General features: G+C 38.8%; 1 protein-coding gene, 1 long non-coding RNA gene and 1 pseudogene across 3 annotated transcripts; 1 reads left to right on the plus strand and 2 right to left on the minus strand.

The window, feature by feature from the left end:
- Positions 1-8143: 8143 nt before the first annotated feature.
- On the minus strand, positions 8144-35703 carry ice1 (KIAA0947-like (H. sapiens)). The gene is made up of 22 exons (XM_026284834.1): positions 35303-35703; positions 34839-34897; positions 33234-33268; positions 32986-33004; positions 31325-31436; positions 28567-28643; positions 28441-28478; positions 27928-28010; positions 26640-26716; positions 17372-17409; positions 17047-17129; positions 16907-16943; positions 16769-16819; positions 15998-16075; positions 15457-15893; positions 10425-12791; positions 10165-10333; positions 9768-9928; positions 9300-9490; positions 9078-9178; positions 8743-8841; positions 8144-8589 (listed from the first exon to the last, which is right to left on the minus strand). Exons 1-22 carry the CDS (start codon positions 35390-35392, stop codon positions 8408-8410), a joined length of 4584 nt encoding a protein of 1527 aa, XP_026140619.1. The 5' UTR covers positions 35393-35703; the 3' UTR covers positions 8144-8407.
- An 11396-nt stretch (positions 35704-47099) lies between these two features.
- LOC113115644 (uncharacterized) lies at positions 47100-102577 on the plus strand (annotated as a pseudogene).
- Positions 92815-94103, minus strand: LOC113116598 (uncharacterized). Of its 2 annotated transcripts, none has more exons than XR_003294047.1 (4): positions 93977-94103; positions 93510-93563; positions 93237-93354; positions 92815-93130 (listed from the first exon to the last, which is right to left on the minus strand). It is a non-coding gene; the product is annotated as an uncharacterized LOC113116598 (long non-coding RNA). The 2 variants fall into 2 exon arrangements; XR_003294048.1 differs by having other exon boundaries at positions 93237-93357.
- Positions 102578-144179: the final 41602 nt, after the last annotated feature.

A 144179-nucleotide genomic window follows, 5' to 3' on the forward strand; every position in this document is an offset into this window, starting at 1 on the left:
TACCACTGTGACATCTCATGCAGACTGGTAAGCAGCAAAGTGCGCCAACCCCCCAAGTCAGTATGGCGGCAGGAAACCCCAAATATGGTCATGGCAAGTGGAATCACAAAGTAATTTCCTAAATACACAACTGCTACATTCGAAATGCATATTCGAATATCGAATAAAAAGTGACAGCCCTACCACCCACCCCAAAGTCAGAATCCCAGTGAAACGCCCTCCAAACAGCAAATTAATTGAGTTTATTTCCTTCTTTTCTGAGAAGATCAATAAAAACAGGAAGATGATTAGCACATCCCCAAGTTATGCAGAGGTCAGACAGATTAAACTGCAATATCAAAAAGAAGATACGTTTGATTTGAAGAAATGTATTAAAAAACTTTTGAATAAATAGTACAGCACCTTAAATCATCAACCAGCTATCTTGACACACTGCTAAACTGTTAAGAAGCAGATCTCTTAGAATTGGTCAACGCCTCACTTCTTTCTGGGACTTTTCCAAACTCCCTGAAAAATGCAGTTGTTAAACCCCCTCTAAAATAAGAGCAATCGTGATAACACTATTTTGAGCAATTATAGACCAATATCAAATCTTCCTTTCATAGGCAAGATCGTTAAAAAGGTAGTCTTTAATCAGCTGAACAAATACTTCAAACTTAAATGGATACCTGGACAATGTTCAATCTGGTTTCTGACCTCATCACAGCACAGAGACTGTGCTCATTAAGATAATAAATGACGTTTGCTTAAATTCAGATTCTGACAAATTATCAGTGCTGGTCTTACTAGATCTCAGTGCTGCATTTAGCATACTACTAAATGCATAACTAATAGAGAGACTGGAAAACTGGGTTAGGCTTTCTGGGATTGTAATCAAATGTTTCAGGTCATACAGTACTTAAAAGGAAGAGGTTATTATGTGAGTATTAGAGTATAAGTCTAATGGACGTCCATGACATGCAGAGTCCCAGAAGGCTCAATCCTTGCACCACACTTGTTTAGCCCGTAAAGGCTCCCACCAAGTCAAATAATGAGAAAGAACCAAACTACTAATCACAGCTATTCAGATGAAACCCAGGTTTACCTAGCCTTATCACCAAATTACTACAGCCCCACTGACTCCCTCTGCCAATGCATTGATGAAATTAACTGTTGGATGTGCCCAAATTTCCTTCTGTCAAACAAGAAAAAAAGTATTATTGCATTTGGAAACAAAGATGAATTTCTCAAGGTGAATGCATACCTTGACTCTAGGGATATAACAACTAAAAATCAAGTCAGGAATCTTATTTTCAGTAGTCATGTCAACGTTTAGTTTATTTTTTCCACAAGAGTAAAATATATACAATAATAATAATAAAATAATAATAATACAATCCATATACTCTGCAGGGAGAGACAGAAAACCAAAAGGGCTTATTTAGAGCCTTCACCTCAACAATGAAAAGAAACAAAACAATAACAAACTCATGAAACTAAAAGAAAACTAAATTTCAATAACAAATATATAAATACTAATAGCAACAAATGACATGAAATATATATATATATTTTTAAAGATAATTATTACAGGGCAGTATTTAAATTATCCTGTATACATCTTTTATAACATATTAAAGAGTAAATTTGTTTTGCTAAATGAAATCATTCCATATTTTAATACAGGCTTGGCACTAGAATTGTTTCTCTACACTAAGGGGGGTGGGGGGAGTTGTGGCTAGACCAATATCGGAGGTGCCCTAAGGATCCCCACAGAGTAGACTTGCTTTGCTAGAATAGCAACCCTTAAAACAAACAAACAAACTTCTATTAAAAATTCAATTCATCAACTGTTTATATGTGAAATTATGAAAAAACATATTTATACAACTTTTCTAATAAAATGTGATGATTTACTGTGTCAAAAAAATACTCCCAGTCAAGTTAGCCGTGTACAGGGTGCTTGAAATCCTTGAAAATGCTTGAAATTTAATGCAGTTTTTAAGGTTTAATGAAAAATGCTTGGATTTAGATAAGTGCTTGAAAATGCAGTGAATTGGTTCATAATACTTTGCCTTCTTACTGAATGGTTAATCATGGTTTCATAAAATAAGCAGCTCCGCTGCAGTCTGCGCTTGAGACTGTATTGTGCTCTTTATTAACGCGGGAGAGGAAAAAAAAAACTTGCCTGAGGTTGCTGCTTCAGTCAGCGATTGTTCGGAAATTACAAAATATGGTAAACCGAGAACTAAATACTTGAGTAGCCCCCTGTTAAGTCTGCTTGGTTTTGTTTTCCATTGGAGAGTGTGCGCTTTGAGCATATAAAGGTAAACAAAATGTTCACTGCTCAGCTATACTAAATATTAAGACTGTCGCAATTAAAGTGAAAAGTTAAAATGAATGATGTGTTATTGTGGTATACATTTTTAAGATCGGCTTACAATGCATACTATGGTGCCCGTAAAGAGACTTGTTCGGTTTACTTAGTTTTGTCGTGGCCACGAAATATTAACTCATGGGAACGTCATATTATGTCGTGGCCACGAGATCATTTTGTCGAGGTAACGAAATCCTTATGTCGTGGCCTCGAGATGCTATGTTGAGGGAACAACATCCCTGCTATTTTCTCCCTCCTTTTGAGGGGAGAATACCCCTTTGCTAGCCAGTAGGCTGCATTAAGAATATCTCAATAATATTGTCTTTTCTCTTTTGCAGAAATGGAACAAGGATGGTTTTGGGGGGTTCTTCTTCAGGCAGTAATACTTCTCATAATGTTTGGGGGGTTAATGTTTAAGCTCTTGTATGTTCAATTAATCTGGGAGCAAGAACCCCCATAAGGAACCATACCGCCAAAGATAAATTGTGTTCAATAAACTCAAGTTACTTGCCAAAGTGGTCCTGTCTGAAATCGAGCGCAGCGTTAGTTCAGTCAGGCCAGGGAGGCATAGGCTGCGATCAGCTAATGCAGTCAGCTGTCAAATGGCTCTAATGACTCCAATTACGCCGCCTTCACACTAGCAGTTGAAATCCGCTCCGTGATATGCAATACTCCCCCAGTGGACGTCGTACTACACCGCTGAAAAGCTTCGGAAGCGAGTAGAACAAAAAGGGCGGAGAGATTAGAACGATTGATATTGTCTATATCTGAATGTGCATGTCAGGTCAGCTAAATGTGATATAGTGGTATATAGGGCTGCAACAACCCTGCACTCGAGCGAGAGAGACTGAGTGTGTCCGAGAGTGGGGGGCACGATATTTAATTATTCATTTTAATTTATATTAATAAAATTTTCTAACATTAACTGCCCTTATAATGTTAGAAAATCATTAAAATAAAAAAAATGACATGACAACTTATCGTTATAAAATCATTATTTTATTAAAAGTTATGAATTCAGATTTGTTTATCAGTACCATAGCAACGCCAACTTCCGCTGGAATTGTCGGATAGGAACCGTGTAGCCTTTTGCAAGAGTTAAATTTTTTGAAACATCTGGATGACCAACGGACACTTTTTTTTCGCACCACACTCGTTCGGACCCAGGTCGTAGCCATTCGCATGCGGTCTGTGAATCTCCATAGGAAATTAATGACTTGGTCGTTTCATAGCCATATCGGAGCTGATTTCAACTGCCAGTGTGAAGGCGGCGTTAGACAAGGGACATATATACGTGGCGCTACTGCTCGGTAAGTATGCCCAATGGACTACATCCCTCCCTCCCTCCCAATTATTATGGCGTGCGGCCCGGTCCAAAATAAGGCTACTGACTTGTCACAGGGAATTCACCTTACTGTGCGTTCACCCCGCCGGCGTCGAGAGCATCAAAGTGGCCGGAAGTCATTAATTTTCAAATGTAAGCCAGCGTCGAGCAGTGGCGAGGAGCGGCGCGGCGCGACTTGGCCGTTGAGAGCGTCGAGGAGAGTTGAAATCAAGGCAACTTTATGGTAATGAGCTATGATGCGGTTGGGCAGCAACCAATCAGAAGTCTACCGCTTGAGAGGATTCCAGAGAACATAGCTCCGATCACATTAGTTCCCAAGCACAATAGAGGACAGGTTGATTATTGCTGTTTCGCGTTTGCAATATTCTATGACGTGTCCCTGTTTGCATACAGGGACATAAAAAAATAATTAAAAGTGATACGTGGACCAAGGTGTCTGAGATTGTTCATTTTAAGTAAAGGATCTTAATATTTCGTCCACAACAATATTTGACGAGGTTAACTTATAACGTTACCCTCCTTGTGGTTAGTCTGCACGAGATCAACAAGCTTGTTTGCTTTGCGGCCACTTTAAATACAAAATAAGCATTCGATCTACATCAGAGCATCTGAGCGCTCACGAATCTTTCTGCAGCATCGTGAGCAGAGCGGCAAGAGCGATTTTTGACGCTCTCGACGCCGGCGGCTTGAACGCATAGTCACGCAGGGAACGAATCACTTTCCTCAAACAGCGAACGTATCACTTTCCTCACGCAGCGAACGACTCACGCAGCAAACGACTCACTTTCCTCAGTGAACGACTCACTCAGTACACATTTTTGAATATTTAAATATTATATCTAAATATTCGCTGAGGAAAGTGAGTCGTTCGCTGCGTGAGGTGAGGGTGTATACTGATGCACTGCCGGCCTATCAGTGGTAAACTCAGTGGCTACTGGCAATTGTACAGTGAATTCCCGCGACAAGTCAGTAGCCTTATTTTTGGACCTGGCCGCACGCCATAAATTATAAGCATGAGCATATTACCGTGCACCCTCTGGTTGTCGTATGTTTGTTTCAGAAGGCTTTCAAGACCTGGTGGCATGGTCCTAACCGAGGTCCACCGAGAAACACTAATCCTCATAACAAAGCTACAGGACAGACGTCCCACTGCCACATCTACACGATTACCACGGTTTGCTTTTAAAGACATTTTATTAAGTGTCTTAATTGTTTTGTATTTCCAAGCTGATGGTTCCGTGGTTCAATAAACTCAAGTAACTTGCCAAAGTAGTACTGTCTGAACTAAAATTATAAAAGGCTACCGTATTTTTCGGACTATAAGTCGCACCCGAGTATAAGTCGCATCAGTCCAAAAATATGTCATGATGAGGAAAAAAAAACATTTAAGTCGCACTGGACTACAAGTTGCATTTATTTAGAACCAAGAACCAAAAGAAAACATTACCATCTACAGCCGCGGGAGGGCGCGCTATGGTTTCAATGTAGACTACAGGAGCACTGAGCAGCATAGAGCGCCCTCTCGCGGCTGTAGACAGTAATGTTTTCTTTTGGTTCATGTCTCTTAGGGTGCTTTCACATCTCTAGTTCGATTCATTTGGTCTGAACCAAAGGCAAACAATTATACATCGTAGCATTTTTCAGCTTTTTTGGTTCCTTTTCACACCACATTGATTGCTTTGGTCTGTACCAGTTGAAACGAACCAAAATGCAGTCACATGACAACATCCACATCACTCATTGGCCATGTCGTATTTCCTAAACTGCTTTTCGATTGGTCAGAATTTACGTGTGGGAAAATTCTATGGAGCCAGAAGAGTCTCAATAAAGATAAATGCACACACTACATTCACATATGCACACACATGATTCATAAATACACACACAAGATGCACAAATGCACACAAAATTCACAAATGCACACACAAAATTTTAAAAGCACAGAAGATTCACAAATGCATACAAAATTCAGAAATGCACACAAAAATCAGAAATACACACACAATTCAGAAATGCAAACAACATTTACAAATGCACTCAAGATTCACAAATGCACAGGACAAGATTCACAAATGCACAGGACAAGATTCAGAAATGTATTTCTGATGCACACACACATATATCTTGATTCACAAACTGCTTGCGGTCTGTGAACTTCACTGCATTTGTGTGTGAATTTTGAGACTCCCCTGACTTGGCTCGACACACAAATGCTTTTTTTTAAACAGGGAATGATCAGCAACCAATCAGATATCTCCCTTGTTTGAGCCAATCACAAGAATGCACCCCATGTGGGGGGATTGTTTACTTATAAGCCAATCACATGAACGTGTTGACACAGCAATTGTATTAAATTGTATGAAAATACAGATGTTTAGATTACAATTCAGGTTTATTTTTTATTATTTTTTACTAAATATAAATTTAAAAATGTCTCAATACATATAGCCCAGTGACTTATATTATATATAATACAATACATATAGCCCAGTGACGAAATATTTTAATGAAAGTAAAAAAAAAAAAGTAAAAAAAAAAAAAAAAAATGTTTAAACCTTTTTGAATATTTAAATATATCTAAATATTCTTTTGGATGCAATATAGAAGTCACTTTAATTACAATATTCAGTCCCTACATGAAGAGAGAGTCAGTGGTCCGCTGCGAGGGGAAAGTGGCTCTCTGGCTGCGAAAAGTGGGTCTCCGGCTGTCGTTCGCTTAGGAAAGTGAGTTGATCGCTGCGTGAGGAAAGTGAATCGTTCGCTCAACTTCGCTGCTTGAGGAAAGTGAATCGTTCGCTGAGGGAAGTGAGTCGTTCGCTGCGTGACTCGTGAGGAAAGTGAATCGTTGGCTGAGGAAAGTGAGTCGCTCGCTGGGTGAAGAAAGTGAGTCGTTCGCTGCGTGACTCGTGAGGAAAGTGAATCGTTCGCTGCGTGACTCGTGAGGAAAGTGAGTCGCTCGCTGGGTGAGGAAAGTGAGTCGTTCGCTGCGCAAAGTGGGTCGCTGGCTGCGCAAAGTGAGTCGCCAGCTGTGTGAGGTAAGTGAGTCGTTCGCTGAGGAAAGTGAGTCGTTCGCTGCGTGAGGAAAGTGAGTCGTTCGCTGATTGGCTTATAAGTAAACAATCCCCCACGTGGGGTGCATTCTTGTGATTGGCTAAAACAAGGGAGATATCTGATTGGTTGCAGATCATTCCCTGTTTAAAAAAAGGCATTTGTGTGTCGAGCCAAGTCAAGGGAGTCTCAAAATTCACACACAAATGCAGTGAAGTTCACAGACCGCAAGCAGTTTGTAAATCAAGATATATGTGTGTGTGCATCAGAAATACATTTCTGAATCTTGTCCTGTGCATTTGTGAATCTTGAGTGCATTTGTAAATGTTGTTTGCATTTATAAATTGTGTATTTCTGAATTTTGTGTGCATTTCTGAATTTTGTATGCATTTGTGAATCTTCTGTGCTTTTTAAATTTTGTGTGTGCATTTGTGAATTTTGTGTGCATTTGTGTATCCTGTGTGTGTATTTATGAATTATGTGTGTGCATGTATGAATCCTATGTGTGCATATGTGACTGTAGTGTGTGCATTTATCTTTATTGAGACTCTTCTGGCTCCATAAAATTCCAACCTAAGACGAAAAGCCAGCAAACAACATGGAGACAACAACTACACGACTGTGCGGGCTGGTTTTGTCCCTGGCCATAATCTAGTACATTTTTGTATACACCACAATATGCATAAAATACATTTCTACAATGAAGCATGGATGCAGCTTGAAAACAACGTTATAATGTACTGCAAACGGCGAGTGGGAATTGCTCGTAACTTCAAGCGGAGGCGTACATTAATTCTTCTTAACGTTGACATGCTCATGGTTATCGGACCAAATTTCTTTGAGGCTCCGCACCTCCTCACTACTCCAAATTTGTCCATGAGCTGCCATGCTAAAGTGCAAACTGTCAACAAACACTTCCTCATCCCATAATGCACAACGCAGCTGACTACGTCAGCCGGTTTAGTCCAAAAATGATCAGTATTTTTGCAGTTGGGTCTGTTCGAGGTCTGATCACATTCTCACCACAAACGAACCGCTCCAGAGTCCTCTTCAAGCAGGTCTCGGTACGCTTGTTTGGTCCGCTTTTAGTCCGCACCCGAGTGCGATTGCGGCTTTCTCACCTGCCCAATCGAACCGCACAAAAGAGGGAAACGAACTCTGGTACGATTCAACCGAACTAAATGAGGCAGGTGTGAAAGCACCCTTAGTTCATTTCTCTTTGTTCATGTCAAATTAATTTTGATAAATAAGTCGCACCAGCCAAACTATTAAAAAAAAAGTGCGACTTATAGTCCGGAAAATACGGTATATGGCTATATGTTACATACGGATCAACAGTCTCAAGTGTTTAATCAAATCAAGACAAAGGCAGATAATGTATCAAGAATATTCTAAGTAGAAACTTATTTTTTTTCCACAATTTTAGCCTGAAAATAGAAACATATACCACATTTCTAGTTCTGAATGCTGATGCTGACAAAACAACAAAAAGGCAAAAACACAAACACATTAAAGTTCAATACAAATTATCTTTATAGTATAAAGTTATTTTCTTTAATATACATAACATACATAAATGTACAAGAACAGCATGATTTCCTTGATTTTCAGTAACCAATAATCACAAAAAGAGCATCTGAATGAAAAAAAAAAAAAGTTCAGGATTTAATTTGACGACAAAGGGAGCCAATCTGAGTGATGCAGCTTGTCACAGCAGAGGGTACTGGCTGTGTAGTTTCGCTTCGCCATGATGCTAGAGCCTCCAGGGCATCTTTGGGGTTGCAGGGTGCCAGGTCATAAATGGCATAGACCGCAGACAACTGCACCTCATTGGGCACACCTGCAATCACACAACAAATGGATGTACTGTGATTCGTGGTGGGTTTATACAGATAGAGGAGGAAATACAAAAGAAAAAAACCCCAAGCAAAGCAATGTACTAAAATATTTGTAATTAGCTATTACAGTTTTTGTTACATTAGAGGTTCAGTACCTTCTGTAATACCATGTTTTCCAAAGAGGTTTACAGCTTTTGCAACATTTTGGACTGATTTACATAGCATCTGCCTCATTCCTAACTGACCAAGTCGTCCTGGAAGAATACAAACAAAAGACACATTTTAAATCTCCTAAAATGCGGTTTTATATAAAAATTGTAAAGAAAATTAATCAAAATCAAACCAATAATTTAAATGAAAGACATAGAATGTAAAATTAAATGCATTAGTTGAACTTACTAGATTTTATTTTATATTTAAATTACAATTAATATAAAACTTTCTAATTACTAAATACAGTAAATAATCACTTCATGCAAACTCAACATACCAATCAGTCGCAGAACAGCTGCTACAGAAACATCACGGACTGGGGTTTGCTGAAGCCTTGATTGTGTCACCCAGGTGTTCATGATGGGCCACAGCTCTTTGCTTTAAAAAATAAATAAATAATAATAATAATAATAATAATAAATATATATTTTTTACAAATACATCAAGTATGCTTGATGTAAAATTATTTAACTTTTCTATATGCAGTAGATAAATATACCCAATAACATAATCATGTGTCCATTTCCACTTCATATGTGCACACAAGAGATCCAAGGTATGAATGTACTCCCATGCAGTTGGGCAAAGGTCATGACCATGACGATCATGCTTCTGGAATGTCAAATCTTTGTCCTCTTGAAGTGCTTTCAGTGTGCTGCTAATCAATTTATGAATGTCATCAGGTGGACTCTAGGATATAAAAAGGGACAACTGATAAAATGCTTAAACTAAATTAATGCATGAAACTCATGTTTTTATGCATCTGCATTATTAAAAGGTTAAAAAAAAAAAAAAAACACTTATGTGGCAACTCTTTATACATATGATGCCCAGATAAAAAATAAAAGGGTCAGGATGGGAATTACAGGATTCACAGGTTTGTAATAATCATTATTCGTAAAGAAATCATGATAGTTAGCTCCAGCCATCAGATAATGCAAACAGAATAACCCTACACACTGCATACCTTATCCCAGTGAAGATATTTAGTCAGGTATTCCAAAATGTCATCTTCCGCTTTAAGCTTGGTCACTGTATGAATGGCTTTGCACAAAGAGGTCTCATGGAAGAGCACACTTGGCCATGTTGTGACCATGAACAAAATTAGCTTGGAGGCATTAGGAAAATCTGTGAGTAAAGAATCCAATATGAACTTAATATAGAACACATGCTTCGTCTCTGAAATCTGAGAAAGTTAATATAAATATTTACAATGGGTAAAGAACTAAAAAGAAAATGCTGAACGAGCATATCGTATAAATATAACGTAAGTTGCTGTAATTATTTACAATGGGTAAAGAACTAAAAAGAAAATGCTGAACAAGCATATCGTATAAATATAACGTAAGTTGCTGTAAACTCACCCTCTTTGAGAATACTGTATGCAAAGGCATGGGCTTTCTGGTAGTCTCCTATCTGGCGACATAACCCTGTGTAGACTCTACAGAGAGCTTGTACATTATCGTAACTCAGAATGTTCTTCTCAGTCTTTAATTTAGTCAAGATGGCAGATATGAGTTTTTCTGCTGATGACTAAAGAAACAGAAAAGATGTATGCATCAATATCCTCAAGGCTGCATTAACTAGAAAAGCAATCTGAACTGTGCAAAGCATAAAAACATACCTGATTCACACAGAAATCAGCAATCACAGCCTTTTCTTCATCAATCAAAATTGGCACCTGAGATATTCTCCCAATGAACACATGGCTCTTAACAACAGGCAATACATCAAAACAGGACAATCCAACTTTGGCCAGCACTTCTGAGATCTGACAATTGATGTCATTTGTCTCGTCTTTCTCAATTCTTTGTTTTTCTTTATTGCTTAGTATTTCTTGGTTGGATTTGATGGACTCCCTTTTAATAACAGTCTGATGATCCATTACTTGTTCTGCAGGAGAAGCAACACCAGGAGGAGCAGGTGAACAGTTGTCAAGTCTGAGTCTTTTAGCACTCTTTGGCAATAGGATGTTTACACCTGTCCTTTTTGGTTTCTGCTCTGTTTTGGTAAAGGCAGTGGATGAAGAACTGATCGTTTTATTTCCTGATATCTGGTTAACAGGCGGGGGGGAGGTACCATTCTCATTTCCAGCTCGGGTCAGGTTAACATTGCCACGGAGTATGTTTAAAGTGCGGGCGCGTGCAGAGAGTTCAGGATACATAGTATCTAGCATCTGCATGGAATTTTCCTGAGAAGCAGCAGGAGGGGAAGAGGATAAAGCAGAAGATGGGAGCCTTCCTGGGACTGGAACAGCATGTTTTGGAGTAGCTGATCCAAACTGAAGGGGTGAGGAGGGAACTCCACAAGATGGTGATGGAGTGGTCAAGCATGGGGATATTTTTGATGAATCTGGAAGAGCTGAATCAAAAACAGTCGCAGACGGCACCGTTGGTTCATCAACTGGTAATCTTGAGGGTACTAAAGTAGGCTTTAAAGGAGTGTGATGTTTTCCAAACCTCGGAGGAGTAGCAGTCAGTGGCATAACAACTGGAGGTAGAGGTGGACCCATCTCCGTTCGAACCCTTCCAAGAGACAAACATGAGGTTGGTGTAATATGGGTTTTTATGTTGAGACCTGGAACAAGTGAAATACTGCCACCTTTTTCAAAGGTAGTATATTCTGGGTCCAGAGTATCTTGACATAGTGTTCTGGTATCCTCAAGACTATTCACTGCAGAATCTCCTGATATTTCTTTGTTGTTGTAAATATCACTGACAACATTTTCAACACTGGGGCTATGGGTATCAGCTGACATCCCATCTACCTGCTGATAAGATTCATTTTTCATTTGCACCAATGTTTTTCTTGGGCTGTCAAACTCCTTTTCTTTAGTATCCTTAAACTTGTGACTCATTAACTTGCACATATTTTGAACAGTTTTGTCATTTTCTGGGCATTCAGAATTTTTTTCATTCTCAGACTCCATGATCACTGTAGAAAGTCCAGAGTGAGATAATGCTCTGATCTCAGAAATAAATTCCAGTGGCTCATCTTTGGACATCTGCTTTGCAGTGGAGCACTGCTTATTCCTAGAAACATGGTCCAACTCTTCCGACGGTATCCTTCCCTCAGACCTTGAGTGAACACCCCTAACCTTTCTCATCAAACCAAAGAACCCTTCATCTTCTGATGATGACTCTTCATCCTTCGATGGTCTTGAAGAGCAAGCGCCTTCATTTTTTCTCACATCCAAACTTTTCTGAGATTCTGTAGGCTTTAGATTATTATCCTCTTCAGACTGGTCAGCCTTCTCAGCCAGTTTCTTCTGAATGTCACGTGTTGATATATCTGCTACAGTCTTCATTTCTAGTGGTACAGAATTCTTTGATGTCTTATTTTCAACACTGTCTGATTTAATATAGTTCACATTAAGTGTTGAAATTATCTTGACATTAGATGCCAATGGCACATTTGGCACTTTCTGTACCTGAGGAGTTTCACATTCTGCAGTATGAACAGAACTGGTGTGCACTAGTTCAGTTTCAACATGCTGCTGCATATCTGAGTTTTCCAATGCACTTTTAAGATTATTAGCAGTTTTTGTATCTTCCAACTCTGTTCTTTCACCATTTTGATTCATCAGTGGAATCCCTACTGCAGTCTGTGTGCTAACATTTTCTAAAGAACTTTCCACACTGTGTCCATTTCCTATACCAGAATTTGCAGTTTGACTCGTAGTACTTCCCATACAGCCATGCATTACATCAAACACATCCTCTACATCCATGTGATGGCTATCAGATAATGGCTTTGCAATGTTATCTGCAGATACAACTTCTTTCACATGTGTGTCTGGGGACAAGAGTAAAGAAGATTTTTCCCCCTCTTCTTTCAGCAATGACTTCTGATCTTCAATATCTGAAGGTTCTAATTGTACATTGTTTTGAAGAATAGCTTTATGTAAGCTTGATTGTCCTTCTTGTTTTCCATTATGTGTTTGATATTCCTCTTTAGTATTGGACATTGGTTGGTCGTCATTCACACTGACCTGAAAGAACAAATTAAAAGTGTCATACTACACATCTCTTTACAGTTATTGGCCAAATAGGAACATTATTAGTCACATTTTACAAGCCAGTATTGAAAGAAATTAATTAATTTCCATTAGCTGTGTTTACATGGACCCTACAAATCCGCTCGTAATAGGCCTAGAAGCACATATGTAAACATCAATCGGATTTAATCGGTCAGATCCGACAAAAATTTCGATCGGATTGTAAGGGGTGGTTTATTCCATTTATAATAAGAGCGAGAAGACATGTAAACATTTGACTGGATTGAAAACCGAAACTGGAAAGTACTGCCCATGCACAGTGATGTAGAAATAGCATAATGACGTATGATGCGTGGAACGAGCTGTTCTTCCTGGTGAATACAGTGTCATAAATAATAGGGGCACTTTTATGACCTTTTTTTTTTTTTTTTTTTAAAGCAAGCAGTACAGCACAACAGTTCATGTGCTGGCCGTCGACTAATTAGAACCCGAAGTAGATAAATATTGTGTGTGCTTTTTAAAACAGTATGCAAAAGCACCGGGGGAAACTGTATATTTGAATTAATTCAGATGGAAGCAAAAAGTGTCCATGTAAATGCACCTATTTACTATAATTGCGGAATATCTATGGAAAAGACTACATTGGGGATGATATGCAATGTTTCACAGTTGCTAGCTAAAACTATTATTTAATTCAAATTAAAATTGACTTCCTATTATGAATTTATGACTTCATATTATGAATTTCTACAAAACAATTTCTGAGGGCTGAAAATAAATCAGTTAAAGAGTTCTAATGATACATCACGTACATGTTTTTTTCCAAACAATGCACATTTAATTTATCATTCTTTAACATATTTACACTGATCTCAATCTTAACATAAACATTTTTTTTTTTCATCCTGCAAAAAGGTGAAAAAGGTACACAATAGATAGATCGGTGGGTGCATTCCCTTCAAAAATAAAAGTAATCCTCTGCATCTTCAGTGGCTCAGATGTAGTTGCATATAATTACTGTTTTATAGGCTAATAGATAGTGAACAAAATAAAACTAAACATATGCACACAACTTTTTAGCTCACAAAACTGGAGGTTTCGATTTTTTTTCGTTACTGATACACAGATTCACACACATTTCAGAAGCGTGCGCGTCGGGCTTTCGCAGAGGCAAATGCTTTGATTGCGTTTAACTTTTACTTCGGAGATAATTTTTATCAGTTTAAGCTTTGAGAAACTGCCTTCTCCAGAGCTCACAGTGACGGGGAGAGTGAGAAGCACTCCCAATGCTACAAAAACACTTGGGAAAATTTATTCAATCCCTTTTTCACAGATGAATTTAAGTGCATACAATGGTTTAGATCCAGCAACCAGGCATCTGCCCAAAGCAGTCAGCTCTTCAAACAATTCATGCCCATGAACATCCCGCAGGTCTCCATGAGTCAGGGCCTTTTTCAGTCCTAAGCAATCCTGAATAATTATTGTATTCTCCTTTTCTTTGAGAGATGCAATGTCATATAAAAATCCAAATACCCATTGTCTATAAGCAGCGAAAAGCGCTCTTCCAAGGAGGTGATTGTACTCATGACCAGATAATTTTATTAGTTTTGACTTTTTTTTTAATATACATTAAAGTATTTTGCATGTATATAGACCTACTAATAGGGCGCTGCCAGGCAGGAATTTTTATTCGAAATGTACAGTTTTTTTTATTTATAAAAAAAAAAATCTGTTGATATAAGTGCGATAATTGTAACCTAATGTGAAATAAATAATATCTCACTCTATTCTCTAACCGCACCATGAGGAGGCGAGGAGTGAGGAAGGTTCCAGAAAATCCATGGGAGGAAATTGCCAATAAACCCAACATCAGTAGATTATCCTCCCCCTTCATATCTCTCATCTTTACATTATTATTATTATTTTTTTTTAAATGTTTTATCTTTGCAGTTTAAATGGTCTATTTAGATCATATTTCAACAGGACATCTTAATTTATTAATATTCATTATAAATTTCTTCTAGGGGTCATCGGATCCCCAGCGCCAGTGTCAAATAACAATCATAGTAAGGGACTGTGCAGAACTACATCAATCTGCCAAGAATCTGTGACTGGTTTGATCTGAGATCGGATCTTGATCTGGGGTTATTGTTAATGGGCATAAAAAAAAAAAAAAAACTGGGTGGATTTTTATCATTATGGGGGGTTGTGTACACCTACTGCAAAGACACATTTTAGTTCAAACAACTTGTAAAAGTGAATTTTGCATCCGATGACCTCTTAAACCAAACATAACATTAGGGACAGCAGGCAATGCTTTAAAGTGAAGCTTGAGTGATCAAATATTTTCCAATGTGCAAATAAGCTTTCCGTTGATTCCTCCTTAAACATTTTCCCCCATTGCTTATTCTTCCCTTGCATCCTGAGGGGTGGAGCTACCATGAGTAAAGAAAGCGAGGAGAGGAAATGAGGATGCAATAAAAAAAAAAAAAAAATTTAAATAATGAGAAGCACCTCAATTCCTAAGTCCTAATTTTCGAAAATCATAGTACCAGCACATCCCTTTCATCATTGTGACTCAAAAAGACATTTGGGAGGACTGTTATTGAAATTTAATCACTTGAGCATTACAATGTAATTGAAACAAGTTCTAACTTACCAGCTCTGTTGAGGGGCTATGCACAGGAGATAAAGCTGCAGGCAAAGGCTTGAACCACTCTTTAATATCCTGCAAATCCACAGAATAATCTCCAAAGAAGTCATCTCCAACTCCAACTGTCGTTTCCTTCAGTAAAGATTTAGTAGCATCTTCAGTCCAAGAGTTCTCATGCTCAAGAACATCTGAACTTACTTTTCTCTTTCTACTTGATATACTGAAATGTTTATCATTTTTCTGCTTCATCAGTTTCTGAGATGATTTAGGCCTATTGACCTCAGGAGGTGTTTTGGGCGTGGAGTGTTTTGAAGATTGCAATAGAGTTTCTGGACTGGGATTTCCTGGAAATGATTGAGAAATCTGTATTTTTAAAGGACTGTTAGGCAGTGGTTGAGAAGATATTCTTTGAAGTTGGTTTTTCAAGGGTGTTGCCTCTTCTCCTACAAAAGAAATATGCATTGCCTCAATCAGAATTAACCTTGGTCGCCTGATAATAAATACATTTTAGAAAATTTTAAATTTCAATCAATGCAATAATGATTACCAGCGAGAAACAGATTTTCTTGCGAATGGGAACTTTCCACACAATGCCAGAGCTCTTCAAGCAGCATTCTGACTTTGCCTAAAGTAAGCATTATTAAAGAAAACATTATCAAGTGCCATCATATAAAGATGTTTTCTTTTAAAGGAACATTATTTTCTTTTTGAAATAGGCTCATTTTCCAACTTTCCTAGAGTTAAATAGCTGTGTTTTACCGTTTTTGAATCCATTCAGCTGATCTCCGGGTCTGGTAGCAGCGCTTTTCATTGATTTTTATTCTGGAAAGAGAGTATAGTTCCTAGCCATATCGGCCTAGAAAAATCGCAACTTTTCATTTTTCATCAGTCTTAGTACACAAAGTAACTACAGAAGAGTCAAGTTTTAAATAGGAAAAATATCTAAACTCTTTGGTCATTTTTGAGCAAGATGCTTATGGTCTAATCAGATTCATTGATCTACATTTAGTGGACGTTTTTATCCAAAGCGACTTACAGTGCATTCAGGCTATTTTTTTTTTTTTTTACCAGTATGTGTTTACTGGGAATCGAACTCACAACCTTTTGCGCTGCTAACACAATGCTCTGAGTCACAGGAACATCTATGCTAAGCTAAGCTAAAAGCGCTAAGCAAGACCCAGAGATCGGCTGAATGGATTTTAAACGGTAAAAACTCAACTGTTTTAACTCTAGGGGATTTGGAAAATGGAGTTTTCCTTTAATTATTTAAGCATTTCTTTATGCAATGGAAAGTCTAACAGTTTTAGACTATGCATACCTTTGTCAATTAGTGGCTCAGCATCTGTTTGAGAAGACTTACTCCTTTTTTCTAAAACAACAATATATTTTTTAATGACAGAAAACAATGGATCATATAATATACAAGTTTCTAGGTATAAGGATGCACATCTTATACCTTTGTTGAACAACTCCTCAAGTTTGCCGAGTCTTTCCTAATAAAAACAAATTCGGTAAAAACAGTAATCACATTAAAATCATAGCCTTTTAATTTACATTTTACCAAGAGGATATATATTGTTAAAGCAAAATTCAAACCTGTGTTGTGTACAGTATTTCTTCAAGTCTTCTCTTCTCATTTTTTAGAACAATGATTTCATTGTCCTGTTGAAAATTTGCCTCTGTGTACAAATAGACAATGACATTTTAATTTAGATTTTATTTCCAACTTGTATGGTGCATAAAACCAGCTGCTGGAGAATAAGTATGGAGATTAGTTAATAATCCATTATGCTAAATATTTTAATATGTATGATAGTGCAATATGTTTTAATATGTGCAATAGTCCATATTTCAAATCTAAAGCAGAGTTTTTCATTAATGCACTGCAATTTGATTAAAATATAAGATGACTAGCACAGACCTTTCAGCACCAAAACGTCATTCTCAAGGTTTCCTTTCCTGAAAGAAAAACACAACACAGTCAAATATTTTTTTTTATGAATTTCAATTCTAGAATGTCAGATTCAACAGTAACAAAAACATAAGTATACATCAACAACAACAACAATAAGAGAAATCCAACTGTCATTGTTTTAATTTGTAAACAATAATAATAATAAATTAAAGCTGCAAGCAGCATTTTACCGGGGTTCAAGCATTTAAGGCAACTGAGGTGGTCAGAGCCAACCTGGATGTATGGATGGCATTTAAACACATCCAAAATGGAGAACAGGCTAACAGACAGACACACACACACTGAATGCGAATGATTAGACTAATATATGTATACTCTATAAGCATATGCACAAACACACACACACAAAGACACACATATACATGCACAAACATTTTGTTGCAGATATAGGTATTTGAAATAAGTGATAGGTGACAATAAACTTATTGCAAGTCTTCTCTTTTTTAGAGTTTAGATGTCATTTTCAGGTTAAACTGTAATCATAATGTGGCAAAATTGTAAAAACTGATACATCTGTGTGAACAAAATGGAAAACCAATTCAGTGAGATTTAAAATGTTATAACAGTTAATTTATTAATGTTTTGGCATGAATTCATGAAAACAGTACTGTTTAACTTAACTGAATGAGCCCATTAGTGGTCTTCCGCTGCCATCTAGTGGTTATAAATTGCATTTACTCAAACAACACTGTGTTTTTAAACATAACTGTTATAGTGTTATTTTTTGCCCAATCTCTCTTACATTTTGCATGCTTGTTAAGAATGAAATTATGCATTATTTTATACAGTTTTGATCATTTGTGGGCTTTCTGTTTGTATTAATAGGCCTTTGTGTACACTATGCAAATAACATATTATAAAATTACTGGTTTATAGTTGTCCAAATGCAATTGTTCAACATGTTTTTGATAATTATTGACCTTCAGAGTCTAGAGAATTGTACTTCAGTGGTTTTATTGATTTTCAGCTTAAACCCTATCACTAGTTTGCCAAAGCAACTTTTTAAAATAATCTTGAATATTTAATTAACAGCTTTATTGACAACATTGGTCCCAGAGGCAAAGTTGTTCAGAATGAGGAGTAGAGGTCTTCACAGTGCACCCGAGACCCGTCGACCCCGGACCCGACCCGGGACCCATACGGGTTCGGGTCTATATTTTAAATCATCAGCCGGGTCCGGGTCGGTCCGAATCTATTACCTCTGGTCCCGGGTCTGTTTAACATTGTGTGTAATACCCGTGCGATCGCCGATCGGAGTAATCGGACTCGAAGAACATCTGGCCGTGATCAAAGACTGCTTGTGTTTTTTGTAACTTGCAACTTGTAAAATTAGGAAAAGAAAAGAGTGAGCCAAAAAAAGTAATCTCTCTCTCTCTCTCTTGCTCGCACACTCAGAGTTAATATACAAGTGCACGCATGGTATTAATGCTTGCAGACTTGACACACTCATATTTAATATATTTCAAATCAGCAACACAATCTGAGGTGAACTGTCACATGAATGTTTTCTATTACGCTCAAATTGCGTTAAAGCATTTTAGGTTGATACAGCTAGAACGCATGTGCAGTCTCAAGCGCATTTCATGTTTCTATGGCAACCAGTGAGGGACACTTGGACTGCCAAATCGCGTTTTACATTTTCTCCCATTTTTATAATATTATAAATGAACCGTTTAATCTTAAAGTTTTAGTGGTTCAGATTCAGACTCGATGCAGAGCAGAGAGCACAGAGATCAGATGATAATAAATAAATAACGTCAGCGGCCATGGCATTGCATGAGCGATCGTTATTATAGTTCAAAAGGGCAAACAGTCTAAGTTATTATGCAAATTAACTCGAGTCAGAATGTATACATGTGCACAGTAGCATTTGTCATCCATCACCGTGACATCAAGTGGACTTTTGAAGCTGAAATGAGTGGATTCAGCTTGGACTTGGAATAACGAGAGGAATAACATGAATAACTTTCTTGTCGGAGGATTGTAATGCATCACAGGCAGTCGGGTACAAGGAAGAGAGACTACGGCTCTTTAAATTAGGTAAGACAAAAAGCTGTATTCTTCGCAACAGGTTTATTGACTTGTAATAGCAATTTAAGGTGGAATATGTGATGGTCGGGTCCAGTAGGGTCTGTGTCTTCCCGGCGAGTTCGGGTCCAGATTTCAAATAATATACGGGTCCGGGTCCGGTCCGGGTAGACATTTCTCGGATCTACATGGGTCCGGGTCCAGCTTTTGAAATATTAGACGGGTCCGGGTCGGTTCGGTGTAGTACATTACGGGTCTCTGTCGGGTTCGGGCACGAATTTTTGGACCCGTGAAGACCTCTAATGAGGAGATCTATCATATGATATGAAGATCTAGTGTTTGTGTGAATATGAGCATTTTCAAACAATTTGAGGCCATTTACCATGTAAATCTTTTGATTTGAAACCTTTTCTACTGTTATAACGCCACCTATAGTCCGATCTCCATGAAACTTTGCATACTTGTTAAGAGTCACCTGTTACATGTTTTCACCAAGTTTCATAAAGTTTTGAGTTTTCGTTTAGGTTTTAGAGGCTTTGGGGTATGTTTGGCCACACCCCTTTTATAAATTACCCCTTTAAAGCTAACCAAAGTACAAAATTCAATTTTTTTTATATAATTATTTATCTAGAGAGTCCAGAGATCATTACTGCAGTGGTTTGGTTTCGATCAGGCAAAAAAACCTATTACTAGTTCGCAAAAGTAGGTTTTTAACATATTTGTGAATAACAATTGAACGATTTGATTGACAGCAATGGTTCTTGAAGCAAAGTTGTGCATTATGAGGAGATCTATCAAATGATATGCATATTGTGTTGATATGTGAAACACAACGTGATAACTGAGCCATAAAACTCGTTAGCGCCAACTAGTGGCCGATTTCTTTCAAAATTCGTACAGACCTTAAGGTTCATGAGTCAAACGTACCCAGCGAGTTTCGTTCCGATCAACTTCCGTTAACCCTTTCAAATAGGTGCTTAAAATTATTTGGCCAATGGCAGCCAGGTTTTTTGAGATATGCAAATGTCCTCATAAGTACTTGTGCTCCTTCAGACAAAGACACTGCATACCAATTTTCAAGTCGATCGAGCCAACGGTTGCCTAGTTATAGCCATTTATGTGTTTTTTCTTTTTATAGCTCCCCCAAGTGGTGTGCAATTTTTTTTATTTGACCAAAGTTTTAGCTCATATGAATGTCTAGCAAGTTTGGTTAAGATATCTTATTTCATTCACGAGTTATACCCGTTGCGTAAAATTGGTCCTCGACTTTCGAACGTTTTGGCATCCCATTTCGACAGTGAGTCGAAATTTCAATATAATAATTCAAGATAATTATTGATATTCACTGTCCAGAGAAAATTTCTGCAGTGGTTCGGTTCCGATTGGGTAAAAAACCTAGGACAAGTTTGCAAAAGTAGGTTTTGGACATACGTCAAGTTTGCGAAAAAACGTGGCTTCCTAGACCCAAAATCATAGTGACCATTTTTAATTTCGCTTGACCCACGGATTCCAGAAATGTAAAATATTTGGGTCTATGACAAGCGGTTTAGGAGCTATTAGCAACGCATTTTTGATCACTGTAGCGCCCCCCATAGGTCGATTGGGCTGAGACTTTGTCAGAATGTCCCCTCGGGGAGCTCTCTACCTTCTGGCCAAGTTTCAGCTCTCTAGGCCTTACGGTTTGGTCTGCACGATCAGTTTTAGCGGAGAAAAATAATAATACAAAAAATCCTAACAGATACAATAGGGTTTCAGCACTGCGTGCTTGAACCCCTAAAAATAGGTACAGTACACCAGGGGTCCATTCTCGGTAAGTGGATTACTCTTTTACTGTTGATGATTTGACACACAAGAATTGTTAAATTCTATGAAGAATATCCTGGAGTTGCTGTCACAGCAACAGATCCATATGCTTAAATATACTGCAACTTTTTAAGCGGAGATGATTCTTAAAGTTTGTCCATTCCACTGCAAATTGTTTACCAGAGCATAATTTGAAAATAATATTATAACGTTATGTAGTCTAAAATGATATAGAAACAGTCAGTTTCATTCATTGAGAGATAGGGTTGGGTACTGAGTTCGACAATTTTTAGGCACAGACCGAATTGCTTCTGTACCATCAAGAATCAAAAAAACGTCTCGTCATTTGGTAACAAATTTGGATAATTATTGGCAAGCTCACACTACGTGATAGAAAGGCTGGCCGAATCACTGTGTTGCTTACACTATGCAACAAGATTTCTTTTCATATGTCATCGTCCTGTCATAGCTGTTGCGCATACTACACAACACAATACAAACAAGGTGAACACACTACAAAACATTCAGTGAAGAAGTGTTCCAGACCATCGTTGAAAATACGTTTTCTTCCACGACAAAAGACAATATGGCAGAAACAAAGGCTTGGTAGACATGGACAATAAGGACTGTCAGGCCATCCTTAAAAATATTTTGATTTGCAGTATCAGTAATTTTTTTTTTTTTTTAAAGGGTCGGTAGGTCGGTCTATATATTTTTTTTTTCAAGTTTCAATGTAAAAAAAAAGGAACATTTTGGTGATGGTGATGACGTAGGTATGAATTTAAACAAATTAGCATATCGTGACGTCACTGACTGGGTCTTCAACCCGTGCCTTTGGGCGCATAATTGCAAACCTAATTTTGATGCAGGCTATAAAGACCACAAACAAATGAAAATCTGTGTCAAATACATGTTTATTGCATGAATTTCAGGTGAGAAGAAAAAAAATTATGTGCCGTTATACTGTTTTACTTGCATCCAACGCTAGGTATCAATGCAACCTACAAATGAGAGACCATTTACTTTGCTTTCCTGGGTTGTCACTTTCGTGAAAAAAATCCTGTTCGATTTGAGTGACAAGTGTTCATTGAATCGGTTGTAAAATCGTTTTTGCATGTCTAAATAAAGTTTTATACGGCAAATAACACCAAATATAGGTAATATAAGGAAGCTGCCTTATGAGCCCCGGTACTTCACAGTCCATGTTCCATTCCATCTTGACGCGTGCACAGCCGTGTCTACACATCTTTCAAAGGCGGTCGAGCTCGACACGCAGTAGCTGCTGTCTCATCTTTCACCTCGTGTACGCTTGGTCTCAAAAATAAACCCTGCACGCGAATGATGAAAAGGACATAATGCAGACAGTGTGCGGACTGCCGAAGTATACTTGATCTTTATCAGTGGCGCACGAGATGCAATGACGATGTATGTGGCATTGCTTCATAAGGTTATGTTAGCCTATCCAGTTGAAGCCACTACAAAAAAACAAAAACAAAAAAAAGAGACCATCAATGTGGAGAAGATCTTGTTTACATTAAAACTGAAACCAAGCCATTCACACAGAACGCATATTTCGTGAATTTTCTAGAGGGACACCGTTGGACTCGCGTCTTGCACAAGAGAGCCGCATGTTTAGAAAGACATGTAAAATTAATGTGTTTAATTTTCTAAAAATATCTTGAGACTTTGTTGGGTTTTTGTTCCCCATCCCACTGCATCTCATGTTTTTAAATTAAAAAAAATATTATTCTGTGGGACTGGTTTTCCGCCCTTTTTATTTAACAATGCATGTATACATGACGCTGTTTTGTTTATAGTTCTTTAAGCAACTTAATTAACAATAATTGTTCATAAAATTATTTAAAATATTGTTGTTTTTTAATGCTTTGAATAAATGTGCAGTAATTTTTTTTGCTTTATCTTGAGGCCTCAGAAGAGAAGCAAAAAGCTTTTCTTCACCCTAACTGAAATTATGCATTTTAAATTCGAATACAATTGAATTATGATCATATTTAAGTAAAAAATTCAAATTTAGTTTCTCAGCTATTTTGACAGCCCTAGGCGATTCTAGCCCATCTGTATCTGTATGCATGAGACTGTCTGAATACCGGCAGAATTCACATTTCTGTTGTAAAAAGAGAAACATTATGTAGAAGTATTATTTGCTGTTATGTGTGTGTCCGAAGCTGCAATTTCTGTGCGACGCGCTTAAAAAAAAACAAACAAAAAAAAAATACCTGGATGCGCTTTGAGAGAAGGTTGTTAAAATCAATTTCCTATTTTCGTTTTCAAAACTTGTGTTGGTTGATTCGTGCAATAGATTTTCTCACATAAAGTGACAGTCGACATGGACACGGTTTAGACTAGACGGGAGAAGGGATGGGAAAAGATATGGGCACAGTTTTTCCAGAACTTTGTGCCAAGTTAAAGCGGTGTCGAGCTGTTTTAATGCATTTTTTAGGTGTATTATGGTGTCCGAACCCGTATGACTTTGAACAGTGACCGTGACCATTTTGTTTACTGCAGCCGCCTTCATCATTACCAAGCGCGAACCGTCGACTCTAACAGTGAATGAGAGTATGAGATGAAGCGCAGGCATAGTGTTTTTTTAATTAAGGAAGACAGCCTTTGTTTGTATGTGGGCCTAGAAAATTTATATATTTACAATACTTAAATATAATTCATATTATTTTATTGCTTTTGCATTAGTTGTTTAAAGAGTAAAAAAAATTGGTCGGTCTTAACGCAAATTTACAATCAGCAAGTCGGTCGGACTAAAAGCAAAAAAATAAAATAAATTGAGTCAGTCCTAAATTGACAGGGTTGGTCGGGTTACGTCAAACAAGAATATTTTTAAGGATGGCCTCAATACTGCAGAAAGAGTTGGAAATAATTTAACAGCACAATGAAGCATGGTATTATATATAAAATGTATTTCTAGTTAGTTGATTTGGTTAAATTGAGACTTTTTGTTTCTGTTTATAAAATTTGCATGATAAGAGTGTTTATACCATCTGCAATGTAAATGGTTGGATTAGTTCCACCTTGTCATTTTGTCGCTCACATTACGACATCACATAATATCAAACAGGTTTGAAAATGTCAGTGTATGTGATAGCTTGAGACAGGTTTGGATCACATTGCTGATCTGCTCATACTTAAGGCTAAGAACACACTACATAAGTTTAAACATCGGCAGATCGCATTGCTGTTCAGACTACATTAGATTATCATAAGATTTATATTCCGCTTTTACTTAAAACTCACTTTAAACCACCAGTGTCTGTAATAACTTCCAATTGCCGTCTAATGTGTGTTTTGGCCATGTAATGTTGCTGAAATTAAATATGTAATTACCTCAGAATCAGAGCAGTGATCATGAAAGAGAGAGAGCACACAGGCAGAAAGTGATGGAAGCTGCAAATGCTCATCGGTAAATTAGAGGAACATAAATAGAAATAATGATTCTGTTTGAGTTATGCGTTGTAATACAAACACGCACTAGTGTAAATTAGGGCTGTGCAATATGGAGAAAAAAAAACCTATCACGATTTTTTTGATAAATTTTGAGATTTAGATTTTAATCACGATTTTGACACACAGACATGCTTTACAGTCATAAATGCATTCAGTATAAATTTGAAACATATTTCCAAAAGAAAACCAATGATAACTTAATCAAAAAGTTGTAACATGTCTCTAGAACAGACGTCAAAATAATCACTAAGTAAAGATGTCAAAGAATTACTAATTACAACCCTGAAATAAAAATGTAAAGTCTGTACAAATACTAGAAATCATTAAATAATGGAAATAAAATAAAATTGTATCTATAAAAACTTTTCTGCCATTTTAGTTGCTTGGCTGTTTCCTTATGAAGATCTAGAAATTCATCAAGTTTTTCATCAGGTGTGATGATATTTTTTTTTAATACGATGTCATTACATTGATGTCTTGCTTTGCTTCGCATTGCTTATCATATTGTTAAGTATTGATATATCTGCCCTTTCCAATGCATTCAAGAATGCGCAGTAATCTCACAAAACTTGATCCAGATATTTGAATCAAATCCATAAATTTGTTTGAAGAACCAAATAAGCCTGAGATATGTTATCACTATTAGATGATCTCGCATCTGTCAAATCATCTAAGATGTATTAAAGTTACAATATGTAAGATATTTACAATAAAATATCCAAAAACCACTAGGATAGTGTTATATATTTTGTCCAGCTGATTTCTAACAATATATCTAATGTTTTCAACTACTTGTAAATCATGAGAAAATTACCATTCTAAACAGTGACACGGGGCAGTGCAGTCACCTGTCAATGACGTTAGTTACCCTTTGTTACCGCCTTTACTGACGAAGAAACCACATGACAACAGTGTCGTGGACAAATGCGGAAGTAGTGTCTAGCGTCCAGCAAACCACTAGCTTGCTTCAAGAAGTTCCTTATTTACTTCTTCTTGCACGTTTTATTTTGGATTGTGTTACTTATTTATGGAACATAATTACTGTTTACCGTGTGCCGCTGGTTCTGTCGACAAAGACAGATCGCGTAAACGTAAACATACGGGCCAACAAAACGAACCAAGGAGAGTTTGGGACAAGAGGAGAGAAAGAGCGAGGATCAATATCAGTGTTGCATTTTCTAGATGGAGAGAGCTTTGCAACAAACTTCAACTTGAAAGAGATGCCGATCTCGCTTGTGTTTTACTCAACAGGTAAGTTGTTTTGATTCATATCTTTACAGAAAATCTATGCTATTACAACAATCAACAAGATTAGTATTATGGGGCATACACGCCAAACACGGGGCATCGCGTCTCTAGACCCGCGCAAGGACGCGTCGATCCATAGTCTGATTACGTCTTTGCATTGACTTTGTATATAATCTACTCACGCAAATCGTTGAACTCATGTTTGCCATGTATGCCCAATTATTGTGTTTGATTGTACACAAGTGTACCCAAAAATCTAAATTATGTCATTAATAACACTCCCTCATGTCGTTCTAAACCAGTAAGACCTCCATTTATTTTTGGAACACAGTTTAAGATATTTTAGATTTAGTCCGAGAGCTCTCAGTCCCTCCATTGAAGCTGTGTGTATGGTCTAAATTAAATCTAAAAATCTTCTTACCTTTCTGGACATGGACAGTATACCGTACACACAGCTTCAATGGCGGGACTAAGAGCTCTCGGACTAAATCTAAAATATCTTAAACTGTATTCCAAAAATAAACAGAGGTCTTACGGGTTTGGAACAACATGAGTGTAAGTTATTAATGACATAATTTAGCAAATTGGGCGAACTAACCCTTTAATTAACACAGAAGCATAAACTTATTATAAACTATAACAGACCAGTTGGACTTACAGAATGAGTGTCTTGGCATTCTCCAGCTTGAGATTCTCATGTTCCTCTGCAGTCTGAATATATTTTCTGAGGGAATCCTTGAAATAAAACAAAATATTGATCAAAAAAAAAAAAAAAAAAAGACTCAATGAAATATAAATCAAAGAATCAAATAAAAAATGGCATATTAACTGTCAGAGACTGAATGATTCGTTCGCGAACCGGATATCCAGCTGCTTTGATTTGATCTCTCTCTCACAACAGACACGAAAGAGAAGACCATGCTGAATAAAGTCATCGTTTTTGCTATTTTTGGACCAAAATGTATTTTCGATGCTTCAAAAAATTCTAACCGACCCTCTGATGTCACATGAGCCCCTTTTACACTGCCATTCCAGCAAATACACAGGTAAAGTGTTCCTGCAATTGTTCCCGTGTCGCTAGATTTTGCACTTTCACACTGCCAGTGATGACCCGGTATATGTGCGGGCTTTCACACACAACCCTTGAAGATCCCGTAACGACACGTGACGTCAGCGCGTGACATGTACGAGACGAAAACGCTAGGCACGTTATACTTTCACTGAAGCAAGCAAATGATCTCTGCGTCAGTGCAGAAAGTGAGGAACTAACTGATCTCTGCTTCATACCAGTTTGCACATATTTTTTCGTTGCGAAAGTTGATCTTTCTTCAAAACAGCCAGTAAAAGAGTCACGCGATAATGCGCGTCATCACTTCGACACAGAATTAGATCTGGCTTTTGTTCACACAGCGCTCGTCCCGGGTCGAACCCCACAATGTTACTAGGTCCCGACCCGGGTTTAATGTGGTAATCAATCCCGGGACGTGGTTGCTTTCACACAGAAGGCGACCCGGCAATGTTCTGGAAATATTGCGGGTCCGACGTGCAGTGTGAAAGGGCCTATGGACTACTTTGATGACGTTTTTATTACCTTTCTGGACATTGACAGTATACCGTACACACAGCTTCAATGGAGGGACTGAGAGCTCTCTGACTAAATCTAAAATATCTTAAACTGTGTTCCAAAGATAAACGGAGGTTTTACGGGTTTGAAACAACATGAAGGTAAGTTATTAATTACATAAATTTGCTATGTGGATGAACTAACCCTTTAACTACTAATCACAGTAGCGGCTTAACTGACAAGATGCGCATGAAAATTGCATTTGATAACCCTGTTATTTTAGAGACAATCTAAGGTGAATTTGAATCAATAACTTGCATTTAGAAACCAGTATTACATTTTAACAGCCAATTTTTTAATTACAGAGGTAACTTTAAAGAACCTGAGTTTTCTGTAGATCTTCCTCCAGTGATTTCTTTTCAGTTTTGAGTTTCTCATTCTCCAGGTTTTGCCTTTGCACAGTATCTGTGAAAACAACATGTTTATGAGCAGCACAAATACAATCCAGTAATTCAGTGAGTGTACACTACATTGTTGGTTTCATTATTTGTATTTAGACTTAAGAGACCGTTCACAAAACAAAAATGAAAATTGCTACAAACTTTTGTGAGTTAGTAACCAAACACTTGACGGTAGCCTCTAGCTTTGATAGTATTTTCTTTATCTCCATACTATGCACATCAACAGCTACCATTAACTCATTGGTACAAACATTCTTCAAAATACCTTCTTTTGTGCTCAACAAGAGAACTAAGAAATTCTGTTTGGTGCACACTTGAGGGAAAGGAAAAGACCAATTTTTTTTTTAGGTGAGTTGTCCCTTTAATATAATCAGCAGTCTTGATCTATAGGCCCCGTTCTAATCTTAACCTAAAATAATTTGTGATGCATGTACCCTCTGCTTGTCTTAAGGATTCTTCAACTTTTTCTTTCCTGGGAAGACAGACAGACAAATACTGTGAGGAGAAGACAATAACAAGAGCAAATAAATAACCATAATGCTACAGTAAAGTGGTCTTACAGAGTAAGCGCATGAGCTTTTTCAGATTTTAGCCTGTCAACATCTTCACACCTCTGCTGATATGACGTCAAAGCAGTCTGTTAAAAAAACAAAAACAAAATGAACAACATGCACATTTCCAGTCTAGTTGGAGTCGGGTTTAGAAAATTTGTAATGAATCTAACTTAGATTTTAGTACCGTCTTCCTACAGTATTGGCAGTACAGAGTGCCGACAAATTCAACACAAAAGTGCAGTCATTCAATAGCTTTAATCTCAATGATTAGGAAGATAGCAAAAATGTATTTGAAAGCATGCTCATGCTGCTTAACTGTTGAAAATAGAGTTGTTCCGATTCCGATACTAGTATCGGAAATATCTCCGATACCACAACAAATTCTGGCATCGGCATCGGCGAGTACATGAACCCATATACCGATCCGATACCATTTTCTTAAAAAAGACCTAGTTATGACCGCAAGCTTTGCCTAACCGCTGCACGGTTCTTCTTCGCTGCTCAAAATGCATTGAAAACACAGGAAGTTGTGCTGTGTTGCCACAAGCAACCCCTGTTTAGAGCAGCGAAGAAGAAATGAAAACGCGTTAGCAGCCCTTATCTATATATGACTGGATCACTCATCACATTCTAAACTGCCAAAAGACAGTGAAGCCGCTACTATATTATAGATCAGTGGTTAGCAGTATGTCTCTGTAGTACCGGTAGTTACAGACTCTCGAGTATATTCAGTACCGGCAACTGCGTTCAGTCGCTTCCGTGTAAGTCAAAACGCAGGGCTCCAGACAGTAGCCGAATATATACTAGTGTCTGTGAATATTAAACTGCAAAATACTATTTAAATATTACTCCCGCAAAATCTACATCTCTGTGGGTGACTGGCACAGATGCGCGAGAGCTCGCTGTTTTGTAGTCTCTGCTGTGTGTCATGAGGACACGAACGCATAAACCGTCACTTCATGAGAATTTACCGTTTCATTTGAGAATACTGTCATATCATAAACACAGACACTCAAAGATCTTCATGGCAGCCCATTAAAATAAATGTTTGGTTTACATGAGTAAATTGACAATATATAAAGCTACTGTTGTAGCCTACAGTAATAATAATACATCTCTATAATAATAATAATTATGCCTAGATGGTTGCTTGTTTTTTACTTGTTTTTTACTTGTTAGAGATTATCTGATTAATAGATCTTTTTTTATATTCCTAGACTTATTTGTTGCAGTTTTTTTATACAGTTATATTGTAAAACTTAAATACCTTTTTTAGTTTGCGGTGTTAGATTTTTGGCTGCATTTGAAGTTCTTTTTTGCATAAGAAAATAAATAATACTGTCAAATTCATTTTAGATAATAAAAATACTGTAATAAATACAGTAGTTCACCATGTATTTGTTCATGTTTTATTGAGGGATCTGTCTGAAGCACACCATAAAAAAATTCTAGCAATTTACACAGGGCTAGTAGTATATACAGCTGTATATACAGATATACACCCAGGTATCGGATCAGTACTCGGTATCGGCCGATACCCTGAGCCCAGGTATCGGAATCGGTATCGGGAAGAGAAAAAGGGTATCGGAACATCTCTAGTTGAAAACACTGCTTAATGTTTATTAAAATTTCACTTTTTAAAGTCACCATGAAATCAAAAGTTTTTGTGCGTGTTAGCATCAATATGTTAGTCTTAATGTTATCTTTAGCTTCCAGTTAAATTTTTTGACGTCACATCATAGTTCATTTCCTCATCAAATCTTCTGACCAATCAAATGCTCTCTAGAATCCGAAGAACCCGCCTTCTGCACCATAACTATAGATGCTGAAGCGTCAGCTGAGATCAGTCACTTGTTCACGGTGTAGGATTTCCTGTACAGTGAATGCCTCTTAGTTTACCATATTTTCCAGACTATACTATATATTGTTTATATTTTTTTCCTCGTCATGACGCATTTTTGGACTGATGCGAAAAATACGGTAAATATTACGATTGGTGCAAATGAGGCCAGATTTCACGTTGTTTCATGCACGGAACCGCACATCTGGATATATTCAACGCAATATTTTTGGACAGCCCTACAACACATAACAATGCTGCTAGTTTCAGGCCTATAGGGGACCTTTAAAAGTTTTATTAAGAGTTTTTAACATGGTAAAGAGAATCAGAGCATTTCACTGGAATTAGTAGCAAATGCTAAATGTTTGAATTCTAGAGTAGAGGTCGACAGATATTTAGAAATCTGGGCAGCCAATGGCTGATACATATTGCCAATTTATTTGGCCAATATGTTTGGCAGATTTTCTTGACCCCTGACATCTTGGGAGATATTGTCAGACCTACACACACATTTAAGGAAGAAAGTTATCGTGCACGTTATAATCAGCCCAGAAGTTTTATCTGATTTGAATTAGTTTCTACGTTTATATACAAATGACTTGTTGCACTTATGAATATGATACATTTCTGGAAATTATAATAGGGTAAAACATACTCGAAACGGGCTATTTTGCCCTGCCATTGGCTGAAGCTGTGTGTGAACAAGACTTTGCTGCAGAGTATGAGCTGCTCCATCTCTCACGCAGCCTGAGAGGGAGTTACGCAACAACACTTAGCTGCCCACCAGTACGATGCCTATAAATCGGCGTAATTAGCAGCACAATCAGCCGATTAATAAAAACAAAATGCCCAAAAAAAGTCGGCTGGCCAATCGGTCGACCTCTATTCTAGAGATGGTAAACATGTGAGTGTTTGAACACAGACCTTAGTTTTCTCCAGCTCTGTCTTCATCTGTTCATACTCCACTGTCTGTTTCTCTAACGGCTCAAGTTTCAGCAACACCTCATCCAGCTGTTTGTGCAGTTTGCTGCTTTCTCTTTGAAAAAGCATCATCATTTTTAAAGACATTCATTTTGTCATATACTTAAATGACCATCAAAATTTTTGCCCAAAATTATGATACTGTGCACATTACCAAACGTCTAAAGCAATATTAAAGCCCATCTTACAAGTTGAAGAGCCCTGTGAATGAACATGTAGATAAATAGTGTAGGAACTTGATTTGCGTGAAGAAATTAATCATAAATGTGCATCAAAGAAGTTTTTTAAAAGAATTTGTGAGTAAAATTACTTCCGCTGTAAAAAAACGCTCTGATCGGAAGTGACACAACGGCCAGTAAATCTCATCTCTTCGTAATGGAGTCAGACAGTGAAGTGGTTGCAGTAGGGTTTAATGTCAACTCTTACGATGGGCCATTGCTGTATAATTATGAGCCGCCTAGGTGGGAGAGGGGTCAGGCAGAGTTAAGGGGAATGGTAAATGGACAGAGGAGAGAGACAGAGTTGTGGTAAGAGGAGAATCGGTGGTGTGACCACAGGCTATAGCTAATTGTGGCTAACGTTGTCTCCATGTTTATCACATTGCAGTATATTTAATAAATCATAGTTAGCAATATTGCTTTTGATTTTGTTGTTTTTCAAGCATCCATGTAGTTTATCACCATCTATGACAGCAACATGTGTCTTAAAATGTTTAATTTAGATAACAGATTTTAAATGAATGCTGTAGGCTATAGCTTACATCTGTGATGGTCAGCTAGTCTGGAAAGGGATGGAAATGCTGTGCATTTCTGCACAACATAGTTTATCATTAAATTTTGAAGAAATTGCTAGCTGATTTTTAATCAGTAACTGCTTTCAGACCTAGGTGTCCGCATGTTCTGCTTCTGCAGATGTCAAGCGTTTGGGGCATATATCTGAACAACATAACCGGCCAGCTGGAATTCCGAACTTAGCCCTTTAAGTATTTCCGACAGGACAGTCAATCGCCAGGAGCAGGGTTGGGCACCCATGACCTAAACCCACACTGAGAACCAGGGCGGCAGCACCTATGTTTGCCTGTCGTTACGTCATATGACGCATTCTCTGGGAAAAGGCAGTTTTTTGGAGCGTAGCTTAGATTAGGTACACTTTTTCTCAATTTCTGCTCGTGGGTGTTGTAAAACATATGTATTCTTATGCATGTCTTTTTAAATTAACATTTTCATACAAGATTCTGTATGAATTAAGTTATACAATTAAATTGAAAGATGGCATTTAAAAAGCAAATGACCTGTGCATGCATTAAGGAACTTATCTCCCCCGGAGCATAAAGTACTTGTACAGCAGCAAACAGGCTTTGCATTACTTTAGTTACAACATAAGTAGTACAATGTCTTTGCAGTTGTTAAGGGTATCCCATTTAAGGCCTAGGTTCACATGCATAGTGTATTCTCAGTCACCAGTTCTGGTAACAGCATAGCAAATTTGTACTATAAATTACTTTGGTAAACAGCAAGTTTAAAAAAAAATAAATGTCAGCTTAAAATATATTATATTACACAGGGTGTAAAATAACAGCAGTGAAACAGAAAATATCTTCTTACCTCTGGGATTTCTGAAGCTGTGACTTTTTGTCAAGGAAAACAGATGGATCCATAGAGAACAAAATACATTTTCAAGCTTTGCATTCATTTTGTTTAAAGCCAATGTATATGAGTGGCGTGGAGCAGGTTGCATAAAAAATATAATTTGCACTTAAAATTAATTAAAATGAAAAAAAAAAGTTTATAATCAACAGAGAGCATAACAAAAACAAGTATAAAGTTATCTACATAGCTTTATAGAAGGATATCATCACACTTCTCTTTGTATTCACTTAAGAGATGGCTGAAAAAAAAAGTTATATATAATAAATACCTTCATAGTTTTTTGCACTGCAGATAAAACTAAAAAGTCAGAAAGTAACAAGTTAAGAAAACATTTATAGTTACATTATTAAAAAAAATATAAATATATTTCTTTAAAGGGATCATATGAGGTTGCTAAGAAGAACATTATTTTGTGCATTGGGTGTAATGTGTTTATGCAGTTTAAGATTCAAAAAACACATTTTCGCATACTACACATTATGGCTTCTCCTCTATGTCCCGCCTTTCTGAAATGCATTGTTTTTTGCAAAGCTCATCAGTCTGAAAAGCGAGGTGTGCTCTGATTGGCCAGCTATCCAGTGTGTTGTGATTGGCCAAGTGCCTCAAAGCAAGTGACAGAAATGATAAGCACCTCACCATACGGTGGTGCATGTCCTGGTTGGAACATCGGCACGACAAGACAAAAACAATAAAAACCACTACAAACGAGGCATTTGTTGCATCTAGTGCGGATATTATTATTGATTATAATGACTTAAACGGTCTTTTTATGCATTAAGTTGCGTAACACGTAAACATAAAACCATGTCTGCATTTGTGATCTGAGAAACCACAAACAACAAGCTTGCTCTACACTGCTCAAAACTCATGTTTGAATCATCAGTGGCAAACTCTTTACATATAAAAAAAAAAAAAACATACTTACAGACTGTGAGCCAGAAGCGGCAAACTGTCCATGCAAAGAGTGAGGAATGGCCGACAGGCTAGAGTGTGTAAAGTATGACTTCTTTCTTTGCACGAACACTTGGGTTCCATTATGCAAATCTTCACACACAATGAAGTAGACATGCAGGGGCATGTTAATACGAGGTGTTTTAGGGGGGTTTGGATAGGTCTTAACTTTTATAAAGAATATCTCTTTGGATTTGAGACTTTAGTCTTTGCAACTTTACAGATCTAATTTATGCACCAAGGGCTTGTAACACTCCAAAGAGAAAGGAAAAAAAAAATTCACATCATATGAACCCTTTAAATATTCTAGTTAGAACACCTTAAACCTAAATATCAAACTTTTGCAATTCGACTGCAATATAAACCTCTACCATTTAAGGAATATGCTCGATCCAAATTTTGATGTGTACATAAAGGCTTAGATTTGCGATGTATTTTTTATTTATTTATATATATTTACTGTACAATGTTTATGTAATGTATTATGTATGATCAAAATTTTAAAATCTCTGAATTGGTCCACAACCAATTTTTAAATGTGACCAAGTTGTGGTGCCATCAATTGCTTTTTTATGCTTATTTGTGTATTTAAAACTGAACTGCATACATTTTATTGTGAATTCCCAATTCCTTATAACCACAAAACACAAATGCTTAGTGTCATGACAACTAGCAACTAATACTGCAGTTCTTACAGAAAAAACAAAGTCAGATGTAAGCTTATATAATATCTTAACACTAGTATTTTGTTTCCATACAAGAACTGTGCTGCTGCCCTTCAAAATTGGGTAAAAGTCTTAAAATTATAACAATAATAATAATAATAGTATTAATAAATAAATAAAAAAAACACTCACTCTGTGTCAACGATCTTCTGCTTCAGAGTTAACAAAGCAGCCACATATTCATCCAAGCTCTGTAAAACGTAGAATCACAGACATACACATTCAGCTTTATTTGTAATCAACAAACAGTATAATGAATAAGGTAATTCGTAAAAATAGATGACAGTTGATACCTGCATTAAACACAAAATTATTAAAACACATCAATATTCAGTTGCGTACCACTAAGTGTAAATCACATTTTTTAAAAGTGACTGTAAAAAGTTAATTACAATCAACAATGACCAAGACAGACGTAATTATAAGCAACATCGAATTGATATACTCAATTTCCAGGTATTTAATTAAAACCAAAAGTATTACATTAACAAATTGCAATATAAGTCTGCTCTAATTCTCATAAAACACCCATTATTACTTGGGTAAGTCTGATTTTAAATAGTGGACACTCTTGGCGTAAGGAATAAAGTTCTCACCTGATTTAAAACAATGCAGTTTTGACAAGTGCCATTTGTAGCTTCAGAGGCGATTCCTGCGGTTTTGGACTGGTTCTCCCCCGGCATCATGGTAATAGTTCAAAAATATCAGTAGAATCGTACATGTACCTCCAAATATCTAAAAACGTACAACCAAAACAAGCACATCAGCTCATTGCACATACAAACGTTCGGCAACACGTTGACTGAGGACCCCAGGGAAAGGCCCCAGCTGCCCGCCGTAGATGCCGGATTGAAAAATAATAATAATAATAAAACTACTGTAGAGTTAAATTGAGCCAAAGTAAATTAATTAATAAACATAAATTTTATTAAGAATTTGAAACGAATATGGCATAATTTATTATATTCGGAATCTAACTATGTAGTTTAATGTAGGCATAATTTGGGGCAGCGATTTTTTTCTGACAGTAACTAAATATATATTGCTAAATAAACCCTAAGAAATAAACCGATAAACCTCCCGGACCGACAAAAAAAAAAAAAGAAAAAAAAAAAAATCAATATATCTAATAAAGAGCCTAGTACTAACAAGTACTAACGATCTAAAATACGTGAATGCAATGGAAATCTAAGACTGCCCATGTTTAAAAGCGATTTTTTTTTTAATCCGATGCGTGAGTACGGTTTATTAACTGAGGGGACGGTTGTTTTGTTTTTCTCCTACAGGTGACGTGCGTGGCTCTGTAGTAATGCTTGTGTACAATTTTCTTAACATGAAGACTTATTTTTGTGATTTTATTAAGCTCCCCTCATCCCACCCCGCGTGAAACCCCCCCCCCCCAAACCAACTGAGCGCAAACCACGCCCCCTACGCGAAAACCCCAACCCCCAGCCATGACTCAAGTCTCTAGCTCGATTTCATTGGTCAACCCTGCTACGTCACCTGAGAAGAAGTTTGGACGTCAATCAAAGTCGTTGATGGTTCCGTCGCTGACAAAGGGTAAACATTTCTTTTCAATAACATTTTATTATTAGAAGTATTTGTTGGCCTTTGATTTTTAAAATTATTATTAAAGTTTTCATTTTAACTTTATCTTATTCATTAGGTTCGCTCTCAGAAGAGTACGCATGTTTTGGCTGTGGTGAAGACCAAGCCGTACATCTGAAGGTAAAAATATGATCTCAATAAAAAAAAAAATAATAATAATAAATAAACCTTGTACCTTGACATATTTATATATTTTACCCAATGACATGACATTCGACATTCGATTTCCACCATAATTTCTTGTTATTTATATACAAAAAAACTATTTTAAATAATCTCATGATATTATTTAATACAGTTGTATTTTTCAGGGTAAATTATTACATTTTATAGGTATAGATAATCACATTATTATAAATTGTATTCATGGATCAAATGTAAGAATTTGAAATAAAAGTATTAATGAGATTAATGGGGAAAAGCCCTCTATAAAGGAAAAAAATAAATACCCCTGGATAAAATTTAAATGTCTCAGCTGATAGAAAACTGATAAAAATATAGCTTAAGAATAAATCATATTTGCAAACATTCAATCAAAGCTGAATTTTCAGCATCATTACTCCAGTCTTCAGTGTCATTTCATTAAAAAGATTATTCTAATATGCTGATTTGTTATCAATGTTGGAAACTGTTGTGCTACTTAATATTTTTTTGGAACCTGTGATACTTTTTTCAGGATTCTTTGATTAATAAAAAGTTAAAAAGAAGAGCATTTATTCAAAATATAAATATTTTCTAACAATATACTCTGCAATTCTAAAATTTGGGTTCAGTATTTATTAATTTATTATTATTATTATTATTTATTTTTTTATAAATAAAAAGTGTTATTCAGCAAGTTGTTTATTTAGTGTTAAATTAATTCCAAGTGATAGGAAAGATTTAAATTTTTAGAAAATATTTATATTTTGAATAAATGCACTTCTTTTTAACTTTTTATTCAACAAAGAATCCTGAAAAAAGTATCAAAGGTTCCAAAAAAATATTAAGCAGCACAACAGTTTCCAACATTGATAATAAATCATCATATAAGAATAATTTCTGAAGGAATATGTGACACTGAAGACTGGAGTAATGATGGTGAAAATACAGCTGCACATCACATAAATAAATGATAGTTTAATATATATTTAAGAAGGAAACTTTGCTTTATATTGTCATAACATTTTGCAAGATTATTGTTTTTTTTCTGTATTTTTTATCATCAAATGCAGCCTTGATGAGCATAAGAGACTTATTTAAAAGTCTTACTGATACCAAAGTTTTGAACAGCAATGTATACACACACACAACTGTGCAAAAGTTTTTGGCCACTAGTATTTTATTTTATTTGTTAAATAAACTTGGTTTACTGTTATGTGTCTAAACATTGGGCCATCTCATTTATAATACTAATGGGTGAATTTTCAGTTTGGTGGCTTCTTTTTACTTTTACCGAACTGGTTGCCTCCTGGATATAAATATCACTTCTGCACCTATCGTTTGTGCAATACAGAAGGTGACTTACACCTGGACCACACAAGTTTTGAGGCATCACTAAGAATTGCATTGACAGAAATTTGTGAAGTAAAAGAATGGGTGGGAAAGCTTAGTGAATCATCAGGAGTGAGTTGGAGAGTGGCAGTGACAAAACCAAATAAGGGACAACGTGTACTTTATAAGGTGATGTCAAATAATTTAATTAATCTTTACACTATATCAGTGTAAGACCATTAGTTACACTGAAAATAACTTTACAGTAAATTTTGTTAACATACAGAATTGTACTGTGCAAAAGGCACATTAGATTCTTCCCCCAAATTTCTAGACCATTATTTATATATGTATTATTTATTTTTCACTTTATTCTGCCAGTAAGTAATATCAGTTAACACTGACTTTTACCATTAATTGTAATAGTCCAGTGAGATTTGTATCCCTGTGATGGACTTGCTATCTGTAGACTTCAGTATTTTTATAACCTTAGGACAATTGAGATAGATGGATGGATCGATGGATTAATGGATTGATGGATGGATTTTTGTACACATAGGGGATCTGAAATCCTATGGTTCACACACAGATCAAATCTCACCATCATCTAGTCCATCTGGGATTGCATAAAGAGGTGAAAAAAATGGAGAGACACTATATCCTGTGGCAAAATCTCCAATACACTTGGAGAAATCTAACTGAAAATCTAAATAATAAAATCAAAAACAATAATAAAAAATGTATTCATGACATTATTTAATAAAAAATACATAAATTATGACATTATTTCTGAAAGCATCATCAATTTACAGCAATTTTCACAAATACATTTATCGATTTTTTTGCTTTGCAGGTTTATTTCTCCAAAGGTCTTGGAGATATTTGCACAGTATGTAGCGTGTCTTTTTTTTGTTTATTTGTTTCTTCATGGAATCCCTGTTGGACTGTTGATACTGAGATCAGATTTCTGTGTGGTCCATACTTTTTGTTGTTGGAATTGTTGCAATTTTCTCCCTGGAAGAAGAGATCACATATGTCAATGAGATGTTTTCCTGGACAACTAAAGGAGTAATAATAATAATTACAATTAATGGCAAAATGTACGTTTGGAGATAATTTTCTATGAGTAATGTAAAATATATAAATAACTAAATAAAAAAGTTAACATGTTTAAGATTTGTGCATACTTACATATTTAAACATTCATATTATGTCTATCTTTAGGCTCATTACAGGTGCCAGCACAATGTTTATAACCGATCAGACACGACTAATCAAAGGCGGCTATCAAAAAATACATGCTGTGAGGCAAAAATGGTTTGCACTCTGGTGAAGACTACAGACAAAAGGGGAGGAACTAGTAGGTGGGTTAGAAATGTCAAGATTGGATAAAATAAGTGCTTTTGCTTGCTTCTTTGTGCAATTTGTTTTTATTTTTCAGGAGCATTGATCCCCATATACCTACTTACCTAACTTCGGGGCATTTGTACAACGTACACAATCATGACATCTTTGTTGCGGAGGCACTGAGGCACAAGGATGTAGGGGTCAAGGCAATTGAAACCCTGACACATTGTTTGAGGTTGGGCACAGTCCAACCTCAGCTCTGGCTGTACTTAAAAGTGACCTGTTGGCTGAGCATGGCAACAAATATTTATATGTCTCAGCCAACCGTGCCATTTGCCCAGACCTTCAGTTTTGCTACAGGTATGTGAAATTTCACTTGGTGCAAATCAGTTGCTTTGACGAACTTATGTATTCAAGACAATTTTAATTTGCAGACTGTATCAGAAGTTCAAGAAGCAGGAGTTTGAAGAGCAAAGTGGGGAGGGAATGCTAGCGGCTTTGGAAAGGCAGGTAGAATCCTACAATGCAGCCTGTAATGACACCTGCGCCAAGCTTAAAATATCTTCAGCAGGAACACCACTTGTAGCCATTTGTTCCCCATTGATGAAACAAACACACAGTCTCTCAAATATTGGAGAAATGTGTTTTATGGATTCATCTGCTAACATGGACCAGGAGAACTGCAGGGCGTTTCTCCTCCTCACACACACCTGTGCAGGTGGTCTTCCTCTTGGGATAGTGATAACCCAGTCAGAAGATGAGAAGACAATTAGTGAGGGATTAGAGCTGCTGAAGACCTTACTGAAAAATGATGCCTTTTGTGGGCGAGGTGAGGCAGGCCCTTGTGTGTTTTTGAGAGATGACTCAAAGGCTGAGAAGGGAGCTATAGCACAGGTCTTTCCTTTAGCGCACAACTGCTCTGCATATTTCATCTTCTCCAAGCTGCGTGGAGGTGGTTGTGGAACAAAGAACACGAAGTTTAGATGAAGGACAGGCAGACAATGTTCAGCATAGTAAAAGACGTGGTTTATGCCAGGGAGATGAGTACAGTTGAATTACTCTACCAGCAAGCCCTTGACAACCCTTTGACCACCAGGTAGAGAAAATAGTAAGTAGTGTTACGATCCACTTTCCCAGTCTAGGGTTGGGAGTGGGAGTAACAGAGTAACTAAAGTTTATAAAGGAACGAATTAAAAAAAAAAAAAAACGTGGAGGAATCACATCAGTCCTCTGCTCCAGAAAATAAAACCACCACTTAGTAAGAAAATAAGTAATTTATTTATTAAGGGAAGCAACAAATGTCTTCAGGAGAGGGCCTGGCCAAAACAACAAACAAAACAGCAGCTGACTAGCAGGAGGAGTACTAAATAATCTATCCAAGTAAAAGAAAAGAAAATCAACAACAAAAGCTTTTCTCAACTCCCTCACTAACCAAAAACAGGGATAAACATGGAGTACAAAATAAAATGGCACCCTCTCCCTACGGCTTCCAATACTAATGATAAATCAAATAAAGTGAGTTACAATACCTCTTAATACCTTAACAGAAATAACAATAGAAAATAAATGTGCTACACTTTGTGGCTTCAACACACCACTTGTGCACAGGAATACAACTCAGTTCAAAACACGTAACAACTACTTGAACCTTACACCATCAAGGGAGGAACACAATGCAGGTCTGGAGCAGGGGAGAAGTGAGCCTCTCCCAAGCAGTGTTCCCTCTGCCCTTTTGTAGCAGCACCGTCTGCCCCACACTCTCGGATGACTACCACCTGTGGGCAATTTGACCTGCCTATCAATTAGAGAGCGGTAGAGAGTGAGAGAACACATATGATACATAAACACACCCCAAAGGGTGGGGAAACCTACCTCAACAATTAATAAAAACAACGACATACATCCTAGGGATGTAACACCCCCACCACCAAGAATACAAACCACAGTTTGTAGTAATCAGATTCACAATACCATATACCGTATAGAGGATGCAAATGTCAGAACAATTTCATGCTCTGGAGAGAGCATCTGCCATAACATTTTCAGCACCCTTCTTATGACGGACGTCCAGATTATATCCTTGGACAGCGAGAGACCACCGTAGTAATCGCTGGTTGGAACCTGACATACGGGATAGGAACACCAAAGGGTTATGGTCAGTGTACACAACGATAGCATTGGAGTTACTCCCTACATATACATCAAAATGCTGGAGAGCAAGTAATAAGGCCAAAGCCTCCTTTTCGATTACACTATAGTTCTGTTGTACTCTCGAGAACTTCTTAGAAAAGTAGGAAACGGGATGTTCAATATGGTACTCATCCTCCTGTAGTAGGACCGCACCAGCTCCTGTAGCACTTGCATCCACTTGTAAACTAAAAGGCAATTTGAAGTTTGGGGCAGACAGGACAGGGGCATGACAGAGCAGATCCTTAGCAGCCTCAAATGCAAGTTGACAAATCACCGGTCCATACAAACTTCTTGTTTGTACTAAGAAGGTCTGTGAGTGGAGAGACAACGGCAGAGAAATTGGGACAAAAACTCCGATAATATCCAGTCATTCCAAGGAAGCGTCTTAATTCACGTTTGTTGCAAGGCACCGGAAACTGGAGTATGGCTGAAATTTTTGCCTCAACTGGTTTAATCATTCCCTGGCCTACTTGCTTGCCCAAATACGTAACAACCCCTTTTGCCAACTCGCACTTAGCGAGGTTTAGTGTCAATGAAGCTGTGGCCAGGCGTTCGAAAACCTTTTCAATGGTTTTTAAGTGGTCGCTCCAGCTATCTGAATAAACCACTATATCATCCAGATACACTTCACTGTTTGGTACATCGAACAGTATTCGACTCATCATGCGCTGAAAGGTAGCAGGCGCATTTCGCATCCCAAAAGCTAGGACTCTGTATTGCAGAAAACTATCAGGGGTGACGAAAGCAGAAACTTCAGAGGCACGTTGAGTGAGGGGCACCTGCCAATAGCCTTTTAACAAATCTAATTTGGTGACATATTTTGCCAAGCCAATTCTATCAACACAGTCTTCCATTCTGGGTAGGGGAAAAGAGTCAGGTTTTGTTACGCTGTTGACCTTCCGATAATCAGTACAAAACCGAAAGCTATTATCAGGCTTTGGAACAAGCAAGCAAGGGGAACTCCAAGGACTCTGGCTGGGCGTAGCAATTCCATGATGCAGCATATACTCAACTTCGGTCTGCATAACCGCACGTTTCTGTGGATTAACCCTATAAGGATGTTGTTTTATAGGGGCTACATCACCAACATCAATGTCGTGCACACACACAGTTGTTCTTCCGGGCACATCACTAAACAGGGTAGGAAAAGTATTCAGTAACTGGATTAAATCTTTAGCCTGTTCAACGGAAAGATGACAAAGGAAAGGGGAAAGGTTTTTCAGAACAGCAGAATTCTTCAGAGGAATAGAGGGGATTGGGACATCAAAGCACATCAAGCCATCCTCCTCCAAGGAGTAATTTGCCACTACACCCACAGTGGCAATAGCGGCAGGTAGCGGTGGACACTCAGTCTGCTCTGCATTCACTTCATAGTGAGTTCTGTCTACATAGGTCTTAAGTCTGTTTACATGACACACACGACTCTTACATTTTCTATCAGGAGTAGCTACAAGGAAGTTGTTGTCATTTAACTTCCTTTCAACCAGGTATGGACCAGAGAATTTTGCTTGTGAGATGGAACCAGGGGTTGGAAGTAGAACCAACACAGAATCACCAGGGCGAAAGTCTCTTTTTACAGCCCTTTTGTCGAAACGCACCTTCATCCTAGTCTGAGCAGAGGAAAGATGAAGTTTGGCAAGACTTTGGGCTTTGTGCAACCCCTCACGGATAGAAGTGACATAATCATCGACAGGAACGGGTTTAGAACTTTGTTCCAACAAATGCTCGCTTAACAACTTCAGAGGGCCTCGAACTGTATGGCCAAACACAAGTTCAGATGGGCTAAAGCCAAGAGATTCTTGCACGGACTCTCTAATTGCAAACATTAGGAAAGGAAGACCCTCTACCCAATCTCTCCCAGTTTCCACACAATAACGACGCAGCAGTGTTTTCAAGGTTTGATGAAATCTTTCGAGAGCCCCTTGGGACTCAGGATGATATGCTGTAGACATTTGGTGACTTATGCCAAATGTCTCGAGAGCCTGTTTAAAAATTCTCGAAGTAAAATTTGACCCTTGGTCACTCTGAATCACTTTTGGCAATCCAAAAGTGGTACAAAATTTGAGCAATTCTTTTACAACAACTTTAGATTTCAATGTACGTATCGGAACGGCCTCAGGGAAACGGGTTGCAGCACACATAATGGTCAATATATACTGCTGTCCTGATTTGGCTTTGGGCAACGGTCCAACACAGTCAACAATTAAGCGTTCGAACGGCTCACCCACAGCTGGAATAGGGCACAGGGGTGCTGGTGGAATCTTCTGATTGGGTTTACCTGCCATCTGGCACACATGACAAGACTTACAGAATCTGGACACGGCTGACTTAAGAGCAGGCCAGAAAAAGTACCTGGTAATTCGCTGGTAGGTTTTTGTTATACCCACATGACCAGACAATGTATTTTCATGGGCAAGTTTCAAAACTTGTTGCCGATAACCAGCAGGTAAAACAATCTGCCGCACTTCCTGCCAACCTAAAACCTCTTGCTGGGGCTTCCACCTACGCATCAACAATCCACCTTCCCAGAAGTAACCCACCCCTGAATCAGATGTATGGGTAGCGCTGCTAGCAATTGATATACACTTGGCTAGGGAAGGGTCTGCTTTCTGTGCTGCAGCTAAGTGTTCTCTATCTACCTTCAGTGGGGTTTCAGGGTTTAATTTCTCACGAGCTACAGCAAGGTCAGGGACTATAGACAGGACACACTCCACTGAGTTAGGACCGTTAACCAAAAAGGAATCTGAGAGATCCACCATCTCCTCAAATTTCTTTGACTGGGCACGGGTAACGGCACAAGCGGGAAATGCAGAGGGGAAATTCGCTGCTAAATCAGGGTTGTTTGTGGTACTAGGTTTATAGGATACAACTGGCCTAGGAAAGACAGTGCCACCCGCAAGGTCATTTCCTAGTATCAGATCAAGCCCCTCAACAGGTAATTGTGGGCGCACAGCTAAGCTGACCGGCCCACTCACAAGGTCAGACTTCAGATACACAGTGTGAAGTGGTACATTCACACAGTGCATATTAATACCACGAATTAAGATGTCATTACCGGTAAACGAGTCAGCGGAAAAAGGCAAGACGGTTGCAGATATGAAGGACTGGGCTGCACCAGTGTCACGCAAGATTGTTACCGATTTACAACTAGAATCGGGAGATAGAGAAACTGTGCCTTTAAACAAGAAAGGCTGATAACTCTCTTCACCAAGAGAGCTCGCATTACCTAGAGTTTGTACTATTGCTACATTTTTGAGTTTGGAGGACATCCTTTTCGGTTTCCAAGCCTTACAGTCTGAAATTAAATGGTTTGGATCAAGGCAGAAAAAACAGACACGCCTTTCTTCACCACTCGCAAACTTACGACCAAATTTAGACTGCATCTCAGTTTTAGACGGGTGCACAACAGGCGAGTGCACAACCGGTGGGGCAACCAAGTTTTCTGCATGCATCAACGAAAGTTTGGCAGATGTGTGGGCTGAGAAGACATTTCTGTGTGTCAGCACAAACTCATCTGCCAACACTGCAGCACTAGCTAGCATCGACACTTTTTGTTCATTTAAGTGAACAACGATCTTTGTAGGAATACAATTTTTGAAGTCCTCTAACAAGATTAGTTCCTGTAAGTCCTCCAAGGAAGTAACCTTGCTAGCCAGACACCACTTTTCAAAAATAACCCTTTTCTCTCTCACAAATTCAACATATGTTTGGTTGACTGTTTTCGAATGAGTGCGGAATTTCTGTCTATAGGCCTCAGGGACAAGTTCATATGCTCGCAAAACTGCAGACTTAACGATGTCATAGTCAAGAGAGCTTTCGATAGGAAGGGCAGAGCAAACTTCCTGTGCTTTCCCCGTTAGGCTACACTGGAGTAACAGAGCCCACATATCTTTTGGCCATCTCAACTTACCAGCAACACGTTCAAATGCAACAAAGTAGGAATCAACCTCCGTCTCTCTAAACGGAGGCACAAGTCTTATGTACCAACTAACATCAAAAGTATCACTGGAGGGTGAATGGGAAAAGTCCTGCGTATCTGTACTGCCAGAAGATTTTAAAGGTGATGAGACGGATGGAAGCCTAGTACGCGGGGATGGAACTGGCTTTTGAGCTAATCGCTTTGCTTCAAGATCCAGTTTACGTATTTGGATGTCTCTGTCAGCCTGAGTCTCTACTACACGAAGCCTAATCATTTCTGCCTCACATTCTTGTTTTTTAATCAAAAGCTCCATTTCCTTTAACTTTAAGGCAATCCTAGGATCATGAGACCCCACAGAGCTGAGATTCACATTTTCAGCTGCGGTTTCCACTACCTCCTCAGACTGAACTGCAACACCACCCTCAGAATCCTCTGGCAAAATACCAGCATCTACCAATTTCCCAAACAGGTCATCCTTCAGCACTTGTTTTGTAACATCTTTTCGAATATCAATATGGAAGAACTCCGCCACCAAAATAAGATCTTTCTTAGTACAACGATTAAAGGCCTCTGTTGTAGGACAAAGAGTAAACTCAGTAAAGTCAAACTCCATTATGCCTATGACTGCAACACTTTCCTCCCCACCTACAGTCGAAAACAGTCAAACAATTTGAGAGAAAGAGCACTTACCAATAGACAATTAAAAGACGAGCGGACGAGCCCCCACTTGTTACGATCCACTTTCCCAGTCTAGGGTTGGGAGTGGGAGTAACAGAGTAACTAAAGTTTATAAAGGAACGAATTAAAAAAAAAAACGTGGAGGAATCACATCAGTCCTCTGCTCCAGAAAATAAAACCACCACTTAGTAAGAAAATAAGTAATTTATTTATTAAGGGAAGCAACAAATGTCTTCAGGAGAGGGCCTGGCCAAAACAACAAACAAAACAGCAGCTGACTAGCAGGAGGAGTACTAAATAATCTATCCAAGTAAAAGAAAAGAAAATCAACAACAAAAGCTTTTCTCAACTCCCTCACTAACCAAAAACAGGGATAAACATGGAGTACAAAATAAAATGGCACCCTCTCCATACGGCTTCCAATACTAATGATAAATCAAATAAAGTGAGTTACAATACCTCTTAATACCTTAACAGAAATAACAATAGAAAATAAATGTGCTACACTTTGTGGCTTCAACACACCACTTGTGCACAGGAATACAACTCAGTTCAAAACACGTAACAACTACTTGAACCTTACACCATCAAGGGAGGAACACAATGCAGGTCTGGAGCAGGGGAGAAGTGAGCCTCTCCCAAGCAGTGTTCCCTCTGCCCTTTTGTAGCAGCACCGTCTGCCCCACACTCTCGGATGACTACCACCTGTGGGCAATTTGACCTGCCTATCAATTAGAGAGCGGTAGAGAGTGAGAGAACACATATGATACATAAACACACCCCAAAGGGTGGGGAAACCTACCTCAACAATTAAAAAAAACAACGACATACATCCTAGGGATGTAACAGTAGACAGTTAGAGGTAGCTTAAATATTTTAGTAGTACTTCTGATGCATTTACCCTCCCGAGGCCTATTCTGAGGGTTTTATTGTATTGTATTTATTCTTTACAATTTCTCTTGTTACCCATGACAGATCTGACCTATCTACAGAATCTTTACAGTCGACGTGAGAGTTGGGCTCTCAGTTATAGGAGGGACTTGCCAGCACGTGGCAACCAATAACTATGTGGAGGCTGCAATGCGTGTCTTGAAAGACAAAATACTTCATAGAACAAAAGCATTCAACCTGCCTCAATTATTCAACCTTTTTATTACCTGACTAGAGATGTACTATGAAGCACGTGTGACAGACGTTGCTCTTGGCCATTGGGAGGCATTCCACCGGTCAAGATTTCTTGCTACATAAAGTAATATCAAAGCATCTGATATTTCTCAGGTAAAATGTAATTTTTAATTATGGGTCATTAAAAAAACTTGTTGGTTAATTTTGCAAACGGTTGTTTCTCAAAATGCGTTTTTAAGCCTTGTGTTTTCATACTGTCATCATCAACTGTCAAAGTTAAACTCCAATAAGAATACAAGTACAGAGGACATATGAAAATTATCTGATGTAAAAAGCAAACATTTGTTGTTTTGTTTTACACAAATTTAATAAAGTGATAAAGACCTAGATAAATCCTGCAGTACTTTTTATTGGTATATTTAAAATAATCTTAACATCGACAAAGCTTTTAGTAACATTCAATTTGTATACACATTCACAAATACATGAAGCTAAATAAAAATATTTAAAATAAAATAAACAATAATGTAATCCAGTGTTGTAGTAGTTAATAACATCGGTGAAGTAATATGTAATTTGTTGTCCTGTAAGTTGAGCAACCAGATCACTGTGCATCTTGATTCTCACAAAGATGTGTTCTGTGTCCTAGTGTCCTTCCGAGTTAATTCTTTCACGAGTTCACACTTACATACAATTGGGAGGGTAAGATTTAATGCGTATTTGGCGTGCTGTCCGGAGGGAGGGCTCCGAGCTCGGAGTTCGGCCCGAACCCAGAGTACTCCCCCCTACCCTATGTAAGTGGTTTAGGATTAGAAGTGTGGAGAAGGGGTGGTGGGGGGATGCTGCGAGACTGTCAAATGAATTGAGGTGAGACTGCTGTATATATACACCTCTTACCATTGATTGCTGAGTGCTCTCCACCTGTGTTAATTATCTGCTCGTGCTTCTCCCGAACTTTGTTAATAAAACATCATTTCACGAGTTCACACTTACATACAATTGGGAGGGTAAGATTTAATGCGTATTTGGCGTGCTGTCCGGAGGGAGGGCTCCGAGCTCGGAGTTCGGCCCGAACCCAGAGTACTCCCCCAAAAAGCTAAATAGCAGAGGACAGCCGCCGAACTAAAAGACCCCCCAAATGAGTGCCGCGTTTGGCGTGCTGGCGTCTCTAGAAAGGGTCTGAAAGTTTGGCCAGTGGGCCTGTGGTGGCGGCTCATTGTGCCTGGACTGATAGGCCCTGCCGACTTGCAACGGGGACCGATCAGGCGTTTTATTTATTTATTTATTATTAGTATTATTATTAGTATTATTACATTTTATTTATTTATTTATTTATTTATTTATTTTTATTTATTTATTTATTTTTTTTTTTTGGACAGAAAGAGAAAAACAGGAAAGAGAGAAAATGAGAGCTTGACCGGGAGATTTTCTCACACTGCGTCCGCTGTGAGACCAATGCTCGCTGGACGAAAGAGAAAACGTAAGTGCTCTACCGGAAAAGTTCTCGCTTTGTCCGCTGTGAGACCGAATGCTCGCTGGACAGAAAGAGAAACAGAAAAGAGAAAAATGAGAGCTTGACCGGGAGATTTTCTCACACTGCGTCCGCTTTGAGACCAATGCTCGCTGGACGAAAGAGAAAACGTAAGTGCTCTACCGGAAAAGTTCTCGCTGCGTCCGCTGTGAGACCGAATGCTCGCTGGACAGAAAGAGAAACAGAAAAGAGAGAAAATGAGACCTTGACCGGGAGATTTTCTCACACTGCGTCCGCTTTGAGACCAATGCTCGCTGGACGAAAGAGAAAACGTAAGTGCTCTACCGGAAAAGTTCTCGCTTTGTCCGCTGTGAGACCGAATGCTCGCTGGACAGAAAGAGAAACAGAAAAGAGAGAAAATGAGACCTTGACCGGGAGATTTTCTCACACTGTGTCCGCTTTGAGACCAATGCTCGCTGGACGAAAGAGAAAACGTAAGTGCTCTACCGGAAAAGTTCTCGCTGCGTCCGCTGTGAGACCGAATGCTCGCTGGACAGAAAGAGAAACAGAAAAGAGAGAAAATGAGACCTTGACCGGGAGATTTTCTCACACTGCGTCCGCTTTGAGACCAATGCTCGCTGGACGAAAGAGAAAACGTAAGTGCTCTACCGGAAAAGTTCTCGCTGCGTCCGCTGTGAGACCGAATGCTCGCTGGACAGAAAGAGAAACAGAAAAGAGAGAAAATGAGACCTTGACCGGGAGATTTTCTCACACTGCGTCCGCTTTGAGACCAATGTTCGCTGGACGAAAGAGAAAACGTAAGTGCTCTACCGGAAAAGTTCTCGCTTTGCCCGCTGTGAGACCGAATGCTCGCTGGACAGAAAGAGAAACAGAAAAGAGAGAAAATGAGACCTTGACCGGGAGATTTTCTCACACTGCGTCCGCTTTGAGACCAATGCTCGCTGGACGAAAGAGAAAACGTAAGTGCTCTACCGGAAAAGTTCTCGCTGCGTCCGCTGTGAGACCGAATGCTCGCTGGACAGAAAGAGAAACAGAAAAGAGAGAAAATGAGACCTTGACCGGGAGATTTTCTCACACTGCGTCCGCTTTGAGACCAATGCTCGCTGGACGAAAGAGAAAACGTAAGTGCTCTACCGGAAAAGTTCTCGCTGCGTCCGCTGTGAGACCGAATGCTCGCTGGACAGAAAGAGAAACAGAAAAGAGAGAAAATGAGCTAGTTCGAAGTGCATGCGCGAAATATTTACAGGAGTCGCCAAATAATTTTTTGATTTTTTATTCACAGATTTGTAAACTGGACATACAATGCGGGCATGAGCACCGCCACAGAAATTACAGATGTGCATAAACCGGCAGCGCGCTCGGTGACATTTACCCTTGTTAAAATGGTTACAGGGCTGTCGGCTTTCGTCGAAGGGAGAATCCTGGTTTGCGTGGGTGGTTGCTGCCCGAGGCACGTAGCTGGTGGATTTAGCGGTGTTTGTTCCCTCGTAGGGAAGAGTCGAAGGGTTAACCTGCGGGCACGATGCGGTTGCGTGCGTAACTGACCTGCAAACTGCGCAAGTGATGTTTTTACAGCCTAAAAACACTCTGCTGTGGAGATCGGAGTCGAGTGCGCCCCAGTATGCGCTTTGATTCCACTGTGCGACTCGCACTGCACTTTTTGCTGAAAATAGTTTATGGTACGTGTAGAAATGCCCACCCCCATAGGACAGCGCAAGCTCAGCTATGATTGCTTGATAATCGTTCAGTTCGCGCCGCCTGTGGGGGAAAGCTGAACAGATGATTTCAGTGAAACGGGAAAAAGCAATTGCAAACTCAGGAAATGAAAGAACGCGAGATGAGTGTGTGTTTGTATTTTTTAGGGTAACTGAAAAATCACCGCAATCTATACGGCGGTCTGGTTCCGCTGCGGGGAGTAGAGGGAGAAGAGAGGAAAGATCTATGTCCGCACCTGATAAGATCTGTGCTCGGATGCTTTGGGATACCGGTGGTGGTTCCATGACGACTGCGTTGGATGGCACGGGCATCGGAGTCGCTGTGAAGAGAGAATAAGGTGATTTATTTTGTATGAGAGAGCTAGGAAGGGTATGATCCGGGGCTGCGAATGTCGGCGGCGGCCTCACGCTTAGATGACCTGCTGTGGTTTGAAAAGGAAAGTTAGTTGGAGGGTATGACGAACAGGGAGCATAATAATTTGAAGCGTGGGCTTGAACTGCAAGCGGAGGCGGGCCTGCGCTTGTTTGAGCTACTGGAGCCGCAGGCCACTGGAAGTGGGCGGGGTTATAACCTGGTGGGTAGAATTGTTGGTATCCTTGGGTCTGTGCTGGTAGCAGCGATGGCCTCGCGCTAGTGTCTCCAACGGGGGCTGTAGGCCACTGAAAAGAAAAAGGGTTATGTATAGCAGGATTATGAAACTGAGTGGCTGTGGGGGGGCCGCTGGGCCTGGCTGCATGCGGCACTGTGGCAGCAGAAACCGTGGTGGAGGGCTGGGCCTCATCGGGAGGTGGGTGTGTACCTGCCATGGCGGAATCTGGGGCGCGGCCTAGGCTCGCTGAAGACCGGTTTCTGCGGCTCGATGGGCGAAGCGAGCCGGATCCTGTGCGGGAACACGACGGTGGTAGCTGGGCAGGCGAATTTTGGGCCCTGCGGGCTTTGCTCTGCCTGTGGGTCGTTTTTGGAGTCGACTGTAGGGAAACGTACAGATCATACAGCTCCGCTTTGTTCATTTTTCGCGAAGCCTGTATGTCTGAGTTGCCGAGCGCTTCCCTCAATCCAGCTACGGTCCACTTCCCGATAGGTGGGATCGTCGGGACGGCCGAGCGGTAGGAGGAGGCCGGGGAAGAAGGTGGAAGCCTTGCCGGGGGCGGTGAAGACTGGCCTCGACGTCTTGGTGAGCGTAGGGCTGTTCGGGCCGGTGTGCGGCCGCGTGAAGAAGCCTGGGGCTCAGGTGCGACGTCCGGCGTTGGAGGGATGGTCGTTGGACCGGCGGAATGTGAACGTGCATCCTTGGTGGTGTTTCCGTTCTCATCAGATGAAGAGCTCGATTGTGACATAATGGCAGAGCTGGAACCAAAAGCTACTAACTGCTGCGAGACTGTCAAATGAATTGAGGTGAGACTGCTGTATATATACACCTCTTACCATTGATTGCTGAGTGCTCTCCACCTGTGTTAATTATCTGCTCGTGCTTCTCCCGAACTTTGTTAATAAAACATCATTTAAAGCAGTGGTTCCCAACCTTTTTCAGCTCGCGGCCCACACAACCACACACATGTTTGCGCGGCCCACTTAAATTAAAATTACTGATCCCGCTATTGTTGGGTTTATAACTAAGTACTCAGAAGCTAGATTGTTAACTGTATTTATTGAATGAACTAGGGCTGTGCAATATGGACAAAAAAAAAATTATTTAAGAATTTACGCAGCTCAAATAATAAATAGTAAAGTAAATTACTCTATGGACCCATTACAGGTACCAACGAGTAAATTACTGTCCTCCGACAATACTCCATTGCATTACGTCACATTATATTGTGAAATGTACACATATTCAGGCGGATACCAAGGATTTATGCATTAACACACACATACGCACACACTGACTGCCTTATCTAAACGCAAAGGTGTTGCCCCTTTAAGGCAGCCTTGTGGTCAAGTCATTTATTTACTTTTCATCATGCATCGTTAGTCAACCAATTACGTTTTCACGTTTTAAGCCTTAAAATGGAACCTTCCACAAGGAGTAAGTAAACTGTTCAAATGTAAGTGAGGTTCCTAGAATACTTTATGTGAAGTTAAATCGTTATTATTTGTTCTTGGACTTCCTTTGTTTCCAGAAAGCTATATGGTTAGCAGAGTTTTGAGCCTCTCCTCACAACTTTCAGTTAGATCCCTTGGTGTTGCAAAATATTTAATTGATCAAAAATTTACCAACTCAAATGTTTTATTTATTTAGTAATGTTTTATTTATTCATTTAATTGGTTAGTCAACATTTGCCACAATGTACCGATCCAAACTGTGCAATGTTCCTTTCCACCAGCTTAGTGTTTTTTTAATGCACATATAAAAAGACACCAACATAGAGCAAATTTTCAATATGCCTGTGGAATGCAGAAGTGCCCTTGTACATTTAAGAAAATTCTCCTTGTTTAGGTCTCATATGCACAGAAATCACAGGCAGTCACAAAAACAAGATAACGTTATGAATAGGCCTCCACAGGTGAACCTCCACTGTCAGGTCCTAGGGTGTGCATTTGTGGCTTGTAATTTTTCAGAGCTGTGCTTCCACTTGCAAATTCATATTAGAGATGGTAGAAAAGTTTACTCACTCCCTTTAATGCACAAATTTTTATTTCAATAATTAAATAAAACTATTAAAGGGGGGGTTGAAATGCTCGTTTTCACTCAATATCCTGTTAATCTTGAGTACCTATAGAGTAGTACTGCATCCTTCATAACTCCGAAAAGTCTTTAGTTTTATTGTATTTATAAGAGAAAGATAGTCTTTACCGTTTTTTCCCGGAAAAACACGAGCGCCTGGAGGCGTGACGTGTGGGTGAAGCTAAAGAATCACGAGTGCGAGTAGGCTTTTGCGTTGAGAGCGTTTGGAAGCTGTGACATTACCGTGAGGAAAAAAAACATCCTCCAAAACAAACCATGGCTAAAAGTCAGATTCAGCCGTATATTTATGATCCAGAATCAGATCCAGAGGCTGAAATTTAACAAGAGCAGCAGCAACGACGTCTCTATGTGGTATGTATTGAAACTGTACATATTTGCTTAGCGGTTTTGGAAAATAACTAAGTTCCACTTTATGTCGTCTTTTTTTTTTTTTTTTTTTTTTAAGGTGTACATGTGGAAAGTGCAGTTTGATGCCAACATCGCATTTTGTTTACTTGATGTGCTTACGCGCCTACAGCCTACAAGTTAACAACACAGAGATATTTGAAGCAGTTTTACTCACCGCCTGTGGTTCCAACACACGATCGTGACCTTTTTTCGTTGGGACTGCATTATCCTTAAAGGGTTAGTTCGCCCAAAAATGAAAATTATGTCATTAATAACTCACCCTTATGCTGTTCCAAACATGTAAGACCTCCTTTTATCTTCGGAACACAGTGTAAGATATTTTAGATTTAGTCCAAGAGCTCTCAGTTCCTCCATTGAAGCTGTGTGTACGGTATACTGTCCATGTCCAGAAAGGTAAGAGAAACATCATCAAAGTAGTCCATGTGACATCAGAGGGTCAGTTAGAATTTTTTGAAGCATCGAAAATACATTTTGGTCCAAAAATAGCAAAAACGACGACTTTATTCAGCATTTTCTTATCTTCCGTGTCTGTTGTGAGAGATAGTTCAAATCAAAGCCGGATATCCGGTTCGCGAACGAATCATTCAGTTCACCAAATTGAACTGAATCTGTCACGGTAGGAAATCCAGTGTTTCCTCCGTGTCATGTTTTGTGATTGTTTTTGTACTTACGTTGTCTCCATGTGCTCGTTTAGTTGATTGTCATCACCTGGGTGTTGATTGTCTCGCTCCAGCTGATCTTCATCACACCTCAGCTACTTATACTCACCTCGCTCTCTCTCTGTTGTCAGATCCTCTCTCATGTCTCCGTGTCCTAGTTGGATTACCGTCTTCCGTGTTCGTGTGCTGGATTGGATTCGTGTTGTCGTCCTCGTGTCAGTGTTCCGGTCTGTTCCTGGTTTCAACCATTGACCTCCTTCACCTGCACTATCGACTTCACCATCCAGCTCTTCTCACGCCACTGTAGACCTTCCTTGCCATTGCCAACATTCTGGACTCTCTTTCTAATAAACATCATCTGATTGCCTGCAATTGCTTCCTCCTCTTTTACCTGTCGTTACAGTAGGATCTGACCATCATGGAAGCAGCAGGCGATCGCTCCCCATCTCATCTGGAGGAATTTCTGCAGAGAGCCGTGGGTCGTATGGATCGCCAAGACAAGGCGATAGATGAGATGGGTCGAGCCTTCCAAGCAATGGTGACGAAGGTGTCCGAGCTCGCTCTCCAGACTCAACACCAACAACAACAGCCACCCGCTGCGCCTCCCACGCCACCCACACCGCCGATCGTCTCCGGGGGTATTTCCCAGCCCGAGCCACGCCTCCCCATCCCGGAGAAATATGCGGGTGAGCCAGAGTTTTGTCGATCATTCCTGTCTCATTGTTCTCTGCACTTCGCCATGCAGCCCCGCACGTTCTACACCGAGGAAATGAAGGTGGCATTCGTCTTGTCACTACTGACGGGAAGGGCTGCCCTCTGGGGGACGGCGGTGTGGGAGAATCAAGACAGCTGCTGTGCCTCGTTCCACGCCCTTTCGGAGGAGATGAGACGGGTCTTCGACCGCTCCGTCGCCGGGAGGGAAGCAGCTAGACTTCTCACGGACCTACGTCAAGAGGACAGGTCCGTATCCGATTACTCGATTGAGTTCCGCACCCTGGCGGCGGAGTGTAAGTGGAACGAAGAGGCGCAGTGGGATCACTTCCTGCATGGGTTGGCTGACCGCGTCCAACAGGAGATCCGCGCCGTCGAGCTCCCCACTTCTCTCAATAGCCTGATTGATCTCACCATCAGAGTTGACAACCGTCTCGATCAAGCCGCCAGACGGAGGGGGAGAGCAGTTCTCGCGAACAGACCGGAGGCTCAGTGTCAGCGCTCAGAGGTTGCGGTCAGCCCACCGGGAGATCTTGAACCCATGCAGGTGGGGCGAGCTCAGCTCTCCCGGGAGGAGAGGATCAGGCGGAGATCCCTGGGACTATGTTTATACTGCGGCAGCCAAGAACATCACATCCAGCGTTGTCCGGTAAAAGACCAAGCCCGATAGTAAAACAGAGGCTACTATCGGGTGGGATCTCTGCCAGGAAGACCTCATCTACATCGACACTCCTTCCGGTGAGTCTACGGTGGTCCACCCACGCACTCGATCATCACGCTTTGTTGGATTCTGGGGCAGAGGGTAGCTTCATGGACTTCAAATTCGCTCGTAAGCTTAACATTCCTCTCACCTCCCTCAAACACCCCATTGCACCCTTTGCTCTCAACGGACACAGATTACCAGTCATCACACAGACCACCTTACCTGTTTCTCTCATCACATCTGGCAACCATACTGAGGAGATATCATTTTACATCACGGACTCACCTCAATCCCCCATCGTTCTCGGTCACACCTGGCTTCAGAAACACAACCCCAGGATCAATTGGCGCCTTGGATCTGTGGTTAGCTGGAGCGAGGAATGTCATTTGTCTTGTCTTTTGTCTGCTGGTGTTAATGTTTCTGAGTCTGTGTTTCAGGGGGAAGCAGTGGATTTGGCTAGCGTGCCCGCGGAGTACCACGACCTGAAGGAGGTGTTCAGTAAGTCTCGTGCTGATTCTCTTCCTCCTCATCGTCCCTATGACTGTGCGATAGAGTTATTGCCAGGTACTTCTCCGCCTAAGGGCAAGTTATATTCTTTGTCTATTCCAGAGACGGCGGCCATGGAGAAATATATATCCAGTTCTCTAGCAACGGGGTTTATCCGCCCTTCTTCTTCTCCAGCGGGGGCGGGGTTCTTTTTTGTGGGAAAGAAGGACGGATCCTTGCGACCTTGCATTGACTACCGAGGGCTGAACAACATAACGGTAAAGAATACCTATCCTTTGCCGCTTATGTCTTCAGCTTTTGAGAGGTTGCAGGGAGCGTCCGTTTTCACTAAATTGGACTTACGTAATGCTTATCATTTGGTCCGCATCAGGGAGGGGGATGAGTGGAAGACTGCCTTTAACACCCCTAGAGGCCATTTTGAGTACTGCGTTATGCCGTTCGGGCTAACCAACTCGCCGGCAGTCTTTCAAGCACTCGTTAATGACGTGTTGCGAGACATGGTCGATCTGTTCATATATGTTTACCTGGATGACATATTGATTTTTTCTTCGTCTCTCCAGGAACACGTGCAACACGTACGACGAGTGCTTCTGCGGTTGCTAGAGAATGGATTGTTTGTCAAGGCGGAGAAATGCGTTTTTCATGCACAGTCTGTTTCTTTTCTAGGACACATCATTTCGACTGAGGGTGTTCGCATGGATCCTGAGAAGGTTAAGGCTGTGGTAAATTGGCCATCCCCAGAGTCTCGCAAGGCCCTGCAGAGATTTCTGGGGTTCGCCAATTTTTACCGGCGTTTCATTCGCAATTTCAGCCAACTAGCCGCTCCTCTGACCGCCTTGACCTCCCCTAGTTTGACGTTCAGGTGGTCAAACGCAGCTGAAGCTGCGTTTGCCAAACTGAAAAGCTGCTTTGTTTCGGCTCCCATTCTCGTCACCCCTGATCGCTCACGTCAATTCATAGTGGAGGTCGACGCGTCAGAGGTGGGGGTAGGAGCAGTGTTATCCCAACGCGCATCCTCAGACGGAAAGGTGCATCCGTGCGCGTATTATTCTCACCGTTTATCTCCTGCAGAAGTTAATTATGACATTGGCAATCGAGAGTTGTTGGCAGTCAAACTTGCACTGGAAGACTGGCGTCACTGGCTTGAGGGGTCGGGTGTACCTTTCATTGTATGGACGGACCATAAGAATCTCGAATACATTAGAACCGCCAAAAGACTTAACTCCAGGCAGGCTCGGTGGGCATTGTTTTTCGGTCGTTTCGATTTTACACTTTCTTACCGGCCGGGTTCCAAAAACATCAAACCCGATGCTTTATCCCGTCTTTTTGAGCGTTCCGATCGTACTGCTACTCCCGAGCCCATTTTACCGGGGACCATCATTATCTCCGCGCTCAGATGGGAGGTCGAATCGAAGGTGTTGACTGCCTTAGAAGGGGTAACGCCCCCGGCTCGTTGCCCACCGAACCGATTGTTTGTGCCGGAGGGGTTACGGTCAGACGTTCTCCAGTGGGGTCATTGTTCCAGTGTTGCTTGTCACCCAGGGGTTAGTAGAACTAGATTTCTAGTCAAGCAACGATTTTGGTGGCCTGGTATGGCTCGTGACGTCCACGATTTCGTCTTGGCTTGTTCAGTTTGCGCTATTGGTAAGACTTCCAATCGACCTCCAGATGGGTTACTCTTACCGCTGTCTGTCCCTTCAAGACCCTGGTCCCACATTTCGCTAGATTTTATCACCGCCCTCCCGCCCTCTAAAGGCAATACGGTGATTTTAACCGTAGTGGACCGGTTCTCGAAGGCGACTCATTTTATTCCCTTGCCCAAATTACCTTCAGCCAAGGAAACAGCGGTAGCTGTCATTGACCACGTCTTCCGCATACATGGCCTTCCGACAGACGTGGTTTCTGACAGGGGTCCCCAATTTGTGTCCAAATTTTGGCGAGAATTTTGTAAATTGTTAGGAGCGACTGTTAGTCTTTCTTCCGGGTTCCATCCCCAGAGCAATGGTCAAACCGAACGAGCCAATCAGGATGTCGAGAGGGTTTTGCGATGTTTGGCTTCCAATAATCCTTCGTCCTGGTGTCAGCAACTCTCAGTTGTGGAGTACGCACACAATTCTTTGCCAGTGTCATCTACGGGCATGTCTCCATTTAAGTGTAGTTTAGGGTACCAACCACCTAATTTTGTCAGTACGGAATCCGAGGTTTCGGTCCCCTCCGCACACGCACTAGTCCAGAGGTGTCACCGCACCTGGACCAGAGCTCGCAGAGCTCTGCTCCAGGCTAGGTCGCGCACCAAGGCTAAGGCCGATCGCCACCGGTCGAAGCCTCCCCGTTACGTCGTCGGTCAAAGAGTGTGGCTTTCTACCCAGAATATTCCTATGCGTTCCGTTTCTAACAAACTTGCTCCCAAATTTATTGGCCCGTTTTCTATTACCAAGATTATTAATCCGGTAACCGTGCGTCTTAGCCTTCCTCCGGCGTACAGGAGGATTCATCCCGTGTTCCACGTGTCCAAAATTAAATCGGTGATTTCTTCCCGTCTTAATCCGCCTGCCCCGGTTCCCCCCCCGCCTCGTCTCGTTAATGGGGAAACCACCTATTCGGTTAATCGTATTCTGGACTCTAGACGGAGGGGACGCGGTTTTCAGTACTTGGTGGATTGGGAAGGTTACGGTCCGGAGGAGAGAAGCTGGGTTCCTGCTCGGGACATATTGGATCACCACCTTATAGATGATTACAATCTACAGGTAAAGCAGGCTGGGAACGTCAGGTGACGTCCTAGGGGAGAGGGTACTGTCACGGTAGGAAATCCAGTGTTTCCTCCGTGTCATGTTTTGTGATTGTTTTTGTACTTACGTTGTCTCCATGTGCTCGTTTAGTTGATTGTCATCACCTGGGTGTTGATTGTCTCGCTCCAGCTGATCTTCATCACACCTCAGCTACTTATACTCACCTCGCTCTCTCTCTGTTGTCAGATCCTCTCTCATGTCTCCGTGTCCTAGTTGGATTACCGTCTTCCGTGTTCGTGTGCTGGATTGGATTCGTGTTGTCGTCCTCGTGTCAGTGTTCCGGTCTGTTCCTGGTTTCAACCATTGACCTCCTTCACCTGCACTATCGACTTCACCATCCAGCTCTTCTCACGCCACCGTAGACCTTCCTTGCCATTGCCAACATTCTGGACTCTCTTTCTAATAAACATCATCTGATTGCCTGCAATTGCTTCCTCCTCTTTTACCTGTCGTTACAGAATCGTTTTAAACGGGTTGCATCTCTAATACGCATTAATCCACAAATGACTTAAGCTGTTCGCTTTTTTAATGTGGCTGACACTCCCTCTGAGTTCAAACAAACCAATATCCCGGAGTAATGCATGCACTCAAACATTACACTGACTGAACTGCTGTGAAGATGAACACCGAGCCGAGCCAGATAACGAACAATAGACTGACTCGCTCACGAGTGAAGAACCGGTTGCATCGCTGTTCGGATCACCAGTAGTTCTTTCGGACAGCTCGATTCAATAAACCGGTTGAAGAAAACGGTTCACCGGTTCTTTTGCACTCGACGTAATGGCATCATTTGCGATGATTGCCCTTGATTCAAGCCTTCGGTTTACCCGCACCCATAACACTAGCACAGAATCAGTTCAGAATCAATCACCAAAAGAATCAGTTCAGACGCTCTGTGTGTCGGTCTGCTTCACGCTGAATCACACATGCACAGTATCATCAGCTCCTCGGTTCTCGAATCGGACGCGTCTGACAGAAATGGTTCTTGACTCGTGAACGAGTCAATGTTTTGTTCGTTATCTGAATCAGCTTGGTGTTCATCTTCAGTTCTCTCTTCACAGCAGTTCAGTCAATGTACCGTTTGAGTACATGAATTACTCCGGGATATTGGTTTGTTTGAACTCAGAGGGAGTGTCAGCCACATTAAAAAAGTTAATATCTTAATTCATTTGTGGATTAATGCACATTAGAGATGCGAACCGTTTAAAACGATTCAGTTCGATTTGGTGAACTGAATGAATCGTTCGCGAACCGGATATCCAGACTGCTTTGATTTGAACTCTCTCTCACACAGACATGGAAGAGAAGACAATGCTGAATAAAGTCGTCGTTTTTGCTATTTTTGGACCAAAATGTATTTTCGATGCTTCAAAAAATTCTAACTGACCCTCTGATGTCACATGGACTACTTTGATGATGTTTCTCTTACCTTTCTGGACATGGACAGTATACCGTACACACAGCTTCAATGGAGGGACTGAGAGCTCTCGGACTAAATCTCAAATATCTTAAACTGTGTTCCGAAGATAAAAGGAGGTCTGACATGTTTGGAACAGCATAAGGGTGAGTTATTAATGACATAATTTTCATTTTTGGGTGAACTAACCCTTTAAGAAATAAACGATATGAAAATCCGGCGTCAAACTGGTCCTTGTTTGTAAAACAAGCATCTTCGAAATGCAGGGAACAAACAAAAACACTTGCACAACTCCGTTGATACTCTATCAATCCACTCCATCCACTGGTCCCTTAATGCTGTTTTTTTTGGGGGTAATCTGTGCAGGGTTGTCTTGCCCTGGCAACCAAAAACACACTTCTTTTGTGACATTTTGCTCTCGCTCTGATCAGTGAATGTCTCTGCTCTCAGTGCTCTGCTCTACAGGAGCGCGCACTCTTCCGGCAGAAGTGCCCTTAGGACCCATATAAGGAAATTCCGCTCCATCTAACGTCACACAGACCCATACTCGAAAAAAACTTTCAGAAACTTGTGACAAACCGGAAGGACATACAACTTAAAAACATACAACTTAATTTTTGAAACTTTGTCCATGTTTAGCATGGGAATCCAACTCTTTAACAGTGTAAAAAACTCAGTATGCATGAAATAGCATTTCACCCCCCCTTTAAAATAAACCTTTTAAAGGGAAAATTGCTACGTTTTTGCTGAGTAATCTTTTTTTTTTTATGTTGTTTACAAGGAAACTTCCACCAAGACGTCAATAGAGACTGAGCAAACCCTACAGCCACACCAAGGCTCATCATGCTTGGTAAGCATAAAATATATAGTAAACAACCTATATGTTTCTTTGCAGTTTTTATGGTAACTTTTCATTTTTCAGGAGATAAACTTCTAACCTCATGGATGGTGGATGGTCAGCATTGAGGGGAAAGTGACACATTGCATTGAAGAGAAGCTGGATTTTGCTGCAGCACTCGCTGTGCTTTTTGGTTTCTTCTATGTTTTTAATATTGAGTACCAGGAGTCAGCCAGTGCCACACTTGAGCTTATTCAAAGGTAAGTGTTAAAAAATCATTATGTCCAATCATGGTTTTATTTAAGGAATGTCTTTTTTGCCAATATGTATTTGTTGTTGTACTTGGTTCTCATAATACAGTTTTATTTTTATTTATTTTTTTTACTAACTGATCAAATTCTAAAATTGATATTGTCTGATCTGAGTATTAGGTTCTTTGTGAGGATGGTGGTGTGTATGTATAAATATATATATATATATATATATATATATATATATATATATATTAGTGCTGTCAATCGATTAAAAAAAATTAACTAATTAATCGCACAATTTTTTAAAATTAATCGTGATTAATCGCGATTAATCACAATTAAAAGACTGAAACTTTTTGGATATGTAAATGTAAAATGTAAATAATTAATGTAAACTCAAGACAAAGAAACTATTTAAATTCAAAATATGATTGTTTATTGGAATTTTTGTTTAACTTGTAACAAAGATTTTCTCATGTAAACAACATACCTGCAATAAACCATCAATATCCTCCAAATTAACTGTTGGCTTGAAAGCCATATTTATTACAGAAATAAAAACACAGGCATGTAAGTACCATTTGAATTTCAAAACAATCAATGCCAATAAAAAACAAAAATGATTTCCATGTTGAATTCTAAGTGGACTGCAAAAAAATTCCAAAGTATAGTCATTGCCAGTGCTTTAAGTGGGCCAGTACCCACAGGTACTCAGTACCGCCACTTCCAAATATAGCTCTTGAGCTTACCGCCACCTCTCCGTGCGCCCAGAACGTGCTTGTAGCGTACCGGTACGCTCATTTGGACATCTGTTTTAATAGAGGTTTTAATCTTTTACCTGCACTGCCGATTTTCAGAGCGCCCTTCACAATGCAAGCTTCCTAATTCATCCCACCCAGAGCAGAAACTACATTACCCATTCACCCTTAAGTTATACAAGAGAATAGCGCATGTGTCGCTTTTCCCACTGTTAAGTGTCAACAACTCAACGTGGCCGGAGAAGGTGTGTGAAACTCGTTGTGAGTTATACTAAAGCAAAATCTTGAGTATTTATTGTCTGATAAACATTAAAAACTGTCTGCGGAGGTTGAGTCGTCCTGCAGCCCCCGCTGGCTGTTCATTGGCTGCAGCATCTTTTTTCTAAGTTCTAAAAAAATACCGTAGACGGCAAGGCACAAATTTAGATATTCATTTATCGAATTAATCTATAGCCTATGCACAAAGACAATATGATCTTTTTGTCCCCTTTTTGTTTTAAAGCTTGATGAAGAGAGAGAGCGCAAGTTGCTGCAGCTGAGGAGGACAGTGATGCACGCGTACAGGAGTGATTGACAGTTCGCGGCACTGTGTACAAAAAATTCTCCGCTACACAATTATTTCGTTTTTTTCATTTAAGCTTATTAACGTTAGCGTTACAGAAAGGTCTGATTTACGCACTGTTACAGTCATTGTTTTTTTGTTTTTAAACAATGACATTTGAGTTCATGATTTTAATGTTGCTGTTTCTTGTGGCAGACTCAAGAGTAATCCGGCAGAGTTTTATACTGAAACTTTCCGTCTAAAAGTCCTTCCTTGGTCTTATCCATATTTCTTTGCACTTTGAACACACATAGGCCACAACTGGAAATAAAAAAAACTGCAACCGCGTTAATTGCGTTATTTTTTTTTAACGCGTTAAATATTTAAAATTAATCGAATGCGTTAACGCGCTAATTTTGACAGCACTAATATATATATATATATATATATATATATATATATATATATATATATATATATATATATATATATATATATATATATATACACAGTGGGGATCGAAAGTTTGGGCACCCTTTGCAGAATCTGTGAAAATATGAGTGATTTTCAAAAAATAAGAGAGATCATACTAAATGCATGTTATATTTTATTTAGTACTGTCCTGAGTAAGATATTGTACATAAAAGATATTAACATTTAGTCCACAAGACAAAAAAAAATGCTGAAATTATTAAAATAACCCCATTCAAAACTCTGTGTGGTCACCTGATGATCCTCGACTGTCTTTCTGTTTTGTGATGGCTGTGCATGAGTCCCTTGTTTGTTCTGAACAGTTAAACTGAGCAGCGTTCTTCAGAAAAATCTTTAAGGTCCTTCAGATTCTTCAGTTTTCCAGCATCTTTGCATATTTGAACCCTTTCCAGCAGTGACTTTATGATTTTGAGATGCATTACGAGTCAGTCTATTGTTCGTTATCTGGCTCGGCTCGGTGTTCATCTTCAGTTCTCTCTTCACAGCAGTTCAGTCAGTGTACTGTTTGAGTGCATGCATTACTCCGGGATATTGGTTTGTTTGAACTCAGAGGGAGTGTCAGCCACATTAAAAAAGTTAACATCTTAAGTAATTTGTGGATTAATGCGTATTGGAGATGCGAACCGTTTAAAACGATTCAGTTCGATTTGGTGAACTGAATGATTCGTTCGCGAACCGGATATCCAGCTGCTTTGATTTGAACTATCTCTCACAACAGACACGGAAGAGAAGACAATGCTGAATAAAGTTGTCGTTTTTGCTATTTTTGGACCAAAATGTATTTTCGATGCCTCAAAAAATTCCAACGGACCCTCTGATGTCACATGGACTACTTTGATGATGTTTTTCTTACCTTTCTGGACATGGACAGTATACCGTACACACAGCTTCAATGGAGGGACTGAGAGCTCTCGGACTAAATCTAAATTATCTTACACTGTGTTCCGAAGATAAAAGGAGGCCTTACATGTTTGGAACAGCATAAGGGTGAGTTATTAATGACATAATTTTCATTTTTGGGGGAACTAACCCTTTAAGTCAGTGATCCTCAAATCTGGCTCGCGAGATCCAGTTTCCTGCAGAGTTTAGCTCCAACTCTAATTAAACACACCTGCCTGTGATTTTCTAATGATCCTGAAGACATTGATTAGCAAACTCATGCGTGTTTGATTAGGGTTAGAGCTAAACTTCGCAGGAAAGTGGATCTTGCGAGCCAGATTTGAGGATCACTGCTTTAAGTGTTGTTCACTGTATTTGTATTTCTACTGAGCGAGTGTGCGCGTTTTTACACACTCTCTCCGGCCAAATTGAGTTGTTGACAGTGGTAAAAGTGACGCATGCGCTTTTCACTTGTAAAACTCAAGGGTGTATGGATAATGTAGTCTCTGCTCTCGGTGGAATGAATTAGGAAGCTAGCTGTGTGAAGGGCGCTCTGAAAAGCGACAGTGCAGGCAAAGGATTAAAACCTCTATTAAAACAGATGTCCAAATGAGTGTACCGGTACGCTAAAAGCACGTTCTGGGCGCACGGAGAGGTGGCGGTACGCTCAAGAGCTATATTTGGAAGTGGCGGTACTGAGTACCGGTGCGTACCGGTCCACTTAAAGCACTGATGGGAAGGGAACAGTTGGGCTCAGGTGATTTCACCCATTCATGGGAAAAATTATTCCATGCACTTACAGGACCTACTCCAGTTATGGATGTGTATATGGGGGGAGTATGTGTTCTATCTATGATAGATACAGGCTCTATGGTCAGCATCATAACCGAAAGTATTTTGAAGGAACATTTTGAGTGCAAAGGGGAGGATGTTCTAAAAGAATGTGGGTGGTTGTCTTTAAAAGCAGCAAATGGCCTTTCTATACCGTATTTGGGTTATTTGGAACTTGATTTTAAAACTATGGATAAGGTCTTGCCACAGCGTGGCGTTTTGGTGGTGAGAGATCCAACGGATCCTATTACAAAACTGAAGAGAAAATCTGTTCCAGGATTGGTGGGCATGAACATAATAAAAGATTGCAGTGAAATTCTGTCTGATTCTTTTAATGTAATGTCACCTGGACCATGTGCTCAATTGTACTAGGGCTTTGCAAAAGTGATGGCCCCTTAACCTTTACTGGTAACTGCAGGTTCTATGTGTTTGGTTCCTGCTACAGGTTTCCAGAATACTCATGTTTCAGATTATATCGCTTTGGTGGAAGGGTTGGAGGTATGTAGATGAAGGGATTTTACCTGGCTCCTTAATGGTATCTCCAGGTTTGGTGAAGGTGCAGGGCGGCCAGTTAGCTGTTCCTATTGTAAATGCTGGTGCTTTAAATATCAATTTGGCCCCTCATACACGCCTGGCATGCGTGCATGTAGCTGAGGTAGTAACAGGAGGTTCAAAGTCTATTTCTTTTCAGAATATATGTCCTGGGGAGGTTCAGATTTCATTAGGTTCTGAAGAGGCTTTGGTTTTGAGTCAAGAGGCTGGATCTAGCTTTACACAGGATTTTCAATTTGAATGCCCTTTTTTGGAACATCAGCAGATAGTTCAGGTTAAAGCATTACTGAATAATTATGCTGATGTGTTTGCTTTCATTGATAATGATTTTGGGCACACCTCAATTATACAGCATGAGATACCAGTCACTGATGATGTTCCAGTTCGTCAGCGTTATCGCCGTCTTCCACCAAGCCAATATGAAGAGGTGAAGGATCATATTAGACAGCTTTTGGAGCAAGGTATTAATAGTGAGAGCTGTAGTCCATATTCCTCACGGACTACAGCTCTTTACAGGTATTAAAAGAGAAGCTAGTTACAGCCCCTGTACTTGGCTATGCAGATTTTACAAAGCCCTTCTATTTGGAAATTGATGCTAGCCATCATGGGTTGGGAGCAATATTGTCCCAAGAAGGGAAAGATGGAAGAAGACCGATTGCATGCAAGTCGTGGGTTAAGGCCATCCGAGCGGAACATGGAGAATTATAGTGCCATGAAGCAAGAGCTGTTGGCATTGAAATGGGCAGTCACAGATCAGTTTCATGACTATTTGTTAGGCCACAAATTTATAGTGTTTACGGATAATAATCCGCTGAGTCATCTGCAGACTGCCAAGTTTGGTGCCATTGAGCAGAGGTGGGTTTCAGACCTGGCTAGATTTGATTTTGAAATTCGTTATAGGCCAGGGTGTCAAAATGGGGGGTTGGATGCATTGTTACGACAAACCCAGTTAATGGCTAAACCTGCATTTGGGGGGGGTTAATCAAACTCCAGAGAAGGGTCATACAATGATGATTAATGAGCAGACAACCACATGTAGCTTCCCTGTGTTTTCTCAGGCAGTTTGGGCAGCTCAACAGCAGGCCGACCCCATTATTGCAAGGTTTCGTGTGTATTGGAGTCAGAAAGTAAAACCTGGTAGATTATTGAGGGCTAAAGAGGGATGATAATGTCTTTGAACTTCTACGACAATGGGAGAAGTTGGTAGAGGAGGAAGGAGTCTTGTATTGCCAATTTGTGGATTCTAAACAAGGCCAGATTAAACAGGGGCTCCTAACTCAGAGTCTGAAGGAGGAAGTCCTTATTGGGTTACATGATGAACATGGGCATCGGGGTGTAGAACGCACTTTTAAGCTGGTGAGAGCCAGATGTTATTGGCCAGGAATGTTTCAAGATATTGAAACTTATTGTAAGCAATGTGAACGATGTATTGTGGCAAAAGCCCCAGTGCCAAAGTTAGTGACTGAAACTGGTAGTTTGTTAGCTAGAAGCACTAGGCTTTTGACATCATATGGAAAACTGTGGGGATTGTAGTTTAAGTAGGTGGTTAATAAATTAAATTATAAGATCATCGGGACGAAGATCAGTGGATGAATGTAATGGCTATAAACACTATAGTATTTATGGTAGTCCTGTTTGGTAGGGTGAGTATGGTAGTCTCTAGCCTACGTGTCCTTAAGAATGGGCTGGCATTAGCTTTTGAGTAATGGCAGGTGCATGCTGATTGCCAGATAGGGGGTGGTGATTTCTTTCTTGGAGACTGCAATGATGGTTTGTGCCAGCTTCGGAAAACATTTGTCATAGCTGTTGTTAGGTATGTGACAATGTTGGATGTAATACTTTTTAACAGTGTGATATTGTGTATAATCATTTGCAATGTTTTGGCAGATGGCAATGATGGTTTGTGCCAGAGTTGGAAAACTTGTCTAGCTGGTACTAGGTATGTGATTGTATATGGTTGAAATGTATGTTTGTTTTATATTGTGCTGTAGTAAAATGTTTATTCATGTTATTTGATGTATGGTGTTTTTAAAAATGATTTTGATATGTTTTAGCACAATACGGAGGGTGTCTTTCTGGCTCTGTTTATAGGAGCTGGCCTGTGTCACTGTTTTTGTCTGGTGTAAAGTATTGCACATTTACACATGATATATTGGGGGTTGTTGAACCCTTATGGTATCAACTTGCTACCAGCTAAGCCTTTGTGTTTTAGAACTTTTGATGAGTTGTTAATAAAATTGGCTACTTGGATGACTTGATTGGAGAAATATTGCTTGACATTGATAGGCTTTACACATTGTTCATAGAGCTCATTAATTGTAGCGGTGCCTCAGGTGTTTGCAGTGTGTATACAGTATGTGTATGCAGTCAGCTGCGAGAGCGCATAAATATAAGGCGAAAGCACATTAAAATAATGCACGAGCGCGAATCTCTCTGTTCGCACGCATATTTCCTTTGTGCTGTCACAAAACCAGATGTACTTTACTTGCTCAGATACACGCTGCTCTGCGCGGAGAGAGTGTGCACACTTAAAATGTGTCTCCTTTCACTTGAACTGCGTCCTGTGCGCTCACAACTCTCTCTATGCTCATGTGTTAGATATTATTTTCGCACATATTTATTTCTAGCCTTTTACCGCGTGCAGTGTGAACGCTCTGATCCGTTAACATGGGCTCGGAAAAAAGGCGCATCATAGACAGTGTGTGAACCTGGAGTTAGGCATATGCCCAGTCTGTTCTGTTCTCGCGCTAGAGGCTCTGCATTCTGATTGGATCGGATAGCATACTGCAGGAGGTCAGGGCCACGGACAATTGTGCTATAAAGCTATTTAGAAAATCGTGCACGCTCAATTCGTGATTTTAAGACTATTTCTATTAATCAGCCCTAGAATGGACTGGAAATGAACCGAAAATAACTCGGACTGGCACCGCTCAGAAAAACGGGAAAACCAGATCCAGGCAAAGCTCGGCAGCTGGTAGATAGCCACCAGAGCAAGCACTCAGGAGGAAACACAACAGCCATTTATAAATGTTTGAATTTGTTATTCTGTAGCATATGCAGCAAAAATATTTAAGATAAATTGGTGGTTTATTCTTAAACCAATCAGCGAGCTCGAATAGTGGAAGCATAGTAACAGTTTAATATTTATTTTTGTTATTTAATTATATATATGAAATTATGTTATGTTATGACTTAGACATTTTTACATATTAACAGTATTATTTCTTTTAATTGTAATTGGCAGCCCACCTGCAATACCACCGTGACCAAAACCACTGCTTTAAAGCAATAGTCTGGCAAGACCAGTCTACGCGAGAATGCACGTCCGTTCTGTGCATTTTTATAATTCAGAAATATCCAATATTTCTGTATTTTTGTCTTTGTCACTGTTAGGTTGGAGAAAAGAAATTTCAGATGAGATCATCCACATCAGGGCACACATTTGGTCATGGAGTTGGAGCTCTGCACTTGTCCAGTTGGCCATAGTGGGGCACCATGCAAGGAAGTTCAAGTTCATCATACATGCTTAATTCTTAACAAAACAACTACTACAGCGGTGCAACATTAGTATACATTTTTTTTTAGATATGAAGCAAGAAACCTGCACTTCTGATCATCAGTATCATCTCAGTGCTGAAGATCATGAAGGTCAGTATAAAGGGAGTGATGTTGCTGTTTTCTTATGTATTTTCTTTTCTTTTCTTTCTTATGGTGGCATATTAAACAGAAACACTCTTGTAACATTTCAGTTTGTCTATCTGTATCTTTTGATTTGTAAAGTCACGTCAGCTGGACCTGTCTTCGACTAGCTCTACACAACTGCAACAAATATCACCTATGCAAGAGGACCCATACTCCAACCATCCCTGTGTTCAGGGTAACTCAGGGAGGTGAGTCCATTAAGCTTAAAGTTACATTAAAAATTCTGTATAGATGTTTATTGGGGCCAGCTTTTTCTTAGTTTTTTTCCCCAACTGTTTTGGGGCATTTTGGGGTCCTTAAAGGGATAGTTCACCTTAAAATGGTTATTGGTTTGTAATCAAACATTTGCTGTAGTATAGTTGCATTGTCATTTTTCCATGCTATGTATATTTGGAACAACCTTATGCTGAGTAAATTATGTCAGATGTTTTATTTTTTTATTTATGTTTATTTTTTTACTTTGCACACGTTGGCATAGTCTGGCATAGCTTACTACTAAAAAATATGCTGTATTAAATTATACACCATTTATTTCTGTAAAAAAAAAGAAAATTATTAAAAAACATTTTTATACGATTTGTTTTTTTTTATTAATCCAGTAAGTTGAAAGTAGGTAAGTTAAAACAAAGGTATTTAAAATCCAATGAATGGAGGCAGATTAAAGGTGCTGTAGGGAACTTTTGTTAAAAAATATTTTTGACATATTTATTAAACCTGTCATTATGTCCTGACAGTAGAATATGAGACAGATAATCTGTGAAAAAAATCAAGCTCCTCTGGCTCCTCCCAGTGGTCCTATTGCCATTTGCAGAAACTCCATCGCTCCCGGTAAAAAATAACCAATCAGAGCTGCGGTCCGTAACTTTGTTTGTGTTCAAAATGTAGAAAAATTTATATAATAAGCGAGTACACCGTGAATCCATTTTCCAAAACGTGTTTTTGGCTTGTCCTGAATCACTAGGGTACACCTGTAATAAGTGTTTATATTCTGACTATTTTAGATTGCTTCGGGGGTGCCGCGGTGGAGTAACCCAGTACCTTTGTGATTCTTCATAGACATAAACATAGAGAAGTAGTTCCGGCTACGATGTTCTTCCGCAAGAAGCAAGCAGTTCTGTTTATTAACAGCTCGAGCATCAAAAGTTCCCTACCGCAGCTTTAATAGAAAGAGACAGACATGGGGACTTGTGACTTGGACTCGAGTCGACTCGAGTCGCTATTTTTAGGACTTGAGACTTGACTCGGACTTGGAAGTTAAAGACTCGGGACTTGACTTGACTTGAGACACGACTTGAATGACTTGAGTGTTAATCACATCATGTTTTCAGTTTGAATATAATATATAAAAATTATTTTTTTTAAATAAAGTTGATTACTCAGCTGGAGCGCAGGCTGAGAATAGCGTCGTGACTGGATCAGGACACTATCATCAGTCATGCCCTCTCTACCTTACACACACCACACCCACTTAAATCAGATATCACATCACCTCAACATGTCAGTCTCAGAGGTACCGAGGGTCATCGCTTTTGTCTTCAATAGTTCGCGCCTAAAAACGCATGGAAAACGCTAGTTGCGCCGCTTTTTCTCCTTCTTTCCAAAGCGCTCGGGGCAGAAGTGCTCCTGGGGCATCTGTCGTTGCTAAGCATCCATGACACGCTCTCTCTCAATGAAGACGCGGAAATTTCAGCAAAGGATAAATGGATTTGCAGCACTAAAAATCGCTCTTGGAAATAACGAACTTGCGCACGCAAAAGACGTGATGTGAATGGCCCCTAATGATCCGCTAGCAGGCTGTCAAAAAAACGCATTCCAGGGGCGGCGCTAGGGTTGGGCTAAGGGGGCATAAGCCCCGAATATTTTGTTACCTTGTCTTTCTCATAGAGCAAAACAATCAATCAGAAAAACAAATGTAGCTGCCACAATTACCCAATCATGAGAAGTGCATATTACATACAGAATATAAATATGACCTATTTTCACTTGTTTCATACTTTTTTGTTATGTACAGTACAGACCAAAAGTTTGGACACACCTTCTCATTCAAAGAGTTTTCTTTATTTTCATGACTATGAAAATTGTAGAGTCACACTGAAGGCATCAAGGGCTAATTGACCAAGAAGGAGAGTGATGGGGTGCTGCGCCAGATGACCTGGACTCCACAGTCATCAGACCTGAACCCAATCGAGATGGTTTAGGGGTGAGCTGGACCGCAGACAGAAGGCAAAAGGGCCAACAAGTGCTAAGCATCTCTCGGAGAACTCCTTCAAGACTGTTGGAAGACCATTTCAGGTGACTACCTCTTGAAGCTCATCAAGAGAATGCCGAGAGTGTGCAAAGCAGTAATCAAAACAAAAAGTGGCTACTTTGAAGAACCAAGAATATTACATATTTTCGGTTGTTTCACACTTTTTTGTTATGTATATAATTCCATATATAATTCCACATGTGTTAATTCATAGTTTTGATGCCTTCAGTGTGAATCTACAATTTTCATAGTCAAGAAAATAAAGAAAACTCTTTGAATGAGAAGGTGTGTCCAAACTTTTGGTCTGTACTGTACATAACAAAAAAGTATGAAACAACTGAAAATACATCATATTTATATTCTATACTGAGAGAGAGAGAGAGAGGAGAAATGTAACAGTTTAATGTTGTATGTAAACTGTGTTTGAGAGTGAGCGAGAGCGAGGTGTTCAGAGAGGAGTCTGGATGTTTAGTTTTATGGACTCAATGTTGAAAATGTAAAACATTTCAAACACTGTTGGCAGAAGTGAAAAATAAATAATTTTAGGAAGTTACAATTTTGTTTGATTCCATGATGTATTTTACTGAACATGAGTATTTACAATGCAAATCCAAATTATTTTAATTTACTGACAGTTACTTATATCTTGTCTTTTAACTTTATTAAGATCAGATTCTGCAGGTAAAATAACAATATTAAGGTGACTTGACTTGGACTTGACTTGACATAGCTTGTGACTTGACTTGACTTGAATTGCCCAAGAAAAAAATACTTGGGACTTACTTGAGACTTGAAGGTTAAGACTTGAGACTTACTTGAGACTTGCACATGTGTGACTTGGTCCCATCTCTGGAAAGAGATGCATGTAATCAAGTGCAATACTGTAGTATAACCACTAGATGGCTGTATAGGCATAGATTTAAACAGGACTGTGTGATTCCTGTTGTTGAGAAGTGTTTTCAAACAGAATTACTTTTATTAGGCATTTGTGGGTGTTTGTTATATAATAGTTTTTTATTGTTGTCTCTTTAAACAGCATCTTTACATGCTGAGACTGCTCAGTGAAATGGCTGAAAACCCAGACTACAGTAATGCCCATAGACAGTAAAAGAAATGGACACAGCGAACCCATTGGAACTCAATTGAGACAAATGAAGCCCAGTTTTAGCGTTTTTTTAGCACTTCCGTTTCTGACGCGCAGACTCAAACGAAGCTTGACGACGTCAGCAACCTGTCTGGCAGATGTAAATCTTCTAGTAGCTGTGCGTGCAAACTGCCATCGTTAATCTTGCAGAGACGGCGAGCTTGAGCGGAGAGTTCTTTGTCGTGAGTTAGCAGGAGTAAGTAATCTGATTAATTATTTTGTATAGTATTTTAAAATGTAACGCCAGTACGCCATATTAAGTTAATTGCCTGCGAGCTTCTCCTCCTGTCTGTACGGTAATGCGACAGAGAGCCGAGTGGTTATGACGCAATCGTTAGCCTATTTTTTACAAAAACTGTTTATACGGGGCCATAATGTAACATAGAAGGTAATGGAGCCCTTTATACATTGTCGTGTATCTTTAGAAATAAATAATGGACAAACAGAGTCTTTAAACGCCTCAGATGTAAAGTTATTCGCTGTCAAAGTGACGCCAAAATTAATGGGAGTCAATGGGAATGCTAACGCAAGTGAAGTTCTGCTAAAAGATGGCAGCCCCCACCCGACTTCAACTTCCGGTCGAGTTCCTTGCCCCTTGGTAATGCCCTGTCTAAAATGGCCAAGCAGCTTGATAAGGTGCAGCACAAACAGACCCAATTGATCTCTGCTTTTTACTGCTTAGGTGAAGGGATGTCTGTATCAAAACGTGCAGCAGCGTTAAGACGAGCTGCTAGATGACCAGGTCCTATTATTGGCTGTCAGCCAACAGCAGCCAGAAGAACAGCTAAGACTGGTTCTAGGCAGGGTTTGACAGCCGGACGCCCCAGAAAATGCAGTTCTGGTTCAGAGCATGACTACAGCAGATATACAGGGAAAAGGGCTGTCAGGGTTCGCCACAAATTGTCAGAATCTGTGGCAATGAATTAATCACATCAAGCATAAAAATATTTGTATGACGTGGGTGGGTTTGGGTGTGTGAGTGTGTTTAAAAATGGTTATTTAGTAGATTAGTTAATGCAAACATAGTATTATTTATGAAATCTAGACCCAGACTGCAGGTTATGTAGCCATTTTTAAAATCATTTTTGGAAACTTGTTAAAAATATTAACTGCACAGAAAAAAAAAAATCAAGTTTTTATAGCAATTGTGAATTGCATGTAATGTTTTTGTGTACCAGGACATTTTTGTTTTTTATTTAATTGATAAATAAAGCATTCTATGGCCAGTCAGCAAATTGATTATTAATCATCACGCAAAATGCAAACAAAGACATGCTTTTAAATTGTTGTTGGGTTACTTTGATGCCACAAGTCAATATGCACCTAAAGTCTTGAATTCTGGGCTAGGAATGCAGGTAAGGAGGTCCTATTGTTTGCTCTACTAAATTATATGTACCGGTATATATACATCAGTATTAAGCTACACTCAGTCCCTGTTTTATAGCAGCATACATTATGTAATTTCACTGTTTTTTATTAATTTTGTACACCCTTTTATTTCTGTTTTGGATACTATATCCATATATCTATGATTATATTAAAATTAGTTTGTTTGTATTAACGCAGTGTAGCCAATCAGCACTGTGACAGAGTTGACCAATGAAATCGAGCTAGAGACATGCGTCATGGCTGCGGGTTGGGGTTTTCGTGTAGGGGGCGTGGTTTGCGCTCAACTGGTTTGGTGAAAAAAATCACGCCCCCACTTCTGTGGGCGCTACTCAGTTCAGTGTGGCCCAGGATGGGGCCAGGATTACAGTTTTGGATGGACCAGACCAATTGTGGGTGAGCCTTAAATTACAAAAAAAAACAAAAAAACGTTATCCAATCACTGCTTAACCTAATAAAAAAATATTGACTAATATAGCCTACTGTTATATTATATATGCATGTACATAATATAGATTTTAATAGCTTGATGCTCTTTAAATATTTTTGTTGCATTGTTAAAAGTTTCGGTGGATATAGACCTATCGGACCGCGATTGTTCTCCATGGTTCTGATCAAAGGAGAGCGCTTTGGAATCTCCATTACGCATGAAACGCATCATACCTGGGCTGCGTTTCCTGATAACATTGTCTCTTAGCGCGCTACGAAGATTCTTAAGGTATAACTTAACTAGAGGTATACTAACACTAAAGGTATATCATTGCTAGGCGTCTTCAGGGCTATCATCCACTCGCGAGGCAGAGGCGCTGGCGCCCTCCTAGCAACGATGCTGTTTTTGGTAAAACATGATTTTGACGACTCCATTAAGCTTTGTTTTATAGAAAACTCTTTTTAAAGGATATTCGTTTTGTATAAATTGTATCTTAATTTTTTTTATCAATGTTTTATCAATCAATTGCCTGTATTATATATGGCAAATATATAGCAGACAATGTAATAACCTTAGTGTAATTGACAGAATTACTAAAAAAATATTTTGCTATCTAAAAATTTAATATTTTTTTGTGTCACGCATGCATGCATTTCTATTTCCCTCATATTAAATATAAAACGCTGACTGATATTTTTCCAATGTCTGGAGTATATAAACAGACGTTTCAATATATTGGTATTAAATGCATTTTCTGAGAATTTATATATCAAGTTTTTACTTTTACTTTTATTGCATTTTAATTTATCGACCTCCTGGTCCCGGACGCTTGTTTTTATCTTCAATTATCAAACTTGAAAATGTTCTGATACTCGGGGATTTTAACCTCCATATCGATGATGCTTCGTGTAATCTGGCATCTGAGTTTTTAACACTCACTGAAGCATTTCATTTTAAACAGCATGTCTCTGGTCCTACACATACAAAAGGCCACACTTTGGATCTTGTTTTCACTTTAGGCCTGAACATTGACCAGTTGAGTGTTACAGACATAAATGCGACAGACCACTGTTGTATATTTTTTAACTTGTCTTCCAATGTGGACTATCTTCCTTCCAAACCGATGTCACAAAGAACCATCATAAATGGATCCACAGCGGAGAAATTTTCAGAGTTATTTGAACCCAGTGTTTTTATGGCTGTAGTGAGCCTGAATCTTTTATGCAGTCTTTTAATAACCACTGTTTGTCTGTTTTAAACATGGTTGCTCCGCTAAAATGTAAACGCACCTTCCCTAAAAATCCCTGCCCTTGGATAAATGAGGAAATCTTATCTTGCAGGAGAAACTGTCGTAAAATAGAACGTTTGTGGAAGTGCACAAGTTTGGAAGTCCACAGACTGCACCTGAAGGACCTCATCGTGTCACTAAATGATAAAATAAAACGGGCCAGATCTGCCTATTTCTCTAATCTTGTTGTTCTGAACAAGAAAAATCCTAAAGTCCTGTTTGACACAATATCAAGAATTGTCTCTCCTTCAGCTCCTCATGTACCAGTCCACTCAAAATCTGACTGCAACAGGTTTTTACATTCCTTTTTGAACAAGGTGCATGATATAAGAGCCTCTATAAACCCATCATCTGTCAACACATCTTGGGGTTTATCTCCTCAGAGCTCTTGGTCCACCTTCTCACCTGTCACTGAAGAGGACATTAAGGGTCTACTAAAAAAGGTGAAACCATCATCAAGCCCCCTAGATGTAATGCCAACTTCACTGCTTTTAAATTTATTTGATTTAGTTGGTCCATATGTTGTTAAACTGATCAACCTTTCTCTCTTAACTGGTTCTGTGCCCAGTTCTTTTAAACAAGCGGTCATCAGCCCCATTCTGAAAAAGCCCAATTTGGATTCTTTTGAACCAAACAACTACAGGCCAATCTCTAAATTGCCTTTTTTATCTAAAATCTTGGAGACAGTGGTGGCGGAGCAGCTGACTGCTTTTCTTAATGAAAATAATTTTATAGATAAATTTCAGTCAGGCTTCCGAAAATGTCATTCAACTGAGACTGCCCTGCTGAAGATTTCAAGTGACATTATGATGGCGGCTGACTCTGGGCAGTACTCTGTCTTGATCCTACATGTATTGTTAAAGTGTCTGCAAAATGAAACGGGTTTCTCTGGATCAGTTCTAAAATGGTTTTCTTCCTACCTGAGTGACAGATCATTTTGTGTCTCTATTAACAATATTCTGTCTGAAGTGACCCCTCTGTCATATGGAGTTCCTCAAGGCTCAGTCCTAGGTCCTCTTTTGTTTTTATTGTACATTCGCCCTCTTGGTGAAATAATTCACGGTTTTAAAAATGTGTCTTATCACTTTTATGCTGATGACATTCAGTTGTTCTGTTCTTTTAAAGACTCTGAGTTTCATAAACTTACTGATTTGTTGGACTGCTTGTCTTGCATAAAGAACTGGTTATACAATAACTACCTACAGCTGAATACAAAAAAGACTGAAACTTTAATCTTTGCACCAGACCAAAAAATACCTCAAATCAAACAACACCTTGGTTCCCTGGGTTCTTCCGTCCAGTCGAGCCTCAGAAACCTTGGTGTTCTGTTTGACCAATCGATGTCTCTGGACAGTCATTCTAGACAGTTGGTCAAAAACTGTTTTTATCATTTGAGAAATATTTCCAAATTGAGAGTTATTGTCTAAAACTGACTTGGAGATGATTATTCATGCTTTTATTTCTTCTCGTCTTGATTACTGTAATTCTCTTTTTCAGAATCAGAATCAGAATGAGCTTTGCCAGGTATGTTTACACCTACGAGGAATTTGTTTTCGTGACAGAAGCTCCACAGTACAACAGAATGACAGCGACAGAACATAAAACACATAATAAAAGAATAAAAAATACAAATAAGTAGATAGTGAATGACAATATACAAATTGACAATTGTAGGCAGGTATATTACAAGATGCAGTTATGTATGTACATGTGTATTATGTGCAAAATTTAAGTGTATACTAAGTATGTGTGTTCGATAAATAAGTGTATGTGTATATAAATATAAAGTGTAGTGTGTTCGCAGTTATTATCAGCTGTTCATAAGATGGATTGCCTGGGGGAAAAAACTGGTCCTGTGTCTGGTCGTTCTAGTGCTCAGTGCTCTGTAGCGTCGACCAGATGGCAACAGATTAAAGAGGGAGTGTGCTGGATGTGAGGGGTCCAGAGTGATTTTGAGAGCCCTTTTTCTCACTCTGGAAAAGTACAGTTCTTGAATAGAAGGGAGGGTTGTACCAATGATTCGCTCCGCAGTCCGGACTACCCTCTGTAGTCTTCTGTGGTCAGATTTAGAAGCTGAGCTGAACCAGACAGTTACTGAAGTGCAGAGGATGGATTCGATGATGGTGGAGTAGAACTGTTTCAGCAGCTCCTGTGGCAGGTTAAACTTCCTCAGCTGGCAAAGGAAGTACAACCTCTGCTGGGCCTTTTTCACAATGGAGTCAATGTGATTGTCCCACTTCAGGTCCTGAGAGATAGTGGTGCCCAGGAACCTGAATGACTCCACTGCAGTCACAGTGCTGTTCATGATGGTGAGTGGGGGGAGTGCAGGGGGGTTTCTCCTGAAGTCCACAATCATCTCCACTGTTTTGAGCGTGTTAAGCTCCAGGTTGTTGAGAGTGCACCAGACAGCCAGCTCTTTAACCTCCTGTCTGTAAGCAGACTCGTCACCGTCCTGAATGAGGCCGATGAGTGTGGTGTCGTCTGCAAACTTCAGGAGCTTGACAGAGGGGTCCTTAGACGTGCAATCATTAGTGTTTGAACAAATTGTCTCTGAGTCGACTACAAATGGTGCAAAATGCTGCAGCCAGGCTTTTAACTGGAACCAACAGAAGGGCGCACATTTCCCCGGTTTTATCTTCATTACATTGGCTTCCAGTCAAATTCAGAATTGATTTTTAAAATTTTAGTCTTGACTTTTAGAGCCCTGCTCTTCGGTCTTCTGGTCAGAACCTTCTAACGGTCCCCAAAACCCGCTTTAAAACTCGGGGAGACCGGTCTTTCCAAGCAGTCGCCCCTAGACTCTGGAACGCCCTGCCCCTGTCACTGCGAGTGGACGTTTCTGTTGATTCTTTTAAAAAGCAGCTGAAGACACTTTTATTTAAACAAGCTTTTAGTTGATTGGGCTTTTGTTTTATGTTTTTAATATTTTGTGGTTTTAATTTTTTTTCTCTTAGTTTTATTGCACTTTGTAAAGCACTTTGTGATTTATATCTGTGAAAGGTGCTATATAAATAAAATTTACTTACTGCAAATGTCGAAATGCGCGCTCTTTGGTCCATCAGTGCTTGAGTCACTGATCACATTAGAATAAAATATCTCATAATAAAATACAAAATTTACTGATTTATGAATGTATGCATAGTTCTCATCAGTCTTACACACAGATAAATGCTTTCATTTGTTGTATTTTTGATCCTGAAAGAAAACAGAACAGCAAAAGAGCGTATCATAGGCCTACATGGACTGTGTATGCTTCTTACACGGACTTTTGGGACTCATTTTTTAAATGAATGAAATGCACAAATGGTAATTAAATAGAACCCATGAAATGAACGAGGGCGAGCTGTTTTATTTTCACAACATTTTGGAACATGAAAATTCATACCGGTTTTATCAAGCCACTGAATGAACATATAGAGCCCTATATTGAAATAGCAATGACTGTGAAAACATTTAAAGTTTTGAACATGCTAGTAGACATGTGCTACTGAAAAAAGTGCATTAAACAAAAGAAAAATGAATTCATGCATTTCCAAAGGCGGATCTTCTTTCAGTTGTTCGACGAAAAAATTTTTTTTATCAGAGTCGAGACATCAATTTCATCCAGGAGATCACTGTGGGCATTCATAATGGCCAAGTGCGTTAGTCTCTCCTGTGACATGGTGTTACGCAACCAGGTTTTCAACCTGCGCAAAGTCGAGAAGGAGCGCTCTGATGCAGCGACAGATATGGGCAAGCACAGGCATAGCTTGATGATCTTTTCCACCTCTGACATCATGGAACGGGTTTGTGGTTGCATGGTTTGAAGAATGGACACAACATCCCGAATTGTGTTAACTTCATGCCCTGTACAGATATGCCGCAGTATGTCCAACTCATGACTTAGTCGGTCTCTTGTAAAACCGGTGAGTTTCAGATTCACATTAACTTTCTTTCCTTGTGCTGCCTCAATGATCGCCTGCTCTCGCCCTGCAGCAACTTGGATTCCGACCTGGACAAAATGCCTCTCCACTTCTGAGCGCACCAGGTCCAGCGCCTCAAACATCTCCCTTTTCTACACATTTGGATACACTGAATACAGAAATATAACATAAATAACCTTAGCCTATTACAACTGAAAATACCAATTGTGTATTTTTTATTACAAAAATTTACCCTCCACTTCTCTGCACTCTTGGTCATTGGCCTCCTCCTCTTGTGTATAGCGAAAGCTTGCAGGTGTCTTGCTGCTGCGGACTGGATGTGGCAGCTTCAGGCCATAACGCTCTGCATATTGCTTGGTCTTGGCCACAAGGTCATTGATGGTTTCATCTTGTCGCAGTGTGCCCAGTTGTTTGAAAAGGACTTTGCCAGCTTCCATGGATCCTAAAGCTGTGACTTTGGTTCCTTGAAGTGATCATGCCACTGCTTCAAATGGGTAAATATGGTTACGCAGGCAAACAAACCTAACACTGTGCGCCTATTTGTGGCCTTTGTTAGCAGTCCTGCAATTTTGGCACGGGTGTCCCCTTTCACAGATCTGAAAGTCTGTAACATCTCTCCATAGCAGGTCAGCAAACGTGACAGTGACACAACTCTGACGCACCACAGAGTTAAGCAGAGGCCAAGCAAGTTCACAACGTCTCCGGCTCCAAATAGGGACTGATACAACAATTTTCTCTTTGCTGAATCGTTGTTTATAACAGTGACTTCACGCACAAAGTTTAGCATATCAGCAACTGACGCACTTCACAAGCCACTTCTTGCAAAACTAGATCCAATGAGTGATTTGCGCAGTGGACAAAAACAGTCGGGACATACAGTATTGTTCAAAATAATAGCAGTACAATGTGACTAACCAGAATAATCAAGGTTTTTCGTATATTTTTTTATTGCTACGTGGCAAACAAGTTACCAGTAGGTTCAGTAGATTCTCAGAAAACAAATGAGACCCAGCATTCATGATATGCACGCTCTTAAGGCTGTGCAATTGGGCAATTAGTTGAATTAGTTGAAAGGGGTGTGTTCAAAAAAATAGCAGTGTGGCATTCAATCACTGAGGTCATCAATTTTGTGAAGAAACAGGTGTGTATCAGGTGGCCCCTATTTAAGGATGAAGCCAACACTTGTTGAACATGCATTTGAAAGCTGAGGAAAATGGGTCGTTCAAGACATTGTTCAGAAGAACAGCGTACTTTGATTAAAAAGTTGATTAGAGAGGGGAAAACCTATAAAGAGGTGCAAAAAATGATAGGCTGTTCAGCTAAAATGATCTCCAATGCCTTAAAATGGAGAGCAAAACCAGAGAGACGTGGAAGAAAACGGAAGACAACCATCAAAATGGATAGAAGAATAACCAGAATGGCAAAGGCTCAGCCAATGATCACCTCCAGGATGATCAAAGACAATCTGGAGTTACCTGTAAGTACTGTGACAGTTAGAAGACGTCTGTGTGAAGCTAATCTATTTTCAAGAATCCCCCGCAAAGTCCCTCTGTTAAAAAAAAGGCATGTGCAGAAGAGGTTACAATTTGCCAAAGAACACATCAACTGGCCTAAAGAGAAATGGAGGAACATTTTGTGGACTGATGATAGAAAAATTGTTCTTTTTGGGTCCAAGGGCCACAGGAAGTTTGTGAGACGACCCCCAAACTCTGAATTCAAGCCACAGTACACAGTGAAGACAGTGAAGCATGGAGGTGCAAGCATCATGATATGGGCATGTTTCTCCTACTATGGTGTTGGGCCTATTTATCGCATACCAGGGATCATGGATCAGTTTGCATATGTTAAAATACTTGAAGAGGTCATGTTGCCCTATGCTGAAGAGGACATGCCCTTGAAATGGTTGTTTCAACAAGACAATGACCCAAAACACACTAGTAAACGGGCAAAGTCTTGGTTCCAAACCAACAAAATTAATGTTATGGAGTGGCCAGCCCAATCTCCAGACCTTAATCCAATTGAGAACTTGTGGGGTGATATCAAAAATGCTGTTTCTGAAGCAAAACCAAGAAATGTGAATGAATTGTGGAATGTTGTTAAAGAATCATGGAGTGGAATAACAGCTGAGAGGTGCCACAAGTTGGTTGACTCCATGCCACACAGATGTCAAGCAGTTTTAAAAAACTATGGTCATACAACTAAATATTAGTTTAGTGATTCACAGGATTGCTAAATCCCAGAAAAAAAAAATGTTTGTACAAAATAGTTTTGAGTTTGTACAGTCAAAGGTAGACACTGCTATTTTTTTGAACACACCCCTTTCAACTAATTGCCCAATTGCACAGCCTTAAGAGCGTGCATATCATGAATGCTGGGTCTTGTTTGTTTTCTGACAATCTACTGAACCTACTGGTAACTTGTTTGCCACGTAGCAATAAAAAATATACTAAAAACCTTGATTATTCTGGTTAGTCACATTGTACTGCTATTATTTTGAACAATACTGTACTTCCTTCAGTTTAGCTTGCACCCCATTGAACCTCCCTGACATGTTACTGGCTCCATCAAAGCAGTAGCCCTCAGTCGCTCCAGTGACAAATTGAGGGACACCAGGACATCCTTTATGCACAGAAATAAGATTTCAGCCATTGTGTCAGGGGCGTTGTAAAAGCCAAGACAGAAATGTTGTACTTCTAGGTGGTCATTGCTAAACTGCAGACTGATTGAAAATTTTTCTTTGCCACTGATATCTGTTGTCCCATCCGCAGTTATATGCAGGCGGAGGCCTGAAGGACTGTGTACCTGCATCTGCTTTTTGACTATCCACGTGTGGCGACGAGGGATGAGAGTGGCTCATAGTGAGGGTGTCGGTTGTGGGTTTACTCACTTGGGTCAGCTGTTGCTGCTCATCCTGGCGGCTTTCTGCCGGTGGTGCTGCTGCACATAACGATGAATCGGATGTCAAATCCAGTGATGTTGCCCCCCCCCCCCTTCTCTTACTCGCTTTGCTGTGGGAGCTTTTGAAAAGAAATTTGAAATCCGTTTTTGTGACATATTCTTGCGGGACTCGCGCCCTTAAATTATGTCTCCTCTGCGGCTGCGCATACAACATATAGGCTAACCCTTTCACACGTAAATAATCGAGCTGACCAACAACCAGCATGAGTTTTTCAAGGTGACCGTTATTTTTTAGTTATTTATTATTACTTTATGGTTTCCATGGTGACGCGCAGGACCGTAGCTGGGCTTTGCGAGGCCCCAGTGAAGGTTGTACCAGCGGGCCCTGTTTGAAATTGTTTAATTTGTATGTTCATTCATTTTTATTTATTTTTTCTTATTTACACAATGTTTAAGTTTATAGGTGTCCAGGTACAGAAACCGAATAATTAAATGTAAAATAGCAATGGATAGTCTTCAATGTAAAAATGAAATACACAATCAAACCAAAATTTATTCAGACACCTTCAACATTTCTCAATTTATTAGTTTATTTGCTATCACTTTGTAAAGTGGTTCTAAAATATGACAAGAACTTAGAGTTAAACTGTCAGAACAAATTCCTCTTTATAATGTCATAACTTTGATAGAAATGCATGTAATGGATTACAATCAACCAAAACTACAGACAACTGTTATTATGACAATATTTACACAACTATCAATACTTTGTTGAGCAATTACCAAGCAATGCTTAATTTTGTTCAGTCTGTGGTGTGAAAAGGTTGCATTAGCAATTCAGAAAAAAAACACATAAGCAATACATGGTGCTTCATAAGGTGCTGAATAATTATATATATATATATATGTATATATATATATTATAATTTGCTGTATGTATTTGTCGGCACAAGAGCAAAAATAAGCAAATTCGGTGTTCATGCGTTTTGAGAGACGCCTCTCTCTGCGTGAGCCCTGAACACCAGAACACCACGGTACTGAACTTTTTGTTTGTTCAAATTGTGATTTGTATTTGCTCGTTCAGGTGCAGGAGGGACTTCGAGGAGAACTCAGAAGAGAGCTCGGTTCAACGCTACTGTCCGTGATATGTGACTCTGTCTCTGCGTGCGCACCGAACACTTGTGCCTCGTACTAGATCGATGTACTCCGAGTTCCGAGGTCACACAGCACGCAAAACAACGATGACAGCCCCTACGAATAATACTGCCTATGGATGCAGTGTTTATGCAAGTGGTACATGTTGAAAAAACGATTTTAGGTCAATGCATGGAAAATGCGCTGAAAAGCTGTAGGGAAGTGAGTGCGTTTGGGTCGCTGTTGGTCGATATCTCTCTATCTATCTGTCTGTCTATCTATCTATATATGTAGTCTATCTATCTATATACATCAATGTATTTATCTATTTATCTATAATCTACGCTATCAGAATACTCTCGTCTACTACTCGTCTCTCTCTAGTCACTCTCAATGCTCTCAAGGCGTGCTTTGGTAAATTCTCTCCCCAACGTGACGTGATGCAATGCATAGTGGGGGAAAGGAGACCGCTGTAAGATAGTACCTACTTTTTCGTACTATATTCCGTTTTGTGATACCCAACAACATAAAATACAATGGATAACAGTTTAAAGGTGCCATATGCAGAAACTGAGGTAAAAATATCCATAACATGACCTACACGCATCAAAAGAATGAGAAGAAATAAGGGCGATGATGTCATAAAAAAAATTTCAAGTTATAGTGCTGCAGAGATATCAACCTTAATTAGCATTAGCATTACTAGCCCCGGCCCGACAGGTGTTGTAATACCAGTTTCGGCCGTGGGAGGCAGTATGCGGGCAACATATCCACCAGCCAACTTGCAATACACGAATAACTCGCAGGGCTTGTGGGCGTGTACTTGAACCTGATGTCAATCATGTGGAAAGTACAGCCCACTACTTTCAGTTCAGGGAAAAGAGTGGGAGGATAGCTGAAGCCCTTGGCAAGAGACCAACACCTGCTACAGGGAAACAACTGCGCTCTGAATCACAAATCAAATCTGATAAGAATACCAGAGTAAACATCGGCACTGCTTTTAATCGCTGGAGACAACTGATGGACCTGAAAGAAATGAGGTTCGACTCCGAACTTGCAAGTTAGATGCTGTTAGTATTTCGCTAGAAGTTTGTTTTATATGTTTGTGTATTTGTTTTCGGGAAGTTATAACATAGAAATGTATCGAAGGCTGTTCGATAAACGTGCTAATGTTAGCGATGGCTAACCGTAGCTGTGTTTGATAATTAGCTAGCTATAACTTAACGTTACCCATTTTATTATATAGGGCTGTGCATGTCTTTACTCATGTACATCTCATCAGTAAAGACGCTCCTGTAATTAGGAGTATATCTCAGCACGTGTGTTCAGATCAGGATTGCCAGGTTTTCACAACAAATCCTGCCCAGTTGCTTCTCAAAACTAGCCCAATCTCGCTTCCAGAAGGTTCCCCGATAAAACATTGCTTCCCGGGGTTAAAATATAGGTTTTTTAGCAGGGTTGCCTTGGTAAAATTCGCATTTTAGGGGCTAAATATCACGTTATTTGTATTGGGGTCGCTGTGACCAGCGGACATGAAAAACAACCACCACAGACTTGACAACACTGGTTTGCATTTACTACACAGAGCCGTAATACACAGACAATCTACACAACATCGATGTTAAAATCGCAGGCGATTCTTTGTCGATTTTGAAAGCGATTTTGTTAGTTGTCGGTAGACTAAGGCTCTGTGCAGTAACTGCCGCTCCACCTGAACCAGTGTTGCCAAGTCTGCGGTTGTTTTTCATGTCCGCGGTTTGAAGCAATCCCAATACCAATAACGTGATATTTAGCCCCTTAAATGCTAATTTTACCCTGGAAACCCTTCCCAAAAATTTATATTTTAACCCCGGGAAGCAATTTTTATTGGGGAACCTCCCGGAAACGCGATCGGGCTAGTTTTGGACTAGTTTTAAGAAGCAACTGGACAGGATTTGTTGTTAAAACCTGGCAACCCTGATCTGAACACATGCTGGAGATATACTTCTAATTACAGGAGCGTCTTTACTGATGAAAGGTGCATGAAAATCGCATTCGATTTTTTGCACAGCCCTATGTATCATAACTAACCTGCTCTGTCTAGTCTGTTGGTCTCCGTGTCCTCTTTGCTTCGTGGTTTTTCTGTGCGTGAAAAAATTGATGTGTGGCGTGAAAGCGTGTGAAAAGAGTCAATTGCGTGTGTCTCACGGTGAATGCTTGAGAGTTGGCACATTAGTTCTCAAGCAGAATAAAGGACAGGTTGATTATTGCTGTTTAGCGTTTGTATTAATCTATGATATGTCCCTGTTTGCCTACAGGGACATAAAAAAATAAATTAAAAGTGATACGTGGACCAAGGTGTCTGAGAATGTTCATTTTAAGTAAAGGATCCTAATATTTCATCCACAACAATATTTAATGAGGTTATAACTCCTGATGGTTTAGTCTGCATGAGATCAACAAGCTTGTTTGCTTTGCGGCCGCTTTAAATACAAAATAAGCATTCGATCTACGTTAGAGCGTCTGAGCGCTCACAAATCTTTCTGCAGAGCGGCAAGAGCGATTTTTGACGCTCTCGACGCCGGCGGTGTGAACGCACAGTTAGGCTTCGGCTATGGCTGTAGTGTTGTTGTGAAAGTAGGGGCGGAGCATAGAGACTATGCCGTTTCTCGTTTGTTACTCTAGAGTAGACCAATTCACTTTGAGGCATAGTGCCCCCATCTGGTATTGAATGTGGAGTATGACTTGATTTTTTTTTGCCAAACATTACAGATGGCACCTTTAAATGTTTATTACCAACAAGCAAATTGCACAAATTCGTTAAAAAATTAACCTTGCAACACGGCCTTTAAGCTTTTCCGCTTCTTGTGTTTGGATGCTTTAATGTATAAATCGACAAGTGGTAAGGCTTAAAAACACGTGAAAAGATAAGCTTTCATGACGATGCGCAGCAGTGTCCCGTCAACTGTCCTGAGCATCTTTTTAGGCTGCCCTCAGCCAGTTGAGATCGTTGAACCATACACAACTAAGTATGGTGACACAAAATAAAATTGTGACGATTTTCTAAGCAGATAAAAAATTATAACTAAGTTTAGTTTTCAGGAGTGATGATATTACTGCTCCAAGATTGAAGTGCTGCGAATTGCTCTTCCACCATAGATTATAGTCATAATTTGTATCGACTTAGGAAATCACCAGTTTATTTTGTGTCACCATACTTACTCGTGTAACTACTCATGTAACTGTCTTTAAATAGGGAAAACATGGAAGTATTTGGTAGCTTCTAAATTCATCCCTGTTTGGATTTTAAGCAATGCCCTAACATCTGAAGACATGGCTTCTGAAAACCAGTATGGGTGCGGAAAATAATATTTAAAGAATATATTGAACAAAGAAAAATTAATTAAATTTTATAATTGTTTAATTCATTTGCAAAACAAATGCTTCAGCTATAAGACCTCTACAAATGTAGTAAAATCCTTGACGAAAGCTTCATGTTTTAATGTGTTTAAAGTGAGACTAAAGACAGAGGTTCACGTGTGTCAGCTGGTTTATCTGACATGTATGTAGTCTGTAGATTAGCTGTCTTTCAATGGACGATTACCACGTGATAGTGAGAATTTTAAGTTATGAAGTTATAATTTTATGATTTCCTTGCGTAACAATCTTGCTCCTTTCCAATCACAAGAGTGAATGCGCACTATGTAGGCTACATTACGCGCACACACGCTGCCCGTACTGTATCTTTACGACCTGCGCGTTTACACATAGTCTGTATAAAAACAGGTTACACTTCAGCTCCGCATCGGCCCATGCCAACACAAATAGCACGCATGGGCGGAACTACGATCGAGTCAATGACTGGCCAGTCTCAGAAGAGCGGAACAATTACTGGCTAGATCGTAATAAAACTGTTACTATCTGACTGCAGCGGTCAGCGAGAGGCTGTGCGTGGATGGCACTAAATTGGGCACGTGTGTCCATGCACATGTTGACACTCGGGGAAGTGACAAGTGAGAGAGAGTGAGCCCAGAAAGCAAGCTGATCTGTGGGGTAGAGTAGACAGGATCGTCGGAAAGGGTTTGCGTTGCTTGCACAGGTGCCCTGAAGTTAATGTATGTATAGTGTGTTAATAATAAATAACAAACTATATATATATAGTTTGTTATTTATTATTAAACAATTCGTTGTTAGCATGCATGCCACACATGGATAATAGGGAATAGAATTTAGACTGCTCACTTTGACATTGGTAATTGGAGTGTAACTGTTTGTGCAATCTAGTTACATTTAAAATGCAACAGAAAATATACATGTATGTATGTATATTTATTTATAGGATAAGATAAGATAAAATGAAGAAGTAGAAAGACCATAGCTGCCTTTTTTAACCACTTTTCAGGATCCTGTCCTGACAGTCTTGTCTGTACTGTCTTTGTTCAATGTGTCTTTGTTTATTTTGTGCTTGAGCACATGGTTGTGTCTCTTGTGTCTACCACGTGCTCCTCTTGTCCCACCTCCTTGCTTTCCCTGGTCACGCCCCCTTGTTTAGTCCCCATTAGTCAGAGTGTTGTCACCTGTTCCTCATGTCTCTGTATGCTTTTATTGTGATCACTTCCCTCATGTGTTTGCCGGTTTGTTTTGTGTGTGAGTTAGTGTCTGGTTAGCGTGCTAGCTGTTCCATACTAATAGAGTTTTTCCCTTGTCAGTTTAAGTCTGGTATTTGTTAGTTTAAGTTTATCTCGTCACTGTTCATTCTAGTCTAGTTTAAGTGTTTCTTTTTGTTTGGATCTCACTTTTTAATTTGACTTGTTCTTTAAAGTATTTATTTTCCCCTTTGAGTTATTCTCTTGGTTAGTCTCTCCAGTTATTTCTAGAACTTTATTCTGTATTTATTTCTTTACCTTTTTAGTTTACTTTGGTTAGTTAGCTTTGGTTTTCCTAGTTTATCTTGTTTCTAGGTCATAGCACCCTTGTCTGATTTTTGCCCTTTTATTATTATTATTATTATTATTATTATTATTATTATTATAGTTGTTGTTGTTCTCCTGTTGTCTTAAGTCTTGTCTAGTGTTTTGTGAGTTCTGTCTGTTCCTGTCTTGCCCGCTGCCTTCTCCCTGGCTACTGGGTCTCCCCGCCTGGAGGTCTGACGTGTGTGGCTATACCTCTATAGTCAAGTGCCCTTGGTTCCTGGTGTTGTGGTCTGGTCCCTTGCACAGCCTCCTCTACAGTCCTGCCCTCGGTTGTCACCCAGAGCCCCCCTCGGCGGTCATCCCCCCCCCATCTGCCTGCTCCACTGTCTACCCATCTACCCAATCCTACTGTCTGGACTGTTCAAGCCGCTCCCTCCTAATGTGCTTGGTCTTTTGTCAATAAACGTTCCTTGTTCACTCTGCATCTGGGTCCTCTCCCTCAGTAACCCTGACACCACTATGTTAAAGCATCCTGCTGCACCCCTCCCCCTATTTTCCTGCTCTAGATCATATACACTTACACAACCGAATCATGCACACACACTTACACAGTTTTGCTCAGACATGCATGCTTGTCTTTTTTCTGTTATATCAGAGGGTCTAGACAGACTCCATGTACTCTGCACTGGCTTCCACAAAACTTAAATAAATGTAATAATGAAATTGGGTGTATTTGATTTTATTGAAATATGCTTTCTAAAAGATCATGAAAATCTCAGATTTTAAATTTAATCTGAATAATATATGTATTATTATGGAAAACCTTACTTCAGTGGTTTGATACACATTAATGTTTTCAAGTTTTGGCATTTTGTTTATTTTATTTGATCTCAGGAATTTATTGAGGTCATTATAGATTAATTATTTTTGGGAAGTAATTTCATTTCCTTTGTATTCATACATTTTTAATCTAAATTCAGTCTTTAATAATGGAAAAAAACATTGTGTTTCCTGTTTTGTTTTTCGTAAAAAAATTAAATTAAAAAGAAATTATATATATATATATATATATATATATATATATATATATATATATATATATATATATATATGCAATACATGAGCAACTAGTGGTCTCCAACATTTGGGCCCCACTATTGCTGAAGTTTGCACATTTTGTAAAGTTGCCCTCTAGTCAGCCTACTATGAATTTTTTTTTTTTAATGCTAGTCTCTGTCTTCTCGTTCTTCTTTGCATTAATTTTACACATACATTTTTATTTGAAAACTTTGACTTTAAAGGATATTTCCCTCTCTTTTATCTGTCTTTCCCACAGTCATGCAGTCGACAGAATCTATTTCCTCTCAGCCATCACAGGATTCACTAAGCTCCAACAACAATTTCATGTTCAGTGATGATGAAACGGATGTTTTCCTGTTGGAGAACAGGGGCAAGCCCCATGCAATCCATTTGACTCAGTCAGGTCTCTCTAACAGAAATGTTCACAGTATGAACAGAGTGCCGGAGCATCCTGGTTCTCAGTGGGCATGTGATGCGTTTATTGTGTCTAGTGACCCTGAGAGACCACTGGACAACAGTCTTGCTAGGTCAGCATCTTCATCCATCTCATCCTATCGGTCTCTCTCCTCGTCTTCTTCGTCTCTATTAAGATGGAGTAGCTCAGAGAGCAAGCAAGAGAAGAATGGAGGAACTTAAGGTGACCTGCTGTTTGCTCGTAAGGTGAGAATTTTTCTACCAATTCTTAACCCTTTACACATGATGTTAACATCTTTCTTGAGTGGTCCAATCAAATGTAGTCAGTGGATACCCTTTACTTTTTACCTGTAGTATTTACAGGTGCTGGTCATATCTTTTTATTTTGATGATTATAACTAAGGAAAATCTCAAATTCAGTATCTTAGAAAATAAGAATATTGTGAAAAGGTTCGATATTGAAGACACCTGGTACCACACTCTAATCAGCTAATTAACTCATAAAACCTGCAAAGGCCTTTAAATGGTTTCTCAGGCCCCGTCCACACGGAGACGGAGTTTACCCCAATCCGATCTTTTTTTTCCTCGTCTCAAGAAATATCCACGTCCACACGAAACCGCAAAATAATGTAGTATACATGCCAGGCCAGTATGTGGCGCTGTAATCCTGCCACAGAGATACACTAAAAACAGAGAAGAAGACTTGGACTATGCTCATAAACCTTGCGTGTGGTACCCAAACGAACATGGAACAATATATTTATTAATCAGTGTTAATGTTAGTTAATAAAAAGACAATCGTTCAGTTTTTGTTCATGTTTTTGTTGCTGTTACATGACGTAGAGCTGTCTGACTAGGGGGGAGACATGGGCTGATGACGTCATAGTTTCAGAAAATATACGGATTAGCTGTCCAGACGAAAACGCAAAGACGGCGTTTTCAAATTTATCCACTTTGGGACCCGGTTTCAAAAAATAGCGGTTTCACCTTGCGAAAACACCGGATCCGTGTGGACGAAATGCCTATCCAATAAAAAATGTGTGCGTATTCACAGAAACGCGTCTCCGTGTGGACGGGGCCTAAGTCTAGTTCTGTAGGCTACACAATCATGGGGAAGACTGCTGACTTGACAGTTGTCCAAAAGACGACCATTAACCTTGTACAAGGAGGGCAAGACACAAAAGGTTATTGCAAAAGAGGCTGGCTGTTCACAGAGCTCTGTGTCTAAGCACATTAATAGAGAGGCGAGGGGAAGGAAAAGATGTGGTAGAAAAAAAGTGTATAAAGTGTACCCAACCTCAACCCATCTCTTTTAGAGAACTACAGACCAGTTTCCCTTCTTCCTTTTATTGCAAAAACACTTGAACGAGCTGTGTTCAAACAAGTCTCTACATTTCTCACACACAACAATCTCCTTGACAGCAACCAATCTGGCTGCAGAAGTGGACATTCAACTGAGACGGCCTTGCTCTCAGTTGTTGAAGCTCTAAGACTGGCAAGAGCAGAATCCAAATCTTCAGTACTTATCTTGCTTGATCTGTCCGCTGCTTTTGACACGGTTAACCACCAGATCCTCCTATCAACGCTACTGGCGAAAGGCATCTCAGGAACAATACTTCAATGGTTTGAGTCTTACCTATCAGATAGGTCCTTCAAAGTATCTTGGAGAGGTGAGGTGTCCAAGTCTCAACATCTAACTACTGGGGTGCCTCAGGGCTCAGTTCTTGGACCACTTCTCTTCTCTGTCTACATGGCATCATTAGGTTCTGTCATTCAAAAACATGGCTTTTCATACCACTGCTATGCTGATGACACTCAACTCTACCTCTCATTCCATCCTGATGATCCGACGGTAGCTATTCGCATCTCAGCTTGTCTAACTGAGATTTCTTCCTGGATGATGGACAATCACCTTCAACTCAACCTTGCCAAGACAGAACTGCTTGTGATTCCAGCAAACCCATCGTTCCATCACAATTTCACCATCAAGTTAGGCACATCAACCATAACTCCTTCAAAAACAGCTAGAAGCCTTGGAGTTATGATTGATGATCAGCTGACTTTCTCAGACCACATTGATAAAACTGTCCGATCCTGCAGATATGCTTTATTCAACATCAAGAAGATCAAGCCCTTTCTTTCAGAACATGCTGCACAACTCCTTGTTCAAGCTCTTGTTCTGTCCAGGCTGGACTATTGCAATGCCCTCTTGGCAGGTCTTCCAGCCAATTCTATCAAACCTTTACAATTAATTCAGAACGCGGCAGCAAGATTAATTTTTAATGAACCAAAAAGAATACACGTCACACCTCTGTTTATCAATTTGCACTGGCTTCCAATAGCTGCTCGCATAAAATTCAAGGCATTGATGTTTGCCTTCAAAACTACCACTGGCTCTGCACCCATTTACCTAAATTCGTTACTTCAGACTTATGTGCCCTCTAGAAGCTTGCGTTCTGCAAGTGAACGTCACTTGATTGTGCCATCCCAAAGAAGCACAAAGTCACTTTTACGGACTTTTAAATTAAATGTTCCCTTCTGGTGGAATGAACTCCCCAACTCAATCCGAGCAGCTGAGTCCTTAGCCATCTTCAAGCATCGGCTTAAAACACATCTCTTCCATCTTTATTTGACCCTCTAACTTTAACACTCACTATTTTAATTCTATTCTTTAAAAAATCTAACTACCTTTCTAATCTTTTTGTATTCTATTTTCTTTTCATTTATTATGCAATTGTATATGTATGTGTGTGTGTATGTGTAAAGACCTCTAACTAGCTTGCTCTATTCTTTTATTTTTTTTATTCTATCTGTTTTCTTTTTATTTATTATATTAGTTAAAAACCCATCCTACGTGTACTGTGTTAACCTAACTGAGACTTGTTATAGCACTTATATATCATTGCTCTTTTTGTTGTTTTTGATTGCTTCCACTGTCTTCATCTGTAAGTCGCTTTGGATAAAAGTGTCTGCTAAATGAATAAATGTAAATGTAATGTAAATGTATAAGCAATAGGGATAAGCGCAACCTGCAGGTTACTTAAAGTTAAATAACAAAATATTTACATTTATTCGTTTATCACAGGTATTTTTTTAATTATCTTAAAAATGAGGAACACCACAGGAATTATTTTGTCATATTAGTGCATTGATTAATGGTTGTGGGCTAATTAAGTGCACAATGTGTGTGTATAAGTTGTGTGTGTACACTACATATGTATACACACATGGACAAACTCATACATACCTCATCATATACAGTCCAGGACAGCAGGATCATCATGTTACAGGAAGGGCAATGTTAGAATTACTCTGAAAACAATAAAAAAAGAAAAGAAAAAGAACCGTTAATAAACTATAAATAATTGAATGTTTTAGAAGGGTTTCTGGTGTGTCTCTGCAAAACTTATTTACACACCTACAAAAGATGGGGTACATCCAGAGAGGTCTGTTTATTGTCAGCCAGCATCAGACTTCAGCAGCTGTCTGTCCACTGCCTCACAGGTGTCCACTACAGAGCCACATTTCTTTATTAACTGCTGAATAAAAAGAACATATGGGTAGTTTTTTTTTTTTATTGTTTAATTCAGTTCAGTGTAACAGTGTGCACAGTCATATATAATTTTGGATTAGGCCAAGCTGAAACACCATTTCAGTTATTTCAATGTTAAATAAATAATTAAATACTTACATAGTGCTGCTCTGTGAATCCTTTGAGATTTTTAGAGAAGCCATACTGGATTTTCTGAGGAGAGAAAATGATCAAAACCAGTTTTATGTAACGTTACCTTATGTGCAAATGACTCTAAAAATAGGCTAATAGCCTAATGTTACATGTACGTTAACATGGATGTATAACTATTTAACAAACGTTAAAAGACAACAATAAATTAGAAAAGTTGAAGAAAAGAGTTACAATGAATAAATGTAAACATCATGTGTAAGTTAAACCTAACTAATAATTATTGTTTGTGACCTTGTGTTTGTAGTCTCCATTTCATCCCACAAAGTGCATTAGACTCGTAAGCATCGCAGCTATTAAATTAATGGTTAAAACAAAAAAAAAAGTTATAAAAAAAACATACAGTTTTATGTGTCAGTGTAGGAATTAGTATACAAATAATAAATCTGTGTATTTATTTCGGAGCCTTTACTCACCTTGCGCAGCGGTTGTTTCTTTCTTTGAGGAAAGGAGCCGTTACTTCTTTGTATTTGAAATCGCTCTTCCACGCGCACGCGAGCAAACAGCAGGAGCGCGAGGACGCCAAGCTTCATGCATTTTCTTCTTCTTGACAACGGCTGAACAGTTATTTCTGAATAATTTAAACTTATTCCATTAGGAAAAAAAAAATCTAAATATTACTATTGTACCGATTGTTATAATTAGAGCTTTTTTTTTTTTTATTAAATTAATGTGTTTAGTCATATTTAGTTAAATAATATTTTTAATGTTTGCTTTAAAGTTTCAAGGTAAACTATCCTCCTTCAAATGATTTAACATTTAGCCTATTTCAATAAAACTATTTTTATTGCAGTATTTAAGTTTAAGTCTGGAGGAAATTAATAAATAATAATAACAAACATGGTGTAGCCACTGGATGCCTGTTTGCTTGCAATCCCTGTTGCTGAGAAGTGTTTTCAGAAATAACTGTAACCTTTTAGTTGGATATTCTGTCTATTTAGAAGATTTTGTATGTCCTTTTGTTATTTTATTTATTTATGTTTTGACAGAACAAGTGTGAAGATTTGTTCAACCATTTAGTTTTTTTTTTTTTTTTTTCACATGCAAGTGCCACAAAACTAATTGTTCCATCACATTCCTAAAAAGTAAATAATAATAATAATAATAATAATGTCACATTTCATTTTTGTCACTTCTCTGGGTTCTTCCAGATACTGGCTTTTACAAGGGAGATCTTCCAGGAACCACTTTAATGTTAACAGAGCTTGCAGTGACCCTTTTTTAAAATGTGAGTTCCTCCAGGAACCTCCAGAGCACTTTGAGGTCTCAGTGTAATGAAAGGGTGACTCCAGAACCTCAGAACTGGGAACATAGTGCTTCTAGGATCCCATGAGTTCATGCACGAACTGCAAAGACTATAATGGTTCTTCCAGGAACCCTATTATGAAAAAATGCTTTGAGGCACTTAAAATACATTTTAAGGTTCCTGGAGTACGCAAAAGGATACCTGAGGCACCTTTAGTTTTTACAGTGTGGAGAGGATTTTGAAACAAAACCCATTCAAAAATGTGGAGGAGATTCACAAAGAGTGGACTGCAGCTGGAGTCAGTGCTTCAAAAACCACTACGCACAGACGTATGCAAGACATGGGTTTCAGCTGTCGCATTCCTTGTGTCAAGCTACTCTTGAACAACAGACAGTGTCAGAAGCGTCTCGCTTCAAAAAGGATTGGAATTCTGCTGAGTGGTCCAAAGTTATGTTCTCTGATGGAAGTAAATTTTGCATTTCCTTTGAAAATCAGGGTCCCAGAGTATGGAGGAAGAGAGGACAGGCACACAATCCACGTTGCTTGAGGTCCAGTGTAAAGTTTCCACAGTTAGTGATGGTTTGGGGATCTATGTCATTTGCTGGCGTTGGTCCACTGTGTTTTCTGAGGTCCAAGGTCAATGCAGCCTTATACTTCCTTCTGCTTCCTGCTGCTGAGCAACTTTATGGAAATGCAGATTTCATTTTCCAACAGAACTTGGCACCTGCACAGAGTGCCAAAGCCACCAGTGCCTGGTTTAAGGGCCATGGTATACCTGTTCTTAATTGGCCAGCAAACTCGCCTGACCTTAACCCCATAGAAAATCTATGGGGTATTGTAAAGAGGAAGATGCGATATGCCAGACCTAACAATGCAGAAGAGCTGAAGGCCACTATCAGAGCAACCTGGGCTCTCATAACACCTGAGCAGTGCCACAGACTGATCGCCTCCATGCCACGCTGCATTGCTGCAACTAAGTATTGAGTGCTGTACATGCTCATACTTTTCATGTTCATAATTTTCTGTTTGTCAAGATATCTAAAAATCCTGTCTTTGTAATGGTCTTAAGTGATATTCTAATTTTCTGAGATACTGAATTTGGGATTGTCCTAAATTGTTAGTTATAATCAGCAAAATTAAAAGAAATAAACATTTGAAATATATTAGTCTGTGTGTAATGAATGAATATAATAAACAAGTTTCACTTTTTGAATGGAATTCTATTAATTATAAATAAATTAATTATATGACCTGCACCTGTATATGCATCACAAATGTGACTTCTTATGATTAAGGGGCTCTGAATTACCTGCCTTTGTCATCTACTGCATCAGTTTATTGGTTGTGTATGTTATTAAATAATAGAGATGTTTTAATACATCACAGAATAACAACACACTGATTATGAATGATTTTAGAATTTTGATTCTGCCAACGTTTTGAGCAGAAGAGCAACTTTGTAGTCAAGTACTTGTACTGAATGAACCTAAGATTTGCAAGCTTCACATAACATGATCTACTGAATCTAATTAATTTAAATATATTAAATATATCCGGTCCATATATATTTGGACAGTTACACAATTTTCATAATTTTCGCCCTGTATGTCACCAGTTTAGATTTAAAATGAAACAATCAAGATTAAATTCAAGCACAGATTTTATGCTTTAATTCAAGGGATTGAACAAAAATACAACATAAAATGCTTTAAATGAATTACAACCCTTTTTTTTATAGAGAACCCCCTCCTCCATTTCAGTGGCTCAAATGAAATTGAACAAATACATATAATCAAATCATTTTTTTATATTTTGTTGAGAATCCTTTGCATGTAATTACTGCCCATATCTGGAAATCATCAAAAATTGGGTTTCCTCCTTTGTTATGCTTTGCCAGGCCTTTACTGCAGCTAACTTCAGTTGTTTGTTTGTAGGTCTTTCTGCCTTTAGATTTGTCTTGAGCAATTGAAATGCCTGGTCAATCGTGTTGAAATCAGGAGATTGACTGAGATTGATGTTAATGAAGGAATAGCCCACAACTGTCCAATTATGGCTGGGCCGGACTTGGATTCTATTTCAGGCCGGGAAATCTCACACTCATCCAGGCCAGACAGAAAAAGAGTGGCCAAAATTGTACCTTTTGGCCTACAACAGCTTGACACTGTATAGCAGTACTCTTAAAAGGACATCTTTGTATATTAACCCGTAATAGGAACATATTAGTACCTTAGAGTGGTAATTCGTAGTCTTAAGGTACTAATTTGTATGCCTTCCTAGGGATAAAAAATGTACAAATATATAATTTTAAGGGCACTGCTCCAGTGACATGCTGTTTTACCCCAAAAGGTGTGATTTGGGCACCTCTTTTCTATATATAGTCTATATATCCAAACAATTTCTGAAACCACAGACAACCCCATTATTCGTATGGCCATTACATAAAAAGCTCTAAATCCTTGGTCTGGGGTCATGGAAAATAATAAAGGTTCTCTCTTGCACTGCGCCTTTTTTGCGCCTAATTTGCTGTTCAAGAAACAAATTTGTAGTTGTTGTTGTTATTATTACCAATATTTAAAACAGTTGAGTATATCAGAATTTTGACTGAATAGAATTTGATGCATAGAAACATCCAAAGATCAGCATTTATCTGAAAAAAAAAAAGCTTATGTAACATTATACATGCACTGCACCAAAAGCTTGGAGTGTTATAGAAATTATTACCTTCATTTAGCAAAGATGCTTTAAATTGATCAAAAGTGATGATAACGACATTTGAAAAGATTTTTATTTAAGATAAATGCTGTCCTTCTGAACATTCTATTCAACATAGAACCTGATAAATTTATTAAATGTATTAATAATGATGATAAATGTTTTTTGAGTAGCAAATCAGCATATTAGAATTAATTCTAAAGAATAATGCAACACTGAAGACTGGAGTAATTATGCTTAAAATTCAGCTTTGAAACCACAGGAATAAATTAAAATTTTTAAATATAGTCAAATAGAAATGTAATTTTTAAATAATACAAATATTTCACAATATTGATATTTTTGCCGTATTTTAGAAGAGACTTCTTTAAAAAACATAAAAAATCTTACTGATCAAAACCATTTGACTTGTGTATTAGAATTTCTAAAGTGCCTAAATGTCAAAATTAGTACAATATTTTTGTTCAGTAATACTGAACACACTATTAAATTATTATGCTGTGACTCATTATTTTTGTGTTGCTGTCTGCTCAAGCTCCCTTCCTCCCTGTATGATAAGTCCATGTGAATATTTGTCTCTGCTCATTTTTTTTTCTTTTTTTTATGCAACTTTACAATCGATATTGATGTCCTTTATGACAGTATTCTGAATGATGATAATAATGGTAAGTAGAACTTTTTGACTCCATTGCATTTGCATTTAGTGCTGTCCACTTTTGATGTGATTGTCTTATACCAATATTAATATCAGAAAATTTCTTAAAGATTTATTAATTGTGGCTTTCTCTCCCTCTCAGTGTTTAGAACTCCAAGGTTATGTTCGGCCACTGCTAGAGCTTCTAAATGGACTGAAGAAAGGGCGATTTGACAAAGGTGAGACAAAAGCACTGTTTATGTGTTTGTCTAGGCTGAAAGGGTTAGTTCACCCAAAACTGAAAATTATGTCATTAATGACTCACCCTCATGGTGTTCCAAACCCATAAGACCTCCGTTCATCTTTGGAACACAGTTTAAGATATTTTAGATTTAGTCTGAGAGCTTTCTGTCCCTCCTTTGAAATTGTATGTACGGTATACTTTCCATGTCCAGAAAGCTAATAAAACATGATCTAATTTATTTTTGAACCAAAATGTATTTTTGATGCTCCTCTAACGGACCCTCATATGTCACATGGACTACTTTGATAATGTTATTATTACCTTTCTGGACATGAACAGTATACCGTACATACATTTTCAATGGAGGTACAGAAAGCTCTCGGACTAATCTAAAATATCTTAAACTGTGCTCCAAAGATGAACGTAGGTCTTACGGCTTTGGAACGACATGAGGATGAGTCATTAATTACATAATTTTCATTTTTGGGTGAACTAAAACATCACTCTTTGTAAGGATATAAAACAGCTGTAATTATTGCTGTAAACTTTATTGTTTTCAGTTATTGCAGATTTCAATACACAAGTGGAAACACATCAGGCTGTGCAGGAAGTGAATTAATATGACTCTTTCTGATGAATACTAAGAGAGTACTCACACTGAATTAAATTTATTGAAAATTGTAGTGTGGCAATAGAATATGTTTGCGCATACAAAATGTAATTTTTTTTCTATGCTCCGATGCAGTTAGCGCTCACACTGCATGCGTACCGTGCCCGTGCCCAAACAATCCGTACCCTAGCCCACACTTCCAACAAGGCCATGGCTGGCTTAACGAACCGCACCCAAGCGCGGCATGGAGCACTCACACTAGTCAAACAAACCAGGCTTTGGGGGTCAAATGCGCTCGGACATGGTTCAAAACGCCAAGTGTGAGTACACCCTAAGATAAATCATTACATATACTGCTTGCGATTGACAGGTCTGAGCGGTTTTCAGCAGAGTGTTGCAGTGGACAGAATTCAGAAGATTGTAGGAGTCCTGCAGAGACCACATATTGGGTGAGACAGTGTGAATATGTAGAATATGAAGAACTGTATTCGATATTAATTGAGATCATAACAGAATAAGCTAAAGTTTGTTTTGCAGTATTTCAGAGTAAGGTATAATCTTGACTTGTTGTTTGCAAATATTTATGACATTACCAGGGGTCCATCTTCTAAACAACATCTAAGTTTAATGCAACTTATGTATAAACTTCAGACAGGTGATTTGACTTGACTTAAGATATAATCCTTTTTTACTATTACAGCTGCTGAGATTAACTAATTGTGGAAAGTGCTGATAGACTGGTGCTGAACTTAATTGATGCTGAACATAATTGCAGTTTTATTTTAGTATAACTGATGTAATCTTAATTCAAATTTATCTGCATATACATTTTTAACATGGAAGCTTACGTATAATGCAATATGAACTATAGAGAACAACTGTTTATTTATAAAACTACTTTATACCATAGTCTGTCTGAATACTCAATTCTGATTGGCTGGCAAGTATGCATTAAACTGTTAAATACACTGGTATTATTCTATATTCTTCTATATTAAAGTGCTGCTTTTATTGATGCACACAAAACCACACAGACACATACACACAGAGAGAGAGAGACAGAGTTCGGATATTAAATATTGCACTGTGCATACACAGAAACTTTTCGGCACTGCCCGCAACTTTTATTAATAAAATAGCCTGGATACTCAATAGCTACAGTACATTCCTCTTCAACAAGGTGATAAAATCACTATTTTTGAAGTAACTTAAACATAGCTGTCATCTCTCTCTCTTGATCGATCAGTCAGTGCTATAATTTATTTAAATAAATGTGATCTTATTATTTCGTCTCTGTGTCTGATTTGAAGTGAGCAGAATGCTGGCACTAATGAACTATAGGCCTAACTTATAAAATAATCAAAATATTTATGCTTTTGGTCAAGTATTGCACTGCAAACATTATTAAAGGGATAATTCAGCCAAAAATTAAAATTAGATGTTTATCTGCTTACCCCCAGGGCATCCAAGATGTATGTGACTTTGTTTCTTCAGTAAAACACAAATTATAATTTTCAGCTCCAATCGTTGCAGTCTCTCAGCCTTACAATGCATAGCAAATGGTAACAGAATCTATGAGAGTAAAAAAAAACACAGACAAATCCATATTAAACCCTTCAGCTCATGACGTTACATTGATGTGTAAAGACTCTGAACAGTATTTATATACAAACCCGATTCCAAAAAAGCTGGGACACTGTACAAATTGTGAATAAAACCGAATGCAATGATGTGGAATTTTCAGAATACAACATAGATGACATATTTGCTTAAGTTTAGGAATAGGAATGTTGTCCCATTCTTGTCTAATATAGGCTTCTAGTTGCTCAACTGTCTTAGGTCTTCTTTGTCGCATCTTCCTCTTTATGATGCGCCAAATATGGGTGAAAGATCTGGACTGCAGGCTGGCCATTTCAGTACCCTGTTCCTCCTTCTACGCAGCCATGATGTTGTAATTGATGCAGTATGTGGTCTGGCATTATCAGGTTGGAAAATACAAGGTCTTCCATGAAAGAGACAACGTCTGGATGGGAGCATATGTTGTTCTAGAAATTTTATATACCTTTCAGCACTGATGATGCCTTTCCAGATGTGTAAGCTGCACTTGCCACACACACTCATGCAACCCCATACCATCAGAGATGCAGGCTTCTGAACCGAGCGCTGATAACAACTTGGTACAGATGACATGGCGTCCTAGTTTTCCTAAAAGAACTTAACATTTTTATTTGAAGCCTCTTATTGCTACCCTTCCCAACTTTTGTGGAATCGGGTTTGTGGTTTTTTTTATTATTTATTTTTTACCTTTGATTCACGCAATGTCCAAACGGTTAGAGCTCTTGTGAACATGCTTCACAGTAGCAAAAGTGAGGCATTCTTCTTTTTGCATTATGGCGGATCGCAGAGTTATAAGTGCATTACCACCACCTATCTCTCAAAGTGGACCATTGACACTTGAAACGGTAATTGAGATTGTAGATAGAGTGTCAATGGTACATTTGAGATATAGATGGCGGTAATGCTTTAACTTTTCAGTGCTGGCAAATGACCATGGTATAAGCGGGACAATGCATGGCTAGCTGTGCATTCAATTATTTTAATGCTTTTCGCAGAGGCAGTCATTTAGCATCCACATGGTGCATTAAAGTGTTCACTTATTGCTCAGATTATTGTTATTATTCATATTATTCATAATGCACAAACTAATTATATAAACCAAACATAATATTAAACCAGGTGGCAGTAATTTTTACTTTAAATATGGAAGTTTCACTAATGTTTGGCATCAGAATGTGCGAAATTACTTTTAATTTTTAATTTTTTGCTTTTCTTTGTTCTCAACAGTGAGAAATATTTACCCACTTTGCTGCAGATAAAGGTGATGCTAAAGCTTTGGTTCCCTCAAGTGACTGCTCAAGTTTCTGTGACACCTAACCCTGCTGACCTTTCACCTCAAAACATTTCAACCCATGGCAGCAGCAATATCACTCCCCCACAAAAGCACAAAGACCAATTACATATTCCAGTCAAGGTTAGAGACACACAAGAAACACCCAGCATAATATTTTTTGCTCTCCATTTTATACTGTGTGATTTTGTAGACATTAACTCCCATTTTATTCTCTCTTGGCTCTTCCAGAAGCGATCAATGAGCTGGTCAGACACAGATTCGCCATCCTCTTCACCTCCCATGGTGTGTAAAAGCTCCAAACTAGAATTTTGTGAAGAGCAACATCAATGGCCATATGTTGATGGAGGAGAGGGCTCCTCAAAGACTCCTCCCCTTTTCTCAAACAAGAACAAATCAGACAAGAAATCTAGTGAAACCCTGGAGCACAATGTTATCCGGTGGTCAGGTTCAAGACTGACATGGGTGCACATTGCGCCCATTTTCTCCCCACCTACATCTGGTCCCTCTCATAAAGGCGAAATTACGAAAGAAAGAGGAAGCAGAAATGCCCTCCTTACAATTTCCCCTCTCAAAAGCAGGAGCAGTCCAGCCATGCAGGACAGCTTTGTCTCTTCCACTACATCTTTTTCAGAGCCGACTAGATACCAATGCAATCTGTGAGTTTAGGGACAAGTCCATTGCAGGAGTATGCCCAAACTCCACCAATCACAATAAAGGCTTAAAACCTTGTAAAGCAAAGCACTGTACAAACCATGATGCAAAAAAGCACAACCAGCTGAAAGTCTCCTAAGTGTCAGAGAAGAATTGGGTGTAAATGGTGATGAAAGTTTTGAATGTTGTAATTGCAAAAAAAAAAAAAAAAAAAACTTTGAGAATTCAACAAGACTTTGAAAATTTGGCTTTTTTGAACATAAAACAAAAGTACCTAAATTTAAGGTAAAGTATATGTAGTCGGTCAAACAGCTAGCCCTGCCCCAAACTCTTTACATTGGTTTAGCCACTGTGGTGTTGTGCTAGATGAAATGTTTAAATGCGCGTAAATTTGCCAAACAGAGACACAGTTTTCACATGACAGTAAACATCCAAAATTACATGTTTCACGCTGTATGTAGGATTGACACCAAGTGGTTGAACTAGCGAGGTATTGCAATCCAAATTCAAAACATTGGAGAGTTTTATTTCACCCGGCCCCTCCTCCTCAGACTTGAAATGCACGCAGGTTGCCAGATTGATGACACCAAAGCCCCTTTCACACTGCACGTCGGACCCGCAATATTTCCGGAACATTGCCGGGTCACCTTCTGTGTGAAAGCAACCACGTCCCGGAATTGAACCCGGGTCGGGGACCTAGTAACATTGGGGGGTTCGACCCGGGACGCTGTGTGAACAAAAGCCAGATCTAATTCCGTGTCGAAGTGATGATGTGCGTTATCGCGTGACTCTTTTACCGGCTGTTTTGAAGGAAGATCAACATTCGCGATGAAAACATATGTGCAAACTGTAATGAAGCAGAGATCAGTTAGTTACTCACTTTCCGTGCTGACGCCGAGACCGTTTGCTTGCTACAGTGACAGTATAACGTGCCTAGCGTTGTTGACTCGTACATTACACGTCACACGCTGATGTCACGTCTCATTACGGGATCTTCAAGGGTTGTGTGTGAAAGCACGCACATATACCGGGTCATCACTGGCAGTGTGAAAGTGCCCTTACGAAAATTAACCATGGTTTTACTACAAATAAAACCAAAAAACCATGGTTTTTGTAGTTAAACCATGGTAACCACAAATTAACCATGGTTTTGCTATATTAACCATAGTTTAACCATGGTATTTGTAGTAAATCTGTGGTTTTACAAATGGCAGTCAATACGCCAAAAAACCATGGGTTACTAAAGTTTTACTATAATAAAACCATGGTTATTTTTCGTAAGGGTGCCACATCTAGCGACCAGGGACCAATTGCAGGAACACTTTACCCCTGTATTTGCCGGAATGGCAGTGTGAAAGGGGCTCAACAGGAAAAAGCCCACTTGACGATGAATGAAATTAAATACACTGTGTCTTCCACCAACTGGCAACCCAGGGTGCCGAAATACAATTAGGTAAACAGGCAGTGGACGTGCAACTTCCTTTTTCATGGCGAAACATCGAAATTTGTCAGGCCGCCATGGACCCGCCCTTTAACTAAAACTCAAGTCCTTCGCAGTTTATTATCGCAAAGGGCTTTAGATTACACTGAAGTTCTGTGTTGATCTGAATAAATCTCTAGGAGGTGTTCGTTAAAGTACAACCCCTGAAAATGGCAAAAACAACACCAATTTTGAAGGGAAAATTCAAAATAACCAACTTCCTGTTGGGATCCGGATTTCGTACCAAGAGACTTTTTTTGTAGGTATTGGAGTGTTACATGTGTGTACCAATTTTTGTACATGTACATGAAACATAGCTCGAGGCGCACTCCGTTGAAAGTGTATAGGTGGCGCTATAGAGCCATTCTGCCACACCCTGTGGAATATTGGCCTGCAGATCTGTTCAGGCCATGACTCTTATCATACATGTGAAGTTTGGGGAAGATCAGACATTTTATGCCAGAGTTATAACATCTTTTATTCCCATGGCGAGACATCGAACTTCTTCGCGGCGCCATGAACAAGCCTTTTAATGAAAACTCAAGATCTTCGCAACTGAACATCGCACAGGCCTTTAGATTAGACTGACCACAAAAAAGACATTGATGTCTAGTTCGTCGCAGCGTAAAATATGTCACTTCCTGTTGCCAATAGGTGGCGCTATGACTATAACTGAATATGGGCATGTCAATCTGTTCAGGTTCGGAGTCTCATCAAACATGTGAAGTTTGGGGCAGATTGGACATTGTATGTCTGAGTTATAGCAACTTCATTTTTCATGGCGAATCATCGAAATTCGCCAGGCCGCCACGAACACGCCCTTCAACGAAAACTCAAGATTTTCGCAATTTAACATCGCAAAGGCCTTTAGATTAGGCATACCAAATTTGGTGTTGATTTGAAGAACTCTCTAGGAGGAGTTCGTTAAAATACAACACATGGAAATGACCAAAATTACACAAAATATGCTCATAATATTAAAAATAACCGACTTCCTGTTGGGTTTAGAATTTCGCTCCAAGAGTCTTTTTTGTAAGTATTGGTGTGTTACATATGTGTGCCAATTTTCGTGCATGTACGTGAAACATAGCTGGAAGGCTGTTGATTTTCTTGGTATAGGTGGCGCTGTCGAGCCATTTTGCCACACCCTCTTCTGAATCCTATATCAGATGAAAATTTTCACCAGGTTTGACGCGTGTGCAAAGTTTCATGACTTTTTGAGCATGTTAAAGCCCTCAAAAATGCGATTCATTCGGGAGAAGAAGAAGAAGAAGAAGAAGAAGAAGAAGAAGAAGAAGAAGAAGAAGAAGAAGAAGAAGAAGAAGAAATATAGCTGCAAGCAGCGATGGCGGGCTCAAGCCATCAGTGCAACGCCACCCCGGTGGCATCGGGAAAACTGTGCCCAGCGGGCATAAGCATTTACAGTAAACCTCTGGCAATCAAATTTTAAGGGATATGGCAGTTAAAAGGTTAATCCGACCCATCTAGACTTTGAAATCACATACACAGAACAATATATATAACTTTAGTAACACTTTATTTTAATATATATAAAAAATGTATAAGGTGTGCATCGTAGCTGACACCTAAATGAACACATTACAATTGTTTTATGACTGCAAGTCTTTTTCCTCAAATGCTATTGAGCTTCAAATTTGCGTTTGAGCCCATGTGAAAAAGTAGCATAATTTACATATGACTTACAGTTTGTTTTAATAAATATCAAACATTCAATTTAATTATGCATTATAGCTGTCACCTAGATGGACAATTACAGTTGTTTTATGACTGTAAGTCATTCTCTTCAAATGCTACTGACGTTAGAAAAGTGTATAACAATATCACATGTAACTTTAGAGACGGTCCCTAAATTTGAGACTCTCGAATGTCCAATGTCAAGCCAACTTTATGCCTGTTTTTTTTTTTTTTTTTTTACTTTACTTTTCTTTTCTCTGTGCCGGATTGCTGATGTCTTTTACCCGGGCATAGATGTCCATCCATCAATTACGAACATTCATCCGCAAATGTCCGAGCGGTCGCGAGCACGGATGGGAGAATGGCGCATGTTTTATTTTTTTTTGAGCTACTGGGATGGTGCCACCTCTGGGAGTTGGTGCCCTACGAAGACTGCGTATTCTGCATATAGGGAGCGGCGGTACTATCTGGAAGATATATTCCTCAAGCCGTCGTACAAGAGGAGGTGATGCTAGTACTTCATCTGTTCATAAAGCCTATATATAAAGTCTTAATATAGTATTCCACAATATGTTGTGCTATTCTAATATTATTGCGTTTTTTTATTGACATTGTTATTTGCTGTTATTTTTGACTTGATAAAAAAAATTAAATATAAACTTATGCAATTGTGTATATTTATATATATATATATATATATATATATATATATATATATATATATATATATATATATATATATATATATATATAGTGTACAGTTTTCTTTTATTGCATCTAGAAATAAGTGTTTCTGAGTTCTGTGTTTGTTTATTTAATTTTATTTTTTTAGGAAGATTACAGCATTTAATCTCCTCAAAATAAATGTGCATATAAACCATGAACAATTTAATTATAGCTGTATTTATAAAATGCTTACTAATGACTATTAATTTTGGGAGAAGGCTACATGATGCAGCAACAGTTGATGTTGAGGCCTAAGATATTTCTTAAGCTGTAATGATGAAAAAACAACAACAACAACAACAACAACACAAAATTGCTTATTTTTTCTCTGCTGGTGATTAAAGAGATGATTAAGTCTCCCTCCCTCTCTCTCTCTCTCTCTCTCTCTCTCTGACACCAAGCCCATCTCCTCTCTCACACATTCACACAAACTCAGCACACACACTTAACACACACACACTTAACACACACACACACACACACACACATATTACCCACAGTGACAGAGGGACAGAGTGACATCAGATGTATGGTAGTTTTTTTTATTTTCTCTCATCCATATAGTGTTGTGTAGTCATGAAACTATGCATATTTCCTCAGCATGACTTGTCTTCTATGTGTACATTTTGTTGAAGTGTTTAGAAGCTGCACTTAAACAAATAAAAGACATTTACTGGTTCCTTTTTTACTGTTATTTCAAAAAATCACCATGACAAAACCATTCAAGCTATCCAAAATTCATTCGCACCTGTACTGTAAGATACATTCTTTAAACAGTGGTAAAAGAGGATGTGGTGCTGATCCTTCAAGAGTCACTCCAAACGTATCTGTCCATAAAGCCTATAAAGAATTATTCTTAATACACAGTATTTCACAATACTTCAGCATATTATTCTAATTAAGTGAGGGTCATTTTATCAGTAAAATACATATTTTTCTTTGAAAGATTTCTATAAATGATTTAGATCATATTCGTTTCTACAATAATTATTTAAAAGTAATCCTATAGCTCCATCTGGTGGCAATTATTGGTACTAAGAATTGCAAGCTTGATTTATATGTTATGATAGTTTTAATTTTATGGTGGCTCCTGGACATGATAAAGCTATGAAACTTACTGTGATTCCTTCAAATGATGACTTCTACGTATATAAAAAATGATGAAGAGTTGGAATGAAGAATGTTAAAGATATAGTAAAATAACTATTGTATTTTTTTATGTTACTTTAATAAATCGGTATGGCCACGCCATTTAAGGTATCTTAAACCCATTCGCAATTTAACATCTTCAGTATATTGGCATCATGTTGAAAAAGTTTGGTGTGAACTACTTGTGTCTTCTTGAAGGAGTATGATTCATTTACAGGCTGATTTGATCATAAATCCACAATAAAATTTCTGAGATCTGAATCAATCTGTGTTGTTGTTTGTTTATTTTTATTTTTTTATTTTTCATAGGAAGATAACTGACTCTTTACTCTCCTTTTTAATAAATGTGCTTATAAACCAAGATCAAGCTATTTATAGTTGTATTTATAAGCTGCTTATTAATGACTATTTAAGTTGGGACAAGACTTTATAAAGCATGAACTGACTATTTACTAATGAGTGCAGTTATTATAAAGTGTTACCAATGCATTTACTAATGTTAACAAATTAGACATTATTTTACAGTGTTATAAAATCCTTTAATGACTTATAAGCATTTGTGAAAGTTCTGCTTGCATTACAGCTTAGTCTTCATCTGTGAGCTGAACAGTTTTACTGTTACATCCATGAGATTATGTAAATTAAGATAAATGTCATGTCACAGGATGGAATAGGTCAGTATCAAATGAGTTTGAAATTATTATTTGCAGCACAAATAAGTATTTTTAGAATTTTGTTTTTAATTCCTGAAACTGTCAGAAAAGGATAAGGCCTAAGAGATTTCTTAAGCTGTAATGAAAACAGCAATGTTAGCAACAGCAACAAAAAATAACAATTTAAAATATTTTTTTTTTCTGGTGATTAAAGAGATGATTAAGTCTCTCTCTCTCTCTCTTTCTCTCTCTTTCTGTCTCTCATTGTGTCTGCCACTCAGCTCATGCCCATCCCCCACTCACAGACACACACACACACACTTGGTCAGCACACATACATTCCTCAAACAGAGGGACAGAGTGAGTTGAGATGTCTGACAGTTTTTTAATTTTCTTTTAATCATACAGTGTTGTAAAGTCATGAAACTATGCATATGTCCTCAGAATGATTTGATCTCTGTATGAATTTTTTTTAAGTGTTTGGAAGCTGCAATTTAAAAATACAAGACAATTAATGATTCCCTTTTTACTGTCATTTCAAAAAATCACCACGACAAAACCGTTCAAGCTAACCAAAATCCGTTCGCAATTTAAGTTCCTCAATGTTTTTTCAACATGTAGACAAAGTTTGGTGAGTATAGTGAACATTTCCTGTGAGGAGTATGCATTAAATCAGAGCTCAATTTAAATATTCAAATCAAAATAGCCGACTTCCTGTTGGTCATAGCTGATGACTGTGAATTAGAAAGTTGTCCGTCTTGATAAGAACAATTTATGTACCAAGTTTGGTGTCTGTAGCTAAAACTAATCCCCCCACTTTTGACAAAAGGTGGCGCTATAGAGTGCCTCCTTCACGCCCTTTTAAAAGCTTTTGCCATGGTCTAGCTATCTTTAATACTGATATCTGTTTCGAGTTTCATGTAAATCTGAGCTAGTTATCTGCCTAAAAATCACCAGAACAGAACATTCAAGTTTGACACGTTGCCATGGCAACACTATATTAGATATAAATATCCCCACAACAGATTTTCTTCGGCCGTGTTTTGTCATTATTCTGATGAAGTTTGAAGCAAATCTAGTAAAAATAAGATGCTGAATTCAAAGCGTTTTGAAAACCATTCACTTCCTGCTGCCAGTTGGTGGCGCTATAACTTTGACTCCTAATAGTCACATATATATGATCGGTATCATACAATGAACAAACCAATTAAGTTTGATCAAATTCAGGAAATGTATGTGGATGTTATTATACATTTCCTGTTTCTCCTTTCTCGCCATAATTTCAACGCCTCGCCACGGGCAAACCGTTCGAGATATCAAAAATCTCTTCGCAATTTAGCATCCCCAATGTCTTGAGATCGTGTTCACCGAGTTTGGTGGTGAACGGGTGGAGTTCCTCAGAGGAGTATATCAAATTCCAGAGCATGTGTTTTTCATAAAACCCTAAATAGCCAACTTCCTGTTGGGCGGAGCTTATGACATGCAGTGTGAAAGTTGTTTGGTTTGATGAGTTATATATATGTACCAAGTTTCATATGTATACGTGCAAGTATGCATGATATATGGCCCTCGGTACTACAGGGGGCGCTGTAGAGCCCCTGTGCCACGCCCGTGTATCAGACTCTGCCCGGCCCTAATGGCCGCAGGTTCCAAGGTGTGTGCCAATTTTCAAGAGTTTTTGAGCATGTTAAGGGCCCCAAAAGCCCCCAAAACCTTGAAGAAAAATAATAATAATAATAATAATAACAAATAATCCTAAGGAAAACAATAGGGCTCTCGCCCTCCAGGCTTGAGCCCTAATTAAAGCTGCAAGCAGCGATGAACGGGCCCTCGCACCCGGGCTCACCGCCATCGTGTGGCTTTAGTAAAAAGGTGAACGGTGAGAAATATGCATTTCAAATCATAAATATAAGTGGAATATATCAAAGTCATTTATTATGTGCCAATCTCCCTGTTGCCAACAGGTGGCGCTATCATTATAATGGAATATTGGCCTTCAGATGTGTTCAGGGTAAGACTCTTTTCGAACATGTGAAGTTTGGGGAAGATTGAACATTTTATGCCTGAGTTACAACAACTTCTCTTACTTGTGGCGAGACATCAAATTTTGTCACGCCCTTTAACAAAAACTCAAGATCTCCACAATTTAACATTTCACAGGCCTTTAGATTAGACTGACCACAAAAAATACATTAATGTCCAAAAATCTGTAGGAGTGGTTTGTCGCAGCTTAAAACATGTCACTTCCTGTTGCCAGCAGTTGGCGCTATGACTATTACGGAATATGAGCATGTAGATCTGTTAAGGGCAGAAGTATCCATTATCTAACATGTGAAGTTTGGGGCAGATTGGACATTGTGTGTCTGAGTTACATCAACTTCCTTTTTCATGGCGAAACATCGAGATTTGTCAGGCCACCATGGACACGCCCTTTAACAAAACCACAAGATCTTCGTTATTTAACTTGGCAAAGGCCTTTAGATTACACTGACCAAGTTTGGTGTTGATCTGAATAAATCTCTAGGAGAAGTTTGTTAAAGTACAACCCCTAAAAATGGCAAAAACAACACCAATTTTGCAGAGAAAATTCTAAATAGCTGACTTCCTGTTGGGATTCGGATTTCGTACCAAGATACTTTTTTGTAGATATTGGTGTGTTACATGTGTGTACCGATTTTTGTACATGTACGTGAAACATAGCTCCAGGCGCACTCCGTTGAAAGTGAATACGCACTCTGTAGAAAGTGTATAGGTGGCGCTATCGAGCCATTTTGCCACACCCTCTGGAATATTGGCTTTCAGATCTGTTCAGGCCAGGACCCTTATCACACATGTGAAGTTTGGGCAAGATCTGACATTTTATGCCTGAGTTATAACATCTTTTATTCCCATGGTGAGAAATCGAACTTCGTCACGGCGCCATGGACACGCCTTTCATCAAAAACTCAAGATCTTCACAACTAAACATCACACAGGTCTGTAGATTACACTGACCACAAAAAAGACATTGATGTCATAAAATTTCTAGGAGTAGTTTGTCACAGTGTAAAATATGTCACTTCCTGTTGCCAATAAGTGGCGCTATGACCATAACTGAATATTGGCATGTAGATCTGTTCAGGTCAAGAGTCTTATCCAACATGTGAAGTTTGGGGCAGATTGGACATTGTATGTCTGAGTTACAGCAACTTCCTTTTTCATGGCGAAACATCGAAATTTGTCAGGCCGCCATGGACACGCCCTTTAACAAAACCTCAATTCCTTCGCAATTTAACATCGCAAGAGGCTTTAGATTACACTGACCAAGTTTGGTGTTGATCTGAATAAATCTCTAGGAGGAGTTCGTTAAAGTACAACCCCTGAAAATGGCAAAAACAACACCAATTTTGAAGGGAAAATTCAAAATAACCAACTTCCTGTTGGGATCCGGATTTCGTACCAAGAGACTTTTTTGTAGGTATTGGAGTGTTACATGTGTGTACCAATTTTTGTACATGTACGTGAAACATAGCTCGAGGCGCACTCCGTTGAAAGTGTATAGGTGGCGCTATCGAGCCATTCTGCCACACCCGGTGGAATATTGGCCTGCAGATCTGTTCAGGCCAGGACTCTTATCACACATGTGAAGTTTGGGGAAGATCGGACATTTTATGCCTGATTTATAACATCTTTTATTCCCATGGCGAGACATCGAACTTCGTCACGGCGCCATGAACAAGCCTTTTAACGAAAACTCAAGATCTTCACAACTGAACATCGCACAGGCCTTTAGATTAGACTGACCACAAAAAAGACATTGATGTCATAAAATTTCTAGGAGTAGTTCGTCGCAGCGTAAAGTATGTCACTTCCTGTTGCCAATAGGTGGCGCTATGACTATAACTGAATATGGGCATGTCAATCTGTTCAGGTTCGGAGTCTCATCAAACATGTGAAGTTTGGGGCAGATTGGACATTGTATGTGTGAGTTATAGCAACTTCATTTTTCATGGCGAATCATCGAAATTCGCCAGGCTGCCACGGACACGCCCTTCAACGAAAACTCAAGATCTTCGCAATTTAACATCGCAAAGGCCTGTAGATTAGGCATACCAAATTTGGTGTTGATTTGAAGAACTCTCTAGGAGGAGTTCGTTAAAATACAACACATGGAAATGACCAAAATTACACAAAATATGCTCAAAATATTAAAAATAACCGACTTCCTGTTGGGTTTAGAATTTCGCTCCAAGAGTCTTTTTTGTAGGTATTGGTGTGTTACATATGTGTGCCATTTTTCGTGCATGTACGTGAAACATAGCTGGAAGGCTGTTGATTTTCTTGGTATAGGTGGCGCTGTCGAGCCATTTTGCCACACCCTCTTCTGAGTCCTATATCAGACGAAAATTTTCACCAGGTTTGACGCGTGTGCAAAGTTTCATGACTTTTTGAGCATGTTAAAGCCCTCAAAAATGCGATTCATTCGGGAGAAGAAGAAGAAGAAGAAGAATTAAAGCTGCAAGCAGCGATGAACGGGCCCTCGCACCCGGGCTCACCGCCATCGTGTGGCTTTAGTAAAAAGGTGAACGTTGAGAAATATGCATTTAATGTCCTAAATATAAGTGGAATATATCAAAGTATATCCCATATATGTGCCAATCTTACCGTTGCCAGCAGGTGGCGCTATCATTATAATGGAATATTGGCCTTCAGAGGTGTTCAGGCCAGGACTCTTATCAAACATGTGAAGTTTGGGGAAGATTGAACATTTTATGCTTGATTTACAACAACTTCTCTTGCTGTGGTAAGACATCAAATTTTGTCATGGCGCCATGGAAACGCCCTTTAACAAAAACTCAAGATCTCCAAAAGTTAACATTGCACAGGCCTTTAGATTAGACTGACCACAAAATATATGTTAATCTCAAAATAATTATAGGAGTAGTTTGTTGCAGCGTAAAACATGTCACTTCCTGTTGCCAATAGGTGGCGCTATGACTATAACTGAATGTGGGCATGTAGATCTGTTAAGGGCAGAAGTTTTATCTAACATGTGAAGTTTGGGGCAGATTGGACATTGTATGTCTGAGTTACAGCAACTTCCTTTTTCATGGCGAAACATCGAAATTTGTCAGGCCGCCATGGACACGCCCTTTAACGAAATCTAAAGATCTTCGCAATTTAACATTGCAAAGGGCTTAAGATTACACTGACCAGGTTTGGTGTTGATCTGAATAAATCTCTAGGAGGAGTTCGTTAAAGTACAACCCCTGAAAATGGCAGAAACAACGCCAATTTTGCAGAGAAAATTCTAAATAACCGACTTCCTGTTGGGATTCGGATTTCGTACCAAGAGACTTTTTTATAGGTATTGGTGTGTTACATGTGTATACCGATTTTTGTACATGTACGTGAAACATAGCTCGAGGCACACTCTGTTGAAAGTGTATAGGTGGCGCTATCGAGCCATTTTGCCACACCTGATGGAATTTTGGCCTTCAGATGTGTTCAGGCCAGGACTCTTATCACACATGTGCAGTTTGGGGAAGATCGGACATTTTATGCCTGAGTTATAACATCTTTTATTCCCATGGCGAGACATCGAACTTCGTGATGGCGCCATGGACACGCCTTTAAACGAAAACTCAAGATCTTCACAACTTAACATCGCACAGGCCTTTAGATTAGACTGACCACAAAAAATACATTGATGTCATAAAATTTCTAGGAGTAGTTCATTGCAGTGTAAAATATGTCACTTCCTGTTGCCAGTAGGTGGCGCTATGACTATAACTGAATATGGGCATGTCAATCTGTTCAGGTCAGGAGTCTCATCAAACATGTGAAGTTTGGGGCAGATTGGTCATTGTATGTCTGAGTTATAGCAACTTCCTGTTTCATGGCGAATCATCGAAATTCGCCAGGCCGCCACGGACACGCCCATTAGCGAAAACTCAAAAGCTTCGCAATTTAACATCGCAAAGGCCTTCAGATTAGGCATACCAAATTTGGTGTTGATCTGAATGAATCTCTAGGAGGAGTTCGTTAAAATACAACGCATGGAAATGACAAAAATGACACAAAATTTGCTCATAATATTAGTAATAACCGACTTCCTGTTGGGTTTTGGATTTTGCTCCAAGAGACTTTTTTGTAGGTATTGGAGAGTTACATGTGTATACCGATTTTCATACATGTACATGAAACGTAGCTCGAGGCGCACACCGTTGAACGTGTATAGGTGGCGCTGTTGAGCCATTTTGCCACACCCACTTCTGAAACCCATATCAGACGTAAATTTTCGCCAGTTCTGAGGTGTGTGCAAAGTTTCATGACTTTTCGAGCATGTTTAGGCCCTCAAAAATGCGATTCATTTTGGAGAAGAAGAATAATAATAATAATTAAAGCTGCAAGCAGCGATGAACGGGCCCTCGCACCCGGGCTCACCGCCATCGTGTGGCTTTAGTAAAAAGGTGAACGTTGAGAAATATGCATTTAATGTCCTAAATATAAGTGGAATATATCAAAGTATATCCCATATATGTGCCAATCTTACCGTTGCCAGCAGGTGGCGCTATCGTTATAATGGAATATTGGCCTTCAGATGTGTTCAAGCCAGGACCCTTATCACACATGTGAAGTTTGGGCAAGATCAGACATTTTATGCCTGAGTTATAACATCTTTTATTCCCATGGCGAGACATCAAACTTCGTCATGGCGACATGGACATGCCTTTTAACGAAAACTCAAGATCTTCACAACTTAACATCACACAGGTCTTTAGATTAGACTGACCACAAAAAAGACATTGATGTCATAAAATTTCTAGGAGTAGTTTGTCACAGTGTAAAATATGTCACTTCCAGTTGCCAATAGGTGGCGCTATGACTATAACTGAATATTGGCATGTAGATCTGTTCAGGTGAAGAGTCTTATCAAAAATGTGAAGTTTGGGGCGGATTGGACATTGTATGTGTGAGTTATAGCACCATCATTTTTCATGGCGAATCATCGAAATTTGTCAGGCCGCCATGGACACGCCCTATAACGAAACCTCAATTCCTTCGCAATTTACCATGGCAAAGGGCTTAAGATTACACTGACCAAGTTTGGTGTTGATCTGAATAAATCTCTTGGAGGAGTTTGTTAAAGTACAACCCCTGAAAATGGCAAAAACAACACCAATTTTGCAGGGAAAATTCAAAATAACCAACTTCCTGTTGGGATTCGGATTTCGTACCAAGAGACTTTTTTGTAGATGTTGGTGAGTTACATGTGTGTACCAATTTTTGTACATGTACGTGAAACATAGCTCGAGGCACACTCCGTTGAATGTGTATAGGTGGCGCTATCGAGCCATTCTGCCACACCCGGTGGAATATTGGCCTGCAGATCTGTTCAGGTCAGGACTGTTATCACACATGTGAAGTTTGGGGAAGATCGGACATTTTATGCCTGAGTTATAACATCTTTTATTCCCATGGCGAGACATCGAACTTCGTCGCGGTGCCATGAACAAGCCTTATAACGAAAACTCAAGATCTTCACAACTGAACATCGCACAGGCCTTTAGATTAGACTGACCACAAAAAAGACATTGATGTCATAAAATTTCTAGGAGTAGTTCGTAGCAGCGTAAAATATGTCACTTCCTGTTTCCAATAGGTGGCGCTATGACTAAAACTGAATATGGGCATGTCAATCTGTTCAGGACAGGAGTCTCATCAAACATGTGAAGTTTGGGGCAGATTGGACATTGTATGTCTGAGTTATAGCAACTTCATTTTTCATGGCGAATCATCGAAATTCGCCAGGCCGCCACGGACACGCCCTTCAACGAAAACTCAAGATCTTCGCAATTTAACATCGCAAAGGCCTTTAGATTAGGCACACCAAATTTGGTGTTGATTTGAAGAAATCTCTAGGAGGAGTTCGTTAAAATACAACGTATGGAAATGACCAAAATTACACAAAATTTGCTCATAATATAACAAATAACCGACTTCCTGTTGGTTTTAGAATTTTGCTCCAAGAGTCTTTTTTGTAGGTATTGGTGTGTTACATGTGTGTACCGATTTTCATACATGTACGTGAAATGTAGCTCGAGGCGCACACCGCTGAACGTGCATAGGTGGCGCTGTCGAGCCATTTTACCACGCCCACTTCTGAAACCCATATCAGACGTAAATTTTCGCAAGTTCGGAGGCGTGTGCAAAATTTGGTGACTTTTTGAGCATGTTTAGGCCCTCAAAAATGCGATTCATTTTGGAGAAGCGGAATAATAATAATAATAAACGGAGCAATTCCAATAGGGTCCTCACACCATCGGTGCTCGGGCCCTAATTAAAGCTGCAAGCAGCGATGAACGGGCCCTCGCACCCGGGCTCACCGCCATCGTGTGGCTTTAGTAAAAAGGTGAACATTGAGAAATATGCATTTAAACTCATAAATATAAGTGCAATATATCAAAGTTTATTCCATATGTGTGCCAATCTTCCTTTTGCCAGCAGGTGGCGCTATCGTTATAATGGAATATTGGCCTTCAGATGTGTTCAAGCCAGGACCCTTATCACACATGTGAAGTTTGGGCAAGATCGGACATTTTATGCCTGAGTTATAACATCTTTTATTCCCATGGTGAGACATCGAACTTCGTCATGGCGACATGGACATGCCTTTTAACAAAAACTCAAGATCTTCACAACTAAACATCACACAGGTCTTTAGATTAGACTGACCACAAAAAAGACATTGATGTCATAAAATTTCTAGGAGTAGTTTGTCACAGTGTAAAATATGTCACTTCCAGTTGCCAATAGGTGGCGCTATGACTATAACTGAATATTGGCATGTAGATCTGTTCAGGTGTAGAGTCTTATCAAAAATGTGAAGTTTGGGGCGGATTGGACATTGTATGTGTGAGTTATAGCACCATCATTTTTCATGGCGAATCATCGAAATTTGTCAGGCCGCCATGGACACGCCCTTTAACGAAACCTCAATTCCTTCGCAATTTAACATGGCAAAGGGCTTTAGATTACACTGACCAAGTTTGGTGTTGATCTGAATAAATCTCTAGGAGGAGTTCGTTAAAATACAACCCCTGAAAATGACAAAAACAACACCAATTTTGCAGGGAAAATTAAAAATAACCGACTTCCTGTTGGGATTCGGGTTTCGTACCAAGAGACTTTTTTGTAGCTATTGGTGTGTTACATATGTTTACCGATTTTCGTACATGCATATGACATGTAGCTCGAGGCGCACTCCATTGAAAATGTATAGGTGGCGCTATCGAGCCATTTTGCCACACCCAATGGAATATTAGCCTCCAGATGTGTTCAGGTCAGTACTCTTATCAAACATTTGAAGTTTGGGCAAGATCTGATATTTTATGACTGAGTTACAACAACTTCTACTCCCATGGCGAGACATCGAACTTTGACATGGCGCCATGGACACGCCCTTTAACGAAAACTCAAGATCTTCTCAATTTAACATCGTACAGGCCTTTAGATTAGACTGACAACAAAAAAGACATTGATGTCAAAAATTTCTAGGAGTAGTTTGTCGCAGCGTAAAATATGTCACTTCCTGTTGCCAATAGGTGGCGCTATGACTATAACTGAATATGGTCATGTCAAACCGTTCAGGACAGGAGTCTCATCAAACATTTGAAGTTTGGGGCAGATTGGTCATTGTATGTCTGAGTTATAGCAACTTCCTGTTTCATGGCGAATCATCGAAATTCGCCAGGCCGCCACACACAGGCCCTTCAACGAAAACTCAAAAGCTTCGCAATTTAACATCGCAAAGGCCTTTAGATTAGGCATACCAAATTTGGTGTTGATCTGAATTAATCTCTAGGAGGAGTTCGTTAAAATACAACGCATGGAATTGACAAAAATGACACAAAATTTGCTCATAATATTAGAAATAACCGACTTCCTGTTGGGTTTCGGATTTTGCTCCAAGAGACTTTTTTGTAGGTATTGGAGAGTTACATGTGTATACCGATTTTCATACATGTACATGAAACGTAGCTCGAGGCGCACACCGTTGAACGTGTATAGGTGGTGCTGTTGAGCCATTTTGCCACACCCACTTCTGAAACCCATATCAGACGTAAATTTTCGCCAGTTCTGAGGTGTGTGCAAAGTTTCATGACTTTTCGAGCATGTTTAGGCCCTCAAAAATGCGATTCATCTTAGAGAAGAAGAATAATAATAATAAATATAGCTGCAAGCAGCGATGGCGGGCTCAAGCCACCAATGCCATCGCCACCCCGGTGGCATCAGGTAAACTGTGCCCAGCGGGCACATGCATTCACAATATCCCTCTGGCAGTGAGGTTTTAAAGGATATGGCGGTTAAAGGGTTAAACCGAATCATCTAGACTTTAAAATCACATTCACAGAACAATATATATATATATATATATATATATATATATATATATATATATATATATATATATATATATATATATATATATATATATATATATATATATATATATATATATATATTAGGGCCGGGACTTTAACGCGTTAATTGAGATTAATTAATTACACAAAAAATAACGCGTTAACTAAGATTAATTAATTACAGAAAAATAAATTCCCGCATTTTTAACAACTTATTTTTGCACCGCAGAATGTTTCTCACTGGATTTGTTTCGGCGGACCAATTATACTGAAGCACCAACTGGCGTTCGCTTCGCATATCACTACTGTCTATGATATCACTGCAGCACATCGAGCCTCAAGTATAACCTCAACGCAAAACATATAGCAGCTAGCGTGGACTTTACACTTTATGTTGAACTATATATTATTTTGTTGGTGCAACAGTTTATGTTGAACTCGTTATTGTTTTGGCCAAGGTTATTGAGAGTTGGACTTAGTATGTTATGGCCTCTGAAGCAACAGAGAGATGTTTTCTAATAGTCAGTGTTTCCAATGTTCTGAATGTAATTGACAGTATTGTGTTTTACTTAAAAAACTCTTTACAGAAGGTTCCAGCACCTATAAGCTTCCTGAATTTCTGAAATGTACTATTTCTAAATTGTTTCTAAATATGCTATTGCTACACTTCATGGCAAAAATTGCTCTGGTCTGCTAGACTTGGTTGAACAAAAATAAACAATATTTTGTTGCTTAAGCTTATGTATTCAGTCATTATTCAATGGTATATTATAAATCCATGTGAAAAATAATTACTTCTCACTGTTCTCAGGTCAAATATTTATATGCGATTAAAATGCGATTAATTTCGATTAATTAATTACAAAGCCTCTAATTAATTAGATTAATTTTTTTAATCGAGTCCCGGCCCTAACATATAAATATATATATATATATATATATATATATATATATATATATATATATATATATATATATATATAGTAACACTTTACAATAAGATTTCATTTATAAACATTATGTTAACATGAACAATATTTATATAGCATTCATTCATGTCAGTTAATATTCCAAACTTAAACATTAAAACATTGTTTTATTGTGATTTTTTTCCAAGCACATTTTACCAATTCCAAACCATATCAATCTTAATAACTACCATTATTTTTTATTTAATCATTTATGAGTGCTATACAATAGTCCAGGAAAGCTGGAAGAGAAAAACTCCTTATATTAATGTGCAGAATTATTAGGCATGTTTTCTTTTACAGATGAAATGCGCTAAAAAAGAGTTTTAACTCAAACTGTTTTAACTCAAAGTCGAAAATTATGAAATACCCATGAGAAATATCAAACACAAATGCAATACAGAAATGGATAAGTTAAGACTTGACCATTGTACAAAAATGCTGACTGGGTCATGAGGTCAGAAAAGAAGAAGAAAAAAAAAACAGGTCAAGAAGAACTGACAAAAATAATTGCAAAATAATTAGGAATTAATGTGAAGATTAATTGTTAGTCAATTCTGCAAGACAAACTTTCAGGAAAGGAGGTGGAATAAAAATGAGCTCCTAAATCTTAATTCCGGATTCAGGAAGATATATTCCTCAAACCATCGGACAAGAGGAGGTGGTGCTGGTCCTTCACGAGTCACTCTAATCTGTTCATAAAGCCTATATATAAAGTCTTAATATATAGTATTTCACAATACTTCATGGTATTCTAATTAAATCATTTTTTGGAATCTTAGATATCTCAGAGCCTGACACCGAGTAATTCTGGAGACTCCAGGAAAGTGGCAGTTCTGTAAAATGTTGGCGCTGGAGACTAAATGCTCCCTGATAGTTTCACACCTAATTCACTTAACACACACACACACACACATACACACACACACACACACACATTACCCACAGTGACAGAGGGACAGAGTGACATCAGATGTATGATAGTTTTTTAATTTTCTATCATCCATATAGTGTTGTATAGTCATGAAACTATGCATATTTCCTCAGAATGACTTGTCTTCTATGTGTACATTTTTTTGAAGTGTTTAGAAGCTGCACTTAAAAAAATAAAAGACATTTACTGGTTACTTTTTTACTGTTATTTCAAAAAATCACCACGACAAAACCATTCAAGCTATTCAAAATTCATTCGCATCTGTTCTGTAAGATACATTCTTTAAACAGTGGTAAAAGAGGATGTGGTGCTGATCCTTCAAGAGTCACTCAAAACTTATCTGTCCATAAAGCCTATAAAGAATTATTCTTAATATACAGTTCACAATACTTCAGCATGTTGTTCTAATTAAGTGAGGGTCATTTTATCAGTAAAATACATAAAATTCATATTATTTTTCTTTGAAAGATTTCTATAAATGATTTAAATCATACTTGTTTCTACAATAATTATTTAAAAGTGATCCTATAGCTCCATCTGGTGGCCATTATTGGTACTAAGAATTGCCAGCTTGATTTATATGTTATGATAGTTTTAATTTTATGCTGGCTCTTGAAAATGATAAAGCTATGAAACTTACTGTGCTTCCTTCAAATGATGACTTCTAGGTATATAAAAAATTATGAAGAGTTGGAATTAAAAATTTTAAAGATATAGTAAAATAACTATGGTATTTTTTTATGTTACTTTAATAAATCTCTATGGCCACACCATTTAAGGTATCCTAAACCCATTCGCAATTTAACATCTTCAGTATATGGCTTCATGTTAAAAAAGTTTGGTGTGAACTACTTGTGTCTTCTTGGAGGAGAATGAATTCATTTACAGGCTGAGTTTATCATAAATCCACAATAACATTTCTGAGTTCTGTATCAATCTGTGTTGTTGTTTGTTTATTTTTATTTTTTTATTTTTCATAGGAAGATAACTGACCCTTTACTCTCCTTTTTAATAAATGAGCTATTTATAGCTGTATTTATAAACTGCTTACTACTGACTATTAATATTGGGACAAGGCTTTATGAAGCATGAACTGACTATTTACTAATGAGTGCAGTTATTATAAAGTGTTATCAATGCATTTGCTAATGTTAACAAATTAGACATTATTTTACAGTGTTATCAAATCCCTTAAATGATTTGTAAGTGTTTTGTAATGATTTTATTGACCTAAAAGCATTTGTGAAAGTTCTGCTTGCATTACAGCTTAGTCTTGATCTGTGAGCTGAACAGATTTACTGTTACATCCATGAGATTATGTAAATTCAAATAAATATCATGTCACAGGATGTCAGAGGTCAGTATCAAATTAGTTTGAAATTATTATTTGCAGCACAAATAAGGTTTTTTAGGATTTTTAAAAATCCCTAAAACTGTCAGAAAAGGATAAGGCCTAAGATTTCTATGTGAGTGGCTAAATTTGTTTGTTTTTATAACTATAATGCATAAACTATGAAACTATACAAAATGTATAAAAAAGTACAAGTTATTCTTTTCCAATGTTTTTTATTTATTTACATTTTTTTTTTTTTTTTTGGGATTTACATTTTTACAAATTAGCCTACTGCAATCATTCTAAACAGCTTGAATAAAACCTGTCAATATTTATTATAGACCACTATAACTGTGTATAATCTAACAAACGAGTTTATTATGAAAATAAAGTGTGTACACCAGATAAATTGGACGATAAAGAAATTGCTAACAATAGTATAATAGAGCATGTTTTAGGTTTTTAGGCGTTTAGATGCAGAAATGGACAAATCAAATGTAAAATCAAATGTAATTGATTTAATTAAATATAGATTAAGTCTTGTTAGAGCAAAATAATAAATAAATACGTACACACATTAAAAAAGCAGCCAAGATGAATGAGTTTAATTTTTTATATAGCCTAGATTAAAATTGAAGACAGAAGCAGCTGGTATATGCGGTCACTTAATATTAAAATCCAGTAGATCCACTTCAGATTTATTTCTCAACAGTTTATGTTCACGTGGCTGTTTTCGTTTATATTAGCCAAGCTATTATGTATTTTGAAATAATCTTGTCCGTGATGTGTTCGTTCTTACGACGAAAGCCAGAATCCTGCAGCTCGAGAGATATATGTTATTCTGCCAGTCGCGCTTTCAAATAGTCTTGCGCACTTAAACGGGTCACAAACACCTGCATTTAGCTCGTGTAGTGTTATAATGGATGTATTGTGTGCATTTATGGCAATAATTTATTTTGAAAAGCTCTTAAACAAGAATAAATTCGTTTGTTTTGAACTTGTGGCACTGTGCACGCTGATCGGAGGCAGTGATTTCAGATAGGCAGCCGCGAATATTTCATTTTCACACAAACAGTTCAAAAACATCTTAATTTAGCTCTTGGTGTGCTCTAATTGGTGAATTGTGTGATATCGCTGCAATACTTTATTTTTAATAGCTATAAAACAAGAATAAACTCGTTTTTTTCTGAGCTCATCATTCCACACGCTCCTGCTCAGAGCGGTGATTCATCTCTCGTGTTTCTCACGTATCACTGACCACACATCAATTATTAATGAGCCCTGACCTTATAATAATCATATATGTTGGTTTAGCTTGTCAGTGTGAATTAAATCCAAGTATTTATTTGTATTTTAACCGATTTAAAATCGAAACCAAAAGACAGTCTCCTCCCTTTTTTATTCCGGTAACTGCACCTGTAGGGGCGCTATTTCTCTCAGACAATGGAAGTCTAAGCACACACACTCAAACAGAGGGACAGAGTGATATGAGATGTCTGACAGTTTTTTTAATTTTCTGTTATCCATACAGTGTTGTAAAGTCATGAAACTATGCATATTTACTCAGAATAACTTTTTTTCTGTATGAAAAAAGGTTTTGAAGTGTTTGGAATTTAAAAATGCAGGAAAATTAATAATTCCATCTTTATTGTCATTTTAAAAAATCCCCACGACAAAACCATCCAAGCTATCCAAAACCCATTCACAATTTAAGTTCCTCAATGTTTTTTCAACATGTACACCAAGTTTGGTGTGTATAGTGTTACTCTCCTCTGAGCAGTATGCATTAATTCACAGCTAAATGTAAAAAACAATCCACATTCAAATCAAAATAGCCGACTTCCTGTTGGTCGTAGCTGATGACTGTGAATTAGAAAGTTGTCCGTCTTGATAAGAACAATTTTTGTACTGAGTTTGGTGTCTGTAGCTAAAACTAACCCCCCCACTTTTGACAAAAGGTGGCGCTATAGAGTGCCTCTTCCACGCCCTCTTATGAAATTTTGCCAGTGTCTAGCTGTCACTAATACTGATATGTGTTCTGAGTTTGATGAAATTCTAAGCATGTTATATGCCTCAAAATCACCTGAGAAGTATTCCAGTTTGACATGTTGCCACGGCAACAATATTTTTAGATATCAATATCCCCCCAGCAGATTTATATCGGCTGTGTTTTAACATTATTCTGATGAAGTTTGAAGCAAATCGAGTAAAAATAAGATGCTGAATTCAAAGCATTTTGAAAATGACACACTTCCTGCTGCCACTTGGTGGCGCTATAACTTTGACTCCTAATAGTCACATATATGCGATCGACATCATACAATGAATAATCTGATGAAGTTTGATTAAAATTAGGAAATGTATGTGGATGGTATTAGACACTTCCTGTTTCTCATTTCTCGCCATAATTTCAAAGCCTCGCCACGAGCAAACCGTTTGAGATATCAAAAATCCCCTGGCAATTTTTCATCCCCAATGTCTTGAGATCATGTTGACCGAGTTTGGCGGCAATCGAGTAAAAAACCTATGACAAGTATTTCAAATTCCAGAGCATGCGCTTTTTACATAACTCTAAATAGCTGACTTCCTGTTGGGCGGAGCCTATGATATGCAATACGAAAGTTGTTCGGCACGATGAGATCTATATGTGTACTGAGTTTCATATTAATACGTGCAAGTATGTGTGAGCTATACATCAACATTTATAACTGTGATCCAGGGGGCGCCGTAGAGCCCCTGTGCCACGCCCAGGTCTCAGCCTCTGCAGGCTCCTTCAGGCCACAGATTCCAAAGTGTGCGCAAATTTTCAAGAGTTTTTGAGTATGTTAAGGACCCCAAAAGCCCCCACAACTTTGACGACAAATATGAATAATAAACCCCAAATAGCCAACTTCCTGTTGGGCGGAGCCTATGATATGCAATACGAAAGTTGTTTGTATTGATGAGTTCTATATGTGTACCGAGTTTCGTATGTCTATGTGCAAGTATGTATGATATATGGCCCTCCATATTCCAGGGGGCGCTGTAGAGCCCCTGTGCCACGCCCGTGTATCAGTCTCTGCCCGGCCCTAATGGCCGCAGGTTCCAATGTGTGTGCCAATTTTCAAGACTTTTTAAGCATGTTAAGGGCCCCAAAAGCCCCCGAAACCTTGAAGAAAAAAATAATAATAATAATAAATATAGCTGCAAGCAGCGATGGCGGGCTCAAGCCACCAATGCCATCACCACCCCGGTGGCATCAGGTAAACTGTGCCCAGCGGGCACATGCATTCACAATATCCCTCTGGCAGTGAGGTTTTAAAGGATAGAGGGGAGCGTAGAGGGGAGCGTGCATTTGCAGTGGCTGGGCCACGACTCTGGAATACCCTGCCTTTAGAGATCAGACTGGCCCCTTCCTTGTCTATTTTTAAATCTTTGCTAAAAACTTTTTTATTTTCCTTAGTGTACTGACTACTGTGTTATGCTACATTTTGAAATGGGTGGTTTTAAATTTTTTGTCTGGTCTATTTTTATGTATGTGTAATATTCTTGCTCTTATGTTAAAGCACTTTGGTCAGCCAGGAGGCTGTTGTAAATGCGCTATACAAATAAATTGAACTTGAACTAGAACTTGAACTTGATATGGCAGTTAAAGGGTTAATCCGAATCATCTAGACTTTAAAATCACATTCACAGAACAATATATATATATATATATATATAACTTTAGTAACACTTTACAATAAGATTTCATTTATAAACATTATGTTAACATGAACAATATTTATATAGCATTCATTCATGTCAGTTAATATTCCAAACTTAAACATTAAAACATTGTTTTATTGTGATTTTTTTCCAAGCACATTTTACCAATTCCAAACCATATCAATCTTAATAACTACCATTATTTTTTATTTAATCATTTATGAGTGCTATACAATAGTCCAGGAAAGCTGGAAGAGAAAAACAGGTCAAGAAGAACTGACAAAAGAATTGCAAAAGAATTAGGAATTAATGTGAAGATTAATTTTTAGTCAATTCTGCAAGACAGACTTTCAGGAAAGGAGGTGGAATAAAAATGAGCTCCTAAATCTTAATCCCAGATTCTGGAAGATATATTCCTCAAACCATCGGACAAGAGAAGGTGGTGCTGGTCCTTCACGAGTCACTCTAATCTGTTCATTAAGCCTATATATAAAGTCTTAATATATAGTATTTCACAATACTTCATGGTATTCTAATTAAATAATTTTTTGGAATCTTAGATCTCTCAGAACCTGACACATTGTAATTCTGAGACTCCAGGAAAGTGGCAGTTCTGTAAAATGTTGGCGCTGGAGACTAAATGCTCACTGATAGTTTCACACCTAATTCACTTAAAACACACACAAACACACACACACAGTGACAGAGGGACAGAGTGACATCAGATGTATGTTTTTTAATTTTCTGTCATCCATATAATGTTGTATAGTCATGAAACTATGCATATTTCCTCAGAATGACTTGTCTTCTATGTGTACATTTTTTTGAAGTGTTTAGAAGCTGCACTTTTTTTTACTGGTTCCTTTTTTACTATTATTTCAAAAAATCACCACGACAAAACCATTCAAGCTATCCAAAATTCATTCACACCTGTTCTGTAAGATTAATTCTTTAAACAGTGGTAAAAGAGGATGTGGTGCTGAACCTTCAAGAGTCACTTAAAACGTATCTGTCCATAAAGCCTATTAAGAATTATTCTTAATATACAGTTCACAATACTTCAGCTTGTTATTCTAATTAAGTGAGGGTCATTTTATCAGTAAAATTCCTAAAATACATATTATTTTATTTGAAAGATTTCTATAAATTATTTAAATCATACTCGTTTCTCCAATAATTATTTAAAAGTAATCCTATAGCTCCCTCTGGTGGCCATTATAGGTACTAAGAATTGCAAGCTTGATTTATAAGTTATGATAGTTTTAATTTTATGCTGGCTCTTGAAAATGATAAAGCTATGAAACTTACTGTGCTTCCTTCAAATGAGGACTTCTACTTATATAAAAAATTATGAAGAGTTAGCATGAAAAATTTTAAAGATATAGTAAAATAACTATTGTATTTTTTATGTTACTTTAATAAATCTCTATGGCAACACCATTTAAGCTATCCTAAACCCATTCACAATTTAACATCTCAGTATATTGGCATCATGTTGAAAAAGGAGTATGGAGTAGTATGAGGAGGAGTATGAATTCATTTACAGGCTGATTTTATCATAAATCCACAATAAAATTTCTGAGTTCTGTATCAATCTGTGTTGTTGTTGTTTGTTTATTTTTATCTTTTATTTTTCATAGGAAGATAACTGACCCTTTACTCTCCTTTTTAATAAATGTGCTTATAAACCAAGGACAAGCTATTTATAGCTGTATTTATAAACTGCTTACTACTGACTATTAATATTGGGACAAGGCTTTATAAAGCATGAACTGACTATTTACTAATGAGTGCAGTTATTATAAAGTGTTATCAATGAATTTGCTAATGTTAACAAATTAGACATTATTTTACAGTGTTATCAAATCCTTAAATGACTCATAAGCATTTGTGAAAGTTCTGCTTGCATTACAGCTTAGTATTGATCTGTGAGCTGAACAGATTTACTGTTACATCTATGAGATTATGTAAATTCAAATAAATATAATGTCACAGGATGTCATAGGTCAGTATCAAATGAGTTTGAAATTATTATTTGCAGCACAAATAAGTTTTTTTTAGGATTTTTAAAAATCCCTAAAACTGACAGAAAAAGGTTAAGGCCTAAGCTATTTCTATGTGAGTGGCTAAATTTATTTTTGTTTTCATAATTGTAATACACAAACTATGAAATTATACAAAATGTATAAAAAGGTAAATAAATAAATACGCACACATTAAAAAATCAGCCAAGTCGAATGAGTTTCCTTTTTTATATAGATTAAAATTGAAGACAGAAGCAAGTGGTAAATGTGGTCACTTTAATATTCAAATCCAGTAGATCCAGTTTATGTTCACGTGGCTGTTTTCGTTCATATTCGCCAAGCTATTATGTATTTTGAAATAATCTTGTCCGTGATGTGTTCGTTCGTACGACGAAAGACAGAAACCTGCAGCTCGAGAGATATGTTATTCTGCCAGTCACGCTTTCAAATAGTCTTGCACACTTAAACAGGTCACAAACACCTGCATTTAGCTCTTGTAGTGTTACAATGGGTTTATTGTGTGCATTTGTGGTAATATTTTATTTAAAAAAGCTCTTAAACAAGAATAAATTCGTTTGTTTTGAGCTCGACACTGTACGCGCTGATCGGAGGCGTGATTTCAGATAGGCAGCCACAAATATTTCATTTTCACACAAACAGTTCAAAAACATCTGAATTTAGCTCTTGGTGTGTTCTAATTGGTTGATTGTGTGATATCGCTGTAATAATTTATTTTTAAAAGCTTTAAAACAGGAATAAATTCGTTTTTTTCTGAGCTCTTTGATCCAGACGCTCGTGATCACAGCGGTGATTCATCTCTCCTATTTCTCACGTATCTCTGGCCAGAAATAATTTATCCATGAGCCCTGAACCGGTAATAATCAGATATGTTGGTTTAGCTTGTCAGTGTGAATTAAATCTAAGTATTTGTTTGTATTTTTAACCGATTTAAAAGTGAAAGTAAAAGTTCGGGAATTGAACCTGTAGGGGCGCTATTTCTCTCAGACAATGGAAGTCTGAAGCTCATATACTCAAACAGAGGGACAGAGTGAGATGAGATGTCTGACAGTTTTTTAATTTTCTGTTATCCATACAGTGTTGTAAAGTCGTTAAACTATGCATATTTCCTCAGAATGACTTTTTCATCTGTATGAAAAAATTCTTTGACGTGTTTGGAAGCTGCAATTTAAAAATACAATAATGATTCCCTTTGTAAGGTCATTTAAAAAAATCACCACGGCAAAACCATTCAAGCTATCCAAAATCCATTCACAATTTAAGTTCCTATCAGAAATACTGATGTGTGTTCAGAGTTTTGTGAAATTCTAAGTATGTTATTTGCCTCAAAATCACCTGAGAAGTATTCCAGTTTGACATGTTGCCACGCCAACAATTTTTTAGATATCAATATCCCCCTTGCAGATTTATATCGGCTGTGTTTTAACATTATTCTGATGAAGTTTGAAGCAAATCGAGTAATAATAAGATGCTGAATTCAAATCATTTTGAAAATGACACACTTCCTTCTGCCAGTTGGTGGCGCTATAACTTTGACTCCTAATAGTCACATATATGCGATCGACATCTTACAACGAATAATCTGATGAAGTTTGATTAAAATCAGGAAATGTATGTGGATGGTATTAGACACTTCCTGTTTCTCATTTCTCGCCATAATTTCAACGCCTCGCCAAGAGCAAACCGTTCGAGATATCAAAAATCCCCTGGCAATTTTTCATCCCCAGTGTCTTGAGATCATGTTGACCGAGTTTGGCGGCAATCGAGAAAAAAACCTATGACAAGTATTTCAAATTCCAGAGCATGCGCTTTTTACATAACTCTAAATAGCTGACTTCCTGTTGGGTGGAGCCTATGACATGCAATACGAAAGTTGTTCGGCACGATGAGATCTATATGTGTACTGAGTTTCATATGAATATGTGCAAGTATGTGTGAGCTATACATCAACATTTCTGACTGTGTTCCAGGGGGCGCCGTAGAGCCCCTGTGCCACGCCCGGGTCCCAGCCTCTGCAGGCTCCTAAAGGCCACAGATTCCAAAGTGTGCGCAAATTTTCAAGAGTTTTTGAGTATGTTAAGGACCCCCAAAGCCCCCACAACTTTGACGAAAAATTTGAATACTAAACCCTAAATAGCCAACTTCCTGTTGGGCGGAGCCTATGATATGCAATACAAAAGTTGTTTGGATTGATGAGATTTATATGTGTACCGAGTTTCATACGTCTATGAGCAAGAATGTATGATATATGGCCCTCCATATTCCAGGGGGCGCTGTAGAGCCCCTGTGCCACGCCCGTGTATCAGTCTCTGCCCGGCCCTAATGGCCGCAGGTTCCAATCTGTGTGCCAATTTTCAAGACTTTTTAAGCACGTTAAGGGCCCCAAAAGCCCCCGAGACGTTGGAAAAAAATAATAATAATAATAATAATAATAATAAAAAATAATCCTAAGGAAAACAATAGGCCTCTCGCCCTTTGGGCTTGAGCCCTAATAAATAATAATAATAATAATAATAATAATAATAACAAATAATCCTAAGGAAAACAATAGGGCTCTCGCCCTCCAGGCTTGAGCCCTAATAATAATAAAAAATAATCCTAAGGAAAACAATAGGCCTCTCGCCCTTTGGGCTTGAGCCCTAATAATAAAAAATAATCCTAAGGAAAACAATAGGGCTCTCGCCCTCCAGGCTTGAGCCCTAATAATTAAAGCTGCAAGCAGCGATGAACGGGCCCTCGCACCCGGGCTCACCGCCAGCGAGTAATTCTGGTGTCTTTAGAAAGAAGACCCTTTGGGCTTTACTTTTTATCCACCAGATTTGATAATGCTCAAAAATATTAAAAGTTATAGACACTGAAGTGCCTTGAATTTTTTTTTACCACACTTAAATATTTTTTTTTATTTGATATGAAAATACTTGAAATGAGTCCTGGAGCAATCTAGAAAAGTAATGGGTTGAAAGCCACATGTCTCATGAGTTGCTATTTCAAATCTGAATAAAATATCATGAAAAATGAGACTCCTGTAAATATTTTTCTGAGACTATGTCTACACCCCCCACCCCCCAAATATAAAAATATATATTTCCCAATAGTATTGAAGGCTTCTACAAACTATTTTAGTCAGTAAACCATACCACTGCATGGTTTTTTCAGTTATAAAGAACTAGACAGAAACTTAGAGATCATATAAGTGATTTATTTGAGCACTAGAAAAATACAATAAGAATAATTTGAGTAAGAAAATAAGAATAATAAGAAAAATTTTAAATTTTTGTTTTTTTTATGTGTACTGCTTACACAAATGTAGCAAATACAGTCTTTATAAGCTTTCCATTGAAAAACAGCGATCTGTCGTCGGCTTAGATCTTTATAATGATACATAGTTTGTCAAGATTAAACTTGACTTGACTGAATGTTTTTACATTAGGCCATCCTTAAAAATATTTTGGTTTGCAGTAACAGTATTTTTTTTATATATAGGTCGGTCTATATATTTTTTATGATTCGTCGTGGGCAGGCATTCACAAAAGGGTATGTTATTACAAAAAAAAAATATGTGGTGTGTAAGGCTGCCATTATTCCCAGCTGGGTTTGAGTTCATTCATCTTCAAATAAACTGTTGAGAATTGTACTGTGAGCAACTGTATAACTTGTGTCTCCTGATTACCAGAATCTGGTATGTATAGTTTCACTCTTTCTTAATGAGTGAATTTGACAAGTTAATGAATCACTGTTTTTAGCAGGACTATCTTTGGGAGCATTCCGTCCTGTTGGGGAAATCTCTTCCTTCATAAAACAGGATTATGACCACGTTGCTGTTTTGCTGTTTTTGTTTATTTGTCCTTCCCTTTCTTGGCTGTAGCTGCTCCAACTAACTCCACACTGTACGTGTTGGGCTGGGTGCTTCGGCCTGCCCTCCCATCCTAGAATTACCAGCTTTGTATAAGCGTGTTTGTATGGTTTCTTTGGTTTTGGAGTTTGTCTGTTCCCTTTATACTTTTGATTTGTTTCTTGCTTCGTTTGATTTGGCTTATTTTGTAATTCTACTTTTACAAAACCTCTGGTTGTGTATCTTATTAAGTGACAATTGATTTTCAGCTGAATCTTGTTCATTTGTAATTTAAGAATGCCATATGTCTCCAATCCGGCTCTGGTATAACTTTGTTTGTATTTTTGACTAATTGTTTTCTCTTGTGTCTTGGTTCTGAGCAGGGAGGCTAGTTCTAGTACCCTGGTGGTGGCGTTTGGAGCACAAAGTGTGGATTGCCGTGTGTGTGATCACTTATCTCACAGTGTGTTTGTGTGCGTGGGTCAAGAATCACTCTATGGCTGGCCTACCCTGCTACAGTTAAGCCTTAGTCATTCTAGTTATGTATGTGGCATTCTGGGTTGTAGTTTAACCCATTGAGTTATATCTTAGTCTGGTCGTTATAAAGTGTTGTATCTGATTATTGTGAACTTAATAAACAATTTGTATTATGATGCCCATGTCTCTGCCCTCCATGGTAACGAACCTGTGTCCGTTTAGTTCCCCTTACTTGAAAGGGGTGGCGTGGTCAGCATTTAATTCTTGTTTATTATTCATTGTGCCATTTACTCCTCTGTGGCCACGTTACACAAACCTCATTTTGATGCAGGCTATATAGACCACAAACAAATTAATAATAATTCCTTACATTTATATAGCCCTTTTCTAGACACTCAAAAGCGCTTACATGGTCAGGGGGTATTTCCTCATCCACCACCATTGTGCAGCATCCACCTGGATGATTTCGATGGCAGCCATAGTGCACCAGAACGCCCAACACACACCAGCTTACTGGTGGAGAGGAGACTGAGTGTTGAAGCCAATCAGCAGATATGGGAATTGTTAGGAGGCCATGATGGTCAGAGGCCAATGGGTGAATTTGGCCAGGATGCCGAGGTCACACCTCTACTCTTTTTTGACTTTTAATGACCACAGAGAGTCAGGACCTCGGTTTAACGTCTCATCCGAAGGACGGTGCTTGTTGACAGTATAGTGTCCCCATCACTACACTGAGGCGCTAGGACCCACACAGACCACAGGGTGAGCACCCCCTGCTGGCCTCACTAGCACCTTTTCCAGCAGCAACCTAGTTTTCTCAGGTCTCCCATCCAGGTACTGACCAGGCTTAGCCCTGCTTAGCTTCAGTGGGCTCTTGGGCTCCAGGGTGATATGGCTGCCGGCAAAACAAATTTAATTTAAAACAAATTTAAATCTTGGTCAAAAACATGTTTATTGCATGAATTTCAGATGAGAAGAAAAAAAAATGAGGTACTGTTTTACTTGCACTTGTTTTTTCACTGCTACGTGTCAATGCAACCTACAAATGAGAGACTGTTTACTTCGCTTTCTTGGGTTGTCACTTTTGTGAAAAAGATCCTGTTTAATTTGAGTGACAAGTGTTAATTTAATCGATTGTAAAATGTCTAAATAAGTCTTATATGGCAAAAAAAGAAAACACACAAAATATAGGTGTATCCACTGACAACAGGCAGGAGGAATGTAAAGAATCAATATATTGGTAAAGACCAATATTTCTAATGATTTATTGGCGTGAAGTTACGTGCACAATGACAAACAGGAGTGCAACATTTTCGAAAAACAATAAGCAGAGTGGACTGCCATAATGCAAAACATTTACTGCAGGCTTCAACATGGCTTTGTTTACAATTAAACAACAACAAATCGCATAGGGGATTTTCTAAAGCAATAAAATCGTTTTATGAATATTCGTCGAATTTAAAATAAAATCCACATTCGAATGCAAAAACATAGCATTCGAATTTTAGGTGTGCGTTAAGGACACCGGCGGCGCCAGGGGGGGTCTTGGGGGGTCTCAAGACCCTGCAAAAAAAAAAACGTATTCAGTTCAGTTATTCGTACACTGAACCGAGAACCGTTTCTCTCAGACGCGTATGATTCGAGAACCGAGGAGCTGATGATACTGCGCATGTGTGATTCAGTGTGAAGCAGACTGACTTATAGCTCGTCTGAACCGAACTGATTCTTTTGGTGATTGATTCTGAACTGATTCTGTGCTTATGTTATAAGCGCGGGTAAAGTGAAGGCTTGAATGAAGGGCAGTCATCGCTAATGACATTACATCGATCGCAAAAGAACCGGTGAACCGTTTTTTCCCCCCAACTGTTTATTTGATCGAATTGTCCGAAAGAACCGGTTCACTTGAACACCTGCTCCTTTGCCCCTAAAGTGCCTATTTGTCAAAGCAAAATTTCCTCGATTTTTTTTTGTAATAACATACCCTTTTGTGAATGCCTGCCAACGACGAATCATAATATTAGTACAATTTATAAATAATAATTTAGCCGTAAATAAAATGACCAACATGATGACCTTTCACCTGACCGGGACGATTCCTCACGCCGCATGCGTGTTTTCAACACCGTGGCAGCTGGTAAGTGGTGTTTCATTCTCAGCGAAGTGATTTTGATGTTTATTTACTTATTATTATTTTACAAGAACGATGTGATGTGATAGCATGCAGATATGTTGCTGTGTGTAGCCTGTAGTGTAGAAGTAACGTTAGCGTGCTGTTTGAGGGAGAAAAGTTTCACAGGCATCGAAGGGTCTGGTCTTTTTTATGTTATTTGACTAAACTTTTATTATATTACAGTACTTATTTATTTTTTAACACGTTGAGTGCCTTAAAAATAATTATCACAACACTGGTAAGGCTTATTCAGATTTTCTCATTCTCTGAATTATCATTATAGAAATAAAAACAATTCAGAAATGAATTATATAATTATATTTTAAATGTGACGCAAATATATATATATATATATATTTTTTTCTACAATAGCAACAGTAAGACCACTTTAGCCTGTAAACTCAATAATATCTCTCTGGAAATAAATGTAAAAATATCAGTGTCAATAAAAAATGCATAATATACCTGACATCAAAGTGCAGTGTGAAGGAGATGAATAACAAATGTAGCTGTCATTTGTTTACATTGCAAAGGTGTTCAATTTTAGACAACAACAGTAATAATAATATTAATCACTAAATTCCAGTGTATCAGTTTTGTATCAATATTTAAGGTGGACTTATTGATTAGTTGCAAGAGTAGTAGTGATGGTTAAAATAATAGATTAATGCTGAAATAGTAAATTGAGCCTTGTTCCTAGATGGACAGAGAGTGGAAAGCAATAGATCAGATGAGGAGATGGAGATAGAGGAAGAAAAAGAGGGAAATGCAGAGGCACAAGTGACAGAAAAAGAGCAGGTAACAGTAAGCCAGGAGACAGAGAATGGCGAGAAAGAGGAAAATGTAGAGGCACAAGTGTTTTCTATAGTTTTTACTATAACCGCTGTTCTTAATTATTCTGTAGAACAGAGAAGAAAAAGCCATCAGGTTGGGACAATTTAAGACATTTCAGTTTCTTATCCCAGAGCTATTATTATTTTAAACTTAAAATTGTCTTCTCTATTGTTTCTTTTTCAAAACTGCATCAAAGCATTTGCTGCTGTACCAATACATAACCATCCATATCTATATGTGAATCAGCAAGGAATGCATCACAATATATTGCTGTATTGATATTTTGAACAGCGCCATTTAAAGCCTTGTTCCATATGCGCCTTTTATACTTTGAGCCCCTGCCCCTCCAAAGGTCTCTGCATGGCCCTGTTCAGAGGGAGGGTCAGCCACTGTAAAAAAGTTAACCGCTTAAGTAATTTGTGGATTAATGCTTATTGGAGACGCAAACCATTTCAAACAATTCAGTTCGATTTGGTGAACTGGTTCAAGAAGATCTAATTATATCGAATGATTCGTTCGTGAACTGGATATCACTACACTTCAGTGTTTTGAAATCTCACACAACAGACACTGAAGAGAAGACAATGCTGAATAAAGTCATAGTTTTTGCTATTTTTGGACCAAAATGTATTTTCGATGCAGTAATATGCAGTTATTTTGATGCAGTAATATGCAGTTATTAGCCGTGCCCACTGTATTTTTTGTTGGTTTTCATGAGACCCCCCCTTGAAATGACCAGGAACCCCCATTCCCCCCCCAATCAAAATTGTCTGGAGCCGCCACTGGTTAAGGAAGCTGCCTATGAGCCCCGGTTCACAGTCCGTGTTCCATTCCATCTCGCAGCGCGCACAGCTGTCTACGCAACTTTCAAAGGCGGACGAGCTCGACACGCAGTATCTGCTGTCTCATCTTTCACCTCGTGTACACGCACCGTCCGCGGTCTCAAAAAATGCCCGCACGCGGATGACGAAAATGACATAATGCAGACTGTGAGTTGTGTGCGGATGGCCGAAGTATACTTGATCTTTATCAGTGGCGCACGAGATGCGATGACGATGTATGTGGCATTGCATTATAAGGTTATGTTAGCTAAGGCCGGACTTAACAATAGGGGGCCCCGTCCGTTTACGTTAGATTTTTTCAATAATGTGTCAGTCATTTAATTTTTCATTTAAAGTTTGTTGATTAGTCTAGCATTGTTACCTGGTCCTGCCCTGCAATGAAAAATGTAATTTAATTAGCTAAATTAAATTTCAGTCATCTTGAGGTTTGCTGATTGTTTATTGGCAGTTACGCAGTGCCTCGTTTACTGCCGTTGAAAAACCCTGTCTGCATTAGACAGTGATGTAATGGCGGACAAATGGTATCAGAGTGGCGCGCTTAAAAGAAAATTAAAGAATGAAAGACAGCAACGCAAAAAGGAAGTTATCAGTAAAATGAAAAGGATTACTGGATTTTTTTACACCCATGACACCACAGCTTGATGTGCAAGCGGAGAATCCAGAGGACAACAACCCAAACCCACTGGAAGAAACGGTTGTAGACGATTTGAATTCACGAGCAGGGGAGCCCATCAATGAATCATCATCTCTTCAGTCAGAAACAGCGACCGAACAATGTCCAACTACAGATTCTTTATCCACTGATCCTGCTCGCTGGGGTAAAATTGATGAAAGAGTGTGTGCTTATTGGGCGCGAAAAGGTCCGGAGTCCTTTCAAAATAAGGATGCTAATGTTAAGGCTTCTGAACGCCACTACAAACATCAGAAGAGACTGTTTTCTAAAACTCATTTCAAATGCAAGCATTTAAATGGTGAGTACTTGCCCAGAGAATGATTGCTCTACTCACCATCCACGGGTTGTGTGTTTTGTTTTGCTTGCCGCCTTTTTGGCGAGGGTGACAGTCAATCCCTTTTTGAGTCTGGCTATAATGATTGGAAACATGCTACCAGACACATTGCCGAGCACGAGAATAGTGACAGTCATAGAAAGGCTATGTTTAATTACATAAACAGAGCAGCAGCTGACGGAGTTATAGATTCTCAACTTAAAAAGCAGTTAGAGTCGCAATGCAATTATTGGAGTGAAGTTTTGCAAAGAGGGGTTGCAGTTGTAAAATTTCTGTCAGAGCAGGGATTGGCTTTCCCCCCGAGGCTCCAGTGAAATATTTGGTCAAGCTGACAATGGGAATTACATGGGAATCCTGGAACTGATCAGTGAATTCGACCCATTCTTGAAATCACACATACAGATATATGGCAATGCTGGGGCCGAGGGCCTCGTAGAAGAGCGATTCTTAAAATTTCTCCCTATATCTAGCCACACAGGGAAGGCACTCTGTGATGCAGTGCTCACAGTTTTACATGAGATGGACAAACAGGAAGACCGGAAACAGAACCCGACAACATAAAATGATGCTAGGTCACTGCATAAAAAAATTAACAGGCTTGAGACTGCTTTTCTTTGCACTAGGTGGAATTATGTTCTCCAACGCTTTCATAGGACAAGTGTTGCACTTCAAGCTGTAGATCTGGACCTGTGCAATGCTGTTGATTTGGTGAGGTCACTGCGGGAAAATATTGTTGGTTTGAGAGATGAATTTGATTTGTTTGAAGACCAAGCAAAAGCAATGTCTCCCACCGTTTCAGAAAAATACAAAAAAGACACACAAAGACAAAGAAAATGCAAGACTCATGTGGGTGAGTCTGCAACACCTGAGGTTCACTTATCAGGAAGAGAATGGTTCTCATCTGGTGTGATACTAGTTGTGATGGATAGGCTGCTGGCTGAACTTGATCGCCGTTTTCAGTCCTATAATGACCTCAACAGCACTTTTGGTTTCCTGAACAACATATCTACCCTCTCTGCAGAACATCTTCATAAAAAAGCAGCAGATCTACAGAAGAGATACCACACTGACCTGGAAAATGAATTTTGCGAAGAAATCATCCAGTTCAAAGAATTCATCTGCCATGATGAGCCATCATCTGCTAGGGAACTTCTTTTTTGCATTAAAAAAAGAAAACTACAGACCATCTTCCCAAACGTAGATGTCGCTCTCAGACTTTACCTGACATTACCAGTCACAAATGCAAGTGGGGAGCGCAGTTTTTCCAAACTGAAACTATAAAGAAAAAAAAATAGACTAAGATCCACAATTGTCCAGCAGAAATTAAATCATCTCACTCTGATGTCGTTTGAGAGTGACCTTCTACGTAAGGTGGATTTTACTGATTTGATCAAAGACTTTGCTGCAAAGAAATCCAGAAGATGCCACTTCTAAATAGTACTGTTAATATCTTTAAAATGAGATGACATACATGAAGTCATAACCTGATTACCTTTCTCTCTCTTTCTCTACCTTGCCTGTTGTTGGTCTTGCTTTCTTAAGATATGATAGTGTACTATTTTTATTTTATTTTATTGACTGTACATTTCTAATTTGTGTGCATAGTTTAGATTTTTCACTACAACACTTACGTACTGCACGCACACACACACAATTTATCTTGCACTTTGTTCAATGAGTTATTTTGCTATATTCTTGCAATTGAAGGCACTTCCTATATTATAATTGCTATCTTATATTAGCCTACCACTAAATTTGAACAAAGTTAGGCATGTTCTATGAAGTTCTATTGATGTATTTTTGCTAAAGTACTAAATTTACATCTAATCATCTTTAAAATGCCATGGTAATGAGAAAATGCTTATTTAATTTTGTTGTATATTATTCTCTAAGATTGTAATTTATGTGATGTTATAGACATACTGTAGTTCAAAGTCAGCCTAACACTGCCTACATGTATACTGGAGATGTATATAATCTATACAATATGTCAGCACTTAGATTTAGCTATTTATATGTAATACAAATGATTTGTTATGATTGCAACCTTACAAGGTATTTGTTTTGTTTTTCAATATGTTTTCCAGGTAAATAAGTGTTTTATTCTCATTCTGACCAAGACATTTGTGCATTGCGATAAACACATGATCACTTTGAACTTTTTTAATCATTATTTATTTATTAGAAAAACTTTTTAAAGCTTCAATCAGTGGTCATAAATATAAATTATAACTTTTTTTTTTTGTAACATGTAACACTGTATACTGTACTAGTCACCTTTTGAAAGTAGCTTTGCACTTTAAATAACGATTGGATCGATTATATTGTTACGCCACCAGATGGCGACAAATTACTTAAAAAAAAAAAAAAAAAAAAAAAAAAAACATTTGTCATTGAATCGTTCATTCAGGAGATTCGTTCAAAAATGCTGATTCATCTATGAAACAAGTGTATTTGATTGAGGAACTGAATCATTCATTCAAACCCAAGTTTAAAAAAAATGATTCAGATTAATTAAACATTTTTATAGACTTCAGCAATTAACATAAATTATGTTATTTTGTTTAGTTGTTTATTCAGAATTGTGTAGCTCTAATACATAGCTTGTGTATGTATCATTTTGTCCTATTTAAAGTAATGTATAGAAGGTAGGGCCCGAAAGTGACTCAAGCCCAGGGGCCCCCACCACCCTAAGTCCTGCCCTGCTTATGATGCAATGCCACATACATCGAGACGCGAGTCAAACGGTGTCCCTCTAGAAAATGCATGTTTAGAAAGACATGTAAAATTAATGTATTTAATTTAATTTTCTAAAAATATCTCGAAATTTTATGTTGGGTTTTTGTTCCCCATCCCACTGCATCTCATGTTTTTAGATGGAAAAATGTATTCTGTGTGACTGGTTTTCCGCCCTTTTTATTTAACAATCATGCATACATGACGCTGTTTTGTTTATAGTTCTTTAAGCAACTTAATAATAATTGGTTCATAAACATTATTTTAAATGTTATGTTGTTTTTTTCACAGTCATGTATTATAATTCTTTGAATAAATGTGCAGTAATATTTTGCTCGATGCGCTATCTTGAGGCCTCAGAAGAGAAGCAAAAAGCTTTTTTTCATGGTCCGTGTAATGCTTTGCAGTGCTTTGTTCAATTTGCACCATCAAAATTAACAAACTGAAAAATTGGCTTCAAACTTTAATTTTTCCATTTCTTTGGAATAATTCAGAAATGGATAATTGTTTCTCAGTTTAATTTTTAATTCTACAATCTTGGGGTGTTGCGTCTGAGTCTGATTTTTGAACAAACAATAATAATAATAAAAAGAAAAAATTACTCATTGCTCTGATTTTCCATTTCTCTGTTTTGCTCGCAGTTGGAACGTACCAGTTCCACCGGGGGTGGAGGGTCAGGCAAACCGTTTACCAATCACGTTTCGCAATCGGCAAAGCAATCTGTGGTACACGCCTCTACCAATACGCGATGGGTGACTCGTGAAGCACAATGTTCCTCCGTTTTTCGGATCGCCTGCATTTATATCCAATAACAATATAACACGATATAAGAAAATCAGAGATGGTTTAAATGTCCTTTGAAATAACACTAACCACTTGTTATGTGGGACATTTTAAGTAGATCATTAATTATTACATTTATAGCAGACCATTTTATTACTAATGAGATCAAATAAAGCAGTCAAAACTAAGAGCAATAAAATGCAGATGCTATGACAACTTTGATTTAAAGGATTTGATCTGATTCAAATGTTGACTACTGTATACACACACACACACACAAAGAAAACAAGTAGACGATTCATAATAAATGCTGTTTTTTAATAAATGCTTTTTTTAATAAATTCATAATAAATGCTGGGAAGTCGTGGCCTAATGGTTAGAGGGTTGGACTCCCAATCGAAGGGTTGTGGGTTCTAGTCTCGGGCCGGACGGAATTGTGGGTGGGGGGAGTGCATGTACAGTTCTCTCTCCACCTTCAATACCACGACTTAGGTGTCCTTGAGCAAGGCATCGAACCCCCAACTGCTCCCCGGGCGCCGCAGCATAAATGGCTGGAGGAACAGTCGCAGTTCATTAAATGGTAAATGGACTGCATTTATATAGCGCTTTCAACAGACCACATGGCCATCCAAAGCGCTTTACAATTTGCCTCACATTCACCCATTCACACACACATTCACACACCGACGGCGGTGTCTGCCATACAAGGTGCCATCCAGCTCGTCGGGAGCAGCTGGGGTTAGGTGTCTTGCTCAAGGACACCTCGACACTTGGTCAGGTGGAGCCGGGGATCGAACCACCAACCTTCCGGTTTGTAGACAACCTACATGAACCACTGAGCCACTGCCGCCCCAATTAACCTGATTAACACAAGTGGAGACCAATCAGTAATCAACTCATGACAAGGTATAAATAACAGCACAACCTACCTCTGTTCATTGACAGTTTTCAGCATCCCGGTTCGTGCTGTCTGTCATCTTATCACAGACCCAATTTTCCTTCCAGCAAGGAGAGCCATACCGGGGATTTTTCAGATCTGCTACTTTTGCTGACACCCATGATCATTAAACACTGCAGTTGAGCACCATCAAACGTCATTGCGACAGCTGCTCTTCTCGCCAAGCCACACGTCGTGGCCAATAGACCGTGCAAATCCCCAGCTCGCCTCGCTCGACACCACGATTGATCCGATCAAGACCGGGCTCTCTTTGAGCACTGGAATTGCAGCTCCAGCAGGCATTCAACCAGCCCGCTCCTCAGTTCTTACTGCAGCAGCAACAAGCCTCTCTCACTTCCCGCCGCGGCTCAACCCTTCACCGCGGCTTTTCCGGCCGAGGCGCAGTTTGAGGCCGCCTCCTCTAGCGGCGCAGACCGTGCGTCATAAATTAATACATTTTCAGGTGAAGACGCTAAATACAGGTTTTCGGCTAGAAAGTAGTGCGGGAGCCGTGTGGAGTTCCGATCACATATGTATGTGGAATTTCAGATCCAAATTGAACCTCGGATGCGTACAAATATTTAAACTTCAGCGATAAGACCGTGGGCGAACGCCCGACCGGATGTGATGTATTCTAATCAGATCTATCGGTGCGAGGTCAGAATTACCTATATCTTGTTAACTATTATTAAATGTATTCAAATATATAAAATATTAGAAATAAAATTTTTACAAGCAGCATCTGAAAACATGTTTTCTCTCTGTTATCTTGGTCAGTGTCACGTACTTGTCGAGGTACAGCCACGGCGACTCACTCCTCGGGATTAACTGTTCTCCGACCTCATCCTATGCCATCATTTTATCAAATAATTTTTTGCATGACTGGCCAAGGAGTGGTACCATCCGGAGCAGAAGGTGGCGTTAATGCATCATAAAGATGATTGGTTGCTATCCACCGTAAACACGAACAAGATGAAGTAGCGCCGTCGCGTCACTACTGATCCAGGATCAGCGATATTAGCAGTTGTATTTCCTGATTTGAGTTTGAGCTTCAGAAATGCTTGCGAAAATGTAGCTTGTGTGGAAGCACTACTTGGTTAAAAAAAAAGCTTCGCTAATAAAAAGCTATTTGATTCAGAAAGTAACGAAGCTACGACCAAGCTACTGAGAAATGTAGTTAAACTAGTAGCTTCGCTGCTTGTAGTGACGCTACTGCCCAACACTGATCATTAATTTTACCATGGTGAACATGTCAAGGTAACAGTTGCTGCACGACCAGTTTGAAAGTTCTGCACGCCTGCCGCTAGAGGGAGAAATGCGACAATCGTTTCCAAATGTCGTGTGCTGTGGAAAGGAGGCTTAAAGTTTGTTAAATGAGGCTATGACGTAGTCATCATCCACACGGAAATGTCCAAAGATATTATCTGCCTTACCGTGTTATTGCCATAATCATGTCTTGGTATGTTTTACAGACATAATGATATTCATTGTATAATGATATTCATAGTTTTCAGAAGCCTCTGTTTCCACAGTCTATACTACAACGTGAAACCACCGTTCCAAATGTATCCATTAGGGCTAGTGATGTGTCGTTCTTGAACGAATCGTTCTTTTTGAACAAATCTTTTAGGTGAACGAATCATTCACGTAATCCACAGACTCATATTTCTCGTTCAGAGAAGTTCCTCCCTCCACAGCATTGCGGCGCTTATAAGCAGCACATGCGCAGCTCAGTGAACTGGGTAACAACCATTTCATCCTGTCAAAGAATTACTCAACCTCGAGCCGATAGCCTTCGAGTATGAGATGTGACAGAGTATGTGATTTGTTGAATGTAGTAACGAATACACCCTTCAATGAACGAGTTTCATATGAGTCTGAACTAGATCTAGAGATCTTATAGTTCATGAGTGAAATGACTGAACTGGCACACATGTCATTCGTGAACGACCTGAATGAACGGATACATGTCGTTTGTGAATGAAATGAACTGGCACGAAGCTTATCTTGTTCGTGAATTAAATGAATTAGAGTAAACTGGGTTAGTCTGCTATTTAGCATGTCAATCTCGGAAAATGCAAAGCGCAGTTATAGGTACAGTACTGTGCACATACGCTCGTTTTGATATTTAGCAACTCCACGTTTAATCCATAGACAGTAAAAGAAAGGTTTAATCCCCGATTTATGGATGTGAATATATAATATACAAACTGTCTGACCAAACAATTAAAATGCTAATTAGGCAAGAAACCTTGTGCTTTGTTCATCTGAACAACTCAATTAGACTTTATATATTGAATGCGATTATACACACATTTTAATAAAGCCAGATCAGTTTTTGTAACAAGTGAATGCATTCGTTGACTTAAGACATAACACATAATACACTCTTTTTGCCACCTGCTGGTATATTTTGTGTAAAATGAAGAAATTATCACTGAACGAATCTGAATGAATCATTTTGGTGAACGAACTGAAAATGAACGAATCTCTAGAAAGAATCATAATTTCCACCACTTATTAGTGCTGCAACGACGCGTCGACGTCATCGTTTACGTCGACTACAAAAATACGTAGATGCGCGTGAAATGCGTGGACGCGTCACACTGTTTACATCTCGCATAATGGCATACTGCGAATGAAAAAAGTTGCATTATATCACAAACAGAAACCACTGTTATTAAAAGTATGAGAATACTTTAAACAGAGTACAAATAAAATGGCTCTTTGTTCCCTTTGCAAAACCGATATGGTGTACCACGGCAGCACAACTGCGATGAGCGAGCACCTCAGAGAAAACATCTAGGCGCTCTCCGGTGTCTCCATGCAGTTTAACTGGTTACCCTGTGATCTGGTGACCAACTTCCTGGTTCAGGTCTGTGGCATTCTGAAAAGTTGAGATGTTTTCAACTCGATGCGG

The sequence above is a fragment of the Carassius auratus genome, chromosome 16 (genome assembly GCF_003368295.1).
Source record: "Carassius auratus strain Wakin chromosome 16, ASM336829v1, whole genome shotgun sequence".
NCBI classification, from domain to species: Eukaryota; Metazoa; Chordata; class Actinopteri; order Cypriniformes; family Cyprinidae; genus Carassius; species Carassius auratus.

Coding starts and splice junctions, on each gene's coding strand:
- ice1 (XM_026284834.1), bottom strand. CDS start 35,392: ATGATGCCGGGGGAGAACCAGTCCAAAACCGCAGGAATCGCCTCTGAA. Junction 28,479..28,566: donor AAAGCTCATGCGCTTACTCT/GTAAGACCACTT, acceptor CTGTCTTCCCAG/GAAAGAAAAAGTTGAAGAAT. Junction 16,076..16,768: donor TGAGCCACTAATTGACAAAG/GTATGCATAGTC, acceptor TGCTTACTTTAG/GCAAAGTCAGAATGCTGCTT.